The sequence below is a fragment of the Trematomus bernacchii genome, unplaced genomic scaffold (assembly GCF_902827165.1).
Source record: "Trematomus bernacchii unplaced genomic scaffold, fTreBer1.1, whole genome shotgun sequence".
Classification (NCBI taxonomy): domain Eukaryota; kingdom Metazoa; phylum Chordata; class Actinopteri; order Perciformes; family Nototheniidae; genus Trematomus; species Trematomus bernacchii.
Window position 1 is genome coordinate 13,261,035 of NW_022988043.1, and position 122,409 is coordinate 13,383,443.

The window sequence follows — 122,409 nt, forward strand, 5'->3', positions numbered from 1 at the left end:
TCAACACACTCTCACTCCCTAAACGTCCAGGAGCGACGCTTGGTCAGGGTCCCGTGGCGTGCAGTTGGGACGCGCCGAGGCTCCTTCAGCTTCATAAACGGACGCAAAGAGCTTTCAACTGATTGCAATGTATTCCCATCGGCGGTGGTATTTGACGCTCAGGGAAGCACCGCATCGGTCCATGTCGGCGGCATTTAAAGGCAATGTGAGCGTCCATTCCCATTCGATAACGGAGGATTTTACACCTGGAAGTGACTATTCTCCTTACTGTCGATTGATTTTACAGTGATATCTGCACTACTCATCAACTCAAAAACACCAGATTATCCTTGTTAATTACACAACATTGATTGGTTTAAATTGTGTGCAATGCTTTTGTGTTTTTCCCCTTCGATTCGGAGAAACAAATATTTTTTCGGAGTTTAGGATGGCAGAAGACACTACACTACCCAGAATCCTCAGCTATCGTTTGGGACTACACCATGTGCTTTGTTTGACAAACCCCGTGATTAGTTCTCAAGCTCTGCGATTGGATGTTAGAGTGGCAGTGCGCGAAGTTTACACCGCGTCAAACAGCACTTTGAAATGGAATGAAACCCATCAACGGCACACTATCCAAATCGAGACTCGAACGTGTCCTACCCCCCCCCCCCCCCCCAAGTGATTGGAATATGATATTTTAGACAAATAATTTCTAAGTAGCAGCCAGATGAATGTTATGGATGTTGTTTCAAAGTTCAGGTGTTTAATAGTCTTCTGGCCTGTGGGATGAAGCTGTCCCTGAGTCTGGTGGTTTTAGTCCGGATGCTGCGGTACCGCCTGCCAGACGGCAGCAGACAGAACAGTTTGTGGCTGGGGTGATGGGGCTCTTTTATAATCCTGAGGGCTTTCTTTAAGGTTAACATGGTATTTTTACTACATTTATTTTAGTTACTTTACAGATTTGGATTAATGATGTGAAATATAAACAACCCTTAAATCAGACTTTAGTTACACCTGAGTAACATTCAGTGAAGGTGATTGTCAAGTGCAAACAATCAGGCAAGATATTTGATAGTTGGTGCTTGAGAAGACAAAAAATGTATCTGTAGATACTCGTTATTCTCTAATCGTTCATCAAAAACTGTATATAATGGCTATTTTGCACATCCCTTTCAAGATTTCAAGATTTTCAAAGGTTTATTGAAATATCATATACACAACTACGGTGTAGTTATGCAATGATGACAAACTTGGGTCATAGGTTCCTCAACAAGAGATCTATCAATATGTGTGTACCTCCACCATTAAACTGTCATATTCTGCACATTTCTTATTCTATCTACATACATATTATAAGAGTATAATAAATATGTATAATATCGGTTAAAATAAGTGCTTCAACATAGTTAACATTGCAGGAAAGTTGATTGTCAAGTCCCAAAACAAACCATGCAATATATTAAACGTTAAGTAATTTGTCAGGCTTAATATAGATACCCCCAAAGCTTTTTGCTTACGTGTATTTAAAAGAAGACCTTAACCTAAAGTATTATTTAATGTTTAAATAAAGCCTAATTAGTTTGTCTGTTTTGCACATCCTCCTATTAATATCTTTGTACATCCGGCAATAAACTGTTTTATTCTAGATACCATTTACAGTATCTTCTTGATATTTTCTATTCTATATTTCTATCATTGACCTTCTACTTTCCTCCTATTTTGTATATACTCTTAATATTTAAATGTTTTCATAAAATATAACACATTCAAAAGTGTTTACAAAAATGAAAGACATTAAGAAAAAGGCATTTTAAACAGTCATTAAAAAGCAACCAATCTACCTGCATTGCAATTACTCTAAACGTGTAATAACGTGCTTTAACCAGTAGGTGGTTTGGGTTAAAAAGCTGTCAAGTTTACAGTGTTAACAAAATAAAATATACTGCTGTTTCCGGTTTAGTTTACGACGGATATATTTTGTTATTGTTTTGATATTTGTAACACAAAAGCGATGTAAAAAACCCACAGCAACACAGAAAAGATGGTCTTAACATGACCCAGCGGTCTAGTAGTTAATAAAAAACAATAATATCAAAACAAAATATTACTACTAACTTTATTGTGAAATTAAATCAGAACGGTAAAAGAATAGTTTCTGGTCTATTCTGAGGCCCGGGCTGAAGTCGAATAGTCCATTTAGCTTAGGAACCTTCCTAACGGAGTGAAATGACCCGGAAGTCCCTCAGTGGCAGCCATGATAAGTGCCGTTCGAATTCTCTAGATGAAAGGAAAGGAGGTTTCAAACTTCCTTTATAACCTCCTTTAGCTTAGGAACCACTGGACCTCCCTTGACGAAAGGAGAGGAGAAAATGCTGCCCCACAATGCCTTGCAGCTGCAGCATTTGCTGTCACACAACAGTCGGCCGTTCACGGAAACAACCGATTATGACCGATAAATGATATCATGAAAGTTACGGTGCTTATTAAGCATTTTAAAACGTATGTGGTAAGTTGCCAAAGTGCTTTGTTTTGAACGTTCATCAGTATTATAATCAAAAAGAGAAATATGAACGTTAGTTTTAACTGAAATGATCAAATAAAGTCAACATTTCACAGTCTTTACTGAGCTGTGTGGGGTTTGTTCAACTTTTAAAAGATGTTTGAATGGTGATGTACACAGTGATAGATGTTAAGGACTAACGTTTATAATAAATACATTTGTATTGATTTTAAGATATTTTCATAGTTAATACAATCATACGTATTGGGATCATTTGTATCAATGTGGACCGGAGGGAGAGGGTGACGAGCATAAGTTTCACTTTCCTTTTTTATTTAAATTCCAACTTTGGTCATGAAGAATATGTTTCTCTGTTGTCCCCGTTCATAAAGCATAAAACAACAGCATCAGAGCACGGTGCAGAGTCTCTAGATGAGTTTACAGTAGTCCCTCGTTCTTATTAAACATCCATGTTGTAGTCCACTGTATAGAAAACTGTAGTTTCCATAGTTTCCCCACAGCAGCAGACGCACATTTATGACCTCCGCTGGCGCATCATAAACACGTCGGATAGTGAAAGTGCAGTCGGATTCTCTAAAGTACCGCAGTCTCTTCTCCTAAATCCTTTTGAATTCTCCTATCCACTATCCCTTAACCCCGTGACGTTTCACTCAGAGGTCAAGGAATAGACGATAGGGTTAGACGTTAGGAGCTGATCTTTGGATTATCCGACCGCAACCTCGATCTCTGTAGATAAATAAAGAACTACGACAGATGTGTAATATTTAATGCAGCCGAACCATTTATTACAATGCATTCATGTGATGACTTTCAAAGAGTAAAGCAAGCACTGCTGAATAAAGTATGATTTTATCTTTTACGAAAAATATTTGTTTCTCCGAATCGAAGGGGAAAAATACAAAAGCATTGCACACAATTTAAACCAATCAATGTTGTGTAATTAACAAGGATAATCTGGTGTTTTTGAGTTGATGAGTAGTGTAGATATCACTGTAACATCAATCGACAGTAAGGAGAATAGTTACTTCCGGGTGTAAAATCCTCCGTTATCCAATGGGAATGGACACTCACATTGCCTTTAAACAGCCGCCGACATAAACGGATGCGGTGCTTCCATGAGCGTCAAATACCGCCGCCGATGGGAATACATTGCAATCAGTTGAAAGCTCTTTGCGTCCGTTTATGAAGCTGAAGGAGCCTCGACGCGTCCCAACTGCACGCCACGGGACCCTGACCAAGCGTCGCTCCTGGACGTTTAGGGAGTAGAGTGTGTTGGTTTTTATATAGTTGAAGGCATTATCCACACTGGATAGCATATATACTGGGAGGCTGTGGCTCAGTGGGTAGTGTGCTGGACTTGGAATCAGGGGATAGCAAGTTCAAGTCCCACTGCAGTCAGCATGTCATTGGGTCCCTGGGCAAGACACTTCACCCCAAATTGCTCCTGTGGGGATTGTCCACAGTACTGAATGTATGTAAGTCGCTTTGGCTAAAAGCGTCTAACAAATTACATGTAATATACTGAGATGCTGCGGCAGTTTCCTTCCACCAAAATAAAGATTTATGAATGTCAGGTTTCTGAGCAATGTGTTCTATTTATATATTCTGTTAACAAGTGGTTTAATGTTGGTTATGTGAAATAATGTGTGATCAGATGTTCCTTCACTTTAATTGTTATCAACTCAGTTATTTGCCTTTTGTGGCGTTTATATTTCTAAAATCTTTCTATTTTGCAGGTGAGATGTAGAATTGGAAGGGAATTAATTATTTGGATCTAAATACTTTTTTTTCCATACAAACATTTCTTATATGACGCAGAAGTGAAACAGGTGTGGTAGAAGGAGTGGCGTAACAAGGTTGTGATTGGCCCTGGTGCAAATATTGTTTTGGGGCCCCCCCCCATCGCCCCAAACATAAGCGCACACTGATGAGCTCACACACGCACGGACATACACAACCACTCAGAAGCGCCACATGTATAGGCTATCAACAACAGCCTGCCCTGGCCTCAGACCACCACAGCCTGACAACGGCACAGCAAACTAAGAAGAGGATTACACCTGTTTCCTTGATGTTTGTCTCTGGGGAATGGGCCGGTAGGCCTACATAGACCAGTTGCTATAATATAGCTTTTGATCTTGGCGTCAGGGGTCTCAATAGCGCCATAGAGTCCCCTATCGGTTGGGGCCCTTGGGGGAACTGTTGGACCACCGCCGGGCACAGCTAAATCCAGCCTCTCCTCCTGGCTGGCTGGAGAAGAAGGTTGCACAGCCACGGCCACGGATACAGCTTCACTTGTGGAGCTAGATGGCAATGATGGTGGTGATGCCGCTGCACGTCAACATCGCTAACGTTAGCGCTCGATTTCGAGGACGATGTATGACAAAAAAAACGGTCTAATTTTGTCAATTTAGCTGTTACATCTCCTTGTTCTCTCTTGCCCTTTCTCTTTTGAGCGCCGCTCTTGTGCTTTGGTTTGATGTACATTATAAATGCAAGCTATTACATTTTGTATAATGCTACCGAACTTGCTGCTGCTAGCTACAGGTTGATTAAACGGTTCGCTCGTCACGCACGGTATCACATGACATGAAAGGGAGCAAGGTCATTGGACAGACAAATTACAAATTAATTTAGGTTGCTTGGTTACTTTGAAGACTGCGTGAACCGGTCAATGCCAGTTTGCATGGGCCCCTGGCCGGCTCTGGGCCCCGGCGTTGCACCGGCTGCACCGTCGATAGTTACGCCACTGAGTCAAGAAGCTATGATTTATAGAAAGCACAAAAGCATAAATTAGTGAAAATAAAACACAAGCTCATTTAAAATAAGAGGGGACACATGACTGTGATGCCATACTAATGCTCGTAAAAACCAAAATTAAAGAACAGTGATAATCAAAATGTTGACCTGAAAATGGATAAAAGCTCAGGCCAAAGTTGGATGAAAATGGTGGCCACACAAGTTGGTCGATCAACTTACTGAATGACTATAAGCTGAGCCACGAGCGTAACGGTCATGAGTTTTTAACTGTAGGTTGGTATTCCAATCTTTCAAAAAGATAGTAATTGTAGCTCCTCAGATGCTTTTTAAAATATTCAACTGATCCAAGGCCCGAGCTGCCATATTGATTTTGTTTTTTTCACACAGACCATCCCTAAGTTACCAGGCTTCAACAAAGCAAGCCCCTCAAGATAGCACTTAAAAAGGTCACTGGTTTAATAACTGGCTACACTGGTTCACCCTGCAGGCTCTTAAGATGTACTATCTCGTCTCCTTTTGCTCATTAAGTTGGGTCTTAATGTAAAACGTTAACATTTACATATATATGCTGCCAATTACTGTCAGCTTTTGAAGAAGAGTGGGAGCTGGATTGCCTGCTTTATTGGTTACCATGGTGAGACTGGAATAGAAGGTCAGGATTTTGAACCAATAAGAAGAGAGAACAGGAGGGAGCGGTTTTTGATGTTTCATTGTACAATTGTTTTTGTTATAGGTCGTTGGACTTCTAAGTGCATTGGATGATGGGAGTTGAAGTATTTAAATCTTTTGTTTCGACAAAAAAAGCTAAATAGTACTAAAAAAGTAAGTAAAAAACATATTTACATGTAACAAGCCGAATATAATCAGCAGGTAATAGTTCAACAGGGAGCAATGTAAAGTCGCTCATCAGTGCAACATACACAGTACTTACACAGGGATACGATGCTACTTCATTTCATGTGCAAATTAGGCAATCTAAATGCAGTGATGACAGAATGTGACGCTGCTTCTGTTGTACTTTTGGTTGCAGATTTTATACAAAAGGCCTCATCACTTTTATCCATCCACCCTTTTGCAATGAGCCTCGGCTACTCATAGTTCTTCCTGTCCCCTTTTGTCTGTGGAAAAACACTCACAAGGACCAGCCTGTGTGCAGACACACACACACACACACACACACACACACACACACACACACACACAGTCACAGTCACCAGCCATTCATTTAAAAGACTAGTATTAGAGGAGTCAGACTTTGAGTAGTTCCAGGTTTTTACAGTCACTCACGTTTGAAATGTTACGAAAATGTCACATGAAGGGTATTGTTTCAAAATACCACAGATCCATTTTACAAAATAGAGTGCCACCTGAAATGACTGGTTACCTTGGTTGGTTATTGTCTGATGGTTACACAAGCCAAAAAAACTTTATTACATCATAAAGGGGCCAAAATCTGATCAGCTCATTTTCAGACAGGATTTTATATAAATGGATCAGGACAAAAAGAGGGTGAATCTTTTTTCCTGAAACTTTCAGAATCTCTTCACACAGAGGGGACACATGTTGATGTAGAAAAGACATGAAGAAGTGGATTTTACATAATAGGTGACCTTCAAGTAATATATTTTTTCCAAGTGTACAATACTTAAAACTCAGTTATTCTGTTTCTCGTGAATATTATAAATGTTGTGTAAGCAATAATTCAGTTAGCTAATACAGTTTGAGTCAAATGTAATTACGAACACAGTTTTCTTCAACATAATGAGGAAACATTTATCAACAACGTATCTGCAAAGTCACAAAATGTTCTCAGTGATCAGCATTTATATAAATAACATGTGTTCCTATGTTGTCCTTTTTTCAAATACAATCTCGGCTTATATCAACCAAAGCATAATTTATGTTTTCTTTGGTTATCTTTCGCAGCCCTTGGTTAGGGTTAGGGAAAAGTTGGAGTCAGGGTTAAATGTTGAACTTAAAGCAAGCTCCATATATCTCTAACCTTAAACAGGAATGTTGTTGCCTTAACCTAACCACAGGCAGGTTGCCTTTTAAAGTCCTAAGCTTTATGTCCATCCTCTACTCTGACCAACTAGTGTAAGATAACACAGGACTGTGTTCTTCTACCCCTAAAAAGGATAAAACAGATTAATTGTATATATCTTGCGTAGTTTTCAGAAGACAGGGTTGGTATTACTCAGTTGGTTCTTGGCATGCTTAGCTTAATTTGACATTGTTGGTGACCAGAGTTACACAATAGGCTAACTGTAGCTTGGATATGCTTTCATCTAAAAATGATCCCAAACATTAAAGCCGCACAAGCTACAGAGATACTCGTTTGGATTGTGATGGGTTGGTTGTTTTTCCCAACAACTGTTGGATGCCTGATGGAGATTATTGATAGTGAAAAAGATGTAAAGAAGGGTCAAGGATAACTCAGTAATGTTCTCCTTTTCAGTTTCAAGTTCATCTTACAAAAAGCATCAGCATCTTGATGGTCTCTTAATGTACTATAGGTACCATTGTTTTATTTTTGCGTCAGTTAGCTTTAGGATTTCTCTGTTCCTTTGTTCCGTTAGAATCGTTTTTCACCGTAGTTTTGCAAATACATATTTTCATAGAAGTTGCAGTTTAAATGAGGCAGTTGTCACTGAGTGTGCTGCCAAGTCACCAGAGTTTAATTACCAGGCACAGCAGGGAGCATTGTTTCACTTTGAAACACACTTCAGACAAATCTGCATTCCAGTAAATTGGAGATACCTCAAGTATTTGAGGAAATTGTCATTAAGTGTGCATCTAAATTGATCCAAGGGTTTCAACATGTGCCTGCAGGAAAATAGAAATTGAAAAAGTGCCTGTTAGAGATGCTTGAAAGGTAGCCATTACAAAGCAGGAGTGTCGGAGAGAGAGAGGGAATGAAAAGGAGAAAATGTGAGTTACAGAAAGTAAGACGAGGACAAATAAAAAGGGAGAGCAGGAAAGTTAGGAATGTAGTCAGAATAATGAAAAGGGAAAATGCTAATCTCTTCATGCCGCATGCAAGTCCCGGATTGATGAGGTGCCTCCTGGCCTTGAGGAGCAACTAAGTCAGAATGAAGCATTTTCTTATTTAACTAGTGGTAAAAACACACACACGCACACACAAACATCAAGATACAAATTATAAATGTAGAATAACCAACTGAATATACACAGACACAAAGAACAAGTACCTTTATCAACATGTTTCGACATTCATAACCACAATGTTGCTGCATCATGCATGCAACACACAAACACACGTGCCAAGCAGTTCATCCTTTATTAATGTGCGATAGACTCAGTAACTCCACATATTTCTGGTTAGAAAGTCCTCTGATTGTTAATTCACTGCAAGGAAATTAACCAAACAACGGACAGAAGGATAGATGGATTCCAACAATCTCTCTAGCAACACTAGGAGCATTAGTTTGAATTGGTTTTTGATAACTAAAAACTATGACTACATTTGATTTTATATTTATAAGGTTCCTCAAATATGTGCCATTCTGCAGGTTTTGTTTCCTTCATAACAATAATGTCTATTGAGGTTTGTTGGTGAAGTGTTTAATCAGAAAGCTAGTGTGGCTTTTGAGTGGAGGATGAAGAAGTGGAACGAGCCACATTGATGACACCCATTGGTCTGTGGATTACATTTTGAAGCCATTCCCGTCCTTGTTTTTGGACGTAGCCATCTTGTTTTTAGAACCAGAAGTGACAGGAGTTATTACAACTAAATGCTGAAAAGGACACTGTGATTCCATCAATAATGTTGATGAACTGAAAACGAATTGTGAAAAGGTTAACGTTCTTAGCCTCTTAAGCACGGCGGTCCCCCCATTGGACCCCTCCCACCGTTTTTTTTTCGAGATAATGTCTCAGGGCTTCTTAACATTTATGAAACTATTAATGTGTAGCACCAGATTAACGGGAAGAATCTCAGCTAACTGAAGATATGAACCATTTTTACCAAAACAAAACACAAGTCTCATAAGAAGCGTCTAAATGACCCCTGAGCAAAAAAATTCTAATGCACTGCGGCACACAATTCAAGATAAAGATACCCTTATTACTTATCGTAGCTGCACATACAATATAGCCGATTAAAGCTGAGACTCCACTGATTATTCAGGTATAGTATCATCACTGAGCGATCCGAACTTGCGACAGGGGAAGCAAACACAGACATCACAACACGTACCTTTACGGAGCTTTTACGGCAGATCGTCTCACCGTAGCTGTCAATTAGGTCAAAAGACGTGTTCAATGGCATTAAAACGGAAAAAAAAAAATGCTACAACTGTTGATCCATAGGTTGATAATGTACCTGTGCCTTTTAAAAAATTATTTATAATCCATAATTCCATTTTTTATGTAAAGATCGGAGCGGAAAAGTTAGCTGCTAATGGTAGCCACCAGAGTGTATGCAGCTTCCGGTTTTGGTAACGCATCACTCTCACTCCTTATTTGTTAACGTTTTGGTGTGTATATAACTTTCCCTCGATTCCATTGGCTCTAGCGGTTATAAAGAGATTGCATTCATCAAAATCAAGTAAGGGGGGCCAGAGATAGGTCAAATCCACCCAAATGATCCCAGAAGTGGGGTTTTTTGGCTAAATCTCTCTAAAAAGGTCAAATTTCACTTGTTTTGCATCAATCTTGATACAGGGTACTTATTATATGTTGTACTTTGGATTCCTACAGCTTTTAGTCTACTAACCCATCATCCAAGGGTAGTTTTCACTATAAGTAAAAAATAATTTTTGGACGGACACTGTAATTTACAGTTTTTTACTATGTAAAATCTGAATTTTCTTTAAAATAAAAAACATCTATATTGATTCTGACTTTTCTACATCCAACTCACAGGTTTATCATTACTTTGAGAATAAAGATTATTAATTTAACCCTTTTAGAAGGGAAGATATGGTCATTTGTTCTGGGAATGTCATTTTCGAGCCTGAGACCTGAAAAACAGGCTCAGGGCTTAAGAGGTTAGACAAAGACAACTCTGCTTCGTCACAAGGTAGCCTTATCTTGTAGCAAAAGCTGCTTAAATATATTGTTGCACTCTCAATGGGGCCATTACTTGCAAAATGACCATCATGCTGTATTTAAGAAGACTTGAAACAAATTAACTCATTGGGTCAATGTTTACTGAGATAATAAATCAAATGAGATATAGGGCCATTTTCTCATAGACTTCTTGACAATCTTACTTTTTTCACAAACAGTGGAATTGGCTATTCAATGCCATTTTAAATCACAGTCAGTTTTCAGTGAGTGTTTGGGTACAAGTTCAATGGTGGACAATGCCCCCGTGACAGTAAGCTGATGACGAGCAATCACACTGGTATCTCACATGTTTGTCTTCCCATTTCCAAATTCCTGCCAGAGCCAATTAGAAACTCATACTTCAGGGTTAAAAAGACTGGCCTGAACAGACAGCTGGCCCTCGTCTGGCCCCTGTGGTGTAAATGTGCAGAACTGCCACTGTTTGTCTCCTCTTTGTCTTGGTCTCTTGACTGATCTGTTGTTTCTGATCTGAAGTTCACATCCACTAGAAGCTCTCAAGGCCCAGAGTCTGCTTTAAAGAGCTTATTATCTCAGCCTCTACTGTTTTGGTTTGCCTTTAGGTCACTTTTTTTTAAATAGCCCAATGGGAAGCTCACAAATATGCTCACACCAGGGTAGAAATTAATGGGTTCTCGAGGCAAAACTGACTTGAAAGTTTATAAAGTGCCTGTGAAATTTTAAATCAGGAGCAAACATGGCCCACGATATTAGTGCTCCACTGGTGTGAGCACAGCCTGTGGTAAAAGTGAATGTTCAAAACGATTTAGTTAATGATTGATAGATAGATAGATAGATAGATAGATAGATAGATAGATAGATAGATACATAGATAGATAGATAGATAGATAGATAGATAGATTGATTTGGACAGGCATGTATACTGTTATGTGTTGACGTGATGCCACTGAATGGGAAGGAGCCTATTGCGGCAGTAATATTCCAAACAAAGTGCCATGAGGGACTAAACAAGAGAAAAACATTGTGGACGCGCAAAAACTCAGTCTTTCCAACAGTATGCGTTTGACCTTTTATTTCCAAAGCAAACATTCAATAGTCCATATCCATTATGCGTATGCGTATATTCTTTTATGCGTGCATGTGTTACGGGTCCCCGATATGAGGACCACAGTAACAGTAATGATATCTGTAATGAGCAGGTGAGACAGGAGCAATGAGGACACGGGTTATTGGGTTTCCTTCCAGATTGCTTCTACTGGTAGTTTTATTACACAAACTTATTTAAACATCTTAATTCTCTAATGCATTTCAGTGTATTTACTTAATCATTCACTTTTCTGACAGCTCCATCAACACACATCCACTGTCAATAACCCCTTCTGTGAAAAACACACATTTAAGCTGAACTTTACATTCACTAATCTTTTGTACCTTTCATACATCTTGTTTTACAGTATTAAACCTGTATTAAATATCCCTTGAAACTGTAATTTCGACTATTACCCTTCTGCCATTCATTGCAGGTCACTAAAATGCATTTAAACTAGAGAATCATAATGCTACAAACACTAGAGCAGGGGTGGGGAACCTTTTTCCTCTCAAGGGCCATTTCAATTTTTTCAACATCCTCCGAGGGCCGTACAAATGATTGACCTCTGCTTAAAAAAACTAAAATCACAGCCCATTAATTTCGCCTTTCTTTCATGCTGTGCAAAGAAAAAGCAACCTCTTAATCCAGATATCTTGCCATGACTCACGCATGCATGCACGTGCACGGTTGTGGCATGACCACCAAAACAGAAATATATGAACACAAGATGTGTGCAAATTTATTTAGTTTCCTATCCATATGGACATGATTTAAGTGGGGGGGGTGACCTAACCTCCTCTAGGGGGGTCCGGGGGGCATGCTCCCCCGGGAAGATATGTTTTTAAATGTTGAAGTTAAAAGCATCAATCTGGTGCACTGAGAGCAACATGAAGAGATCTATGGATACATCTCTCAACACCCATATGAAACAGAACTGTAAACAGATTTATTTTTCTTTATGGATATTTTACAAATCACTCACCTTTTAAACTGTATTCTTGTTTATTAATAACAACTTTTTGTTACTGTCATATAGTATTTTATACCTGTTTACTTTATTCTCTTATTTTTTTATAACTATAATGATCATATAAAGATGTGCCTTTACCTCACTGGTTGGAGAAAAAGCTTCTTATATTAGTTAGCATAGCTAGCTAACCAGATGCTAATAACAACAAAGTTATTGACTGTATGATCAGTATGACAGATGAACAGATCGCCACTGGGCTTTCAACTAAAGACACAGCCACGCAAAAACTGCGGCATTTGTACGGCTCCTTATGGGTACTGCAATTTTTGGAAGTGGCGGAGTGGTGTTCTGGTGCTCTCCGTCAGAACTGCACCCCTGTCAGACCAGACATATACCACGTGATGACACGTTAGGCTCGTGTTGTGTTCAAGGACCCTGACCTTGGCCAGGAAAAACAGGCACTCGCTTGTTTAATTTTTTTGCGGTCGAGATTTCTTAATTTTCTTTCTTTTTTGCGTGTGTTTATAAATTACCTCGAGGGCCCTACCAAATGGTCTCGCGGGCCGTATACGGCCCGGGGGCCGGAGGTTCCCCACCCCTGCACTAGAGCATACCTGTGTAACAAACATCCAGTATAACACTAACTAAACTATACCTTTCATAAGGTGCATATTTATTCATAACTTCATTCATAACTACACATGTATGGAAATATTCAGTGGGCGGGAGCCTTCAGACACACTATCTCACTCGCACCATCTCCGTGTCAGACCACGTTATCCCCAAGATGGCGCCGCACGGGGGAAGCTAAGCTAATACGCACACACATTCATACACTCTTTTAAACATGTAAACAGCGCTACAAACACTCCACACTTTCAGTGGGCCGTCACACCATATACGTGAACATTAAGGGGGGGTTCGTATGATTTCTGCACCTTTTACCAACCTGTAATGAGCAGGTGAGACAGGAGCAATGAGGACACAGGTTATTGGGTTTCCAATAGAAAATAAAAAATAAAATAAAAATATATAGTTTGTTCGCCTATGAAGGAGAGATCTTTACTATCACTTAGTAAAAGTCGGGAAAAACGTCAATGTCAAGGTCTATGAAGTTCAATAACCCACTAATTTTCTCACGGCTCTTCTGCTTCCTGTAGAAGGCAAATATTTGTGATAGGCCTGTCCAGATAGCTAGTTTTTGTCTTCACTCGCACCTGACGTACAAGTCCTCTTCTGTCTGGGATGGTTTGCACAATCCTTCCTGTAAGCCATGAGTTGCGAGGTGCTGAGTCATCGACTATGAGCACAATTAGGGATGTCCCGATCACCTTTTTTTGCTCCCGATCCGATTCCGATCATTTGATTTTGACAATCTGCCGATACCGATTTTTCCCGATCCGATTTTTATGCAATGCATTAAGAGGAAAAAAAAGGTAACAGATAACGGCTGGTCATCCAACGCGATGAATTCAGCTATCTTGGCTGTTATTTTTTTGGCCTTTTCACTGTTCTGGGGTAGTTTCTCTTTCCTTTTAAAAGTCTCTGAAAGTGTCGGTTGTTTCAGTGCCGTTACCTGAGTGGCCGCTGTGTACTCGTCGTGTTGTTGTTGGTGGTGTTTGTATTAGATTGGTCATGTTGAACGTAGCTCTGTTCTTTCCACCACGCGGAACCTCCGCCTTGCAAACATTGCATCTGGCTGTTACACTGCCTTCGCTTTCAATTTTATAATACTTCCAAACTCCTGACATTTTCTCTGTCCCGACTCCCGAGTCACCAGCTGAACGTAGCCTCTTGTTAGCTTACTGCTACTATTAGACACTGCGCCCACTCTGTTGCCAGATTTGAGAGAAATAAGCAACCAGGTCTATGAAAACAAGCCCAAAAGAAGCAACACATACATGATGTTGTGTAATTTTAACCCAAAACTAAGGCCTCAGGATGACTTTAAGACGTGAACATGGTCATTTTTGTTTTGTAACATTAAATAAAATGTATAAAAATATTTTATAAAAAAAAAAAAAAAAAAAAAAAAAAGAATTCCGATCCCCGATTTTTTTCTCCCGATCCCCGATCACGTGAAAATCACGTGATCGGCTCCGATCCCCGATCACGTGATCGGATTGGGACATCCCTAAGCACAATATCTCCTGGTATGAAGTTGCGCTTGACATTTGACCACTTCTGTCGTTCCTGGAGTAGAGGCAAGTATTCCTTAATGCATCGCTTCCTAAACAAGTCTGAGATGTACTGAACTTGTTTCCATCTTCAACAAGCATATATGTCCTCTTTAAGGACAGAGGGTGTCGTTTTTTCTCATACTGATATTCTGAACAAACTGTGCTGTTGTATTAGCAGTAAAATGTCTTTACTGTAGGGTATTTTTATTATTTGTACAGCACTTTGGCTCGACCAAAAATCGTTTATAAATGTGCTATATAAATAAAACTTGATTTGATTTGATTTGATTTATGAAACAGTCCAGGTGGCAAAGATGGCTTGGTTTTTAGCAGCAAAAGATGGTTAGGGGTTAGTGCTTCCAAGTCATTGGGATCTGTGGATGCTCTTGTTATGGGACGGCTGTTGATGATGGATTCGGCTTCACAAAGAACCGTGTGAAGACACTCTTCATCAAGGTTCTGTACCTTCAGGCTGGAATTCAGAACCTTCCTCACAGATCTGATCAACCTTTCCCATACTCCTCCACGATGGGAACCAGTAGGGGGATTGAAAGTCCACTTTATTCCTTTCTGAAGGAGGGTGTTGTTGATTTTAGCAATATTCACCCTTTCTATTGCCTCTCTCAATTCACGCTCAGCTCCGACGAAGTTGGTTCCATTATCTGAGCGTAATTCCAATACTTGTCCACATCTTGCGATGAAGCGTCGAAGAGCATTAACAAAGGAATCTGTATCCAAGGATGAAGCTACTTCAATGTGGATGGCTCTTACTGTTAAGCATGTGAAGAGAACACCATACTTCTTAACTGTACTCCTTCCTCGCTTCACCTCAAAAGGTCCAAAATAGTCAACTCCAACACGAGTGAATGGAGGTTCATCTGGAGAAACTCTGTCTCGAGGTAAATCTGCCATTTGCTGCATTCCTGGAGCTCCATTTAGTCGCCGACAACCAATACATTTTGACAGGGCTTTCCTTATAGCCACACTAGCACCAGGAATCCAGTATCTTTGTTGCAGGCTAGATAGCATGTGGGTACGACCACCGTGTCCCACATCTTGGTGTACTTGCCGTAGAATGATGTCAGAAATGTTCCTACAGAGCCTTCCAGCTCCGATATGGATACAAATACAATCACTCACATGTACATGTACACACAAACACATCCTTTCTCACTCATAAACAGTTATGCAAACACAACGAACACACTTCGGCCTCCCTTGCTCAAGTGTGTGATTGCAGCAATTGCTGTGTGCCTGTCAGTTTGCAGGGTAGCATCATTCTTGAAAGCCTTATGAATTTTGATAGCATTTTTGCGCGTTTTCCTTTAACTCTCTTTCTCCATCTGAACCATAATTCAACAGTAAAATGTATATGTACTTCATATATATATATATATATATATATATATATACATGTATGTTGAACATACTCCCTTTTGGTGAGATTAATTATTGAATGGATATAGCCGGCAAGCTAGCAGATGAAAGGCAAGCATGCTAGCACTTGGCTAGACAGTCACAATAGCCCTTATATATTTGTTCTATTTTCTCTGTATTGTACACTATTTAGTTTGATATCATTTTGAAACATTGGAAAAAAGTTTAGCTAGCGAGCTTGAGGTAAAACAGTTTCGCATGGAATTCCTTTGCAAAGATGATAATGATACATTTAGATTGTCCGTTTATCCAAATAGCTCACAATGATATTGCAATATTTATCAATTAACAGACACATGTAAATATTTCAGGATCTCTACTGACCCTTAACTGAGTATACGTTGTATACATTATTAGCATGGACAAAAAGGAAATGTACATCTGCATGAAAGACAGTCAAATTATTAAAATAGATTTAATAAGAAAAGGAAGACTGAATGATAATCTTGCTTGTTAAATATCTATTATTCCAGTCAAAACATAAATTACTATTTGATTAAAGGTAGGGTAGGTAAGTTTGAGAAACCGGCTCGAGATCGCTAGAATTTGAAAATACACAACCGGAGAAAATCTGCCACTTCCTTATAGAGCCCCTCCTCCAACACACACGAACGCGCACATGACCAATGAGGGCACGAGATAAGTTTGTGCACAGATGGAAGGCTGACAGGCAGGTAGGCCATCCAGTTATTTTAGCCGGCCCGGCTAAAATGATTGGTCGTACTTTTTACAGTATTACGGCTTCCACATATGAATTTTTTTTATGGATTTTTTGTCAAAGCACTTAAGATATTCATCAAAATAAAGTCATTTCATCTGTGTCATTTTGAAATAGTACCCATTGAAGAATTATATAACAAAGCTAATAGTTACTTCTCAAAAAAACGAAAAGACCAGAAATGCTCAAGACAGAGAATAAGTAGAGACTAAACTTAAAAGAAGTATAAGTTCCCCTCTCCCCTAAACCAACTTCCCAGGACTTCACTAATTGTCTATCTTAAATGACTCAGTCTTCATTTTAAGTTTTTCTCAGAACTCATCTTGAAACTGAATGCTTCACGCAACACGGAAATAAATCAAGTAAATGCATTCCTAATCTCATTACTGAGACGCCGGGGTCTTCACCAGGATGTGAGATATGGACTCCGTTCTAAATTATATCAATAATTCAGTTTTGCCCTCAAACCATCACTGGACGTAGACTCAACAAAAACAAACGTTCAACTTGTGTTAATGTCAATTTATCACACATTTGGGATGCAATGTGTAAATGAACCTCAGGATGAGAAATCAGTGTTCGGCTAGTTTAATGATAAACTGTTTATCAACTGCAGTCTCTCTCATACTCACAAACACATGAACACACACTACAAGTGTAATCTGAGCTTTAGTTGGTGTGTCTAAATCTGTAAATCTCTTCCTACCTGTCATCATAGTGTTGCAGCTCAGTGAATGACTGATTGTGTGCTCTGATTGGATCCCGGTTGCCAAGATGCGGGACATTAGCTCTGATTGGTGGATAGACAGAACTTTTTTTTTCACTTTTTTTTCTGGCACAACACAGTTAAAGGACACTGTAAGAAAAGCATTAATGATAGTGATGGAGGGATTATTTTCTCTTATAGAAGAGTAACATCTATGGATTTATTTTGATAACAACTTTTTTAGAAGTTCAAGGAGGATTTGAGTTTTATTTATTCACTTCAACATGTGGCTTTACACATATTGGATCGGGGCTTCTAGTTCTAACACCAATAAATGAGAGACTAACGAATCAGTGCCTCTTCAGCAGTCTTAGTCATCAAAAGCAACTTAATGTTTAAATTCGAGCAGCAATTCACAACATCCTGGCATCTAGTGGTGCCCGGATAACATGACATCACTCACAATACTCCTAATGACCCCATTCGCAGAAGTGATTAGTTGCAAATGAACTAATCACTCGCGAGTTGCACATTGCTACAGGGAGAAGGAGAAAAAAATTGGGTGAATTAGTAAGCAGTTATGATGATGGAGAGCAACTGACAGTTTGTTATGCAGCGAGAGACATTCAAAGTTGTGTTTACCCGACTGTTTTATGTCTTCTCTGCATGTCTTTCTGCTCCGATGAGAGAACCTTCACAGGGCTTAATGAGTTTGGAGCCTTGGCCGCTTTAGATTGATGTGATCTGGGTTGTGGAGGTAACTTTTTAAATGTATAGTGCAGTGTAATCATCAGCTTAAGTCATCTAGTTAGTCTCAATTGACATCTAGGTGGACATGGAAGACATAGCATGTCTAGCAACATTCATATGAAATGCTTGCAGTAAACATAACAGACAACATACTGTGAGTTTTGCAGATTTTTGTAATTTGGGCATAGATTGTACTTTGTATTTCTTTATTGATCAATGAGCGCTGTCCCTGACAAATAAACCAAGCTTAATATAATAAAAAAACATTCCCATAAAGTAAAAACCACAAATCAGCCTCGATTATTCACCCTCATTAAGATTTCTAAAAGCACTGTTCAACATTTGAACAATGTTCCAAATGTAACAAGAAAATGTACAAGAAATGTACAAATTAGGAACTTAAGATAGTTGATATGAAAGATCCTATTATATCCGTTGCAACAAGTCCTCCAACTCATACGACCAAATAGGTCGATTGTTCAAGCCCTCATTACGACCAAATAGGTCAAGTGCTTATTACAACCTATAATCACGTTTTAAAGCTTTCGACTAGTGCTCCCGTAGAATGCAAACGCTACGGAGGGTCGTATATTCACAAATAACCCTCTCTGGAAAATCCTACATTGTAGGATATTTTGGCCAATAAAATGCTTTTTGATTAGATTTCTAGCAAGAAGTGTATATTGTACATTCAGAATCCACATCCAGTGGATGTGTAGGATCTATAGTTTGATAGATATTACGAAGATGATTTGAGGTCTCGCCAGGAGAACTTGTATATGCGGCAGCGTCCATGTAAAGTTAGCGTCAACCCTCACGGGGTGAAAACAGTATTTCCAGTACTACATGAGTACTACATGAGTTTTACCTTTACCTTTACCCATGGATGCACAATAAGAACGGATTATATTATATGGTTATATGAATACTTTCGTGACGTTTCGCTCTCTCAAAAGTTGGGCCATTTTGTCTTCATGCGCCAATGAGCAACTCTCATAGGAATGAACGAGGCCCCGCCTCCCACGCTGTATCCAGTTCTTATTATACATCCATGGGGTTGACGCCAACTTTACATGGACGCTGCGGAAAGACGTAGTATACTGTATACACGTTCTCCTGGCGAGACCTCAAATCATCTTCGTAATATCTATCAAACTATAGATCCTACACATCCACTGGACGTAGATTTTAAAAGTAAAATATACACTTCTCGCTAGAAATCTAATCAAAAAGCATTTTAATGGCCAAACTATTCCACAATTTAGGATTTTCCAGAGAGGCTTATTTGTGAATAAACGACCCTCCGGAGCGTTTGCAATCAACGGGAGCATGTTGTTTCTTACACGACCACTAGAGGTGCTACACTTTAAAACGTGACTATGGGTCGTAATAGAGTGGCGAAGTCCCGCCCATACTTCCGACCCATGGGACCTTATTTCGGAAAACTTATGTATTGAAGTCAATGGGGAGAGAAAGATTATCTTTCGATCCCGTTTGAATTGTGCCACGAATTACACATATGATGTTTGTCAATCTTAAATAATAATTTCCATGTAAAAAAAGTCACAGTTTGTCGTAAAACTGTTGAAATATAAGACTATGAAAAATACGCAACTAGAAAGACTACAAATCCCAGAATCCCGGTCCTGCATGCTGGCTCTTACGAACCGACTAACTCCCCTTGTGTGTATGTACAGCTCTCAACATGCCAGAGTAGTGATTTTCACCTCTTTTAATACTTTTCGCCTCATTCTGAAAGAAAGAAGTGAAATGTGCCAACTATATTACTCATGAAATATTTATTAACGAAATATTTCAGAAATTAATTTGAAACTTTATCAAATTAGGCTTCATCAAAGCAGCAACACACTCATTTAAACCAGACAGGTCACAACATTTAAAATTGTGGAAGATCAGGCTTTGGTGGTCGGCTCCCATCTCGGCGCACAGCTGGGAGAAGAGGCGAGATTTCAGGGGCCTTGATTTGATGTAATTCACCATCTGCACAGCCTGATTCAGCACCTCAGTCAACTCCGGGGGCATGGTTTTGGCAACTAATGCCTCTCTATGCAAAATGCAGTGGTTTGTCACGATATGTGGGTTTTGTGCTCTCACCTTAGCAATAAATCCTTTCACTCTCCCCGACATGCTTGCCGCACCATCTGTGCAAAGACTGACGCACATATTCCAATCCAACAAACGGTCTTGCTGCCTCTGGTTCAGATCCCGCCCTCTTTTGAAGTAGGCCAAGTTTCTCTGAACATGGAAGGGATGTTTGGTTTAGGGATGCCAGCGATTATTCGATTTTTCGAATATTCGTTACAGTCTCCATAATCGAAAATTATTTTTAAAATTCGATTTTATTTATATTTTTTTTTTTTTATTATTTATGTTTTTCTTTTTTTTCCTGGCTTAGTTTCAACCAAAATATAGACTAATGCTAATAATAGTAATAGTATTAATAATTGTAAATGGCCATTGGTCACACCACCAGTTTGTTTTACTGTAAACTTGGAGGAAGCCAGCAGCGCAGGCTGCGCAGAGTGCAGACTGCTGCTGCAGCCTGCTACACACCGACCCCGCCCCCCTTCTCCGTCACACGTGCGATTGATTTATTGGCGATATACAGAACAGTGAGAACAATACAACTAAAGATGAACAAAGAAGAGTTCCTCGTGGAACTACTTCGAACTGACAAGTGCAAATGAAGTAAAATGCAAGCTCTGCGAAAATGCTTCTTTTTTTTTTCTCTCCCGCGGGGGGGGGCGAATAATCGATTAATATTCGCCAGGGCTGTCCGATTTTCGAATTTGATCATGGTCAGTTTCTGGCATCCCTAGTTTGGTTTCCAAGTGCCTCTTCAGCTTGCTTGGAACCATGTTCGCATTAGCTAACTTCTCCCGACAGACGACGCACTCGGGCTGAGGATTGTTGACATCCCCGGTCCAACTGAAGCCATAAGACAGGTAACTTTCATGATACTGTCTGCTGACAGTTTTTTTCCTCTTTTCTTTCGGTGGTGGGTTGTCGGCAGTCTCTGGTGGTTGGTGGTTTGCTCCGCACAAGAAAGCGCTCCATTTTCCCTCTTGCGTGTTTCTCTGTTTTAATGTTGTCCTTCAGCCTTCGATGTGTCACGGTCTTATAATTCCCACCTGCAACTGCGTTAACAGCGAAATATGGGGTTCTGTGAGGATTTTTTTTTAAAGAATTGTTTTTAGGTATAGAGTTTGCCTCTGTATTATGAAATGAGTGCATACAAAGTACTGATATAGTAAATTAAAAAATTATTATTTTTGTGTAGTTGTATATTGCAATAATAACGTATGGTTGTCACAAAATCCCACGGCACATCCGGACTTGCCTCACGGCACACCAGTGTGCCGCGGCACACCGTTTGGGAACCACTGGTTTAGAGGGAGGAGTTTGACAGTCAAATTTTAAGTTACCAATTTACTTTTTTGTTTTAATGAATTCAATTTTAATCCAATTGAACCTTTTTTATGTTTACGTCTTATTTATATTTACAAAAATAATTCTAAAACCTTTTGATGATATGATTGAAAGCTCCAAAGCAACTTTAATGCTAAAAAGACCTTGTGTCGAGACTGTTTTGACATCTGTTGTTTCTGTGATCAAGAAAGACCTGAATTGAAATACATTAAAGAGACAACAAACCCTATCAAAATTTAAAAAAATAAAGCATTAGAAAGAACAATTGATTTATTGACACGGAGAGGTGACTTCCAGGTTCTTTAACTTTAAGTTTGGGGATTATCGATGCGTTCAGGGTCAAGGACTTTTGTCTCAGCAGAGTCAGATGTCTGGAGGCTGGGTGACAGCTTGGATAACACCCACACACACACACACACACACACACACACACACACACACACACACACACACACACACACACAATGTCTGTCACACTCTCCTGCTTTCAATCTGTTTTATCCACATACACACACACATACCAACACACACAGCACAGAGTAGTTAGCAGTGTGGCTAGCACTATCAGACCATGTGATGTGGTGTTAATCACACCTATGTCCATTAGCACTTTAGCACAAGGCGCACTTAGCATGGCTATACATGCACACACACACACACACACACACACACACACACACACACACACACACAAACACACACCCTAGAGAGCGAGAATATATAGTGATGGGAGTGTGGATATATTGACAAAGACAGGGACTGATTGCTCCTCAGTTTAACTTCAGTATGACTGGAAGAAGCAACACATATTTCTTTTTTCACAGCATAGTAAAACAATTGTCAAATATTTGTAACATCTTATAAATTGAACGAATCTAAGTGGTTACATTGTTTAATGGTTTATGGTTCTGGCCATCAGAGAGTTCCAGTCTTCTTTTTGTTTTCCACCATCTCCTGAGGGCTACATGTGTCTCTTTAGCTGCTTAATGCTTCATTGGGTTCACTGGCTATCTCCATAATTTGTCTTTTTTATATTTTGTGCTCAGCAGGCAACTTATGGGGCATTTCCACCATGGCGCGGAGCGCGGTTTAAGCGTGCCGTGTTGTGCCGGGCCCGTTTTTGGTTGCGCTTCCACTAGGCCTAGTTCCGGCCCGGGGGTACTTTTTCACCTCTTTTCTGGCCCGACAAAATCGTGGTTCTATCGGGGCCAACAAACAGGGCTGAGTCGGGCTGAGTTTGCTAAACTAGAGAGAGAATCGCTGGCAAGGGGGCTACAACTACAACAAGATGAACATATTTGACCGTGATTTAATTGTAATACACGTTTCAAAATGATGCCGAAGTAACAACATACTGATACCGGTTAGTAAAAACCATGAATTAATGCTTTGACAAGTCTGCAGACAGACGGCAGGCGAAAAACCTTTTAAAATGCGTGTTTTCTAAATGGAGATTGGCTAAGCTAACGCAATATATGCTCCGACCGTCCACACTCACAACAACGGCCTATACAGACATAAATAAAGCAGCGACTGTATTCACCATGACACAGGCAGTCTGTGGTTTGTACTTGTTTAACTTTTGTCTAGTTTCTGAACAGATATGAGGAGCTGTGAGCTTGAGTGCTAACAGCTAACGGCTGTGTTGTTTTTCTGGGGTTCTCATTGAAGATGACGTCACGGCTCCGCCTACACTGCGTTACTATAGTAACTACCCCAGTTCCTAAACTGTAATGGAGGCGCAGCATGAAGTGAGCCGGCCCTAACAAGGCCCAACGCGGCCTAGCAGTACCGAGCGAGGCCGAGGCCGACCGTGTGGTGGAAATGCGCCATTACAGTCTGTTTATCAAAGTTAATATATGTATTAAAATGAGAACAGTGAGAGTGAAAACAGTTGAGTTGTGGGCAATCAAACCAAAGTAATGAGTTGAAAGGTGCTGAAAAGCTCTGTAGGGCTGATGGGTTATAATTATGTGTGGCTTGTCACTACTAGCGACATCTTACATAAGCCCCTTTCACACATGCACTGCAACCCTGGAGGGGCTGTATGTAAGAACACAATGTCCAATTCATTCAGACCACACTTTAAACAGACTTAACAGACAAACATAACAAATACAGAATGAGTTGTATGTGACCAAATTAAAAATCAACTGAGCACTGTGTAACCCTCATCATGTTGCTAAAGTCTATGAAAAGCACTATTTAAATACACTGTTCTTACTTACGATAAAAGTTAGACTGAAATATCAAAATCTGTTACTGTTTAATCTAAAGTAGCCAAACCTAAATTAATACCTTTTAGTTTCAAATAGTGCTAAAGATGTTTCATTTTAAAATTAGGTTTCATAACAACATTGTTTTGAACATCCACCTTCTAGTACACTTGCTGATTACATATCTATAAGCTCTGCGGCTCTGCCTAATAGAACTTACCCACGGATGAGCTTTCAAAGTAATAATACATCTCAGCAGCATCCTAGGTGTCTGTTATTGTAGCTTCATTACAATTTCTCATTTCTGCTGTGTTGCAGGTCTCTGCTGGTCAGTTTGAATTTACATTGATTCTGTATGCATCGTTGTCATGTTTTATTGTCCAAACAAGGCAATTATTAAAACAGGAAAGAGCTGTGATGTGTTTTTTGATTGGATGCTAAAAGGCTACAGCCGTGATGAATAAGGAAATCAGATGCACTAATATGTGGCTCTTCTGGAATTACAAATGATGGGCTATCCTGAGACTGAAACAGAGCAAAAAGCGTACATTTGTAGACTGAAAATAATCAAATGTATGCTTGATTATGTAAACACAGAGGAAGTATCCACATGTGATAGCCTGCTTCCTGAACTACTTTCTGCCTTTCTTTCCAATAAGAACATTCTGGGTAATATATATTCCTTCCCTTTCTTCTTTCAAAAGGCAAAATATGTTTGTCTTTGTTAACAATGTAGCTTCAACTTCAAATATTTGGACTAGTTCTGGGGCACTTGATTTACCTCAGCAGACTGGAACAGCAGCCAAAGCAGGCACATTATTGGTGAGATTAAACTAAATCAAGCACTTCAGTTTCTGCTGTGTTTGCTGTAGGATCAAGCAGCAGGGAAGGAATGGAGCTTACTGTCTTGATCAAGATTTAAAAGGCTGCTGTGTTTGTGTGTGTGTGCGTGCGTGCGTGCGTGTGTGTTTAGAAAGTTATACTTTCAGTTCTACAAGGTTAAGACCAGCACTCACCACCTCCTGCATGTTTCCCATCCTTCTCATTTGTGTCACCGTCTGCTGTATGCTTTTGAAAAGTAAATCCCAGTACCGTGAAATAATCTTTTCAATAATTGACCTGTTTTGGTTATGGAAGGGCCTCAGTAAAGCCAGGCTCCCTACATCCGGAGTTAAAAGAGACTGCTGAACTAAATAAAAAATCCACATCTCTTCACTTCACAAGATGTTTTGACTCAGAGACAAAATTTCACACCATTACAATGCCGGGGCCTTTCATATACATTTACAGTAGCCTGAGCGCATAAAAGGCTTGTGATTGGTCACACAGGTAGTGAGTGCCACTGCTCTAGGATTTGACTGTACACCTCCCAGTATCACTCCAGTGTGGTTATGCTCACGTACATTTGTGTGAGTATATATGGGGATCGATATAGCACCGAGCCAAAGCCCTCTACTACCCTCAAGTGGTGAAAATGGAGGACTGGTAGGACTTACCTGAGGTACAGGATCCTGTGTGCAGTATGACTTTGTGTTTATGTCCACACTTATTTGTATTTGGGTCTTACTCACTTCTGCGCCACTGTGTGTGTTACTATGTCACGCTTGCTTGCATGTCTGTGAGTGTGTTTAGGCCTGTGTGTGTGCATGTGTATGTGTTTGTTTGTGCACTGTGCATGTCCATGCCCCTTATTTAAACTAGAGATGTGCAGATAGAGAGGGAGCTGTAGAGCAAAACAAACAAATACACAAACACTGTGGTGTAGAGGTGGAAATGGATAGATATAGAGGAGTGGAACGGGGGGGATGGATGGATTAGGAAAAATGAAAATGCTCTTATATTTCTGGACATCCAGCATTTTAAACAGGCTGCATTGTTTGGTGGCATGTTACTTAAGATACCTGCGAAACAAAACATGAACGTTTCTTTCAAAACAGTAGAAATAAAGCATCGAGTCATGGGTAAACTCGGTGGCAGCTTTTTCAAATTTGCACCGAAGCAGCTGCATCTATGAAGCGAACCACGAATGAAAGGGCTGCAATTTTTCAGGCATGCCGGTTTTCCGCTTGATCGGTGACTTAAAGAGAGAGAGAGAGTGCTGATACATCGTTTTTCAATATGGGATATGTATTTGCATAAGGTGCAACCCTTCATATCCTATGTTCCGCTTGTTCACATCCTCTGATATTAAAGCTATGGTGCACACTTTGCAGGGGCACAGGGACAGTAGGGCCAGTCTGCCTGTACGTGAGATAAGGACAGCAGCAGAGTTTGGCGAAAAGATGACGCCTAGATACTTGCAAATCCTCCAGTGCATAAGCTAAAAGTGAGAAGGAGGAGCCACCTACTAGTTAATTCTTTCAGTAAAAAAAGCGCACTGGCAGGTAAACCATGTCCCAGTCTCAAGATATATCTAAGTGTTGGTAAAATGATTGCCTCAAGACAGACAAAAACGTGCAAGGAAACAGAAAAAGGGTGGATATGTGGAGAAGGCAGAGCAAAGCTGAGAGTTGGGAAGAGAGATTAGGACAAAATGTCACTGGAGAAGAAGAGAATGAATAAAATAAAGAGGTGGCCTGAAATGAAAAGAAAAATTGAGAAACAGGACAAAGTGAACACAAGGGCAAATGGAAACATCCAAGTGAGCTGTAAGACAGAAGGAACAGAGGAGAGACACAGAAAAGAGGATTTAAAGGGAGAAAGGTTAAGTGGACAGAGAAAATAGAAGAGCAAGAAGGATGTGGGCCAAAAAAGAAAACACAGACAGACAGAATGAAGTGGACAAAAAACAGCAACTGTGAGTGTGAGATGGAAAGAGCTGTCGAGAGAGGGAATAGAAAGAGGAAGAGAGGAAGGGATGGATGGAGTGAGAAAAGCGAGACAGAGGTGGTGAACCGTTCATGTGGAACTCATCCCTTTCCATTGTTGACACTCTGTGACCTGTATCACACACACACACACACACACACACTCAAACACACAGAGATAGTGCTTGGTGAACAGGTTGGAACGTACACACAAATATGCAGCCAAAAACTGGAGGGACAGAAAATAACTGCAAAATCATTTAGTCTAACTGACATCAACCAAAACTGGATTTCTGTTGATCTAAAACTAAACCTGGTTAGGAGAGAAATGGTTCAAATAATTCAATTTCCAATGTGAAAGCACAATACAAGTTTGTTTGCTTGTTTTTTCCTGCAGAATCTGGAAAAGACCAGGAAACATTGTTTTCAACCACACAGATGCAACGCAATACCAAGTAATTATAACAAAACATTTGGTCTGGGTCTACATCAAGCATTGGTGTATGAAAGAGGCTGTGGCTCAGTGGGAAGGTGCGCTGATTTTTCAAATCAGGGTTGCACTGGTTCAATCCCCGCTGCAGTCAGCATGTCGTTGTGTCCCTGGGCGAGACACTTCACCCCACATTTCTCCAGTGGGGATTGACCACAGTATTGACTGTATGTAAGTTGCTTTTGGTAAACATGTCTAACAAGTGACATCGAATGTGTATGCATACTATTGATCTGTTTACAATGGATAAGTAGTTCCCTTGGTAATGCATTTATGATGGAGAATTTTTTTCTCTCTTGCATGGTGGCAGTCCTTTAATTAGAATGCAAATGTGTGTGTTCACGTATACATTTCATTGTCCTTGTGAAATATTTTCCTTGATGCCAAGTAAGTACGAATTACATAAATGTAATATAGGACAGGAGATATTGTCAGTTACTCTGGGAAAAGAATCCACTGTGCCCTTTACCTAAAGATGGTCTCTAGTTGTATGTGAATGCATTCATTTATTTAGGAATATTTAATAAACATATAGAGGTGATGTACAATTAGGGGAAACAAATGTATTCCCACAAATGTGTGTATTGTTTAATGAAGAGCTAGCTACACTTCTTAATGGAATTTGTGTTAGTGTGTTTTTCTTGTCTCTGATTTAGTTGCTGCTTTCAAACTACATCTCTGTGGTGTTAAAGGCACACACTCACAGACACACACACTTTCACACAGACACACACACACACTTTCACACAGACAAGGCTTTAAAAGGTTTCAGAGTGTAGTATAGTATAGCAGCACTTATACAGATTACCTCTATCTCTTCACGATAAAGCTCACACACACACACACAAAAACACACACAGTCTTTCTAACATTCAATTACCTTTATCCATTCACTTTACAAGCCCAAACGGACGCACACACAGACACACACACACACACACACACACACACACACACACACACACACACACACACACACACATAATCATTCAATTACACTAAACTTGCTCTATCGATTTTCATTCACAGTAGCATTCACCTTCTGTAGGTGTGTGTGTGTGTGTGTGTGTGTGTGTGTGTGTGTGTGTGTGTGTGTGTGTGTGTGTGTGTGTGTGTGTGTGTGTGTGTGTGTGTGTGTGTGTGTGTGTGTGTGTGTGTGTGTGTGTGTGTGTGTGTGTGTGTGTGTGTGTGTGTGTGTGTGTAGCTGTGTGTGTAGCTGTGTGTGTGTGTATGTGTGTGTGCGTGCTGTAGAAGCTGTTTGGTGTATGAATGGGGCAAGCAAATGGCGTGTGCCTATCTTGCATTCCTATCTTTGCTAGGACCGATTTGAGTTTAACACCTTTCGATCAATGTTGAGTGACGTTTTTTAACATTTGGTCCATCGTTAGACTTTTCTAACAAAGAAAATAGATTGATCGCTGCCTTCTTTCACACTTTAAAGGATTTAGAAAAATAATTATAGTAAAGCATTGCTGTTGATGCAAATAGGAGAACAATGCTGGCAAAACTAAAAATACTAATTGTATTAATTCACAAGAAACGCATTTATTTTACTAATAGAAAAATTCCTACCATTTACTCTAAAGGCACGGACACATCAGGCCGATTATCGGCGTCGGTGGGCGTCAGGCCGACGATGAGCGTCGACACGGCCTACTCAGATTGGTGTGTCCCGCACCGTCGGGTCTTTTCAGCCGGGCCGACGCCTTTTCGGCCGAAAACCCGCCGATTCAACATGTCGGCGGGCAGTCGGCCAAAGGCAGTCGGCAAAATAAATCACTCTGATTGGCTGTTCAGCTAGCGAATCAGTGCATGAGAAGCGAAACGGAAGTGAGGGACCCAAAAGAACTATTAAGAAGGCAAATCTGAGATTTAATTTAACTCCAGCCCCATGAGCTTCTCGTTGTAGAGTGAAAATGGAACGCACACGCTATTTGTTGTTTGTTTATATCACGCAGTCTGTTCTTCTTCTCACAGTGTATCACGCAGTCTGTCTTCTGGTTGTTGCCTCTTTTGAATGACGAATACACACTACCGCCGCCTGCTGGTAAGGAGAGTTATTGCCACTCACGCATGCACAGTTCGTACGTGCTTCTTGGCCGTCGGCTGAAGTCTTTGCGGTGTGTTCCAGTGCGACACATGGCCAAGACGCAGAGACGCGAGGCGACGCAACAGTCGGGGTCCGTCTGTGTCAGTTCTTTGTTGTCAGATTGGTGTGTCCGGGCCTTTACATGACAATCAGAATCAGAATACCTTTATTTGTCCCACAGAGGGCAAATTTGCATTTGTTACAGCAAGACAAGAGCCAAAGACAGCTTAGTATTAACCAAGAAGCATGCAAAAAATAATATTAAGATAAACAAAATTACACAATTTACAAAATACACAACTGCACATGCCACAGCCATTAAACTTGATGCAGTACATTCAAAAGTCATACTCAACAGCACCTTGCCACCAGTGATGCATCGCATATTCAGGCACTTAGTAGTTTTCTTTGCTACAGACAGATACTCATTCCCCAGGCACAGTATGCATGACACTGTGATGTTCTTTTACCGGATGCTGATCTGAAAACATAGCTAAATACTTATGATGTTGTTAGACATTTACTTGTGATGGTTAAATGCTTGGTTTATTTGCCATACTTGCTCCAGTAATAAAGACGAAAAGACAACAATCAGAAGAAGAATGTATAAGTTAATTGGAGCTACCGGCCTCTACATGCATCGTCGTCACCGTAGCAATAGATACATTCATTCAGTCTGAACAACTCTTTGTTGAATGTTTGCGGCTTTGGGTTGCATTTGTTCACTGAGAATCCTCACAAGAGACGCATGGGTGTATGTGCACACATGTTAGACCTTGAACGAACAATGTATCTGAAAGCCAGTTAAAGTAAACAAGAGAATACTCGTTTACCCGATTTGTGTTTGTTTGACGTCTATATGGCCCACACTCTATTGACACACACATGAACATCGACACACACAAGCTATATCAAGCAAATGAAACGCAAGGAAGCAATCATGAAGTGATTCTAACCCCCACATATAAGACATCTATCCACACACGCATGTATTCAGTAATTACAGGATAAAGCACACACACACACAAACACACACACACAAATCATCACCTTCTACCAAATAATCAGAGGGTAATTCCACTCAAACAGACTCAAACAGACTCAAACAGCTTTTCTTACCATATTTTCATCAGGAACTACTGTCCAGGAAAGGTTTTATAAAGCCCTAGGTCTAGGAAGGCGACAATCAGGTGTGTGTGTGTGTGTGTGTGTGTGTGTGTGTGTGTGTGTGTGTGTGTGTGTGTGTGTGTGTGTGTGTGTGTGTGTGTGTGTGTGTGTGTGTGTGTGTGTGTGTGTGTGTGTGTGTGTGTGTGTGTGTGTGTGTGTGTGTGTGTGTGTGTGTGTGTGTGTGTGTGTGTGTGTGTGTGTGTGTGTGTGTGTGTGTGTGTGTGTGTGTGTGTGTGTGTGTGTGTGTGTGTGTGTGTGTGTGTGTCACTGCTCTCAGATCAGGTCCTGCTCAGCACCGTTTTGATTTCCCCACTGAAATCACCAGCTGTACCTGCTGAGCGCAACACACACACACACACACACACAAACACACACACACATATTGTGTCTAATTGTAATGGGGATTTTTGTGAGTCACATAACAGGAGCTGTCTATTTCTCCATCACAGCTGAAACGAGGGGGAAATATCTCTTGTCAGTGTGAGGGAAACAAGTTTCTTTGCCACCTCTATTTTCCCTGGCCTCATTTTGTATCTCTCCCCGCTTAACTTTTCTTTTTATTGCTTTTTCCTTTTGTATATTGTGTTTTTACTCACCAATGGAATAAAATGCATGATGGAGATTGGCAAAGACCAATGCACCTCTGTTGCCATAGGAACTATACTTGATGAACAATCAAACTAAGAAAAATAGAGCGTCAGTAAAAGTTCTAATACTTATCTATTAAATAATAACTCTACTTCATAATCTGGTCCACCCATTCATGTGACACGTTTTTAGAAAAGCATCCTTTCAATGTTCCTCTCACCTGTGGCAAAAAGTATTTTCCTATTTTTCTATAGTAATGTTTGAGAACTTTGATGTGAATAAAAATCATTGTTGAACATCATTATGTTCAACAATTGATCTGTTTGTTGTTATTCCTGGCATTTCACATGTGCTTAGGTTGTGTTTTTCCTTATCCAAACCAAATGGATAAAAGGCGTCATATTTGGGGAGAACAGGTAAAAACGCCTCATTCTTACATCATTGGTGGTTGGATCCTTGACTGTTAAATGTTCAATTGTTCTTGAGCAAGACACTGAACCCCTAAATGCTCCAGATGGCTTGATTTATGTAAATGTAATGCAGTTACAAAAACCTAACACTATTGTTGCGGCTAAAGGCAGTCCAATTAAAAGCAGCCACGAGGGGCTAAATACGGGAAGATAAACACTTTGACACTCAAACAATTGCTCCACACCGTTTTGTTTGACCATTTATTGCAGGAAAAACCAACAAAAATACAATATATCCAGGTGCCGATAACCCTAAGTGCGATGACGATGCCACCGATGGTTAAGGATATTACAGTGGAAAAATGTTGCAGGATTGCAGTATATATTTGCGGTCAACAGAAAGTTTCGCGTCCCGACTCAACCCCTCTCTTTCCTTACAAAACCACACTTAGCAGGGGAGTGCAGCCAGGTGAAACAACCACTTACTTATCAATGATACGTAGAAAATACCACATAATAAATAGATACACATTAACCTTAAATTTGGCTCCTACATTCTGGCCCTTAATTATGCAAACTTTAATTACACAGCTGAAAAGTATTTTTGAAAAACTCCAATTGTTGTGCCTTTTTATGTTGAAGTAAAATCGATGATTAAGCCGTGGTGGAAATGAGGCCGTGGCGTCCAGATATCCTGCTGCATTACCGGACAAGGGAGGAGCTGTGACCTGATTAGAAACAATGCATTGAACAACTGACAGTGTACGTGCACTGACTTCCTGAATAACTCAAGGTTGAAAACAACTTAATGTGGCCTTCTTTTAAAAAACTTCCATGCATCTCATCAAGCAGAAGTAGGGCAGAAAATCACTAAATAACAGCCACACAGCTCCCCGCATGGCTGCAATAGTTTGCTCACGTAATGTCATGTTTTTCTTCCTTTCAGTGGCCCTCACAGATGTTGATAAGAGAAAAAAAGGCCCTTCAGTGTATTTGCTTGCTTGTTTGTTATGATAGGTGTTAAGTAAAACCCGAAGGCACGGTAGTTGGGCCTTACACCTGGATCCAGCTTAAACCCTGGAGTGTGTTTCTGCCTGATTCCTCATAGCTTAGCCGTTATTACTTTATTTCCCAACAGATGGATCCTAAATGCAACAGGAGAGCAATGAGAGAGAGAGGGAGAGGCGATGAGGGATAATGACTAGAGACACAAGAACATAGGAGATATAGAACAGCTAAGGAGACAGAGGAGGAGAGGACAGATGCGTCTAGAGGAAAACAGGCAGAAAGGCGAGAAAAGGGCTCAGCTTTGTTTATAACACCCTCCAACTATTGTTAGTGGATGGCTTCAGCCGCCCCAGGTGGGATTTATTACGCAGTGGTGTGTCCCAGTGCTACCTAAGGGTGTGTGTGTGTGTGTGTGTGTGTGTGTGTGTGTGTGTGTGTGTGTGTGTGTGTGTGTGTGTGTGTGTGTGTGTGTGTGTGTGTGTGTGTGTGTGTGTGTGTGTGTGTGTGTGTGTGTGTGTGTGTGTGTGTGTGTGTGTGTGTGTGTGTGTCTGTGTCTGTGTCTGTGTCTGTGTCTGTGTCTGTGTCTGTGTGTTTTGTTTTGCTAATGTACAGATTGTAGTATTGAGAAGAGAAGTTGGTGTCAACAAAATATATAACAGTATGTCACGTTTATGGTGAAAATCAAATCTAAATGTTTTTTTAAGAGTAAAGAGAAAACTATGGTCCTCACTAGATTCTCAGACATTTTCTTCAAATAATTTTCAACATCAAGCATTAACGACAAGACGCACTGACATCAAATGCACATTTATACACTAAACTAAATCCCCTCAAGTTCCTTCCCATGATAACAACATAGGTTCTTATTTATGGTGCCTAGATATATTCAAATACATACACCTATATAGTTGGTGGGGGTCTAGGGGTTCTTACCCAGGAAAACTAATTTGTAGCATTTATACATCAGATAGCCTCTTGGATTAACCCTCCGCTACATCCTTAAACAGGACTAATGTAAAAATATATGTATACAGTGGCGGCCGGTCCATAGGGGCACTAGGGGCGCCGCCCCACCTCTTCCCATATTGAAAAAAAAATAAATAAATAATAATTAAAATTAAAATAAAAAAAAAAAAAATGTTTAAAAAAATATATATGTTTTTATTTTTATTTTTAATGAACAAGGTAAATATTATATAATTGGTATCAGTAAAATGTATAATCTACAATAAAATCTCGTTTAAAATTGTGTTACGATGTCTAAAGTTACTGATAAGTCACATGTTTCCTGCCTGGACTTGCCCATGCACCTTCTCTCGTCTGGGCGCTAAGAGAGGAGCCTTCAACCAGTGCAGCAGCAGCCACCAGCAGCTGACTGTTGCTATCTGTAACGTGTAAACTATGCCGCGAAAATATAATTTCAGCCAATCAGCGTCGTCAAAGATGACGGTCACCGGGCGCCAATGTCAGCGCCCAGTGCAGTCTGTGAGTAGTTTGGACAGTGACTCGTATCCGGTTGACGCAGTAGTTGATGAGGATGGCTTCGTGTGCAGGTGGAGTCTCCGGACCTCGGTCCCCGGCTAATTCTGTTCAAGAGCTAATCTCCAATCCTTTCGAAAGGAGAAGTTTGGCAGATAAATTGTTGCTTAAAGACCTTGCACCGGACCAACCCGATTTGAATATATCGCAGCAATCTCGTGAAAAAGACAACATTTATACACGAGGCTTAGTAGCTGGTACACAAGAAAGGCTTGGCTAGCTGGATGCAAACAGGTAAATGCTGTCTTTTGTTTCCCATGCTTGGATATCACTTTATATGTAGAGAGGAGGTTTCCCATGGTTGTTAGAAGTTTATTAATAAGTGGGCATTTATCACAGAAGTGATTGTTCTGTCTCCACGTTTGTTGCATTGTCTGTGATGTATTTTCCAACGGTTATAGCTCCTGTTCTGTCCCAGCAACACTACACGGTTTGCAGCTCCACCACATTTTTGGTTTATCTTCGGTGTCGCTTAAAATCTGCTTCCCATTGGACTAAAACCTCCACGTAATCTGAAGACAGATACTTGAAGTTATTTAAACCTTTTGCAAACTTTATGTTCTTTCTTGCTCTAGCCTTGCCAGTTACATTGTACATAACACATATATTATCATTATGCTAACTGGTTGTTCGTGTTAGACGATGTAGCTTTTTCATTTCTGAGTTATTGCTATATGTAAATAAGCCTGTTTGTAAATAATCCTCAGAGAAACAAAGAAAAAACACAATTTATGACATTTTGTGCTGTGGTTATTTTTTTTAAATTGCATTTATTCACAGTTCAGTTTGAAATGCTGTAGTGACTTGTATTGAACCACTTAAATATTTATAATTAATGCTACTGAAAAGATGCTATTAATTTTATATCTCACATGCAGTTCACTGTAAAGCTACTTGGTGAAGGTGTTGGTTCATAAAACATGAACAGTTTTAAGAAAGAAAAAAACAGACCAGTTCTGAGAACACAAATTCCTGGTCAAGTAGTAGATGTTCAGGTTGATAAATAATATTTTCCACACTGAAGATTATGGAGGTATTGATCAGTCTTCTCATATTTTTAAGCCTCGATTTCTCCTTTCCCCCCCCCTCTAACATCACCAGAAGTCATCATTTAAGGGGTCATTTCTCGAAAAAAAATTTCGGGGGGAAACCCCCCGGACCCCCCGGGTAGGTCACTTACGGTACGTCAAGAGCCCCACCAAAAAAAAAGACCACCGGCCGCCACTGTATGTATAACACGTTAGACAGAGCCAAGGCTAATGTACCATTTCAACAGCTGAATGCTGTCTGAACAGCAAGCTTCCATTAGTCTGTCTGGCTGGAAAATAAGTGCAGTCCTAAGTTTAGATCCTTTCAAACTTAACTGGACTTACTGGGCCAAGCAGCTTAATTCATCACATGCTAGAGTCTAGACCAGGGCTCTCCAACACGTCGATCGCGAGCTACCGGTAGCTCGCGGGCAGCTTTTCAGTAGCTCGCCGCTCGATTATCGATTATAGCGTAGTAAGGTTGCTTATTGATTTTTCGGCCGCGGCTGGACCATAACGTTTTTTTATTTTAGAATTTTTTCTGTCACATGAATATCAAATGGTCGGTGACGCAGAGATCAAGGAACAGACGTGACAGCAGCACAGCGACATCACACACGGAGCAGTCTGCTTTCTCCACCAACACCAGTCCAGAACCAACAGCAGAATGACCCGCTCTGAATCAGGCCCTGTCGCTGCGCCTCAGAGACACACAGGGAGGGATTTGTGTTTTTTGAAAAACACTCGTTATCGTCATGTCAGGTTTTTGGTGGATTTAATCAAGTCTTGGATTGCAGAGTATGAATGTCCTCTTGCTATTTTCAGTTGATAAATACTTGTGTAAAGTTTGTGAAGGCAGGAGGAAAGCTTCCGCGATCACCGTCTCCTCTCCGTTCCTCCAAACCCCGCCCCCTCCCTGAAAATAATGAGTGACAGGCTGATAGTGACCCGATAGAAACTTTATTATTCACTTAATCACTGATTGAGATATGATGAAGCTAACTTAATCTCATACATTCATGGGATTTATGTAACAGTAAGACAGATAATGTAAGTGTGCACCCACATGCACTATTTTTGTTTTTATAATGCTATTGTAAATACTCCTGCTGTTTTCAGACTCAAGTCATGTGTGTGATGCCACATTCAAGACATTCAGTGTCTTTTTTTTAACAGAAGACCGTAGCTAGAAGCTGCAGCTAGACTGCAGAAGTATTAGTTTTTTGTTTTTGAGAATGGAACCATTTTCACACACAGATATAGGGAGGCTAGACCTATACAATTGATTTATTATGGTTTATAATTGAATGTCAAGACGAAGAAGAAGAAGAAAAAGATGGCTGAACAACTGTTCAGTGTCAATCCTGTGGAGATCTCCAAAATAATGTTCAGCTTAAGTCTCAGCAAAACTCACAACATTTCTGGAGCCTTGTAGACCCAGAAAACTATAAGAACATTCACGAAAATGTCTGCTTTATTTGGTTCTGTTCTACATACCTTTGTGAAGCAGCTTTTTCTGACATGAATGAAATCTAAATACAGAACAAGACCGACTGATGAACATTTAAATGACTCTATTAAGTGAACCTAAGTGGGTCCAGCATACACCTCTATGGTGGACTGCATGCAGTGCCATTCATCTCACTAACAAAAGAGTGAAATGCTTGTAAGGTGGTGATTAAGGACACTTATGTGAATGTTCAGTGATGTACTTATTATGTGGGCCATAATAATATGTGAGAAATCTTCGTTTTCTTGGACCTTATTTTTGATAAGCTTTAGGTATTGCAATTTCACACGTGTACAAAAGTATAGCTTAATTCAACTGATGAGGGCTATGTGAATAAATGTAAGCGATGTGATGCAAGTAGCTCTTGGCCACTTTCATTTTTTGAAAGTAGCTCTCAGATGAAGAAAGGTTGGAGACCCCTGGTCTAGACTATGTTCTGTTTTCAAAGAAAGATGTTGGTTACCAATAATGCTCAATGTTCCATGTATTTATTAAGAGGTACCATATTATCTTTATTATAGCTCTTGAAATGTAGCACCAGTTCTTAAAATACTCAAAATAACAAACATGAGATAATAAGTCTTGGTTTTATTGGCAAGCAAAAGTTTTGATTCAAGCATTAGGGGGGGTATTGTAATTATCTGGATCATGTTGGTGAAGTGTCCAGGTACAGACAGCAGCTAACCCTGCTGCAGTGACAGACTATTATTATGCTTTTCAGCCTTTACAATGGCCTGATCTCCCAGCTGATGGGAACAAACGTATGCGGTTATCAATAAAGTATCGAAGTAGGTATCATAAAACGTAAAGTTAAGGAAAACTTGATATCAAAAACTGACAGGCTCGTTTTCTTTTTCTTAGGCTTTCACTTTTGCTGATAAATCCATATTCAAAAGAATAAAAGTACAGAGGAATAAAAGATCAAATTTGGCTGACTAATTCAACTCTTGCAAATAAAGCAAGGAGTGACATATATATACTCAGTTTCTGACAATACACTGATTGAAGTTCTGATGTATTTCAGATGTGTTTTAATCCACATTAATAAAAACATATTTGGTATTCTCTTTATCTTACTGTTATCATGCCTTGTTTTGCTTTTTATAGACCATTTTTCAATAAGGACTTTATAAAGCAGCCTATGCTTAGTACCCAAAACTCATCAGAAGATCAAACCGTGAAATCATCCAGCAGAGCGTTGCTTTATGTCACATGTGTGAGCGGCGTGGCTCACAGTTCAAGTCACTTCATGTTATTGCTTCCCAAAAGCAGTTTGGGTAATTATAAGGCTATATCAGATCTGCTGCGCTCCACGACTCAAACTAAAACTAATGAACGTCACCAGTGAATAACATTATTTCTGTTCCCCGCCGTTTCCTTTTTTCTCTCTGACAGAGACTCCCCTATTTATGCTTCCCTATTTCCTGTTTCTTTCATTTGGTAGGTTGTTCAGAAGCGGCTTAAAAAAAGCTTTGATAACCAGAAAAAAAGTCAGGAGACACTGGGTTATAGTACATCCTGTGACACAAACTTTGAAAAAGGGATTTGGCTACCAGGTCTATCTGCTTTTCTCTCTGCTTCTCCAGTCTCTATTATCACTTCTCTCTGTATTTGCCTGATGAGTTGTTTGCCAGCCTGTATTTGGGATCCCTTCCTGCCTATTGCTTCATTACATTTTGCAGTGGCAGACATCACAGGAACATGACAGAAAGGAAAGCAGGGGGTCACCTCCCATGACAATTAAAATGTCAGCATTGTCACGTTTGGCTTTCGAACCCGACAGAAGAGTGAGAAGACAGAGGCAGAGAAGCAGATTCTTTTTTTTAAGACAGTCAAAAATCTGCACAGCAGCCTTCTTTTACTCTGGTGTGGTTTATGACTGATGATGGCATTAATGCAAATAGTCCAAAAACAGTCTTTTCATATCGTTTTATGTCTCAGCTTTATACTGTAGACCAGATGCAGTTCAAGGTTTATCTTTTTCATGTGACCCCGTTCAGACGGTAATAGAAATAGGATTGTAGAAAAAGGGAGATGTTGTATATATATTGATTATTGTGTGCAAACAGAAACGTGTTGCTTCATGTCATATTGGTAAGTGTTAAGAAACGCTCCTTTGGGTCATCTTACTATATATTATTTGAAGGCCATTTCCATTTCCAGTCATACGACATTAGACGCAAAATAGTGTGCCAGGGTGGGTTAACAGATATCTGACACCTGAACCTTTTTGATTATGTCAACAATTTTTTGTAATAAAAATAAAGTTTGTTTAGAATAATAAATGACTTTAAAAAGTAGATTAATTTAAAGTGAAATAAAAAATATAAATAATCCTGCTATGACTTTCAGAGCACTGCAATGCAACATTTGCACATTAATTAATCAAAGGCTGTCTGTAACAAACCAGAGGAAGCAACAGGAACACAAATGGTAATCATCATTACTAAGGGTACACAAAATGAAAAGGGACAAGCAAGAACATTTTATTTTTTCATTTAGTTATTATTTTCATAATGCAAATGCTCTCATATTTTCTCATCTCTACACTTCTTACTCTCCATACCCTGCAGTCTTTATATCACTCTGCTGTTTGAACTGCATGTTGAACAACATTTAGCACAACCTTGGAAATCACCTTCAACAAGAGAAAAACACCAACCTAAATTCACAAATACATATGTGCAAGTATACATGCATGGCAGCACAGGCAAAACGAACATGAGTGACAGGCATCACAGTCTGTAGAGCACAAAAGATTACATGTGCAATAATCAAAACGTAGATACAAAGGCTTTACAAGGACAAAATGAAAAATGGAACACATTATGTAACATATGACTCACACATAAGCCAACCTGCATACACACATAACGACATTGAATATGGTTATATAAAAGGAGCCAATCAAAAGAAGATTTAGACTTTGCAAGCCTGGATATTCATACATGAATATCATGCGGAACCAGAGTCATCGGTTTTATGGTTTTATGCTTTCTGTTTGTTGTCTGACTAACAGTCACTTTGGCCCTGTGAAGATTGATGTCTAATCAGCCTTACACTGGCTAATCAAACACACACACATACACAAACTCGCAGACTATAATTGTCAGTGATTGCATTTGAATAGCTGCCCATGCTTTCACTGATTAACATAGTGGCACAAATAGCTGTTGGATCCCTTGTTCCTCAACCAGACTACAGAAACAAAGGTCCAAAACAGTGTTCTTTGTAAAGAAAAGAAAACTCTTGTATCTTCTTTGCAGATTGTTTCTTACAATTTCCATAAAAGCACAAGTACTCTTGTTGTTGTTGTTGTTTTCCAGTCTAAGTGGCTGCTGCCAGAGTTTCTCTGTTGTATATTCAAAGTGTTTCACAACCCAAAGATCTCCACAAACCACTGATAAGTCACTGCAAAAAGAAAAAAACATTTGTCACAGGTGTGCTTGTGAGAAAAACAACCTTTTTTCAATTGTTTTTATGAGATGCAGAGAAGCTGTCTTTTTGGAGACAGCATGTTTCCACAGGGCATCAGATACAACTGTGTGGCACATGTTGGCCTTTGGCTTGCAACGTTATTATCATGCTGATTGTACAATAATGTAATAAAGCTGTTATCATCCCTGAGAGACAAACAGCAAAGAGAGAGAGAGAAGTGGAAAGGAAGGGAATTACTCCTCCATTAAGATTCAAACTGCTCCTGCTCCTCTGGGAGTGCAAACAAGTGGGAGAGGCGAAGAGAGGAGGAGACGAATAAATGATGAGAGGAGAAAATGAAATGAGAGGACAGGAGATGATGGGCTGGTTGCGTTGATCAAAGTGTGAATATTCACAGCACTCTCCTCTCCAAGATTAAATACTAATTACTCTCAACAGCTGCTCAATGAGCTCGCTAAGACTCATTATCACAATGTACACGTGTACCACTTAAGAAACACAGAGCTTCATTGCTAAACAAGACGTCCACCAAGCGGAAATAAAAGCAGCACACATGGGTTCCTGCAGGAAAGTTAAAAACTGTATTATGGACCATTTGCCACTTATAAAGGTTATTCTGTCACATCTCCAGCATTACACATTTGGATCAAACTTTCCATGGCGGTCAAATCCTTTGATGAAAACCTCATACCTAAACTGTATGAGCTACCATACAATGTTTGTTTTTTAACAAATTCTATAATTTGTGTTCCTTTTCTAAGTGGGGTCGATTTTTGAACTCACATTTTGCAAAAGATAGGCCTACAATAAATAGTCCTGCACATAACCCTTTAATAAACCCATGACATGTAATTTATAAACGTTTCTGTTTCAGATACAACAAATTTGATACAATGTGTTAATTGGTGAGCTTTAGAGCTGTTGATAGGCAAGGAAGCAGGTTTTTTTCCCTTTTCCAGTCCAGTGACCATTTACTCTAACTCTAATCTCTTGTCATAACTTTTTCTTTAAAGCCGGAAAGGACCCTAATCCGGGTCCGGCGGGTAGTTTTTTAACGAAACTGTGTCTCAGGGCTTCTTAATATTTAAAAACCTATTAATGTATCATACTCACTTAACGGTTAGAAACTCAGCTAACTGAAGATATGAACCATTTCCACCAAAACAAAGCACAAGTCTCACAAGAAGCGTCTAAATGAGCCCTGAGCGAAAAAATGCTAACGGTCTTAGCACAGAACTCAAGGTAAAAATACCCTTATTACTTATCGTAACTGCACATATAAGATATCAGATTAAAGCTGAGATTCCACAGATTCTATAGGTATTGGTATCATCACTAAGCGATCAGAACTCGCGACAGGGGAACACAGACATCACAACACGTAGCTTTACGGAGCATTCACGGGAGATCGTCTCACCTTAGCTGTTATTCTGATCAAAAGTCGTGTTCAATGGCATTAAAACGATAAAAACGCTGCTGAAGGTTAATCCATAGGTTAATCCAATGTGTCTGTGTCACTTTGATGATGATTACTGATAATCCATCATTCCATTTTTATGTCAAAAACGGAGATTTCATATTAGCTGCTAATAGCCACCAGAGTGTATCGCAGCTTCCGGTTCCGAGGCATTCTGGCTGCGCATCACTCATTCACCAATGGGTAATGTTTAGATGGATTTTAGGAACTTCCCCTCGATTCTATTGGCTCTAACGGTTAAAAAGAGATGTCAATCATCAAAATCGAACAAGGGGGGCCAGAGATATGGAAAATGCACCCAAATGACCCCAGAAGTGGGTTTTTTTTCTAAATCTCTGTGTGTGTGTGTGTGTGTGTGTGTGTGTGTGTGTGTGTGTGTGTGTGTGTGTGTGTGTGTGTGTGTGTGTGTGTGTGTGTGTGTGTGTGTGTGTGTGTGTGTGTGTGTGTGTGTGTGTGTGTGTGTGTGTGTGTGTGTGTGTGTGTGTGTGTGTGCTTGTGTGCGTGCTTGTGTGAGTGTGTTAGAGGGGGTGCTCTTAAATTGCCAGTGGGTGGGGAGACTGGGAAGTGAGTTATGAAATCCAAAGTTCCAAGCAAGCACTTGGTGTTGAGTCATTGGTGCTGAGCAGCAACAGACTCCCACAGAAACTCAGTGTTTTAGAATGGTCATTTTGTGCTGGCAAAAATCTGACTTTGAGAAAACAAACCATCTCACCAACTACATCAGCTCCCCCACCCTGCACAGTATCCCAATGTAATGCAGAATCACCATAATAACATAAATAAACATAAAAGAACCCGGCAGATTGTCAAACTGCTGGGTTAGCATGTGAGAGAATAGACCAGACTGCACAGTGCAGCTGAAGTGGCACGCAAGAGGCTATAAAGGCCTCAGTATAGCAACAAGGAAGGCATGGTGAAATGAAGTTAATCAGAAACTGAGAAATAATGTGTTCAGCTGATGAAAGGTGTTCAGCTAAAACATGTTTCCCCACTCTTTCACTTATTTAAATCAACTGAAATAGTAGCAGTTCCTGCTGTTGTCACCATAACTGTGACAAGTTTGCTTAGTTCATAATGAATGGAAATAAAAGTGTGTGTGTGTGTGTGTGTGTGTGTGTGTGTGTGTGTGTGTGTGTGTGTGTGTGTGTGTGTGTGTGTGTGTGTGTGTGTGTGTGTGTGTGTGTGTGTGTGTGTGTGTGTGTGTGTGTGTGTGTGTGTGTGTGTGTGTGTGTGTGTGTGTGTGTGTGTGTGTGTGTGTGTGTGTGTGGCTGGCAGTCTTGCAGCATGAGAGTTGATGGCTAATCAGTGCGTCACTTCCTAATGGGCTAAAATGTACACATTCACTCACAAATACACAAATGCACACAAGCACAGCAAGGAGTATAATTGTCTGTGATTGCATCTGGATACCCATCCACACTCACGCTGATAAGCAATGTGGCGTTAACGGAGAGAGAGCTGCAGCGCGAACAAGGCTGGGACGACTTATTAGCTCACACAGTTGTCTGCATATTGCTATTAATGAGAAATTTTAACCAATTAAAGCTGGTCTGTATCCACTGAACAGGAGCCAAATATATTTGAACAGAGTAAATGAACTGAAAAACTGCTGCCAGTCTTCAGTTTTACAGCTTAAAGCTCTATTTAAAAAACATAATCTTTCGAGATAGACTGATAGATGACAGGGTGGCTAATAAATTAATGATAACTTTGTTTCTGTCAAGGAATCTATTGCAGCCTATTAAGTGTACCATACACTTTTATCTAACCTCCTCTGTCACAGTATAAATTGCTTCATAAAACAAGAACAGGTTGCAGACATTTACGAGACAATAGAACAAATAATATCTCTTCAACAGCTCCATTGGACAAAATACCAGAGGAGAGCAAACAACAAAGCACAAAGAAATTGAAGGAAGTTCTGAGAGCTATTGTGACTGACTTGGGGGCATCGTTGTGTTAAAAGTGGAAAGGGCTATTCTCGGCCATGTCATCAGGCTCCCAATAAGCAATGTTGGCAAAGTAACCAAAAATGTGCCAGCTAGCACGAAAGGTCCATGAAGACATTTTCTTCCTGAACTTGACTAACCTGCAGAGCTCTAAACTCAATCCCATATAACACATTTGGGAGGAATTAAACAGCAATATATAAATGTGTTGACAATATATTCCGCTCACAAATCCACACGTTGCTAATAATAACCCATATGAGGATTTCTCTCTAAACACTAATGTTGGCAGAACTGTGATTTGTTTTTAAGGCCATCTTTCACTATATCTATACCTCAAGGTGCTGTTGGCGTATACTATTCTGCATGCAATCAAGCGTACCAACCTCCATATTCACAGAAATTAAAACACCAAGCAGGTCCTCAGGGTTTAAACTTGAATGTGAAAGGCATATTTGTTTTTAAAATCTATCACTGTGCCGGAATTACATCAAATTATTATTAATGAGCAGATCCTGCGCAAGTCATCTCTGTGAAAAGATAAACCGTTTTCAACGCAGTCCCTCTCGGTCGATCTCATAAAAAGACTGAAGACGTCTCGCTCTTTCTATGTGCGCAGATGGGAACAGAGGAGGAGATTGAATGGGTGAGAGGGAGGGAGGGCAGAGAGGAAGTAGGAGAAAATGGGAGCGGGTGACAGAAAGATGAGAGTGGGCAGGAGAGGAGGAAGGAGAGCGGCAGAGATGAGGAGATGAGGGAGGGAGAGCAGAATGACAGCCTTAATGTGTCTATGAATGACAGCCATATGTGAATATTGCATGTGATGTGTGATTATGGAGCAGAGAAGATGGGGCTTAAATGAAGTGTAAAGTGGGCCCCTAAATACTGGCAGCGGGAGAGAAAGGAAGCAGAAAGGGGAGGAGCCACCAACAATACTGACAGAACGAAAGCTGAGAGCTAGGTGAGAAAAGAACATTATTGAAAAAAAGTGAAAGAAAAATGACTTGATTGTTTAGCTGGTATAGCAATACACAAAGAGAGCAGATCAGGAACAAAAGCATGTTTGTATCAACCAATCCCTTTTACATTACTGTTTTGAAAAACATACACATTTATTCTTCTTCACAACGCCCTTTGATACCTGTACAAGGGCAGGGTCTCTCCCACCATTGTTATGCTGACAACCATGAGCTATTCTTGTTATTTCCCCCCTTTGAGACTCTGCCACTCAAATCCAGTGTAAGACTCCTGTATTAGTTTACAAGGGCCTTGCCTTCAGCCTTACTACCTCCAAACTTTACACTCTGGTACAACCAATAGGGCGTCTCTGCCTTGGTCCAATCAGCCGCCCCTTTGATTTGACTTTTTTTTTTTAATTCTCACTAATTGCTGCACAACAGTAAACAAACAAACAACAAGCCCTTATTAAGTTTTCATTAGTGATTTTCTTATTATTGTTTTAATTGTTTAATGGGGATTCTGGAAACAATTTGGCCTTTATTTTTGTTTGCAGCATCTCAAACTTGTTTTTGGCAATATGGAGTTTCTCTCAGCACTCCAGACCCGTTTCTGGCAGTGCGGTAGCTGTGAATGGGCAGTGTTGAGCCATGCTAATCGAAAGAGGCTGCGTGCCAGTTTTGGCACCATGTCACATATCGACAGAGCAGCGGACACTTTCTCAACTCCAAATTCTTCCTGCAGGACATTTCCTGGCAGAGAGATTAGCTGCCCAAGCCAGACATGCACACACATGGGCACACAAACAGCACACAGTACCACACACACTATCACACACATACATACACACCGTCGTATGGACATTCACAGAAGTGCAGTGCAGAAAAGTGTGATTAGGAAGGACAAATGAGACACAGACTTATGGGGGTGGGCGGTTTAGGTGTGAACATGTACATGACAGGCGTATGGACAAGAATAGCCGGCCAATGTGTCCCTCTGTTTTCCTCCTCTCATTTCTATGAATAAAGAGGGACCTTTGAACACATCCAAAGTGATGTGGTCATATTACATAGGGTGATAATATGCCTTTTCTAGACATTAAATAGTTTGAGTTACACAGTGATAACCTCTGACCTTTTCAGCCTTCTATACATGTTATTACTATTCTTTCTCTCAACCCCGGCTTCTTTTTACTCATTTCTATTAGATTTGTATACCTTCAATTAAATGTTTATGTGAATATTTGGACTATTTTCACTTAGTATATACTGCCCTTTGTGTTTCCCTTTACCGTTGTTCTGTAGTCGCTGTTGCAAATGTCAGAGAAATGTTATAGCTGAACTGAAACAATCTCTCCAGTGGCCAGTGCAGCGGTTAAATAAAAGTTTAAACTACAGATAGTTTCCTAGAAGGTTTTACTAGCTGGAGCTCTTTTTAAAATACACTGTGTCCACTATAGAAGGTCACAACCATAGTTAAAACATCAGATGAAATAAGCATTTTTATACTATTTAAGTTTTGGCAATGACTCTATGACAACACTTTTGCATTTTGCCTCATTGAAAGCTAATCAAGTTGTGTAAGCATAATCTCTCATGCTGAGCTATCTCTTTCAGATTCAAAGTCATAAAGATAATTCCGGATACAAATATTTGTTATAGTTTTTGTCATGCTGTCAAGGGACATAGATGTGATTCAAAATAGGGCGTTCAAGGAGGAGGGGTCGCCTTCATGCTGTGTTTAAGAGGAATACATTGTGAGTAGTTGCAGTCATTAAAGTTCTCACTTATAATCAAACCCTTCCCCACCAAAGAAATGTCTACAAAGTGCCAACTTGCATATTCAATTCAAATCTATATCTAAAAAAGAAAAAGTGACAGCAGTGATCTTGTGTACGAATTCACCTTATTTCAGCATATGTTTTTGTCTATTCGCCACAGTGTGTAAGTTGCCAGGCTCTACACCAAAAAACAGGTTTACATTTCATCCACTCATACCAAAAAAAGACACACAGCCTGACTAATGAGTTGAAACCTTCGTGATATCTTTGTCAAACTCCGCTCGACAGATGCCAGCGCAGAAGCTTCTGCCAACAATGGGACAATTCTTCATTGTATGAGTTTTATTGCATTTTGAGTCTGAAATTAACCGTCTGGTCAAACAACATTTCAGTGTTGAGAGCGGCATTATAAGCTTTGAAAAGAGGCTTAGGCATTGAAAAATGCTTTTGACCAACTGTGGCAAAACCAAATAAATACAATTATAAATCACTCATGGGGCTTTGTTTATTGTGTATCCAAAAACTTGTCTTGTGATGTGATTAAAGCTGGAAATCTTGTATTTTAAAAGATGCTATCCAAAATGTTTTGCTTTCCAAATGTATATATAACATTACAAAGGACGAAATGCTGTTAAAGAACCTACTTTACACAGCCACATCACCCACCAATGGCCATTCCATTGGGAGCAATTTGGTGTTATGTGTCTTGCCCAAGGATACATTGACCTAGTTGACTGCAAGACTAGGATCAAACCCACAGCCTTCCGACTGGAAGATGACTAAACAGTTGAAATCCTAACCAGGATAGCCTGACTTTAATGACACAATGGTGTTGAAGACAACAAATTCCCACGCTAAGGCAACCACAAACTCTTGTTTTGATTGAGAGCCCCCTCATTGCAGTTAATAACATATTGTGATTTTAAATGTATTGACTAATCTATCAAAGTTGTTAGAGGTCCCGAAAAACTATAAGTACTAACTGACAAGACAAAAGGAATGATGTATTTGCAGAATGTTTCAGCAATGTCTCAAAATAATGTGTTAAATGTGTTTTTGTGAATGAACTGAAATGAACCTACATTTTTAAATGCAGCTCTTGCATGACTGTGATGGATAAGATCAACTATAATATGACATTTCCAAGTAAAATCCGAGATGCAGTGAAAGTTTGGGAGCTTTTATTCTGGAAGCTTGGAAAGAGCAAGTGAGACAGACAGATATTATAGAAGGAGATAAAGCAGCAGAGCACAGAGAAACAGATATTGGTGTGGGAAAATAAGAGAAAACAGTCAGAGGATAAAAATAAAAAGTTATATAAAAGTGCTTTAAGGAGCTTATCGCTCATGATAATCATCATTCGATTTGATCGGTTGCCAGATAGAAGTTCAAGAAGGCAGATACTCATAATTGTGCCTCCCAGCTCGCCCAACTGGGTCGTTTCAGGTACCTGGTATCATGTGCATCTGTGTGTGTTTGTGTGTTCTTGTTCTTCTACCTCTGTGAGGACCAATTTGAATAAAAGCGCTTGTAAGAAAGGGCATTTTTGGAAAGTGAGGACATTGTGGTTGTTAGCGGGTTAAAGCTGCTTACATGACAGTAAATGTTCTCACCGCGAGGTAAGGTACAGAGCCTTTTGTTGAATGCTGCTAGGGGGTTTTGTTTCCATGGTTGCCCCCCCTGCTTGTCTGTGTCGCCTCTAGCTATGTCACAAACAGCTGTTATCTCTTGATTGGCCTTTAAAAAGTCACCAGCAACCACTGTCGAAGTTGAGATAATTTAAAGTAAATGTCGAAATGGTTGAGTTTTAGGGTAAAGGACCAAATTTGGGGCAGGTAAGGAAGACCGAAGTCAAGGTCATCACATGAAAAGGAGTACAAATGTGTTTGTTTTTGTATCTTACAGCGAGATAGGTACAAATTAAGAGATAAAAGCCCTGACTCCTCAAAGAGATATCTAGAATGAGTAGTTACGTCGGCGACTGATGGATCGCCACACATTGCCTGCGCCAAAAGGTGCATTTGAACACACCACAAACACTACAGCTAACAGCCTATGCTATGACATATATAAAATGAAACAAATGTATGACACATTAAAACAAAGCAACGTTTGCCAAACATTTTTATACCATACTAACTTACAGATTTACTTCACTCTGCCATGTTATTGTGAACATATCTGAGTAGGCTATTCGAACACAGAAACTCTGTGTGACTTTATTTTCGTATTTTCTTTGCTTGCCTGTTTTCTGTGCACCGATTTGCTGAACGTCCAATCAGAGTGTTTTCTTTAGCTGACAGTCTGCCAGTTGGACCGGACAAACAGTGCTGACGGTGAGGGAAACACCACAAAAAACTAGGGCTACAGATGCTCACCGATGCCCCGACACTGACCCACAGTCGACCATCTGCTTGGTGTGTCAGGGCCTTAAGATAACGTCCAAGTCCACGCTTATCAGTAGCTGACGTTATCATTGATAGATAGAATGATTGATAGAGTCCTGTAAATCTGTGTGAGTCTTGAAAGCAGTTTGTTTGTAACAGTGCTTTCTCTCATCAATTGTACATTTCAGCAACTACATTTCTTTGTGAATTTGGAGAAAACCCAGCCAACCACTCACACTTTTTCTTTTGAGATTGTTGTTTCTGTTTTTTTCAGGTTTTTGGCGGGACAGTCAGCATCATCCAATCAGTATTTGTATGACTATGAGGAAAAATCTCTAGCAGTCCAGCCCTGCTCCTGGGTATCATCTCTGGGTTCACCTGATGAGGAAAGATAGCAATGCAGAGAGGGTAAATTGTCATTTAACAGTCTAAAATATTTATATAATGAACATGTTATTATTAATAAAACGGATGTAACAACAGTAGTATGGTAGAGCAAAGTGATGTTAGAAGTGCTACAAACACAGTTATATGTACTTAGTACTACTTGTGTCAGTAAAATCCAAAAGATCTAGTGAAATACATTCTGCTACTTTTTTCTGTATTGACATTACGTCATATGTATTTTTCCTAAAATAATTGCCATTGTGCACAACTGAGAGTCTACTATCATCTGTTAATGTTCACAACAATATGCAGGTATAAAGTTACTGAGAAAAAGGTCAAGCAGCAGTTCCCTTTTTTTCAGAATCAAATGTTATTTTCTAAAGAGGAACTAAAGTGTGATTTATGATTATTTAGTTTTATATTGTTGCCAGGTAATGACTTTTCTAAGTTGACATGGTACTACGTGCATATGTGTGTGTGTGTGTGTGTGTGTGTGTGTGTGTGTGTGTGTGTGTGTGTGTGTGTGTGTGTGTGTGTGTGTGTGTGTGTGTGTGTGTGTGTGTGTGTGTGTGTGTGTGTGTGTGTGTGTGTGTGTGTGTGTGTGTGTGTGTGTGTGTGTGTGTGTGTGTGTGTGTGGTGCGCAGATGGTGAGTTGCAGGCATGGAAAACCTTTGGAGACTGTTCAAATCACCAGGGAGCAAAACAACATTTCCATCACACCACTGTTATTTATTTCCCCCTCTCTTCACTCTGTTTTTCTCTCACTCTTCCTTTTACTCCATGTTTTTATTTATGTACTCTTGTCTTAGTTTTCCCTTCAGTTCAAGTTGTGTTCTTATAGCTCCATCTAGTGGTAAATCCTTAAAATGCCAAGTTTTAAGCTGGAGTCTGTAAAGAATCATGATCGAAGAAAAGGAGTTGGCAAATGTTTAGATAGGGAATATCTTACCTTTGCACCAACTGTCTAAAAAACTGTTTATTGTACAGCCCATACTGTAGGTTTGCATTAGATCAAAAGTGCCATGCAAGATGCCAAGCAATGATATTATAAATGAATGCAATTATTTGATATTTTCTTTACAAATGTATAGTTTGACCCTTTGAAAATGTTTTAATTAGCTTTCTTGTTGACGTTGAAATGAGATCATCACAACCCCTGTCATGTCTGTGTGTTAAGCATTGTGTTAAAGCCAGGCAAGTGGCTCAGTTTAGCATGAAGAAGGGAAGCAGGGTGACAACTTAAACCACCAAAAAAAAAAAGAGTCTATTTTACAGAAGTTTAATAAACTCAAGCTGAATGCATTTGTTTTGACTGCCCAACAACAAATCCATAGAGGACAACATGTAAACAAATAGGTCTACATTAATAGGCAACATTTCCCAGAGGGTCAGAATATTTGAATAAATAGTCATTTCTAAACTAGATCTAAATATTCAAAAATATGCCATGATGTCTTCCTTTTTATAACAACATAGCAGATTATGAGGTTTTCAGTATTGATACGGTGAAGTTCTTTGAATCTTGTTGAAATATAAATGATCAAAGGTGTCAGATAAAGATGCAAAGGACAACATCAACAACACGCAACAATTAAAGATGTGAATAATAATCTACATGAATAACGTGTTTTCCTGCTGCTCTCTCTTCAAGTCTTCCTCCCTTCCTCACTTCCCTTTTTTCCACAGCCCCACCCTTGTTTTGTCTTCTACTCTTTTTCTCGGTTCCTCCACTTGTTCTTCTTCCTCTTTCTGCATCCCTTGCTTTCGTTTCCTCCCTCCCCTCTCCTGCCTTCCACCTTCTTATTGTCTCATCTTTTCCCCCTCCATCTCTCCTCTCTCTGCCGTGGGCAACCCGGCTGTGATGCTGTTTCAGATCCACTAGAGGGGTAAAGTGTTGGAGCAGAACAAACTCCTGCGTGTGTGTGTGTGTGTGTGTGTGTGTGCGTGCATGAGTGCTCTCACCCAAAACACCTGAGGACATCTTTAAGACATTTTCTCAGTGTGCGCGTGTGTTCCACCTGAATGCCCCAGGACTCTCTTAACGCCTTTATTTATCAAAATATGTGTGTATCAGGTGCTTGCCCATGGGTCTCACCAAGAGAAACAAATGTTTGCCTTGCAGCAGCTTTTGATCTATCTCGCTATGTGTTAAGGAAAAGCCTAATGCTAAGAAAACAAAGCTGCAACATACAGTATGTATGGGTTGAGACCGGTTCAATCTGAAAATGCATTTTTTTGCTCCAGGGATAGCAACTTCAATCAGTTAAAATCCTCTGGTCTTCACTAAAGTATGTCAATAACGATTGGATATTTGGCCATGCTATATGGACATTCATGAGGTTTACATAATTACATTTCTCAACAATTACTGGATGGCTTCCTTAATAATGTAATACTTACATCTGTGTTCCTCTTAGGATGAATTGTAATGTATTGTAGTATTTCCCAGATTTCTAGTATTTTCATTTTTGAATATTTTCTATACTCTGAGGCAAAAAGAAAACAATCCTACAACCTCTCCTGAACAGAATAATTTGTGTCTTTTGTGCCTCTCTGAATCTTTTAGTAATTTATTGTCTTTGGTAGATTTGCGTGCTATTGTAGTCATGTCTACTTGTGGTAATTCTTTGTCTAATAATTGTGGGTTTCTTGTAGTCAAATATATGCTTCTTTAAGGTCATTTTGTCAGGACCTCTGATGAACTCAAATGCACGACCCAGAGACAAAGTCTTGAATATAAAAAAAGTATATTTTATTTTTTACAGTTCAGGTAATCCCTCTTAAAGGTGGGATATGTAATTTTGGAGAAACCAGCTCGAGTGCACTAGAATTTGAAAGTACACAACCGGAAAAATCTGCCTCTTCCTTCAGACTTCCTTACAGAGCCCCTCCTCCAACACACACGAACGTGCACAAGACCAATGAGGGCACGAGATAAGTTTGTGCACAGATGGAAGGCTGACAGGCAGGTAGGCCATCCAGTTATTTTAGCCGGGCCGGCTAAAATGATTGGTCGTGCTTTTTACAGTGGTACGGCTTCCACAGATGAATTTTTTTTAATGTATTTATTGTCAAAGCATTTCATATATTCATTGCCATCGGGATGTTAAAGGGCCCATGTCATGCTTTTCCGGTTATTACCCATCCCCTTGTGTGTTATGAAGGTCTTTATGCATGTAAACGGTGTGCAGAGTTAAAACCCAAAGTACACCCTGTAGCGAGTAAAACTCTAACACAGAAAATACCTCCCCAAAACGCCTCGTTGGAGATACGTCACTGCCCATTTGAGTCTTCCATTTAGTTCCGGGTACGGCATGATGTCATGCCGTACCCGGAACGAAATGGACCAATCCGGAAGAGCTATGGCCACACCCAGCGGTGCTGGCCACACCCTCTGCCAGCCTAACATTTACTGTTGGAAGCTCTGGTTCAGTTCACAATCGATCCAGTCATGCCAATGCCAAGGACCTGTTTCCTGAAATGTGAGGAGAAATCTGAGCTGTTTGTCCTACCGACGGAAGAACCACAACGAAGTCAGTGGTTGAAATTTCTGTTTAACACTGTTCCTTCAGAGGTTCGAAGAACGTTACTGTGTGCGCGGCATTTCACAGACGAAAGCTTCCAAAACATTGCCCAGTTTGAGGCCGGATATGCACAGCATTTGAAACTGAAGGACGATGCTATTCCTAGTTTGTTTGGACCGTTTGGAGCAGGGGAAGATTCGGGTACACAACCTGTAAGTTTGCATTGTTATTTGTGTATTTATCAAACAAGGTATCTACCACGACTGTTTAAATGTGTAAACGTGTGTCGGACTGCTAGCGTTTCCATATATCAACTCTAATATCAGCAGATGGCCTTACATACATGTATCTCATCGCAGGAGACTGTCTGCATTCACACACGAAATACTCATAGACAGTATACTCCGGGTGATTTACCGTACGGTCAGTCACGAAACGTAATTTACATTATAGCTGGCGTTCCTAGCGTGTATGCTACTGAGCTAAACATCGGAGCTAGACATGAGTTTGCTCGGGAAAACATTGTTGTTATGCCAGCTACAATGAATGTAGCAGACTACCCGTATAAGATTGCAATTGTAAACATGTTCTTGATAGCCTAATATGAACCACTATCTGTTGTTCATAGTATAGTATAGTATAGTAGCATATTACACTGAACAACTAGCAAACGTAGGTTAGCATTGTAATCCAGCTGGCAAGCTGACGAACATAAAACGACTAAGTTTCAATAATATTTTGTGATTGGCACTTCATTTCGTTAGGAATGTCTCCCAAACAAGGTATCTACCACGACTGTTTAAATGTGTAAACGTGTGTCGGACTGCTAAGCCATTGACACAGTGCTAACTGTGCTAACTAAGTTGCTAGCGTTTCCATATATCAACTCTAATATCAGCAGATGGCCTTACATACATGTATCTCATAGCAGGAGAATGTCTGCATTCACACACGAAATACTCATAGACAGTATACTCCGGGTGATTTACCGTACGGTCAGTACATTATAGTTGGCGTTCCTGGCGTGTATGCTACCAAGCTACCGTTCATAGCGTGTATGCTACATAGCTAAACAACTAGGCTACCTAGAGCTAGACATGCTAGGGAAAACATTGTTTTCATGCCAGCTACAATGAATGACCGAACGTAGCAGACTACCCATATAAGATTGCAATTGTAAACATGTTCTTGCTAGCCTAGACCAGCGCCATATTGAGAGATCTATCTATATGGCGCTGGCCTAGACTAGCTGTTGTTCATAGTAGATTGGCATATTACACTGAACAACTAGCAAACGTAGGTTAGCATATTAGCTGGCAAGCTAACTGTGTTGATTAGATAGATAGATTAGATAGATACACACTCCTACCACAACTACTACTAACGAATCTAAAACAACTAAGTTTCTCTAATATTTTGTGATTTGCATTTGATTTTGTCCAGCCAGATCAGGAAACTCCTGGCGTATCTGGCGGACAACACACACACGGGATGACCCACTCTGATGCTTCGTCCTAAAAAGCCCCGGCAGCCGCTTACAAAGCTGCGATAGGCAAGATGCCGAAAACGCCTATAAGGGGAGGAATGGATGATATACAGTGTATATATGTATATTTACGCATGTTCATTTTGTACATTTCTAAAAATAAAGTTTGATGGAAATACTTAGTAGGCCTATCCTTTCTTCCCTGAATTATTTGCTCCTATAACATATCATTCATATATAGCAAACCATGATTTGATTTCTCAAACAGTAGTAGTTTATTACAGGTAAAAATAACTTACTCTTCTATAACAACAGTTGTAGGTACAGTTCGGTTAGTTAGCGTATAAAATATACGGCTGTACTGAGGCCATTATAAGACTGTTGTTCCGCTGAGAGCGAGCCGAAAAAAGCACTGTTAGACATGGGCGGAGCCTCTCTGGTGGTTGACTAATCAGAACAGAGTGGCCGAGCTGACCAATCGGAGCACACTAGACTCACAGGGAGGGGGGGGCAAGAGTTCCAACGAGCCGTTTAGTGGAGAGTGTGAATACTGCTGAATACACATACTTTACAGAGATGCTGTATGCGAAACCAATGTGAGTTTGGAAAATTGCACAGTATAAATCTATTTTAGTATACCTCAACAATGGAATTATTATCAGTGGAAATGGCCATGACATGGGACCTTTAAGAGCATTCCATGGAATATAACAAAAAGTGTATCTTGAGCCGGTTTCTCAAACTTACCTACCCTACCTTTAAGCCAACAAAAATAAACAAAATAACAAAACCTGACACGAGTGAAAAGCAATCCTTTCAGAGCTGAGGCATGGCACGACCATTCGGGGAAACAAACAAGACGAACTGACACAGGACAGGGGAGAGACAGGACTACTTAAACATGAGGTGAGTGGGAACAGGTGGAAACAATCAGGGGCGGGGCAGACACTGATGAAGGCGGGAAAAACACACAAGGGGAGGAAGAACCAGGGCCTGACATGAAAGACAAGAGGTAAATACAAAATAAAACAGGAAATGACAGACAAAATACATAAACATAACTAACACATTTGACGAGACACAACACATTTTGAGTCTCTCTCCTAGTTGGTACAGTAGGTTTCCCTTTAAATTACCATTCGTAGGGGAAGACCAATCACCTGACACTTTTGGATCCTTGTCCTGTGCCTGGAAGGCCAGTTCAGAGATCTGCCCATATTTGCAACTCCTTGTGAGGGTCTTGAACCCCTGTTTCCCAACAACTGTCTTAGACAATAGTATGCTTCAACTTTGTTGGAAGTGTAGTCAGGGTAGTTTCCTGTTTTGACTGAACAATGCCATTGTGCAGAAAGTGAGGTCAGTAAAGAAATGGTTTCTCCATCTGGGAGAGGAGAACCTGACTGGCCTGCCTGCGCAGACTCTTTACCTCAACTCTAGCCAACACCCCTTAAATGAATTGGCTGTTTTACCCCCCTACATCAGATTATTTGTATGGTATGTATGTCATAATTATGTGAATTACAATTTGATAACACCAATTTTGCAGGCACACATCTTGGGGGTCTATGATTCCCTCTGTAGTTCTAACTTCTAACCATGATTAATTGGCAAACATTGATTTGTTAATCGACAACTGATCACCCAAAATCTGCTTGCATGTTTGTTTTCAATCATGTTAAGAGAATTTCAAAATCAGTATTCAATTATTTTACTGAAGTGTCGTCACGGTTAGTGAGAAATTGAAGGAAAGGTAAGTGATTTCACAATCTACAGTCCTAAATATTCTGCATTATTCACAGTCTTGAAATTACCCAGATTGCATATATATTGGCTCTATTTTGCGCTCCTGAATTCAGAATAACAGGCACTACAAAGCTTCATAGGAAACATTTAGTATGCCCACCATCTAAAATGTATATTTGCCAGGATTCCATTGTGTGTTTTGCAGAAGTGAAGAGTGTTGTCACAGTTAAATGAGAAATTCAAGGAAAGATCACAATCCACAGTCCTAAATGTTATAATAAAAGGGAAACAATATAATATTGAATACCTCCTCTGCCCCTCGGACACAGTTAACATCATAAGCTTTACTAAATTACACTTCTTCCAACGCTATTGCTCTTATTATATTTCAGTTTGAAGGAGTTTGGCATATTGGGTTCTGGACGTTCTTTTGTATAACAGTGGTGCATTATAAGCAACTCGTGGTTTATTGTATTTCTGTGGGTGGGTGTTTGTTTGTTGTCTGACAAGCCAGGGGACTGATTCAGTGTGCAAATGCTGCCTCCAAGTGCTCCTCGTAACCTCCAGACAAATAGACCGAAAGTTGTATAATAAGGTATACAATCAATAAATCAAGCTATAGTATGTGCAAATGAGAACCAGAAAGTATGCCCTAAAGTGGGGAATAGTATACATATAACGTAATATATGCGTAGCTTCCAAGTGACATTTTATAAAATCATAATATTTTATGGTAGCATTGTCTATGGGGAAAATGTTTGAACCACTGGCTTTTAAATCCGTTGTTGGCTATCAAACCTTTTTTTCTGCATGGTTTCTGTGTTTTATCATTTCGAATAAATTGAAAATAGACAAAAAGGTCTTCTGTTGTTATAAACATGAAATAGGTGTACAGTATATGCATACATACATGTCTTTCTACAATGTGATTAGATTTATATTTGGGAATGACATTGACATGTACATGTAAATATAATATTTGCAAAAATCAATAATAATAATAATAATAATACCTACAGTAACAAGAAGTGCAAGATTGCCTGGTATCAGTAGTCGAAAGTAGACACAATAAACTTGAAAAAGCATAATGATGCGATACGATAATACTTTATTGTCAAATCGAGTCTGACATTTGTCTTGCATCACAGCAGCTCCTGTTGCAACATCAACAAGGACAAATATTTAAGACAAGAATCAAGGAAACAGACATTTAACATGACATGACGATCATTGACAAGAAACATGCTCAAGACCCTCTATTGTACATTAGATCTGATATTTAACTCAGTTAAATTTGAGGATTGACTGGTGCACAAAAGAAGGCTTTAGTCTGACTTTATTACATTACTGATGGTTGTCAAAAATTACTGGGCTGCATTTTGTCTATTGGTAATACTGACATTTCCAACAGCCACTGAATGCATCATTAGTGTAGTGGGAGAGGTTGGTTTGTTGTCTGCTTGTTCTCCAGCTGCGCAGTAGCTGCCACTGACAAACTAGCTAGAGTTAAAGCCATTCAGTAGACAAGATGTCAATAATGTCACTGTCGCTGTACTGCTAAAACCCCAGTTTCTGGCTCAAGAAGATGAGTGCCAGCAGATGATTTCCGTGTGTTTGGGCCAATGTGAAAGCTAGCACGACGTGGTTCTAGCTAGCATTAGCTTAAGTTATAAGATTGACAAGATAGACGGCTAAAGTTCCTCCGGAGTGAGATGGGTAACACTGGGCTGACCAGAGGTAGTTCATGCAGCACGTTAGCCGGCTGAATGCGACATGGAAATAAGAACATTTCCGCATGGATTTCTCTTTTAAAACAGGTCGGTTTTTTAGGGCTGCAGTGTGAATACTGGTTTTAAAGAAGAAGCAGCGGTGTCTGGCCGTAGCTGTCAAAGTCTCGCTAGTCCTGGCTGCAGTGCTGGCCTAGGAAGCTAGCAGCAACACAGCTAGCTGCTCGCCTGGCTCTTCAACTAAAGTAAGTGTTTACACTCCTTTATTTCCACTGACAGCTTATATCTGCGTTATTACTGTGCACAAGAGTAAGTAGGGTCAGTAGGGCTCCTAGCATTAAGTTAATCTATTTAAGCTATAGCTAACAGTAGCACTCCAGATCACGGCCTTGGTGAGTTTGTTCTGCAGCTAAGTTTCTGATATTGGACTGGATAGCTGTCGATTATGGATTTTGCAATATTACATAACCCTAAAGTGAGCAATGAACTTATAACAACAACAACAACAACAACCAGAAACTGTTGCATGTGCTTCTTTAGTTCTGCATTATTCACAGTCTTGTAATTGCCCAGATTTCATATATATTGGACCTGTTTCGCGCTACTGAATTCAGTATAATGGATATTTAAAACTAGATAGGAAACATTTAGTGTGCCCTCCGTCTAAAGTGTATATTGCCAGGCTTCCATTGTGTGTTTTGCAGAAGCGAATAGAAAACACTGATTGTAATGTTGGAGGTGGCATGTCCTCTTTCACACCTCACACTGTGGGAAATGTCTTAAAACAGCATGCTGGGTGTAGTGTTCCTGTGCTCACCGACCGTACAGTGCTGAATCAATTAGACCATTAAAGGAGTAGACTTAAACGTGTACAGTTTAAGTCACTTGCCAAGTAAATGCTGACCTTTCACTATTTCCGTTCCTCAAATTTAAGGATTTGGTGCTTTTCTCAGTTTTTTGTTCTGAATGTATTCTCTTTATCGAGCTGAGAAATTATGATGGGTATTTAACACAATTTTCTGTAAGTTCCTACTGCACCATCAATGTATAGGTCATATAAATAATTCATAACGACTATAATCATTTATATCTAATTCTTTTAATTATTTAATTTCATCACTCCCTCAAACTTATATTTTTTGAGATGTCACCTCTGGCAGCGGTTATTGCTGCAGCTCTGCACATCTAAACCTGGGAAATGATCATGAAGTACCTGGGGAAAAAATAGTTTGACCCAGTGTCTCAGCCATAGAAATCTATGCTGAGACACTGTTTATTTATTTGAAACTTGATAACTGTGATGCAACTGGGCTGAAAAATCTCAATAGTAATATTCAGTGGAGTATTTTATAACTCTTACAGAGAGCCGCCCTATTTTTGAATTAGATTTACAGATTTAATTATCTTATTCCAGAAACAGATTCCTCTGCATGGCTGCTTTATGCAATGCTGGACTTTCAATAACAGTTTATGCAACAGTTGAGAAAATCAGATTTAGCTGAGCAGAATGCTAAACTCATCACACTATAATTAAAAAACATATGAAGCCTTCATTATTTCTGGTGACATTTCACATTAATCTGATTTCAGGTTACTAGTTGTTGATGGCCTCCCTGCCAGCCATGGACACTGTGACTGACACATGCCCTGCCGTGCACCAAAATGGAAACGCCCATCGGGAATCTCCGGACACAAGGCCAGTGTTGGCTGTTCTAAGGCTTCATTTCTACTACAGCGGCCAAGGAGTGGGCGACGGCAGCACTCTCAGCTACCCACCTGGAAACTATGTGGCTGAGGAGTTGTGTATAGATGCAGCCAAGGCATGCAGTAAGTTCTCCAACCGTGCAAAGCCTGCATAATGCATCCCCATTCATGTGTTTGCTGTAACCCGGGGCATAGGTCCCAAGATAAGGTTATCAAGAGGCCACAGTGAAACCTATCTGCAGAGAAATAGTTTGCTCGTTCAATATTCGCAATGCTTTGTTTACAGTTTGTCTACCTTGCTTTCCTCTGTTTATGGATAAGCAAAAATATGGTAGCTTTGCGTTGTCTTTCTTGTGATCATTGCATAGGTACAATTTAAGAGTCAATAAAAGTACGACGCAACTAGTACACAGAGGCTAGACTAACCCTCATAAATCACTAGTTTTTTGTTTGATGATAAAACAAACAGAACTGACATTTTAGACAATCTTTATTGACCTTTTGGTCCGCTTTGTTGTTACTACAGACATATTGTTTTCAAGTGTAGGTCCTAAAGAGTCATCTGTTATGCGCTCTGTGTTTACTTAAATAAACACAATTTCTTACATGTACGCATTTGTTTGTCAATCTAATTTATATAAATGAACAATGAACTCTGATTTGGTCGGAGTTTAAAGAACATAATGTATTTTTCTGCTTTAGGTATATCCCCTCTGTACTGCAACCTCTTTGGTCTCTTTCGAGAGCGAGACCGCTTGTGGTTTTCACCCAATCACATCTTCCAGCTGGACGAACATGCTTCTGAAGATGTGTTTTTCCGAATAAGGTAGCACACATTATAATTCCTATATTTGCCTCTGGAGTAGGGGTGGGTATCGAGAACCGGTACTAAGTCAGTACCGGTACCTGATTGGACGGTATTGGTATACCGTTAAGCCGCTGGACAAACGGTGCTGCTATCGGTATATGAATTACGCTACTTCCTTAGTTTAAACAATTCTGGTTGGTTGGGAACCCTCATCCCATGTGACGTATCCGGTTTGAGTACCACTCTGATTGGCCACTGTGAATGCCACTCGTCATCTCTCCTAACAGCGCTCTTCTTATTGTGAGACTCCCGGGGGCAGACCATAGGGGCAGACGCAACATCTTGCTAGAAACAGTGTCTCAAGGCTTCTTAACATTTAACAACCTATTAATGATGCATACCCACTTAACGGGAAGAAACTCACCTAACAGACGATATTAACCATTTTACCTACACGGAACAGAAGTCCAACACCAAGAGTCTAAATCAACACTTAGCAAAACGGGCTAACGGGGCTAACGACTACTTTAGCACATAACTGGCAAAAGCGATCTTTTCCACGTCATTGTATCTGCACAAACAACACATCACATGAAAGCTGAGATTCCACAGATTCCATTGGTATAAGTCTCATCACTGTACGGCCAAAACTCACTGAACTAGCAGCCAGGATGAGATGTGATCAAAAGTTGTGTTCAAGGGCATAAAAACAGTTAATCCAATGTCTCTGTGTAACTTTAAAATGATTACTGATAATCCATCATTACAATTATAAATAATAAACGCAATAAACGGATTATAATGGTTAGCCGACCGGAGCTTCCGGTTTAGGAGGTGCGCACGCAGCGTCTCGTTTTAACTGAATAATGGTCACGTTTACATGGATTTATGAACTGCCCCTAATTACCGCCCCCCTTCCAGAGACACACTGTCAAACACACTCATACCTGCTTGGTATGACATTGAAAAAGTTACATTAAAGGTAGGGTAGGTAAGAATGGAGAAACCAGCTCGAGTGTGCTAGAATTTGAAAGTACGCAGCCGAAAAAAATCTGCCCCTTCCTTCAGACTTCCTTACAGAGCCCCTCCTCCAACACACACGAACGCGCACATGACCAATGAGGGCATGAGATAAGTTTGTGCACAGATGGAAGGCTGACAGGCAGGTAGGCCATCCAGTTATTTTAGCCGGGCCGGCTAAAATAATTGGTCGTGCTTTTTACAGAACTACGGCTTCCACAGATGACATTTTTTAATGTATTTATTGTCAAAGAATTTAATGTATTCATTGCTATCGGGATGTTAAGAGCATTCCATGGAATATAACGAAAAGTGTTTCTGAAGTGAATTACCTACCCCACCTTTAAATAAAATAAAATTACAATAAAATGACTGTTGTTTAATCTTCACATCTTGTAATCATGTCTATAATTTTGAGCACCAAATTATTGAAAAGTATCGATAAGAGTAGAAAAATACCGGTATCGATAAGCAGTATCGGTATCGATAAAATCCTAACGATACCCATCCCTGCTCTGGAGTATCTTTTCCAGCAGAAACATTCTTGGTGACTTACTGCTTTCTCTTTATTACTGTTTCCTAAGGTACTACTTCCCTGGCTGGTACAGTGGAGGGGCATCCCGGGCGTATCGATTTGGGGTCACCAAGGGGTCAGAAAGCCCAGTCCTTGATGACTTTGTGATGTCATACCTCTTCTCTCAGGTGAGCACCTTACCATACAGCCACACTGGTTAGAAATGAATCCTTTTTTAAGGGGTTTAATACAATTATTTAAGAGAATGTTTTTAATAGCCCAGTGGTATACATTAAGCATCAGAAAACAAGCAGCTCATATCTTTAACAAGTACAGTAATATCAGTTTGTGAGATTGCTAGTAAGGTCACATCACCAAATGTAAGGTTTGAAAAAACCTTGTTAAAGATAAAGCAGTGACAAACTATGAAACCTATTTATTTTCCCAGAATGCGTGTGGTATCAGATGACATGCTGTAGGATGCATTATAACAAGGGCTGCCCATGTAAGAAAGTGGCACCAACAAGGCAGCTGACACGTAAAGTTATAGCCCCGTGTGACAGGGAACTGTTTTAACTGGCAATTTTGCAACTTGCATGCAAAAATCCGCACCTCTGTGTGCAACAAAATCCTGAGTTAGAGAACCAAATGAATGCCCATCACTGTTTATTGCACATAAAGCTTCAGCTGTGCAAAGGTTTTGTTTTTCTAATTTCTGTATTTTTTTATTGATGTATTATATACTGACTGACTGACTGTCATATTGCGTCAATGTAAATTCCAATATTACATAATCGCATCAACTGGATGGTCGTGTATTTATATAAAAAGTGTATTTATAACTTTCATTTATACTTACAGGCTTTTATCGTCATGCCTAAATTATATCTGTGCCGCAAAACAACTGGGGGCCACCTTCCATTACCTTTTCCCTGATACCCTCCAGATACAAAAACACATGCCCATATTCTCATACACTAAACACACGCCCTAAAGAGGGTCCTATGAGAATGAGAGGGAAAGTGCTGCTTGACATATGCCAGCTTACAAAAATGACGTGACAATTTTTAACAGATGACCACTGCCAAGGCCAGTTCCATATTTAAAGAAGAATGTGTATATTCACCACGTAATTAGACCCAAATGGATGTACACCCAGTAACCTCCTTAGCGGTGGTTTTAATGTTTGTAGTGTAGGTAAATCCAGGTGACTCAAGCCAGTATTATGACTGGAGTGAACCAAAGGATTATGTGGATTTATGCTTGTTGAAATCTGTCCTGGGACAAGCTTGAAAGGGAGACCAAAGCTTTACTGCAGCGGTCATTTGAGGGTATAGCTCATTGTGTGTTAGCAGCCATTAAACCATTACACATGCTTGCATTCTCTAGAAAGAGGTTGCGTTTTAATCTGTAAATTATATTTTGAATTCCTCGCAGTCTTATCTAGAGCTGAAGCGCTATGTGTGTTTGTGATGAAATACTTTAAGGCTACAATGACTCGCTTACCCCTAGATTCCACCGGGTCCGTCTGCGCCGCGGTTTTGGTCCGACCTCCTCCAGCGTCATAACCTACCGGGCGCGTTTCAGAAGCGGAGCGTCTTTTGTAGATTTGGGCATATTTCCTGGACAGGCTACTTTGTGCAGACAAAGTTAATAATAATTGTAATATCCCAGTTATAAACGACATGAATCAAAGATGTGTTGCTGTATTTTAGTGGTAAAAAAATGCATTCATCATCATAATTATTCTATATATATAATTTACACAGTGCCTGTAAACCGGAGGAGAACGCTGGCATTTCTCCTCCTACTTAAAAGACTATGGAGGGATAGGGTCTGCAAAATTAGTTTATTTTGGGAATTGACTGGATGCTCTGACCGGTCCACTTCCTGCCCGGCGCTATGCAACGCCTCGCGTCGAAAAATAGACTTGCATGCTATTTTTAGCGGAGCCCAGCGCCGAGACGCTTCTGGGACGCTTCTAGCCGTAACGCGGCGCGTCTGGTAGAATAGCACCCATTGACTAGAGTGGCCGCAATCGCTGTGAACGACGTAACGCGGCCGTAACGCGGCCGTAACGCGGCGCAGACGGACCCGGTGGAATCTAGGGGTTAGGGAAACATGTCTCTGTGTTCACCAGTTGTAGGTTAAATCATAGAACAACCAAAACAAATTCAGAGCCTCCGTGTTCAAACAATGTTAAAGACTGATAGCAGTTGCAGTGAATGTGTTACTCTCTGTATGCAGTGGAGGAATGACTTTGTCAATGGCTTGGTGAAGATCCCAAACTCCCATGAGACTCAGGAAGAGTGCCTCGGTATGGCTGTGCTGGACATGTCGAGAACAGCCAAAGAGAAACAGATGTCACCGCTGGACATCTACCACACCATAAGGTACTAGGGAAACTCAAAGGCTACCCTAACTAACTTTATTCTAAAATTAGCAAAGCAATTTCTTTAGCTCATCAAAGAATCTGAAAAAGCATTCAATGCAAGTGTCAATCAAGAAGAGATCTAGTCTTTGTGACTTAGTTCTTTTGAAAGTAACTTTTTTTTAAAATTTGACATAAGAAATTGTGTGTAATTTTAATGTACTTTTCTAATCTGTATTTCTCTGTGCATGATTTGTTGTTAAATGTTTCAGCGCACTAATTATCAGAACAAGACAGCATTAACATGATAAGAACTTGTCAATTTCAGTGAAAAAAAAGCTTTGTCCACTAAATATACTTGGGGTTTCTTTTATGTGTATGATTACATTGCAAAATATTTTTATAATCAAAATTAATTTAACTAATTTTCCTTTTGCTTACTTCTAGTTACAAGTCTTTCTTGCCAAAAGACATGAGAGCTCAGATCCAGGACTTCAACTTTGTGACACGCAAGCGAATCCGATTCCGCTTTAAGCGCTTTATCCAGCAGTTCAGTCAGTGTCGGACCACAGCGCGGGACCTCAAGCTCAAGTACCTGATCAGCATGGAGTCCCTGGAGAAGGCCTTCTACACGGAGACCTTCCAGGTCAGGGATCCGTCGAGCGGACAGCTCATCATCGTGGTGGCAGCGGACATCGGCATTCAGTGGTGTCGAGAGAAACTCAAAGATTCTGACGAGGTTGGTTTCATGAGCACTGTCAGTAGCCTCTGCTCCTTTTTAAAATGTCTACATGATGGACATTCAGCTGACTTTTAGAGGAGGGCAGTACTGAAGGCCTTTTAGTACCTACATCTCCAAATTAAAAGCAAGGGGCCATAACTCACAACGACCCTTAAAGTTCACTCAAAAAGATATCAAAAGAAAACATGTAGCAAAATAAATATGATGATTTAGAGCTTAAGGGAGTTGAAGAAATGAAACAGAAACACAGAATTGTGGCCTCAAGGACTTGTAGTTTTTCAGAATAAATGACTGGGTTTGTTATTTGTAATTTGGTTATTATATAGTAAGGTTTTCTTTGTTGGTTTGGTTACAAAAGTTGTTCCTTATGCTGTTTGTCCAGGAGCTGCAGACCTTGTGCGACTTCTCTGACGTCATCGACATGAGCATCAAACAGGCCATCAAGGAGGGGGCTGCAGAGAGTCGGGTGGTCACCATCACTAAACAAGATGGAAAGAATCTGGTAATTTCAATATTTTGAAAATATAAGTATGTCTTTACCCTTTTCTTTGTAACCAGATAAAGGAACTACTTTTTGAAAACAAACTGATTTAGTGACACTACTGGACTGTGCGAGTAGAACATCTTCACTCAAATTAGCTGTGGGTAAAAGAAGAAAGAGAGTAGAGAAACAAACTACTTGGAGATAATTGGAGAATGATGAACATTTACACGTGATGTCTAAAAGTGTTTTTATATATTTCAGGAGCTGGAGTTCCCCAGCCTTTATGAAGCCCTCTCCTTTGTGTCCCTCATCGACGGCTACTACCGGCTGACCACAGACGCACATCACTTCCTGTGTAAAGAAGTAGCTCCTCCCAGGCTGGTGGAGGCCATCGCTTCTCATTGCCAAGGCCCCATCTCGTAAGTGAAGAGTTACAGAGCTTCATTTATATCAAACCCACAGCATTCATAAGATAAATCTACATTGATTTAATTCATTTGAAGTAATCCTAAACGAAGTTAAAGGATTTCCTTGTTGCTCATTTGTGGTGCCATCCCTGTTCCAAGGGTCCACAGAGACGAGACTTGGTGAAATGGCACAGCTGCTAAATATACTTGTATTATTTATATGACATTATATATATATATATATTTTACTTTATTCACCCTCCTGCTGCCAAAATGTAAAGGAAGTATTTTTGATGCCAGGTGATACTGTATTTCTCTCTGGCGATGCAGGTTAACAACATGCTCTAACTCTTCTCTTTTTCTTTGTGTAATTGTTGCAGAATGGAGTTTGCGATCAACCGGCTTCAGAGGTGTGGGAACAAGCGAGGGTTGTACATTTTGAGGTGTAGCCCTAAAGATTTCAACAAGTATTTTCTGACTTTCCCTGTTGAGGTAGGCATCATTTTTGTATAATTTTTTTTTCTGTTGTTGCTGATTTTCACATGTCTTTTGGGAGTTAGGTTTCAAACTTCTCAGTGTTTAATGTTATATTGTGACAAATGGATAAACAAAAAAATGGATAGTATACTTAATAAGTAAACTATGGCCATGCTCACACAGATGATAGAATAGTGTCCAAAAACACAACCTCCTCAATTTTATGACGCAAACACCACCTGGGATGTATTTCATCTTGTTGCCGGAAATGTAGAAGGAGGCTTAAGCAACACAGTGGCTTGTTTATTTATTACTATCCAGTGCTATTGCCGTTTTAAACATTGGCATAAGAATCTGACCTCATTTATGTGCCAACTTAACTGTTTTCATTCAACTTGCTCCAAATCAGACTCTGTGTTGTTGTATTGCCCACTCTTCCACTGAAAGTCTTGGCACTTCTTTGTTTCTGCTCCCATAGGTGTACGACGCTGTAGAATACAAGCACTGCCAGATAACCAGATCTGACAGCAGGGAGTTTAACCTCAGTGGAACAAAAAGAAACTTCAGCAGCTTGCAGGAGCTTCTCAGCTGCTACCAAAAGGAAACTGTGCGCTCTGACAGCGTCATTTTCCAATTCAGCAAGTGCTGTCCACCTAAATCCAAAGGTAAAACTAACAGACTGGTTTGATACAGTATGTTTTTAAGAGGGATAGGAAACTTTAGCAATGGCTGTGTGCGTGCTTTTGTGTAAAGTCAAACATTAAGCCATTATATACTGCAATATGAATCATGGTAATTAAAGTTTAAGTGGGTTTAACTAATGGAAGGCCTCCCGCTTTATAGTGATCAAATGCTGCTGAATACAGACGGACAAAACCAATAATGAACTGCCATTTAAAAGTTAAAGCTCATTTAGAGAACCATAATATTATAGGAAAGTAAAGTCAGTACACTCGTCAATAGGGAGGGAGAGCGTTCACATTGAGTACACACATCCAGTTCAAACTAAACAATAGGATGACTCATAGGTGCTTCAGTCCTTGAGCTTGTGAAATTAAGTCAAAACTGGTCTGATCTAGTAATTCTAATAACGTTGCAGATCCATTTCCACAGAAAACATTGATGAAATAAATGCAGAGTGTACAACATTTCCAACGCTCCATCTCTGACTCACGTTTTCGTTTCTCAAGGTTCTCTGTTGGTTAGATCACTTTCAACTTTGGATTGCCATAAATCTTTTTCTTAAATGTTTCTTTTTGTCTCTCCACCAACAGAAAAGTCTTGCCTCCTTGTGTGCAGAAGCAACAAGGGCTCTGAAGTGCCTCTGTCTCCATCTCTACATCGACGAAACATCAGTCAGATGGTGTTTCACAAGATCAGGAAAGAAGATCTTGAATTTGTAAGCCTGGTTGTTCATATATCTCTGTTTTCCTCTTCTATCCAACAATGCACCATATTGCTATACTGTATACTATACTATACTATACTACAATCTTATTCTGCGCATTTTACTAACACTAGCTTGGAATTAATTACAATAATCACCCGTTAAAGGTTAACATTAAGAACTGCATTTATTGATCTTCCCTTCAGATGGAGAGTCTCGGCCAAGGGACATTTACCAAGATATTCAAAGGGGTCCGCAAAGAGGTGGGAGATTATGGACTCGTGCACCAAACTGAAGTTGTCATGAAAGTCCTGGACCAGGCCCACCGAAACTACTCTGAGGTCCGTGCCGTTTTGTTTGCAGGCACCCTTGGTTATTACTGAAAACAAAAATAAATCAAATATATTATTGGTTGGGGCAGATTTAGTTTGCATTGAGGCTGAGAAATAACTGCTTTTTAATTCAAGAATGGGCTCATAATGTTTTTTCTGGATGTTGTTTAGCATTCAGCCTCTTGGATCACATCAGTTTAGAGCTGAAATTATAAATCGATGAATTTATTTAGCCTGTTTAAATTGACCATAACCAATTAATTGTCATTTTGTCAAAAATTCACTGGATTGAGCCTCCCTAATTTCAGGATTTGTTGGTTTTCATTTTCATATTTAAGAACCTGTTTTTATCATATAGTATGCTGTTGTCTTTTTCACTATTTTCTGACATTTATAGACAACAAATTGATTCTAAAAATCCTCAAAATTCTTAATAACACTGAGTGATAGTTGACAAATTGAATAGCCGTTTTGAAAAGTTGTTCAGAAGTTGATATGAGGTGTCAGCAGTCTGAGTTTGACAAATCAAACATCTTCTTTTATTATAAAAAAAATGTATTTGTTGTTGGTGTTCCTTTTTTCTTTCATGGGCTCATACATAATTATTTTTTTCTATATTCTCTGTTGTTGTTTTTGTCCTGCAGTCTTTCTTTGAAGCTGCCAGCATGATAAGCCAGTTGTCCCATAAGCACCTGATCCTTAACTATGGTGTGTGTGTCTGCGGAGATGAAAGTAAGCCAGCCTGACACACACACTCTCACCCTGGTAGAAACACACTGCATGGCCTCATTTGTCCTGAGTCAGAGCGCACAGTAATACCCATTCATTTGACTGACATTGCAAGCCTATAGGACATGATGGTCTAATGATGCTTCGCTATAATCTTGAACAGAGTCTATAAGCTCAAGGCTCAGAGTAGTGATACAACAATGGGCACGGAGGGCTATTCTAGATTACGATACCCTGCACAAGAATATTTGACCTGACTTCCTCTCTTTACCTCACACTACTCCTGCTGCTACTGTAGACATCTGTTTGACTTTGATTAAGATGCCGCTGTTTACCCAGCATTTCTCAGATTGAGATTAAAATAATTATAGTACTGTAACTGAGGTTAAAAGGTCAAAGTTGCATACAATACATGAAATATAAAAATAAATATCATATAGACATCTATATCTCCTGCACCGTGGCCTTAGTTGTACATAGTTGTTTAAATAAATAAATAATTGCACATGGAACAAGACCACTCTCTCTTTATTAGTGTTACTTTGACCCTTTTTCTTTTTTGTCGAGTTTCTGTGTGCATCTTTGGTAACTAAGATGTACATATGTGTGTTAATGTATGTACTTGACATGCACTGTATTTCCAGTATAATTGCAATAGAACATTTTACCACAACATGTTTCCCTCTTTACTCTTTTTCCAAACTGGAAAGATGAAAAACACCCAGTCATTAAATATCAGTATTTATGTCAGTGGAAGATTATTTTGAGATTCTCAATTATCCTTAAGATTAGACTTTTTTTGATTGACCTCATCTGAAAAAAAAATTCTTTCAGATATCATGGTGCAGGAGCTTGTGAAATTTGGTTCTCTGGACACCTACCTGAAGAAGAACAAGAACTCCATAAACATCCTGTGGAAGCTGGAGGTGGCGAAGCAGCTGGCCTGGGCCATGAACTTCCTGGTAGGACTCTTTGATTGTTTTTTTATAATTGCTGTAGTTTTTATAGCTGCAAAATTAACCTGACTAATAGTTTAATTGGAGTTATTAAGAGACTGATCTGAATCTTTCCCGTTTTGAACCTGCAGGAGGAAAAGCATCTTGTCCACGGGAATGTCTGTGCAAAGAATGTTCTACTGATCAGAGAGGAGGACCGGCGGGCTGGGAACCCCCCCTTCATCAAACTGAGTGACCCTGGCATCAGCATCAATGTTCTGCCCAGAGAAAGTGAGTCTATGTCCATCCTTATCCACACTGTAATCAGCAAGAGGCAGCTTTTTTAATAGGTTGCTATAACAATGAATTGGTACCTTCTTCCAATCCAGGTTGCATTGGGTTACTACATTTTGCATGGTGTTTGAAAACACAGGTAAAATAAGCGTGGTATGCTATTTAAGTAAAGGAGAATCGTGTTATTCAATAATAGGAGTATTTCATCCCTGATCTGCGATTCAAAAATTCAAACTGAATCGACCTTGGCTGAACATTTTGAAAACTATGAATTTAGCGGTGTGTTAAATGTTTGTGTTTGTGATCAGTCCTGATAGAGAGGATCCCTTGGGTGCCGCCTGAATGTGTGGAGGACCCCGGCAGCCTGAGCCTGGCTGCAGACAAGTGGAGCTTTGGCACCACTCTCTGGGAGATCTGCAGCGGGGGGGAGAAACCGTTAGCAACACTGGACAACTCAAAGGTAAGCCTGGGAAATGTGACCTAAAATATACACTGTATGAATAGTTAATGAGTATTATACTGTGTATGTCATGTCAAGATTTATTTTCTTCTCTTACTTTAAAAAAAGCAGTGTTAAAAATGCAATTGGGGCTGAATTTCTAGATACCTCACAATTGTGCACAAATTCATTAAATCTGTTTGTATTGTTTGAACAAATACAATATGATTAGCGTATGTGTACTTCATATCATAATCTGCATATTGTTCATTATCTATCGCCTCAACATAATACAAACCCTTCATTTTGTATCACAGAAAACCCTGTTCTACGAGGATCACCACCAGCTCCCTGCTCCAAAGTGGACCGAGCTGGCCAACCTGATCACCAGCTGCATGGACTACGAGCCGGCGTTCAGGCCCACGTTTCGCGCTGTTATCCGTGACCTCCACAGCCTTTTCACACCAGGTTGGTGCTTTCGTCCCTAATGGTGTCACCACAGGGAATCTACGTCACACCAGGGTGGAATCTCAAAAGCCCCTGCCCACAAACACACACACACTCACACATTTCTCAACGTGTCTTGAGAAACATGTCAGTAAAAAGGCTCTTCATTAGCTTTCAATTGAAAATAGGTGAGGAATGGAACAGAGAAAGTATTCCAAGGTCAGCATTTTGGGAAGGTTTTCCCACAAAAGTTTAGATATGTAACTTGTTTTAATCTTTGTGTAATTAATTAAGAGATTGGTCCAATACATGAATAGCTTAGCTTGTAGATCTTGATTTACTTCATTTCTGAGCCGTCTGCTTATCTCTTGAATGCACATGGTTTCTGTCTTTGTGTCCCCAGACTATGAGTTGATTGTGGACAGTGACATCGTGCCAAACAGGACGGTGGGCTCCGGCTGGTCCACCGGGGGCTTTGAGAGTCAGGAGCCGGCCCAGTTTGAAGAGAGACACCTCATATTCCTGCAGCAACTGGGCAAGGTATAAACAACATTTTAACAACAAATCAACCCAAGCTCAGACTTGTGACCCCCCTCAGTTTTTGTTTTATGTTGTCATGGTCTTTTGTCTTAAATTCGAGCTACATGGTTCAGGGATGAGTAATACAACCCTTAATGGAGAATGCACAATGGAAAACATTCTGAAAAACAACATGTCTTTCTCAGTATGGTGTTTAGATTGCGATATGTTTTCTATCTGATATTCTAGTGTTTATTATTTTTAATGTGCATTTTCTCAGAAGGTATTGAGCCCTGAAAGCAGGAACAGTTTGTCCCATTTTTTACATTTTTGGTTAAATTAGGTTGCTCTTTTTCTTTAAATACAGGGTTTAATTAGTGGTATATCTAACATAGGATTCTTCATATTGTAAAAATATCAGTCACTTTTTTGTCTATACTTCATGTGACGTTGCATTTCTTTTAGTTGTATATCTAGTGATTTGTCAGCTGTTGCTAGTTTTTAAATATAGTAACAATAGTACATAAGTAAACTTAGACAACTTCTCTCAACCACTCCATGCCTAATCTCTTATTATTCCATCCCTTTTTGAGGGGTAGGGGTAGAAGACAGGGGATGTTCATTATAGTGAATGTACACCTAACATGTATTAATGGGCCAACAAATGGCCCAGTGAACATTGTTTGGATGTGCCTCAATGGTAAGGTAAATCACACACACATGAGTAATAAAGGACAGCTCACTTAAGTTGGTCTTCTTCTTTAAGGGTAACTTTGGCAGCGTGGAGATGTGTCGGTATGACCCGCTTCAGGACAACACCGGAGAAGTCGTGGCCGTAAAGAAACTCCAGCACAGCACTGCAGAACACATACGAGACTTTGAGCGAGAGATCGAGATCCTGAAATCTCTGCAGCATGAGAACATCGTCAAGTACAAAGGAGTCTGCTACAGCGCAGGTACAGGGAGGCGGGAGTTATGAAAAATGTACAAAGTCATCTAACTTTCGCCGCACTTTTCTTCACAGGTTTGCCATGTAATAAAATCAGAATCAGCTTATTACAAAGTAGATTTACACATATGTGGAATTTGCTTTGGTATAAATGGTGCATACAAAGAAAGAAGATGTAGCAAAAAAAGATCATCGTGCTATTATAAAAGCTATTTAAAAAAGAAAAGTAAGACTATTGTAACAAATTAAAAATTAAATCTACACAAAATATAATTATGTGACAAACTGAGTACAATAAAATATATAATAAAATATGACGAATACTATATTCAAAGTCTGTGCAGATTTAAAAAGAAGTAGTGTGGAGCAGAAACGTGCAACATGTTGTGCAGGATTTACAATATTAAAAATAAACAAGATATTGTTAGCATGCTGTGCATTAATGTAGTGTATAGTGTTTTTCTGGGGTGCATAAAAGTCAGTGTCAGTGGGGGTCCAGGCCTTGTTAATGAGGCCGGTAGCGGAGGGGAAGAAACTGTTCTGGTGGCGAGAGGTTTTGGTCCTGATGGAGGGGAGCGGGGCAAACTGTTGCTTCCAGGGTGGGAGGGGTCGGCCACTATCTTCCCTGCCCGCCTCAGGGTCCTGGAGGCGTGCAGGTCGTGGAGGGATGGCAGATTACAGCCGATCACCCTCTCTGCAGAGCGGATGACACGCTGCAGCCTGCCCTTATCCTTGTCTGTAGCTACAGCTAATACATTAACTTGCCTGTATGCTGTTTATTTGTTTTTTACCATTTCAACTGATTAGCAAAAAAATGCGTTTGTTGCCCAATGGTTTTAATAATTGAATCAGTTAAATCTTTGCAAATTTCAAACCTTTGTGGCTGCTGGGTTTCCTGGGTGAGACAGTTTTGTTTTGGCTTCTTTCAGGACGACGAAATCTCCGTCTCGTCATGGAATATCTGCCCTATGGAAGTCTGCGAGATTACCTCCTGAAAAATAAAGAGAGGATCAACCACAAGAAGCTCGTGCATTACACCTCGCAGATCTGCAAGGTACGTCCCTCTGCTCAGTTTGTCCCGTGCTTTGTTGCGCCACTGACCACTGGAGCTACAGATGCAAAACATATTTTTCTTTTGTGTTTACAGGGTATGGAGTACCTGTCCAGTAAGCGGTATATCCACAGAGACTTGGCAACTCGAAATATCCTCGTGGAGAGTGAGCTGAGGGTGAAGATCGGAGATTTTGGCCTTACCAAAATTCTGCCTCTGGACAAAGAGTACTACATGGTCAAAGAGCCAGGAGAGAGTCCCATATTTTGGTTTGTATTTTTATATTTACTAATTTTGTGCTTGTACTTAAGAAAATGTGATTTTACTTAGAAAATGAAACATTGTCATAATCCAAGTTAGGAATTATCATATTCATATGTTGAATGTATTTATGAGTTTCCTTTTGAATGATTTTGTTTTGAAGTAAAATATGAATAACATAAACTGTATTTATAGATCACCTTTCATGCTTGACGCAGCCCAAAGTGCTTTACAGAGTATGACAGGAAATGACAATAACAAATGAGGAACATAATTAAAAACAAGGTATAAAGTAGTGATGGCAAAATGAAGCTTTGAATGAAGCATCGAACCACTTGGACAATTGTGTCGGAAATAGGTTCATTTCTCGAAGCTTCAGTTACAGCGACCTCTCCTGGCGAAGTGCAAGGCTGCAGTGGGTTTAACGTATCTTTGCCTTGAAAAATATTCGATGCACACACACACTAAGACTGAATATCATGTTCTATTTGCAATTAAAGATTGATAATTGTGTGTATTGGGTTATTGAGAAGAGACTAGAGAGTGCTGGAAAAAATGTTTGGCGGAGAGGGCCTTTTATCAGTTATTAAAGTATTAAAGTTGAAAAGCAATGATTAAAAGTTCACCCACTCTGGGCTTTGAACCAGCTGCGCGGAGGACATCGCCGCATTAGGGCCAGCGGCTCTATCCACTGGGCTATCTATACCTTAAGCTATTAAACTGTTTTATATTAGTCATAATTGTCTTTTTGTTCACAACTTCTCCACATTTCGAAGTGTTTCCCGAGTCAGAACGACCTATCTTTCTTCCTGGCTTGCTCTATAATGATCCAATTCAAATGCAATACCAACAACAACTCAACAGCAACAACGCAAACTACGACAACAACCCACACATTGCTCATTGTTTAGAGCGGTTATAAAGTGTTGAAGCGCTCAAATTCGAAACTGTTTCAACCTGTCACCTGTCAGAATAGAGACGAGGCAGTGCATTGAATCACCTGATTGGACGGCGAACCAGTGAGTTGATTCATTCAAGAAATGAAGCAGTTACTGGTTCGGACGTCACATGTCACGTGATTTGAAGCAGTTGCTGCTTCTGACGTCATATGTCACGTGATTTGAAGCAGTTACTGGTTCGGACGTCATATGTCACGTGATTTGAAGCAAGCTTCGAATCACTGCTTCTATGGAATAGGAAGTCCAGGGTTGAAGCTCCGTTCGAAGCTTCAGTGTCAAACTGCCATCACTAGTATAAAGAGTTATATCACTGGAACCATAAAACAATAAAATAATAAAACATGAACAGTGAAACTACTAAAAAAGTACAATTGCCCCACATTTTAAGCCAAATTAAAAAGATAGGTCTTTAATTTACTTTTGAAAAATCCAATTGAGGTCGCTGTTTTAAGATCCAAAATACCTGTCCTACTGTTGAAATCAATGCGTAAACTCACAAGCTTCTTAAGAGAAAGCAGAACGGAGAGTGACACAGTGTGCTACTCCACAGGTATGCGCCTGAGTCGTTGACAGAGAGCAAGTTCTCTGTGGCGTCAGATGTCTGGAGCTTTGGAGTCGTGCTTTATGAGCTCTTCACCCACAGCGAGAAGAACTCCAGCCCTCCTGCAGTAAGTGTTCAACACACTGGCACGCATGCATGCTCACTCAGGCTTGATCAACTGGTTTATTGTCCCTGCTTCATCCACAAAGTGTAGAAAACAAAGAAATGATGTGCACAGTTGGGAGCCTTTTTCAAACATTCACAGTACAAAGATTGTTTTAAAGGGGCCCTATAATGCTCATTTTCAGGTTTCAGATTTGTATTTTGTGACTCTACTTTGACATGCTTATATGCTTGAATGTTAAAAAAAAGTATTTATTTTTCTCATACTGCCTGTGCTGCAACACCTCTTTTCACCCTCTGTCTGAGCCCAGTCTCGGATGTGTTTGGCTGGTCAGCTCTGTTATGATTGGTCAACAGCTTAGAGATGTCCCGCCCCTTAGCGTACAATCACGTACAATGTATTTGAGCCCTGTTACGAGTGTTACGTAGTCTCTGGAAGTGGGGGGGAGGGAATGTGTGGGAGAAAAACTCCCTCTGGAGGGAACTTTGGGATTTGTGCCTTTGCAGACCATTTACATGCACAGAAACCTACAGTATATAACACACTACAGGAAAGGGAAACCCCAACAAAGAATAATAGCAAAGAGGAGCATTGACAACTGCAGAAACCAATTATTGAAGAACCTTATGGTAAAAGGCTTATTTCTGTTTGGAATACTAACTATAAAGGACAAGCTGTAGTTTTAAGCAGGTGTATAAGACACCTGACACTGTTTGCAATTATAATGTTTTATCTTTTTGTTTTGCTTCCTTTATTTCACCAATTCATGCACACAAAGTGCAAAGGCAAAAACACATTTTGTATGTTAAAAAAGAAATATTGATTAATATAAACATAAAAAGGACAAAGATAATAGGTAATAGTTCAGGCATGAGTAGGGAAAAGGTAATACCTGAAGAAGAAAACAAGGTGAAGGTGCCTCTTAACTAGGGATGCCAGAAACTGACCATGATCAAATTCGAAAATCGGACAGCCCTGGCGAAAACAGGAAAAAAAAGAAAAACATAAATAATAATGAAAATATATATAAATAAAATCGAATTTTAAAAATAATTTTCGATTATGGAGACTGTAACGAATATTCGAAAAATCGAATAATCGCTGGCATCCCTACTCTTAACTGGTACTATGATTTCAAAATGCCTTTATTTAGAGTGGGAGGGTAGTGTAAATAAGTTAGAAGGCTCTTAAGACAAATACTCTGATATTTTCCTCAAGAAGGTTTGTCAGAAAATATATTCGAAGAGAGACATGTAGGAAACCTGCAGGCTAAACATATACAGTACATAGAACCCAAGGAGGAGACTTGCCTGTCGGTCAACTTCCTACAGTGTGGTTTCAGTGGTTCAGGGTGACTGAACCACGCCTGACTGCCCGGGGCGTGTTCCTCCTCTACCTGAACGTGTTCTATGTGATAATGATAATAATAAAAATACCATGTATTGTTTTTACATAGAACACGTTCAGGCCCTTTTCCAGGTGCTGAAAGATGCTTGAGATGTAATAGCTCACAGTCTTTGTGTGCTGTAGATACAGTATTTCCGCTCTCAGCCAGCTGAGCCAGGCGTCCAGTGTGATTCATGCATTAGTAACAACACTTGGGAAATCTTAAATATGCACGCTTTTTTACGCTGAACTTCACAAAGGGAAGTGACTCCCTTAGTGACGTCATGCTGTATTTTGCAATGTTGACAATCATAACATATCTCTGCCAGGGTTGCTCCACATGTTTTGCTTTGAGTTTGTCTTAATCACAACATGTTTATTACTCCACTATTCATTGCATCACATTTGTCTTTTTACATTTAGAGTCAGTTTTATTATCTGTTCGAATCTAGTTATTTTCTGTGAAACAGATAGATTTTAATATATGTTTACATCATGGCTGTCACTATTCTCCTCTTCAGGTTTTTATGTCCATGATGGGAAATGACAAGCAGGGACAGCTGATCGTCTATCACCTCATCGAGCTCCTCAAGTCAGGCAGCCGGCTGCCTCAACCCCTTGGGTGTCCCGCAGAGGTAAGAGCTGCTATTTTCTTTCTGACTAAATTCACGAGAAATAAACATAAATAGTTACACTATTTGACCTATATGTTATGCATAGTCATGTAGAGTAAATGAGCATATGCATGCATAAGTGCCGTTTTATCTGTTATTTTGGATACATTTGTTTGTTTAGTTGTTTGAACCTAAATATAAAAGCCTAAACAGGGACCAGGGCTGCAAATTGGCACATAGATATAATATATAATATATATTGAATTGTCTTTTTTTAATGTTAAGGCAAATGCATAGTTGAAAATATTACCAAAATTAAACTATGACCATCTTCTCAAAGCGCCTTACACCGTAACTGCACGGATAAATGGGAAATGTGTTTAACAATACACATTCAAACACACATACCGGTTTCAATCATCGATCATGTAATTTGATAAACAGGCACACTACTTTGGGACATCAATCATGCAGAGGCGTGAAACCAGTTTGCTCCTAATCACACTGGCCCAACCCAATGTCAAATTGTTGTCTGCTCATCTCAAGAACAACTCCCCTGACAGTTCCCTCTCCTCCTGCTCTCTCTCTCTCTCTCAGATACACGAGATCACAGAGGAGTGCTGGGACAACGACCCCAGCCTGCGTCCTTCTTTCAAGGAGCTTGCCCTTCGCATCGACCTGTTCAGGGACAGTAAGGAGTTTTAAACTGACAAATCACCCAAAGTGCCCGCTCCTCTTCAACCGAGTCACTCTTAACATTGTTGCCATGTTTGTGGCAAAGGGACAAGGCCATGATGAGGTCCTCCTCCTGCGGAGTGCCAGCATGTGGCAGAGCAGCTTGTGACTGGAAGAGTTGTGGTTCCAAACTGGGACCAGCTTGAAAACTACTGCCAAGGTGCCTTTAAGTAAGGCCCTCCATCCCCATTTCTAAAGTGGAGCGCCATTGGGGCTAGCAGCAGAATGGACATTTTCAAAGTACTGTTGAAGGTGATGTTGGTCAGATTAAGTGTTTAAAAAAAAAAAAAAAGAGTTCAAGAGTTTGTGGAGACTGTGAGTAGACTATTGCCAGGCCTAAAGCTAGAGATTCTTGTGTTGTGTGTGTGTGTGTGTGTGTGTGTGTGTGTGTGTGTGTGTGTGTGTGTGTGTGTGTGTGTGTGTGTGTGTGTGTGTGTGTGTGTGTGTGTGTGTGTGTGTGTGTGTGTGTGTGTGTGTGTGTGTGTGTGTGTGTGTGTGTGTGTGTGTGTGTGTGTGTGTGTGTGTGTGTGTGTGTGTGTGTGTGTGTGTGTGTGTGTGTGTGTGAGAAAGAGAGAGAGAGTGTAAGAGAGAGAGAGTGTGTGTGTTGTGTCCATATAAACAGCTAGCAGGGCTAGCTCTCGCTGTCCCCCTTTCCCCTCACCTGAAGAGAAATGGTCTAATAGAACAGAGTGTTTTCTATGCATGTGTGTATATACCTACAGTATAATTGTGTACATATGTCCAGAAAATTTTATAATTTTATAAAATGAAATATAGTTAATACTATATTTAAGCTCCCAGCAAGATGTCAGTTTAAATGAAGTACAGACAAAGGTGATTTAAAAATCTGTTATTGTTTTATGTTTTCATTGTCAGAGGTGGTGTGAAAATAAAAAAACTGATTAATTCAATTCATATATTCGAAGTCAATTCTTGTGATCTATCGCTTTGAAACTCGTTTTTTGCTGCATAAATGAATGTTAAATTGCAAAAGTGTATAGTATAAGATTTAAGGGGGAAAAAACACGATATCCGTATTTACAGAATGGGTTTGAATGAAGACATTTTCTTTACGTTTATCGATACACATGCAGATTCTAAAGCATTCATTTAGTACCACACACATTTTAATAATGTAATCCAGTAAATTGAGTGTGGCATCTTAAAAAGTCTGCAAACTGTATTAAGCATTCCAAAAGCTGTTAATTTGAAACATTTCATAAAGAACGAAAGATATTTTCGTGTCTGGATCATCATAGTAACTAAAATGTAGGGTTAAATGTGTCAAGCTTCAAAAAAGTAAAACTCTGTCCAAAGTGTGTGGGATATTTCACAAAAAGCTGGAGAAATATCAATGTCCAGTGTCATCTGTTGACACTTAGTCAACAGATGATTAGTATTATTTAAATGTTCAAAGGCATTCTTCATTAGCCTTGTTTGAAATAATGTTAATGAAATACTATTTACTGTAGCCAGGCCTTTCTCCAATGTGTGTTTTTAAATTCAGACTCAGGAAAATGATCCCTTTGAGCAGACCAGCATATAAATATATTTGTAGACTTTATTTTGAAAACCGGATGTTGCATACGCTGCGCATTAACGGCAGCTTCTTCTAAACCGGTGACATTTCACCGGTCAGTTAATTAACTTATAGCTTACAGCTGTGTGAACGAGTCTCCACCATGGACGTAACGGGAGCGTGCATGGACTTAGAAAAGGTTGAAGAAAAGGTGAAATAATAACTAAAACATCATCAGTTTAACAGTCGCCTGGGTGATGTTCTAACCATAGACTGTATAGGTTCTAACGTTCTAACGGGCTTTCCTTAAACTTCAGAATAAGAGCGCAGTGACATTTTAAAGTCAGCTGAGTTTGAACTCTTCACGGTGCTGGAGTCGTGTTTGAAGCTGCAACATGCTGAAGACGCCAGCAGTGGAACTGTAGCGAGGGGAAAAAGTGAGTAGACATTTAAATATCCTTTGTTTGATAATTTGTGCGTTATTTGTGAGCCAACAATAGTTTAATTTGGAAGAAAATGTAGGTTTAAAATATATTTTAGCATCCATGCACAAAAAGTGTCCGGAAAGACAGAAACATTTGAGCCCTCCAAAATGCCCTGACTTTATTCTAGATGTTTACTAAATGGTGCTGTTGTATCGGATTGGTATTTGTAGTCTTTTATACCCCTTTTATTAACAGTAGCCTAATAAGATGCAAAAAGGAAAAGATAAATTCCTAAAAAATACGAATTATTATGAACCCAACTGTGTGTTTAATTGCACGGACACTTTGTAATTCCCAGCAGTCAGTGGAAAGTAGCAAACACACAAATTAATACTTTGCTACTTTCCACTGACTGCTGGGAATTACAAAGTGTCCGTGCAATTAAACACACATTTGGGTTCATAATAATTCGTATTTTTTAGGAATTTATATATATATATATATATATATATATATATATATATATATATATATATATATATATATATATATATATATATATATATATATATATATATATATATATATATATATATATATATATATATATATATATATATATATATATAGTATATTAAACAATTTGGAGTCGATGCAGTTATTTATACTGAAAAGCCAAATACTTCTCTATTTACTCCACTGAACTTATCTTACAGCATGTGACTAGTTCCCAACACCTGTGGGTTGGGTCCTCTATACGTTGAAATATGACCCAGGTAGTTTCATTTAAACTTTTGTTAACAATCTCATATTGATAAATACTGTATGACAACACATGGGACATTTTACTAACTGGCCGGTTCTTCTACTTTTAGTACCTTGAGGGTTTTTCTTCTCATTTTAATTGAGAACAAAATAATTATGTTTAACAGGTCCTATGTTCAATATGCTTGAGAGTTACTAACTGCTGCTAGTTCTTGTATCTATGAATGTTTTGCATGCCCATTTACATCACCGAACCCTTAGGTTTATCTGATTGTTGGACTACAACCGTTCAGCACAGACAGCAGAGCGGCCTGCAGAGAGGAGCTGAAGATGAACTCCAGGAGACCTCCTGACGGGGGGTACGGCTGGGTTGTGGTCATGTCTGCCTTTTTTATCATGGGCCTCACTACTGCCGTTCTCAAGAACTTCGGCCTCTTCTTCCTCGACATCCAGAGTCACTTTCAAGTCATGACCAGCACTACCTCATGGGTCACCTCCACTACGATCGGCATGTTTCACCTAGGAGGTAAAGACATGGTTCTCAGTCTTTAGTTGTTTCTAAATCAAGATTGTTCTTATAGTAATGTTTTTAATTTCCTTCTCAGCTCCATTGGCCATTGTGCTTACCCTACATTTTTCTCAGAGGGTGGTCATCATACTAGGAGGTCTGCTGTCAGCCTCGGGAATGTTGCTGGCCTCTCTGGACCTCAGTCTGCCGTGGCTCTACCTCACCATGGGCGTCATGCAAGGTAACACACTCGAAGCATTTCCTCTCTTTTCACGTACTTTGTTTGGTCAGTTTTAGTCAGGGGAACACCAAACTTAAAGGTCCCCTATTATACTGTTTTTCATCCATATATTATAGGTCTCAGATATATACAAAACCTGTCTCTGAAGTGTTTGGCTCCAAATACCAAACAGATCATGCATTGTAGCATCCCATAAACCCCTCTGTTTCAAAAGTGCTGATTCTCTGTCTGTTACTTTAGATGAAAAATAAGGAGCCACTCCCCACGCCCCTCTGAGAGATATCTGGTTAAAAAGAACACAATGGTGCTCTAGGAGGAGATTCAGGTGATAAGGTGGGTGGGGGTGTTACCTTGGTTGGCCAATGGTTACACAAGCCAAAAGACCGTTATGACATCATAAAGTGGCCAAATCTGATAAGCTCATTTTCAGACAGGTTTTTAACTTTTTATATAATTGGATCAGGACAAAAAGAGAGTGAATCTTTTCTCCTGAAACTTTCAGAATCTATTTACACATGTTTATGTGTAAAATACATGAAAAAGTGGATTTTGCATAATAGGTGACCTTTTTAAATCTACAGACCATTAATACGCTTGTTGGGTCATTATGTCATGACACTTTATCCGTTAATGATAACGGGTCAGCAAAGTTAGGGTTGAGACTCCTCAGAGTGGTATCAAGATAAATGTGAGAGGTCACTAGCTAAGGTTTTTATCTTCGTTTTCCAGGACTGGGCATCTGCTTCGCGTGGATCCCTGCCAACAGCATGGTGAGCCACTACTTTGTGAAGTGGCGTCCCATCGCCTACGGCATCGCAAGCTCAGGAGAGTGCGTCTTTGCCATCCTGTTCAGCCCCTTCTTCCAGTGGCTGATCGAGACGTACAGCTGGCAGGGGGCCCTGATCATCATCGGGGGTCTCCAGCTCAACCTGTGTGTCTGCGGCGCCCTCATGAGACCGCTGGAGGCCCCCCAGAGCCCCATACAGAAAACCAAAGACAATCTAGAAGGCGATGCCGCTGAGCTCCCACCAAAGAGGAAGGTTATCTTCCAGTTCTCCCTCCTGAGAAAACCTGAACTACTATTCTACATCCTGTTTGCCATTTTTGCGGCAGCAGGGTTTTTTATCCCAGCTCTCTTTCTAGTGCCTTTCGCCAACAGTTTAGGGATGGATAAGTACTGGCCAGCATTAATCCTCTCCATCCTGGCATTAGCAGACCTGGCAGGGAGGCTGCTCTGCGGCTGGTTGGCCAACATGCGTGTGGTCAGGAACCTGCAGCTGCTCACCATGGTGGTCACTCTGCTCGGGGTGGTGCTCATGCTGCTCCCCATCAACCAAAGCTACTGGGCCATCATGGTGTGTGTCTGCCTCTACGGGTTCCTGTTCGGCTGCGTGGTGGCTATCCACGTCATCTCCATTGTGGACATTGTATCCCTGGAGGGCTTTGACAACGGACTTGGGCTCTTTATGCTGTTTAGGAGCTTCGGGGGCTTCATAGGACCACCTGCTGCAGGTGAGCAGTCTGTGTTTAAGTTGCTGCTAAAAAAAACTAAGCTATCAGATCCGATGTGCAGTCCTAGGTTAATGGGCTAATGTTGTCATGCAAGATGTCGGAATATCCATAACTATACAAAATAAATATAGGATGGAATGAACTTTTGGTGCCCTAATACAATACAGTACAATAATTGTATATGCAAATAAATGATATCAACGTGGTGAAAATGGTAAACATTATTCATGCAAAGCATCAACATGTTGGAATTGTCCTTGCTAGCATGTTTTTATGCTGCTGTAATTAAACTCAAAGCATCACTGTGCCTAACTGCAGCGTCACAGAGCGGCAGGATGTCAATTTAACACGGAAGTAATATCTACAAATATATTTAGTTGTATGTATTGCCTTTTCTGTAGGGCCTCCCCTTATGCTGACTTCCCATATTGTATGTCATAAAATGATACTGAAAATGCAATATTTTTGCCATTTAAAAAATCTTAATACAGTATAGTATTTCATTGAAATGTATTTAAAATATATGTATGTCAAAGTCATTATAGTCTTTCACTAAGAAGTTGTAGTATAGTTGTTAATAGTATGGTCATTTCCTTCTTCTACAGGAACGGTTACGTCTATTAATTTATGATCAGCACCAGCACACACTGATCTTCTGTTCCATGTTGTTCTGTGTTTCTTGCAGGCTGGCTGGTAGACCAGACGAACGACTACAGCTCTGCCTTCTACCTGTCAGGGGCTTGCCTCATTTCTTCAGCCGTGTTTGTCGTTCTGGTGGACCTCATTCTTCAGAAAAAGAAATGCATCGAGGCTGAGGGTCAAAGGTCAAACACCATGGACAACCCGGACGCAGAAAAGGTCAACTGAGACTCTTTTTACACACGGTTTGTTACCTCATCCTGAGCCTGAGGAGCAGAGAGACTCGTTCAGTATCTCATCACATACCAAGTGCTGGGTGGTTCCACTTCCTCTGACTTAAAGCACGGGGGGGTCATTAACCCCATCACAGTCCCTGCAGCAGCTCGCTGTCAATTAACAATCTATGGCACCTGTACTGGTATAAGTATCCATCATAAACCCTGATACAACTTTTAGAATCAAATATATCCCTTCCTTTCTTTTAACCTCTGCGTAACAGGATTGTTTTTAAGTAAAGTACCTTTTTTAAAAAGATGTAATTATTTTTTAATTTGTTCCTAGTGAACATTTTCCAATGCCTCTTGCTCGACTCATTGGCTGAGGTCTGTGAACAGACGCTAAATCAAATGCTTTCTCCTTTTTAAGCCTCACTACCATTGGCCAACTGTCGTTGTCAGATACATGATGTTTTCAGGTTTTATGTCCGTCCCTCCCATTCTCAGGAAAGCCATGTGGGAAATTCTTCAGATTTGCCTTAAACAACCACTTGTCCTCCGGGGTCAAGTTTACTGTGACCTCAAAAGCCATTTTGGTCATAACACAAACATTAAAATGCTTATTTTGATGATCTAAGATACATTTCATAACTTGGTTTTGTGCTTTTCATGGGATTTGTGGACAATAATAAACATCACCTCAGTGATCCTTTGACATTGTACTGTTGCTACAGTGAGGAGCCATGGCAGCTCTAGCTGTAAATAACTCGGTGTGGTAACCTAAGTGTTTGCTTTCCATGTGTTACTGGCTCATAAAGGGCATATTCTGTTGCACAGGTTATGGTGTAGCTTTTATGACTGTTAGGAATGAATTAAACATCTTAACGATTTTTGAACAATAACTTGAGATCCAGATAACTTTTGTCTGTCCTGATGCACTGTATTACTAATTCTCATACGCATACCTGCACCTTTCCGTACTTGGACAAAAATGTTACCTTGCCACTCGTGTAGCTCCTGTATGTGTAGAGTCATATTTTAAAAGTTTTTGTCTCTTAATATGTAATGTCAAAGTTTTCATGTTGCCAGGTCTTTTCCACTGTTAAAAATGCTTTTATAAATAAATCCTGTACTGATGCTTTTAAAGACGTCTTGACCTTTTCATTTATGTTTTGACTTATCTGCCTTAACATTGCCGAAGCTAAATGCAGATCTTGTAAAGCTGAGTACTCTCAGGAGCTGCCCACCACAACACGAAACTGATACCAGGATAAGGATATTTGTAGTAGCTTTAAGGAATCTGTGCTATGTGCAGGACCCGTTGCTAAGGAGTTAGGGTTGTGTAACAGTATAATCCTGTCCGTTTCAGCCCTCGCACTCAGCTTGTACTTTTGTTCGAGCTTAAATTATTAGATCAAAAGAAATTGAATTTTAATGGTTTGCCTTTTTTGCTTTAAAGCACCACGAAGACACTGATTCCAGGTTGTTAAATGTGTTGAGCTTTTCAGGTTTTTTGTTCTGACAACAGAACAGCCTTTTTTCTTCTAAAAACAAGCTGTCATTTTAGCGACCGAATGATTAGTTGAGAGACAATGACTAAAACATCTATAACTAAAATAAATTGTTGTCTTAGTGTATGCCATTACTTTGGCTACTTTTTTTTCTTTTAATTAAAGTTAGCAATTTCAGGACAACTCTGCAATGCTCTTTTTCCTTTTCTTTTTTTTTAAATACAATGGTCAAAGATCATAAATAGTCATTCAATAACATGCCATATAATAACATGCCAACCATTGTTACAGTAGGTTGAAAACATCTTGGTAGTATGTCACCAATGTCAAACAAGATTGTACTTAAAGGTGGGGTAGGTAAGTTTGAGAAACCGGCTCGAGATACACTTTTTGTTATATTCCATGGAATGCTCTTAACATCCTGATAGCAATGAATATCTTAAGTGCTTTGACAAAAAATCCATAAAAAAATGTCATCTGTGGAAGCCGTAGTACTGCCGGCCCGGCTAAAATAACTGGATAGAGTGGCGAAGTCACGCCCATCTACTTCCGGTCCATGGGACCTTATTTCGGAAAAATTATGCATTGAAGTCAATGGGGAAAGAAAACGTATCTTTCGATCCCGTTTGAATTGTGCCATGAATTATACATATGATGTTTGTCAATCTTAAAACACAATTTCCATGTCAAAAAAGTCACAGTTTGTCGTAAAACTGTTGAAATATAAGACTATGAAAAATACGCAACTAGAAAGACTACAAATCCCAGATGTGATGTCACAATTGTTTTCCTCCAGAGATAGCTAAGATCATTATTTATTTATGGCTAAGATAAGATAACTTTAACAAGATGCCTGTGTGCTTAGTACCAGGTTGTTATCATACCAGCAATGGGTCTTGCTCGTTCTTTCGCTTCCCGTCTGATGGAAGGACCAGGAGTGGCTTGATCAAGTTAGCTACATAGCTAGTAGCTAGCACGTTAGTTAGCATTACAGCCTTGTCATTTTTATTAGCCTTAACATGAAGTAACATTAAGTAACCCAAAATGTTAAACAGTAAGAGTAGTAGTCATATTTCGTGAACCCTTTGAAGAGTACTGTCACACCGGTGTGATCATTCTATAATACACAATTTAAGCCCAGGGGAGAAAGGCTGACGCTAACGCTACATTAGCATCGGCGATCTTTTGCACTTCATGCTATCTGCACAAATGGTTGACATTAAACATTAAAAAGACCAGGCAGTTCAGAGAGAATCAAAGGAAGGCAGGCAGCTTTGCATGACATTCATAGTGAGGGTAGTCAATCCTTTTTTTGACAAGACAGCAGTGACGGCCATCTTGGTGACGTGTGTTATTGTGCGAGACCGGAGATGTAGTTCATTGAGCGTTTCACACAAACAAATGTGTTACTTCACAGTTTTACGACATACTTTTTTTTTTTTGACTTGCAAAATTATCTTTTAAATTGACAAACATCATATGTGTAATTCGTGGCACAATTCAAACGGGATCGAAAGATAATCTTTCTCTCTCCATTGACTTCAATACATAATTTTTTCCGAAATAAGGTCCCATGGAGGTCCACCGGAAGGGGAGGGACTTCACCACTCTATGGCCTACCTGCCTGTCAGCTTTCCATCTGTGCACAAACTTATCTCGTGCCCTCATTGGTCACGAGCGCGTTCGTGTGTGTTGGAGGAGGGGCTCTGTAAGGAAGTGGCAGATTTTTTCCGGTTGTGTATTTTCAAATTCCAGCGCACTCGAGCTGGTTTCTCCAAAATCACCTACCCCACCTTTAAGTATGCTATGAAATATTTAATAAGTGTTGGATCACATAAAATAATTAATTAAAAGGTATTGAATATTCAATTAAAGTTGAATGAAATAAAAATGAAAATAAATTAAAGGACACCTATCATGCTGTATTTAAATGATATATTGTAGAGCCATACCTATATAAGGTATATTTATACGTTTCTGTTTTCAAAATACCAAACAGATCATGCATTTTAGCCATGCCTCATTTCGCTCTATGTGCTGTTTGCTGTCTACAGGGCTGATTCTGTCAGCTGCCACTGACCACGCCCCCCTGCAGGAGAGGGGAGCCGTGCTCTGATCAAGTCAAGAGGGGGAGAAAAAAAGATCTCCGTCCTCCGTGTTTTATTATATTATTATAGGCCTATAGAGTCGTTATTCATTTGTTTTAAAGCTCAATAAATAACAAAGAAGACCTTTGACCGGCACTTTTCTAATTTTGTCCGGCGAAAGAAACTGAAACTGAAACTCTGCCGCACGGTCCCCTCGTTCCTTGGAAGAGGCGGAGAGGTGGGTGTTTGTCATCTGCTGGTGGACTAACCGGAGAGAATTACAGTGCTTGCCTCGACGGGGAGGGATTGCATTGAATTAAAGCAGCGGGAGCAAACGCTTGCCTCGGGGAGGGAGAAAAAAAGCCACAGCGGAGAATAAACAGAAGGGTAACCATGGTAACTATGGGCGGGAAGTCTTCTTCGCTGCTTTTGTGGCAGACTACAGCGCCACTTACAGGCCTGGCATATGTACTACAGCGTCTCCAGCGCTTTCGAGCGGCAATGGCCGGCCGTGGCCCAACCCCACATTCCCCTGATAGGTGGAGAGTTGGCCCAATAGCCGTAGCGCCACTTTACTGACGTCAGGACAGTGTTCAAATCTGGATCAGTTTTTATCAGATCCGTTGCAGCCCCTTTTTTAGAGATTTGGGTATGGAGGAAAATAGAGAGGGTTGTGTTTTCTGACACTTAGATAGATAGATAGATAGATCGTACTTTATTGATCCCAAATTGGGAAATTGTTTTTGTTACAGCAGCATAAAAGGCATTTTACAATAAAACAAATATACAAGAATAGAAATAAAATAAAATATAAAATAAAATATAAAATATACATGTCAAAATACAAAATAGAAAATATACATACAGATATTATATATATATATATATATATACAAATATATATATATTCAAAATATATGGAATTATGGAGTATTAAATATGAAACAGATTATGTGTGGGTAAAATGTACAAGGTGGTTTTATTTCTAGAGAAACTATGGAGCAGAGAGTTCTCTTCCAGCCAGAGGTGATTTATTGTACAGTGTTATTGCAGTGGGCAGGAATGTTTTCCAGTATCTGTCCTTGTGACAGGGGAGCTGCAGCAGTCTGTTGGAGAAGGAACTCCGTTGACTGTCCAGCTGCAGGTGGAGAGGATGGGTGGGGTTATCCATGATGGACAACAGCCTGTTCAGTGTCCTCCTCTCCACCACAGCTTCAAAGGGTTCCAGCTTGATGCCGATGACTGACCCAGCTTTCCTGATCAGTTTATTGATCCTGCTGGTGTCACCGGCTCTGATGCTGCCCCCCCAGCAGACTGCAGCAAAGAAGAGTGCACTAGCCACAACAGACTGATAGAAGATCTCCAGCATCTTGCTGCATACGTTGAAGGATCTCAGCTTCCTCAGAAAATAGAGTCGGCTCATCCCCTTCTTGTACACAGCGTCAGTGTTGATCCTCCAGTTCAGCCCATTGTCTAAGTGCACTCCCAGGTACTTGTAGACCTCCACAACTGCCACATCCTCTCCCAGAATGCACAGGGGCAGAGGAGGAGATGTCCTCTTCCTCCTGAAATCAATGACCATCTCTCTGGTCTTGGCCACATTCAAAAGCAGATGATTTCTTCCAGTCCACTCAACAAAATCACCCACCAGCGCTCTGTACTCCTCCTCCCGTCCATCCCTTATACACCCTACCACTGCAGAGTCATCCGAAAACTTCTGCAGGTGGCATGACTCTGAGTTGTATAGAAAGTCAGAGGTGTATAAGGTGAACAGGAAAGGAGACAGCACAGTCCCCTGTGGGGCTCCAATACTACCAACCACCACATCAGACAGCACACTGCCCAGCCGGACGTACTGTGGTCTGTCCGTGAGGTAGTTGGTAATCCAGGAGATGGTGGACGAGTTTACCCTCATAGCCTGCAGCTTGTCACTCAGTAGCAATGCACTTGGTGAGTTCCCTGGAACACCGGGGACACATATTCATGTATAAAAGACGTACAAAAGTGCATTTTGCATGATAGGTCCCCTTTAAATAAAATGTCAAACTAATTAAAAGTAATAATGCCATAAAGTAGTGCAGTATCGAAGAGAAATATCATAAACATGGTATAGTTTGTCAGAGTATGTAATAAAAATGATGTATAGAAAAGTCATACTATTGTATGCCATTAAATATTGTATTATTACTTTTTTGATAAACTATACTGTGACATACTATAACAAAATATTAATTTTCAACATGTCCTTTTTTTAACTTTGTTCAACATACATTACTATGCCTTTTTTTCACTTTTTGCTACGTACTATACTATGAATTAGTGCTACAAAATTAAAAAGGGTGAAACAAAACAACAAAAACAATTAAAACAACAGAATAAAAGCAGTGACATTTATGCCGGCATGGCATAATGTGGGGGTTTTCAAAATCTAGTTAAAGGCTATTCTAAAAAGATGCGTTTTTAGGCCTTTTTTGAAAGCATCCACAGTCTGTGGTGTCCTCAGCTGGTTTGGGAGGGTATTCCACAGTCTCGGAGCAGTGGAGCAGAAGGCTCGGTCTCCCATGGTTTTCAGTTTTGTCCTTGGTGGGATGAGGAGGTTTGCCTTTTCTGAACGAAGGTTCCTCGGGGAGGGTATATCCAGTCTCTGATTGTGTTACGTTATTATGAGAGTGCTCTCATACTTGTTTGATTCTGGAATTGTATATAGTTATATAAATATATATGTGTGTGTGTCAGCATCTGTAGCCTGTTATTGTCTCATTATACCGCACTGTGAATTAATTAAAAGTAAATATATAACTTAAGTCGTCATGAACACATCTGTCCATCAGACAGAGGGCTGCTGTGCCTCCTGTCATCATTAATGGACGTCCCTTTAAAATGACTGCTCAGAGGAGAGGAGTTCTAATTTCTCTAAACGCCTGCTGCTTCCCCTCCTCTCTCCTCGGTTCCCCTCCTCGACTCCTCCGCTCGAGCGAGACTGACACGAGGATAGGAGTCGAGGAGAATTCGAGAAATGAGAAACGTTCATTGTCAATTGTTTGTTCATATTTTGTAAAGCTAAAATGTTTCATTTATAGTTTATCATGTTCAAAATGGGGTTTTTTTTGCAGTTAAAGTTGCTATAGTGTTTCCAGGACAAACCACTTGGCCAGTTATATTTTTTGTTCAGTTGGGTTGCTTAAGAGTTGTTCTTAGACAAAGTTGTGCTAATGCGTAGAGGCAGTTGATAAGAATGTATCCATTAACTTTTTTTCACTATTTTTGACATGAGATGTTTTCAAAGATGTACAACATAATACCATGACTTATTTTTCGACATACTATCAACACTTTTTTTTTTTAAATGCATTGAACTGACTATATGATTACCTTCTTTCTGTTATTTTCAACATACTTTTCATGCTCCGCAGACCAGGAACAAACTTGCTTTTAAATCGAGGCTTAAAACCTTTGTCTTTAATGCTGCTTTTCAAGATGACATTTAACTTTTTTTAATAATTTCACCTACATACTTTTTCAGCAGTATTTACAACATATACTTTAACCAATTTCTATCTCTTTAATAAATTGTTTTTTTGTTCAATTTATTTAGTTTTTCATGTGTTAATGCATATATAATCCACTTTGAATTGCCTTTGTCGGAAATCTACTATATAAATAAACTAACTAATTTACTATGACTAATATTTTTCACAATATACTATGATTTTCATATTATGGTATTACCTACAATGATTCATAAAAAGTCGATAAACATATGTTTAATAAAGTTTGAACATAACTACATTTGGGATAAAAATAAAAACCCTAATAAACACAGGTGAGTAGGGGAAGTGCTTTGATTTGTAGGAACTTTCCACCTTTTGAGATGCAGTTTATCAGGAGTGTTCCACAAATCACCACTGGGTGGCAGTGTTGACTAAAACGAGAATATAAAATCAGGTTTCTTCGTTGCTGTTTTGCAATGTTTATTTAAATCCTACCAGTCTTCAAACAAAACATGTAAACAGTTAGACAAAAATGTTTATTACACCTTTTTTTCTACAGACAAAACATTTTAGATTAGAAAATATTCAATTAAAAATGACCACTATCCATCTACTTGGTCAACAAATATCACAATACACATTAAAACATTTTCATACAACAGATGCATATTAACAAAAGACTACAATAAACTAGCTCCTATGTTTAACCATAGTATTTGAAAAAAGGGAAAGTCAAGGCAGCTATTTTACAAAACAGAATTGAGGCACCAAGGGCATTTCTTATATATAGTCTAGAATATATAGGAGTCTAGAAATTATCTGTACTTAACTTACAATACAGTGATTCAGAAGTGTGTTACAGAGCGGCTTGGTGTCCAAGGGTGCACATATTTTGCGACTCGGAAAAGCGTAAGTTGCACCTTTGGTCCATTGGAAGAGTTCGAGTAGGGGGAAACCCTGTGACCCCTGTAAAAGGGTTGAGATCAGAAAAGGAGCCAGATCCCAACGTCTACCTCACAGACTTTAACACTTATTTGTGATAAGCGGTATGCTTTTTCATTGTGAAATCCACAAGGGATATAGAGCGGTCTTACAGACTTTTCAGACACTTTTTGCTCTGCTTTAGTTAATTAACCTCAATTTATAGAGCAGTAATGTAAAGAGATGACTAGGAAAAGATTGAAATATTCAAATGTACAAACTTTGAAGCAAGCAAGAGCAGCACCATCCAGTTTTTTGTCCCATTGAGAGCCTGACAGTTTTGATTGGTTTTTGCCTGATTTCCTGGAACATACTATATTAATATACAGCCTATTGTTTTGAGCCGTTATACCTTCCAGTGTTAAAGTCTGTGAGGTGTGAGAGCTCCAGCCGGACGTTGGGAGCGTCTATGAAGAGGCTCTCTTCTCCTCGTACGGGGACTCGTAGGCCTCCATGGGGGGGCAGGTGCACACGAGGTGCTGGTCGCCGTAGATGTCGTCAATCCTGGAGATGCTCGGCCAGAATTTGGTCTCTGGCCTAATGAAGGGCTGAAAAGCGAGAAGGGAAGGTTTATTGTGAGAAAAATTATAATTTAATGGGGCTTAATAAGGAATGCCGATACTACTAAGTGATTTACTTGAAGTCATTTAAAAATAGATACATTAATTCAATTGAAATCAAAAAAGAAAAAAAAGTAAATCAATCCAACTAAATGGTTGTGAAGATGGGCTGTGAAATAAAAAAGAAATGTCTTAATCTGTGCCGAGGTTTCTCTTTACCCATATTATTTAATGAATAAACAGGGGTGGTTTAATGTTTGTTTAAAGAAAAAATTAAAAAGTTCAGAACAACACCTGAATAAACCTTTAAGTTGAAAAATAATTCAACTACTATTAAAATGCTGCAGCTTTTGGAGGCTGTTAACAGAATAAAACAACCCATAGATGAAACAGTTAATTGAAGCGTTTCCAGTTGCTAAAAAAAAAAAAAAAAAAAAACATTTTCCTCTAGGTTTTAAAGCCATTGTTATATACAATCCTGACCACTAGAGGTCGACACAGTCAACAAATTATCGTCAGCACTTAAGAAAGTTGAGTGTGTAATGAAGCTGCAGGAATGAGCGCACTCACCAAGGGGAAGGCAGCGTGCTCCCTGGTGTAGGGTCTGTCCCAGTTGTTGGACGAGATGCAGGCCAGAGAGTGAGGGGCCATCTGCAAACACACAGAGCTTTCTGTCAGCTGATGGAAGGACTCTTTCACCTCAAACTAAAGAGACAAATGAAGGCCACCACAGTGTACCTTGAGCGGGTTGATGCGGGAGTCCATCCTTCCCTCCTCGATGTCTGCGATCTCCTGTCGGATACCGAGCAGCGCGTCACAGTACCGGTCCATCTCAGCCTTGTCCTCTGACTCCGTGGGCTCGATCATCAGGGTCCCAGTAACCGGCCAGGACATGGTGGGTGCATGGAAACCTGAACACCAGAACGAAATAAAACCACATTCATTCATGAAAATTCTCATGTACAATTCAAAAGGTTGCTAAACATGTATCTCAGTATTATAAAGTATAATTTAACTGTGCCTGTGGCTATGTATCTATTATGTACAATTATATTCGGCCTTATGATGGCTAAAATTGGATGACCATTTTAGTTTTCACTTCATATAGCATTGTAAATTGCATGAAATAATGAGCCGTTTTGTGAGGACCCCAGGAAGAATAGCCAATGCTCATGCTAGTGCTAATGGGGATCCCAATAAAGAGCAAATAACCAATTTCTCTTAGTTTTAATAAATCAAAGAAAGTGTATGATCCTATTTATTCAAAGGCAAAAAAAAAGTGCTTCTCCATAATTACATTTTAAATTGAGGACTGTATATAATTCAGCCTACCATAATCTTGCAGCCTCTTGGCCACGTCAACAGCTTCAATGTTGGCCGTCTTCTTGAATGGCCTCACATCTAGAATGAACTCGTGGGCTACAAAACCTGTTCAAACCCAAGAAGGAACATTTTAAAAAGTGGCATAAGATTTGTTTTTCTTTGAAAATTGATTTGCAGTGATTAGGTGAACATGCTTCTCCCAGTAGTACCTTTGCTGCCTCTGAAGAGGATCTTATAGTGTTCTTCCAGCCTCTTGGCCATGTAGTTGGCATTGAGGATGGCCACCTCTGAAGCATGAACCAGTCCTTTGGATCCCATCATCTAAACACAGAACGCAGGAGAGCTGTTAGTGTTTGTTCACATGAAGAGTTTAATTTAAAACTATAAAAACTTAAACGGGACATATTTATGTAAGGAAGAAACAATTTAAAGGTCCCCTATTATACTGTTTTTCATTAATATATTATAGGTCTCAGATATATACAAAACATGTCTCTGAAGTGTTTGGCTCCAAATACCAAACAAATCATACATTGCAGCATCCCATAATCCCCTCTGTTTCAGCCCTGTTTCAAAAGTGCTGATTCTCTGTCTTTTACTTTAGATGAAAATAAGGAGCCACGCCCCTCTGAAAGATATTTGGTTAAAAAGAACACAATGGTGCTCGAGGAGGAGTTTCAGGTGATAAGGTGTGGGGGGGGGGGGGGGGGGGGTTACCTTGGTTGGTTATTGGCTAATGGTTACACAAGCCAAAAAAACGTTATGACATCATAAAGTGGCCAAATCTGATCTGCTCATTTTCAGACAGGTTTTTATATAAATGGATCAGGACAAAAAGAGAGTGAATCTTTTCTCCTGAAACGTTCAGAATCTCTTCACACAGAGGGGACACATGTTTATGTATAAAAGACATGAAAAAGTGAATTTTGCATAATAGGTGACCTTTAAGCTATTTACATATAAATAACTGGGCGTTTGGTTTAAGCTTTTGCCAAACGAGGTCACATGATGCTGCTAAGCCTGTCGCCTCGAGGAAAACATCTCCAGCTTTCCAATTTGTTCTTGCATCCAAATATTTCTCCGCCCCCCTCTTTCAGTGTTCTTTAGCTTCATTTTTTGTATACTTCATGTCTCGTGTCCTTCTTGCTTTCTGTGATCAAACTTTGTGAAACATTTTGAGTTGTTTTGTCAAGATGGCATCTCTGGTTTCATGAGCTGACCTTGATGTAGGCCCAGGAGATGGGCAGGATGGCGCTGGAGCCCCAGGGCGCGGCGCTGATGGTGCCCAGCGAGCTCTCGTTGTTCGTTGAGTACATGGGAACCACCGGGTGGCTCGGGAGGAAGGGGGCGAGGTGGGACTTCCTGATAGAGAGGAGATGCATTTAATTAGAACAGACAGTGACAAATAAAATGTGATTCTGGTTGATGGTGATCAAAGCCTCTCATTGCTTTCACAGAATAAAACATGCAGGTTTGGGCACAAACACTGAACTGGTAGCAGAGGTGGGGACTCGAGTCACATGACTTGACTCGAGTCAGACTCGAGTCGCATATTTTTTGACTTGAGACTTGCTTGACTAACATTGATAAAAGACTTGACTTGGACTTGGTATTCATGACTTGAGACTTGACTTAAGCTTGAGACAGATGACTTGAAAGGACTTGACTGTTTAAAATTAAATATTTGCGTTTGTAGTGAGATATTACGTTTAGTTTTTTCGAAAAACGTGATTGGATGATTATAGCGCCGTGCGCGCAAACCTGGCAACCCACTAGACGGCAGGAGTGTCAGTTAACATGGCAGCGGCTAGCGTTACTCCAAAAATAGTGAAGTTTGGATTCAAGGATTATGTTGTCGATGACGCTAATAAGAAGAGAACAGTGGTATGCAGGGTCTGCAGCATAAAGATCAGTGACACGACCACCACAACATCCAACTTCATTCGTCACTACAAAAAAACCCACAGAGAAAGGTGCGTGAATGTGTTGGGTTAGCTAGGAAGCTAACGTTAAGTTTAAGCTACGTTAGACTTGGTTTCAAATCGATTAAGCATTACAAAGAGAAGACAAAACGGTAAATGAACACTAGAACCTCAAAGGGATTCATTTTGACTAACCCCGATACTGACGGGCTGTCAGGAGAGGGGGAGAGAGAGGAAAAGAGATGCCTCGTTTATTTCCCCTGTGTTATTATCAGAAGTTACTGTAAACTGTTGAATAATGTAGTTCATCTACTTTTAGTAGTTTGTTTAAATGTTTTAATTATGTTGTTTTTGTTTGTAGAAGTGCATCATTCCTTGATTTATTGTAAAATGAATCTGAACTTTTTGATCTGTTACGATGATAAACTGAAGCAATTTCTAAATTAACCCAATTAAGTGAGTTTTAAATGTCCTACTTAGTTTATAAGGAAATTATGAAGAGGAACAAATTAAATGATTTGAAAATGATATCTATGTAGGTGCTGATGCTGTTGGCGGTTCTAGTGTTAACAGAAATTTAAATTAAATATGTGTAATGGCAAATGCCATATATGATTTTCTTACCTGGAATTCTGCCTTTTTGAACAGACTTTTTGATTGAGTCCTAGCTATATTGTCTGCAGTTCTAGGGTTAATATGAATCTGATATGATTGTCATCGGTCTAAATTGGATTTCAAATGATTAACTGTGTATGTAATGAAGATCATAGTGTGGGTTAAATCCATTTTCATAACCACTGTCTTTTAACTGATTTAAATGCGGAAACTGGGCTTATTCATCAGAATTTCGTATGACTTGACTTGACTTGACTTGACCTGAGCAATGACTTGACTTGCTTGACTCTCATCACAGTGACTTGGGACTTGCTTGATACTTGTAGGTCAAGACTTGAGACTTGCTCATGACTTGCACATGTAGGACTTACTCCCACCTCTGACTGGTAGACAGTACATTTAGCACCCTAGAATAAATGTATCAAATCAAAGTATTATTTTCCACTTTATCCAGTAAATCTGGATTATAATCTAAATTCAGACTCACACTCCAATTGGCCCCATGCCAGGTCCTCCTCCACCATGAGGGATGCAGAAGGTCTTGTGGAGGTTAAGATGAGACACGTCAGAGCCATAGTCTCCAGGACGACACAGGCCCACCTGGGAAACAGAGCGTGGAAGGAAAATGAACTGTGTGCAATATGGCCAAGAAATTCTCCCATAATGTTGTACGTGTAAGTAGACATTTAGACTGATAATGTGGATGGCGGATATGTAAAAAACGTCTTAACTCAACTTTATTGACTGATACTATAGTAAGCACCTTAAATCCAATCTCTTATGGAAACATTAGTTGACAACAAATAATAATATAATAACTATTTAAACTAACTTAGGGCATACGTTTAACTTTTTTTATCTGACCCGAAATGTATTTTGATCATAATTCACTAAGCACAAAGAAGGTCAAATAAAAACGTTATCTTGTCATCTTAGATTTATCCTCATTTGATCTGAAAAAAAAGACCAGTAAGAGTAAGTAAGTGTGCATTATGCAATTCATAGGGGGCAGGTCTGCATGTCTGTCAGTGATTGGTTGAGGTGATATTAGCTTGAAAACCATAATCTGCATATTATAGATTCCAAAGGTTATCTATTTACAGCATGATAACAGATACCTATTAACCTTCATTCTATTAGCCTTTAGTTTTCACTAGTAATAGTTTACTTTCTACGAAATGTAGATTCCAAAGAACAAAATAAAATATATTTTCACATTTCCTCTCTCACCTGGGCGTTCATGTTGGCACCATCCAGGTACACCTGGCCTCCGTTATTGTGAATAAGATCACATACGTCGCTGATCTTCTCCTCAAACACACCAAAGGTGGAAGGGTAGGTGATCATCATGGCGGCCAGATTCGCCTTGTGTTTATCCACCTGGAAGAGAGGACAGGGGAAACATCGTTGGTACTTGTATTATAGTGTTGACCCGTATCAATATCTCCTGGTGGTTTATTATTTTTGCTTTAATTCAAACAGCCATGGTGATGTATAAACTATTTTTGTTATCCACAGTGAGTGAGCACTCCAATGCAGGATTGCAAAACCATAACTTGATAATTTAAAATGTAAAAACGTATCCTGACTAGTTAGTGTGACAGTTGACCCATATTGAGTTACAAAAGTATTCATATACCTACCTGTAAAAGGTATTTCAGCAATTTAGCACTACACTATTAATGCAAAGTTGGGCGACTCAAACATTACTTTTATTTTCTGTCATAGACATTTACAAATGGTGCCTCTCAAACTTGTCTTAGACTTTCTGTAATTAAAAGCCTCAACATGTTTTGATGAGATGTCACCAATGCAAACAGTCGGCTCTCACCAGAGCTGTGAGGTGTGCCATGTCGATGTTTCCATCTCTGTCCACCTCCACCACCTGGACCTTCATGCCAGCCATCTGAGCGCTCGCTGGGTTGGTGCCGTGGGCGGACTTGGGGATCAGACACACCTGAACGTGGAAAAAAAATTAAATTCATTTAGCAAGACATAAAGTTGGGACACATTTGTAGCCTGAATGCAAAGTATGCTTTTATCAGTGTATGTAAAAATAGATTTTTGATAAGTGATATTCAGGCTATGATTGCAGGATGACTCTTCAATATCAACTAACAGCAGAACAGTATTATAATGTATCTCATTAAGCGTGAATCCAAAGTATTTACAGGAAATAAATACATATTGTTGTAATACTGTAAAATGAATATTACATTTTGTACAAAAAGAGCAGGACTATTCATGGTTAAGGCTGTGTGGGAAATGTTGCAACGCTTGAATTAGCCAACACCCACCACTGACACTTATGTGTAAACTGACAGGTCAGTAATTGATTTGTATCCCTTATTATGGCAACACTTCTGGAAACTGGGGCACTTAGACCTTTGGGTTTGATAACATTGACAAATGAGTGACTGGGAACACAAGGCCGAGCATGTCACCCCAGTGTGTCGCAGTTCCCAAAGTCTTAAAACCTCCAAATATGGAATCTTGAGAGCAACTAGCCTATAGTGGGATCACAGCGTTTTCTGCCCCTTTGTTTGCTCAAACGGTTGTTACTTTGGACCTTGACCGTTTCAAGGGATCAGGCCACTATCTAAGATGTACTCACGAGGGAGCAGTTAAAAACAAAAGGCCAATTTACAGTGAAGAAAATATACTTCAGTCAGCCAGTCTTTAATCTGAGGAGTGTGTCTTATCTCTCCTTGTCCTCCAGATCCTGCCAATCAGACAGTCAGGATACTGGAGGAATTTCTGAATACTTTAAACATGTTAATCTGTGGTGTCAAAGTGACATGTTGTAATATGGGAACAATACCACTGTCGGGGACTTTGATAGGGCTTACAACCTGTGGCTCATGTACTTTTGCTCTTTATTAACCTCAGTCAGCATGATCAAAGGAACCACTGGTGATAAATCAATCTGAGATATCAGCGCTCTAACTACGGTCATAATGAAGGATATGCAAGAATAGCAATGACATAATTGCTTTATTGCTTTAGAAGTACTTAAATCTTCTGCTTTTTAGTGCAGCTCGAGTGTGCTAGAATTTGAAACTACGCAGCCGAAAAAAATCTGCCACTTCCTTCAGACTTCCTTACAGAGCCCCTCCTCCAACACACACGAACGCGCACATGACCAATGAGGGCACGAGATAAGTTTGTGCACAGATGGAAGGCTGACAGGCAGGTAGGCCATCCAGTTATTTTAGCCGGGCCGGCTAAAATGATTGGTCGTGCTTTTTACAGTACTACGGCTTCCACAGATGACATTTTTTAATGTATTTATTTATTTATTGTCAAAGCATTTAATGTATTCATTGCTATGGGGATGTTACGAGCATTCCATGGAATACAACTAAAAGGGTTTCTGAAGTGAATTACCTACCCTACTTTTAATAGAATGTTCCTGTCCCTTCAAGTTTAATGATCAGACTGATATCACTTTTATTTGCATTAACATTGAAGCTACAGCCAGCAGAGGGTTAGCTTATCTTAGCATAAAGTCTAACCACCCGGTCCAAAGGTAACACAAACTACCTGCATCTTTACAGTTTATCTGCCTAATTAACTATTTATTAATAATTTGTTTAATCTTAATGATAAACTAAGATAACCGGGTGCTTGCTTTAGTTTGCTCAAGCTTTGACAAGATGGCAAATTATTTAGTATTTACCAAAATGTGCAAGCATATACCCAACTACTTATTTGTCTTTATTTTTAACTAGTATAACTAATGTGTCATTTTCTTCAATATATTAATATGTTAGCTTATTCTGTATTATTGCAAGCCTTTGTTTTGCTGTAACAATGTAAATTTCCCCGCTGTGCGACTAATAAACGATTTATAATTCTGGATTTCTGATTCATTTCTAGGTAGATAGATATTTTGTAAATTGCTGTGGGACGCTGAATATGGCTTTGCTTGTAATGTTAATTTGTATCAATTGCTTGTAGTGCAGATCATCTGGACATTGAAGCTTAATTAAATCAACTTTGTTATAAGGTAGCAGAATTATATAAAAGCCTCCAGTGCCAATATATCCTAATTAACCTACACACAACACTTATTTATTCTGACCGTTTTATAGTATGAGTGCAGTCCACTCAGGCAGCACACTTACACTTCTTGAACGCTCCCCCTTTGAGTTCAGGTAGGCTTTTATGGCAGCCAGCCCAGCATATTCTCCCTGAGCGCCACTGGAAGACAAGGAAACACACCATGGTTATGTACTACACACCTTCACATACATGCACAGTTCAAAGAGCAGTCTACAGACATTACCAAAAGGGGAGAAACCGATGGGATGTAAAGCCGTTTGATAATTCTCCAGGCCAATGTAGCATGGTGTGTTGTTCATAAACCCTCTGCTGCTGATAAAGTGCTGATAGCATTTGACTACTGGATACTGACTAAAGTCTGAAACCAGCTCCAAAGTCTTAGACAGAGAATAACTCAAGGTTTCTCAATTCCAATAAGATCTCATTTTCACTTTCCTGCCCTTAGGGAGACTTTCTGAAAATGTTATATCACTCTTTGTCAAGGAATGGATGTAGAAATATTTGAAAATATTGCGACTAATGTGTAAATTATGCATTCAAATACTATAACCCATTGTACAAATACTATAAGTTATAAGTCCCAAGACTTGTTATAGTTCAAAATACAGTCTGATCGAGTAATTCTCATCACTTCAGGGGTTATATTTTTATGGAAGGGGAAAATGTACACTTTTAACAGGAAATGCCTTAAATGTGTTAAAGGGATAAGTGTGGTTCACTAAGGTCCATGGTAGGTGTATTATCTTAAGTAGATGACGCACAGCCCCCATTGAAAGAACCAGACAAGAGTATGGGCACGGTAGCAAAGCAAAGTACTTATTTTAGCCACCTTAAGAGAACCCTAAACCTACGGGGAACTAAGGCTGGTATAATCAATGTATGGTCTCACCAAGGCAACCAACTTTTGCGTGACTTTCATGATTCTTAACCAAGCGTTTATACACCAAAGTCCCACAATAAAAACAAACAACAAATACTGTGTCATCTGTTGTAAACATGTGTTTTGCCAATGGAGTCTGGTGGCTTAAAAGAGAGCACATGGATTATAACAGCGTCAGTTCCCCGTAGGAAAGGGCTGTCCAAAGGAAAGGTCGATCAGTGAAAACATTCTTAATCGAGCCAACAATTAAACCGATACTGATTTATTAAGTGGCAATAATACATTTTACTGCTGCCCCTTTCCATCCAACCAACATCTACTGTAGATCATACACTGAAGTGGGGTTTTATTAGGTACTCAATTAAAGTCAAAATATCTGAACCATCCCTTTAAATTATGTAGCTTAAAGGTTTCTTGAGAACTGCCCGTTTACTTTTGTAAGCTACAAGCAGAGACACTAATAGACATCAGGGACTAATGCTTGATGAGTTGGTGTTGTTGATACTTGTATTTGCATAGTTGTGCTGCAAATGTTTGGTCATACATACCTGTTTGGCTGGAAGGAGATGTTGTCGTATCCTGTCACCTCACAGAGGTCCCTCTCCAGCTGTTTGAAGAGCTTCTGATAGCCTTCAGCCTGATCCAGAGGCACGAAGGGGTGGAGGTTGGCAAACTCCCTCCAGGTGATGGGCTAAAGAAGAGAGAGGACAGCAGTGAGCGGGGGGCACGCCCTTCCTAAAACAACTTTATGATAAGCCTGAAGGAGGAAGGCCATGAGAAATGACTTTGGGAAACACCAAATACCTCATGTTAGTTTTTAAGATATCTACGTGACATTATGTGACTTCTATAACTCACCATGAGCTCTGAAGAGCTGTTGAGCTTCATGGTGCAGGACCCCTGAAGAATAAAAACAACATTAAACACCACATAACCTTATAATATACATGCATGTAAAACTGAATATTTTGTCTGACATCAGGCAGTACTAACCAGTGGGATCATACTGTGCACCAGGGAGATGTCCTTGTTCTCCAGACGCTTCATGTATCTCACAATGTTGGTCTCAGAGTGATAACTGTGGACAAGATTAACCAGAAGGAGAATTAACTGAGAACATTTTATTTCCAACAGTTGGTATGTCACTTAATAATTGCAAAATTGACAGAAGTAACCTGCAAGGAAAGTGCATTAATAGGAAGTTTGACTAGCTTTATTCAAGGATGTTACAGTCATTATGTCAAGGACTTAACACATTAGAAACTGTTGCCAGTCCGCATGTATTGCGTATGGCTAAAAACCCATTTCTACTACAGATTGAACTTGCTTAAAACACACTCATGTTTTCTTCAAATATTCAATTATCTTGAAGGATTTGGCATAAAGACTTAGACCGGCTGCATGTTTATTACAGGCAGTAGGGGCATGACTTTTGTTTGAAAATGTAAATGTTTTTATTATAACATCATATACTTGTTTTAGTATGCAACAAGTACAGGAGGTTGTCATTAATGCGATAAGTATGAAAAGAGCTCTATATTTCTGTCTGTTATCTAATGTGGTGATTTGGTGTAGAGTGCAGCTGTGTTCGAAGCAGACAATCAAATGGAAATGATGATTATGAGACCATCATGTCATAAAGACATACATGCAGTTTGTTATCATTGACATAGTGTTATATTATGTGCTATGGGGGTTCAATTTAACCGAGAATACCAACCTGTTAAAGACCTGGTGCGTCAGATACTTGCTCGTTCTCTTGAAAGGACTTCCCAAGATCCCCTTCACCCGCTCACCCATCTTCTCAGCAATCAGCTCCTGAAAGATTGAAGCAGGTGGTTTTAAATGTTAAAGCTATTAACAGCAATCCCTATTCAACCTCAAGCAAGAACTCATTGAACTGTAATTAAAACGGCAACTATTAAAGAGATAAATAAGTGGATAACGTACAGCTGAAGATTCACAGCCAAAGACCCAGAGCAAGTCGTCCAAGTCCCTCTCGGTCACCGTCTCATCCAGAGAGACCCCCACCTGTTAAAGAGAACCATTTTAACAGCATGCTTAATTTAATCAACCACTGCCTAAAGTCTTATGATATATTTTAAATAAATTAGGTAATTGTGGGAAAGTGGATTATAAACATTGAGTTTTACCAACTTTTCACAAAAACTAAATGTTTTCTATGTTGTTATAGAGGTTCCTGGTTTTCAATTTGCCAGCTGTTTTTTTCTTTTTGTGTATGAGCTTGTTGCAGGTATGGATGTTGTTGTTGGTTTTTTCTCTTTTGGTTGCATCATCACTTTTTGGGGGAGGTTTCATGTAGTTGTATTAATGTGTGGCACTGCACTTCGGTGCTACAGCTACTGCAAAACATTGCTTATAAATACTATCGAAAAAAATGTCCACCCAGTAAAAAAAAGTGCACGCGGTTTCAAGGTTGTTCTCACCACTCCATCAGTGAAGACTCTCAGGTTTATCTCCCTCTGCGCAGCTCTCTCAAAGATGTCTTTGGCTGCAACACTGCAGGTAATCTTTAGAGTGTCGAAGAACATTTCGCTGTGCAGCCGGTGTCCCGCTCTCTTCAGACCTGAAACAAAGAGTGAGGGTAAACAGTTACACATGTGCATTTTTTGGATGCATAAATACCAGGATAAATGTGTGTTTATCTATTATTTATATGTTCCTTATTATTGGTCTATCATTGTATAATTTATCCACCAAGTGTCTGATCTGTGAAAATGATGCATCTCGCCACAAATTAATAACTTACAGTTACAAGAATGGCACTATACTTTCGGTAGGAAATGATCCTGGTGCTTCATCAATAAAAGCTTGATTTTAATCACAAAAAATATATAATGTACCTTCAGCTAGGATCAGAGCAGCGTTGTGTGTCCTCTCAGCAATGTGTTTGAGTCCCTGAGGACCGTGATACACTGCGAACATCGCAGCCATGTTGGCCAGCAGAGCCTAAAGTCACAGGTTAAACGTCAGGGATGAAAATGTTATTTCAAAGAAAAAAGCACAAAGTTTCAAATAAAACAAAACCCACAGTCTCCCATAATGTCTGTTCCAAAACACTTATTACTCACTTTTTTTTAATCTTTATGTTCAATAATAAGAGCAAGTCCAAATGTGAGTGTGGTCCTACCTGTGCAGTGCAGATGTTGCTGGTTGCTTTGTCTCTGCGAATGTGCTGCTCTCTGGTCTGCAAAGCAAGCCGGTACACCTCTTTACCAGCCGCATCCCTGTAAATTAAATAGGTTTTTTCCCAAAGTAAGATATTAAGGTTCCTCCTCAAGTTTTATTGTCTGTACAATAATCGTCCCACTATAAAATGTATATTTTGATGGAAGAGTGTCTTTCCTCACCTAGTGACTCCAACCATTCTGCCGGGCATCATCCGGATCAGGCTGTCTTTAACAGCGAAGAAGGCAGCGTGGGGGCCCCCGTAGCAGAGAGGAACTCCAAACCTCTGGGAGCTTCCAAGTGCGATATCAACACCAAACTCCCCGGGGGGGCGCAGGACGCAGAGGGCCAACAGATCAGTGGCACAGCATGCAAGAGCCTGCACAGGGAGAGGACCAGGTTACAACCAAGTCAATTAATATAGTTTCATATACACAGAGAATAGCACTTTTTGTGAAGGAATGGTCACACCAAATCTTTCTTAGTGGTATCAACACATCCCACTTTTCTATTCAAGTTGCAGAAAGCCAGTTCTTTGGTGTAAAAAAACACTACAGTGTCTTCAGATAAAACTTTAGGCAGTGCTGCCGACAAAATGGAATCTAGGACGTGCAATGTCGTGCATTACTTTACTTCCTTGTTACAGCTTAAGAATGAAGCGACACAGAAAGTTTCTTCGAGTGTGTGCTTCTCTTTTGGAATAAAAATAATCACCAACTTGCTGAGTAGCCTGAAATCAGATCCATAATGTTTTACAAAATGTTTGAGGCAAAAGCTCTCTTACCCCTCCCTTGTGCGCCCTGTCCACTAGTTCTGTGAAGTCTTCTACCCTGCCATCAGTGTCTGGATACTGGAAGAGCACACCGCTAATATCCTTCCCACTGAAGTCCATTTCATGGGGCAGCTTCAGGACGGTTTTCACCCCGATGTAGCTGAAAGATGAAAGTGAAAACTTAGAGGGGTGCTAAGAAATATGCATATACATAGTGGTAGAACAGGGGCACCTCAAAAGAGAAAGCTATCTGGAATAGCCTTTCTGTTTTCATACAAGAATAAATTCATGTTTCCTGTTTACCCAAATTGATTTATTTATGTAGAGCTCATACATTTTGTTCATGTGTAATACGTACTTGGCTCTGGTCTGCACCACTGCAATGGTCTGTGGATGGCAGCGTGGGTCAATGTAGAAGGTTCTTCTTTTGTTCTGTCTGTTAATATTAAAAACACAATTTACTCGTCAGACATGTTTATTAATAAAAAATGCATGCATTAGCTGAGCTTCTTGGCAAAGAGTTGGTGTTCAGCTTGTTTATACCTGTGGCACAGCTGCATTGCCTCAGCTGCAGCCGTTCCCTCGTCCAACAGGGATGCGTTGGCAACGGGCATGCCTGTGATGTCACAGATCATGGTCTGGTAGTTGAGGAGCGACTCCAGGCGACCTTGAGCAACTTCTGGTTGGTAGGGTGTGTACTGAGTCACCCTGAGGACAAGAGAGGCACAATAAAACAACAAAGGGAGTCTGGGTACGAAGACAAACGCAGAAAGTTGGTGGTATTCAATCACCCGAAACGGGAAGATTTTGGAAAAACCTTGAGCAAGGATGGCTGATTTGAATTTGTGCAAAAGAAAATTGTGTTAAGCAGAAAATAATGACATCATTAGAGATCATGTGATTCACCATGCTTCCTATTATGGCACATGACTCTGCAGCACTCCAATTAGGCTTTAAATGAGTAACCAAACCTTAGGAATAAACATGAATAGTTGTCACTAAGTGGAAACAAGCTCCCTGCCCTTTCAAATATCCATAGTGTTCTGCTAAGAGAGCGTCGAAGATCTTCACTCACCAGCCTGAATTCTCCAGGAGATTCCTCTGGATGGGTGGCGGTACGGTGCAGCTGTAGTAGCCCATGCCGATGTAGGACCTCCATATTTTGTTCTGTGAAGCGATCTTCTGTAGAGTGTCCAGAATCTCATTCTCACCTGTAAAAAATGCAATTTGTCATTTGAATACACTATTTGGCTTTACATCTCTGATTTATTGGACAACATAGGTCAATTTAATTTAAAAAGTATATTTCCTACTGCTCATTAGATAGCCATAAAAGGACATACCAATATTGGATTACTTGGGATTTTTGTCTTGTTTTCCAGGGTATTCCAGGCGCATTTCGTCAAATCCACCATATTAAACAAAACCAAACATTCCTTTGTGATTCCTCTTTCTATCTAATATATTATAGGTTTCTAGACATAAAGATGTCAACCTCCAACTAGATATATAGTTTCAACATATCACCAGAAAAGAAACCTAACAATAAAAACATACGAAGAGATAACAATGTGCATTCAAGAAATTTTTATCGAGTACACCCATGGTTTCTTTCCCAGTGGCCAGTTATTTATCTTCATTCCCCGGTGCTGTGAGGAAGCTCGGCAAATGCACAACCAGCCTCTGAGATTCCTCTGGCCTTCCTGGCTGCTTAGCAACTCCAAGGAATGGACAATACCGCCGTCTGAACCGAGAGCCCTAACTACTCCCGTTTTAGGAGGAAAGAAAGACACCTTTGAGCCTTTGCTGGTGGTGAGAGGGACTGTAGCCATTATGCAAGTCAATATTTACAGCTTCTTCCTAACAATATTGCACAATCCAAAATAATGATAAACCATTATCTACAGGTTCAGGGGGAGTGTGGATTTTGTGTTTGTGAGTTTCAGCATAGAGGACTGCTTTCCCATGATCCCAGAGTTCTACAGGGCAGCAAAAAAGCCTGAACATCCAGGAGGACTATTGTTGGGGAGAGAATCCCTCGCTGGCTTTGCAAACTGAAGCCCTCCAAAGCTGAACAAGCAGAAAACCAGCTCTGCCTCCACTATGTTCCTTCAGTACGGCTTGTTGTATTATGAAAGTATTATGTATGAGGGGATATAGAGAGTAGGTGAGGATTTTTAACTTCTGTACTTTCACAACAACAGTTTCTAAACGTGTACTTTTGGTGTAAAGCTGACAAATGATCTCTATTGTCAAATCAATGCGGCAAGTGTATGGATGCAGTCCTGCAAGTATGTCATGTCAGCATTTATTTGTTGTGGACTATCACACAAAAGGTTACATTAGATAGAATATGTAAAAAGGCAATTTTACATAGCCGGAAAAATGAATATATACAATTGATCAACTGAAAAATCTATCTAAAAAATGTGTTTTACAATTAATAATGCAAAGTTGCTTAAAATTGTGTTTGTTTCAAATAAACCGTGATTATAAAGCAAATACATTTAGTTCGGTATAATAAGGGCAGAGTTTGTCTTCCATATTAGTAGTAGTCTCAGGTAAACCAATATAAATGGAACAACATTCATTACATAGCACATCAATTTGTTTGTTTTGAATGTGATATATGTGGGATATCATGAGAAATACTGAGAGGTTGATTTCATCCGTACAGACAATCTCTATATTATTTTCTATTGCACAACTACACACAATGACAGCGCCAGTTCAGCAAATTAACATAAGCCTCCCTCAAAGGAGGAATCTATCCCCTTTTGGAAATGCATAATAGTCACGTAGTCATTCATAATGTATTCAGCTTCCACAAAGGCTCTCAACTACCAGAAGCTAATTTTATATGCTACTAGAGCTAATTTACTTCTCATTAAAAATCACTGCTGAACATCTTCAAAAGTCCCCTGTGATAGAACCGCCTCGTTCTCAGTTTCTAGCTTGTATTCTTAAAAAGGGGAAATAACGAAACTCGGTTTACTGGGAAAAGACTGTGTATCCAGGGCTAACACATTATTGCATACGAGAAAAAGAAAGAAAAAAACCCACATCCAGGCGAATCCTTATGCAAAAGTCACCTTATTAGGAACCCCCTCGGCTGTGATGTAATGTGAACGCTATAACCAGATTGAACTGGACTTGGGACCGGAGCTTCAAGGCTAAACTTTACACTCCAGTTGCCATCCTATGAGCATCGGCTTCCCAACAGGAGATTGGTGCCGCTCGCCGAGTTTCGCAAAAACAACTCCAAATATGTTCAAAGGAAGACTTAACAGGGACGAGCGCTCCACGGCACACAATAGAAGTGCAGCCTACATTCCTGCCACTCACTTGGCTTCACCAAACTGCCCGTTTTATGTGGAAAAACCTCCCCATGCAAAACAGATGTAGACACACTGTTTTTACATGCATTTAGATGATATGAAGCATTTTAAATCGGGTTTGGCACAAATGCGTCGAGGTTTAACCAGCAGCCTTTCGCCGTTATGATGACAGAGATACATAATACATACATTCAAATGAAGGTAAACTTACAGATTGGATCATCCATTTTCATAGTCCGTTTGATACGGATGGAAGATGGAACTGTGTTTTCGATCAACTGGGTGATCGACTGCGAGAAAAACATGATATAATCAATAAAAACGCGCAAAACATGGCTATGAAAACAGAATTATATCAATACAATGCACAAAGAAAATGCTTTAACATTAGAATGTTGTTTTAATGAAAATGAAATCGTGTTTTTGTGCCAGATTTCGGGATGAATGTGTAGCCCAAATCTTACCTCGAGTCCCAGAGCATCCAGCATTTCTCTCTTCTCCCTCTCACCTGGACCAATATGCCTCTCTGCAAAGTCATCATGCCTGGGTAAGAGTCTCTCGATCTGCCTGGAGGAGACGGCCGCAGAGGTCCTCAGACCCCGGGCTGCTGTCGGGAGGCATGCCTTGCTGTTTGGGACCCTGCACCGAAGTTTCCAAACCACGCGGCTCTTGTCACTCAGATGCCTGCACGGTGCGCTGGGATTCACCGACTTGGCTAAGAAGATCCCCCAGGACTTGGCGCAGCTCTGCATCTTTAAATCACTTCGCAAGACAAGTGTGCAGAAACTGGTGGAGCCTTTTCTTTACCCCCACAGAGACGGATGCGAAGCCTGCAGGAGACACTGCCAACTCCCAGTTCAAACTGGAGAGTTTATAACACTGCACAGTTGCACAAGAGCGGACCAATCAGAGCGCAGACGCTGCGTGACGCAGTGACGAGCCCCGGTTAAACAGCTGCTAAACTTTCTCACGTGCCCACTGAGCAAGAGAGGGGAATGTTGTATGACTCCACAGATATTTCAGGAGAAAGTTGCAATTTCAAAGTCCAACCTGAGCCTTCGCAGACTTTAGTCTTCGTCAAGGTGTGCTCAGTGATAATATGTGAGGGCAAGAGTCTGCAAGTATATGAGAGACCTCCAGAGGGCTCCTTATTTACATAAAACTACCCAAAAATACATATTGACTGCAAGTAAGCAGCTCTGAATTCAGGTTTGACAATTCACAAAGCATCTTGGATTAAAGGTGGGGTAGGTAATTTTCAGTGGCGGCTGGTGGAAAATATTTTAGGTGGGGCTGTGGAAATGGTGATCAAACAATACTAGGGGGGTCCGGTGGGATGCTCCCCCGGTAATTTTTTTTGAGAAAAGACCCCCTAAATTATGACTTCTGGTGATGTTATAGGGGGGGGGGGGGAGGACAATTTGAGGCTTAAAAATATGAGCAGACTGATCAATACCTCCATAACTTCAGTGTGGTTAGCTATGAATCTTCCAAAACTTCCAAATGTCCTAGACATAGTTTCTACAGCATAAACTGTGCTAACAAGCTGAGATTCCACAGATTCTAGAAATATAAGTATCATCACTGAGCGATCAGAACTCGCGACAGGGGAAGCAAATACAGACATCACACGACGTAGCTTTAGGTAGCAAAACACGGAGATATGCTCACCTTTTGCAGAATAACAATTCTGATCAAAAACGAGAAAAATGCAGCTGAAGGTTAATCCAATGTGTCTGTCACTTTGAAAAAAATGATTGATGATCCATAATATTTTTATGTCAAAAACTGAGTTTTCAAGAGCCGCGTTCACACCGGAGTACTTTCACCGTACTTTTCGCGTTTTAGTTCCGTGAGTCGCGTTCACACCAAAAATCGTACTTAATCTCGGGTACTTTTACCCCCATTTTTAGAGCCAACTCAGAGAGCGTACTTTTCTGTGGGTGAAAAGTTCTCCAAAAGTGCCCCAGTGCTGATTGGCTGGGCGAATTGCAAACCACGCCCGTACAACTCTGAAAATGTTGTGTAGAGCCGCCATTGTTTTTCCTCGCTACAAAAACACAACGCTCCGTGCGTTGTGTTTGTTTTTGAAAGCAGTTATGGCAAGCATCAAGAAATGATGAGGAGGTGTCGGCGCTTCTGGAGATCTACGCAGAGGACGCGACCCAGGGAATGCACTGAAGCCAGTTCAGTAGCTTTCACTCGACCTGGGAATGTGCACAGCCCCACGGCACACCGGCTAAAAATAAAGAAACTCGGGCAGGACTACAAACGGCGGATTCAGTGGCCAACGATGACGACCACGACGAAGGTAAAATCAACTACATGCACTGGGGTTTTAATCTGCACAATAATGGTCTCAGATGTACTTTTATTTGCTCAGTAGATCAAGCTAGCCATGCTAGCCATAATAGGCTAACACCGGCCCCGAGCACACAGTACACACACACTGTAACTTTGTCTTGAAAGAACGTTACGCATCGAACTGATGTTCACAATCATGTTTATTTCATAATATTCATCATATTTTATGTTTAACTTGCCTCAACAACATTAAACAAAGTTCAAGCATACATGAAGCACTCTTCAAAAAGGAACAATCCTCCGTGTTTGAACCTCTTAAATCGCTGCATAGCCGATTTATTTGGACTGGATTATCCCAGAGGGTCTAAACATTCTTTATAACACAGTTTCAGATTTGTGAAACCTTAATTCTATTTGTGAAAATACAAAAAACACATTCCTAGTATGTTGTAAAACTACATGGCGACTAAACTTGTATATTGTATATTGCTTATTTTCCCCTCTTAGGAAAGCGGACACGGGATGCGAATTTCTTTGACACCGCCCAGGCGTTGGAGGACCGGCGTGCCGTGGTGAATGAGTCGCTGCGTGGAGATCAGATGGTGCTGTTCACCAAGGCCCAGGAAACGGAGGACAAGATGCTCACCTCGATGGAGCGCCAGGCAGAAGTGTTCAAGCAGCAGATGGAGCGCCAGCAGCACCAGGATGAAGTGTGGGCGCTGCGCCATGAGGAAGCGTCGGCGCAGCGGCAGGATGAGCGACAAACTGCATTTAATAACAGTTTATTTGGTATAGTTTTTGTAAATACTGACACACGACACACAACGTTGCACTAAGGTGTGCATGCTGCTGAGAATATCCCTACACCTGGGACAGTTTATTTTATATTGTTATTACTGTTATGACTTTATTTTATATATAATGTTTACTGACATGTACAACTGACACTTTATTTACATTTAAAATTGTTCTATTTAATGTTATGTCTTGAGAGTGCAATAAAGAAAACCGACATGGCGATTAAGCTTATTTCTCCTGACACTTTATCTTTTGTGACCTGTGTAGCATCCTATACATCACATGTAAGTGATTATTCTGATACCATCATGTTTCATCGGTTATAAACTGGCAAAGCTTTATTTGTCATTTATTTATCATCAATGTTGCAACCTTGTGGGGGAATGGCAGGGGCACATACACAAATATGATAATTTATATCATTTTAAATATTATTTGACCTAAACTTTTAATTCCCCCCCATTTCACACAACACAACATGGAGTCCACTATGGGCCAAAACTAACATGTATGTTTGCATAGTGTTTATGGCAGACGGATGCAGTGGGTCTCAGGAAGATATATAATAAAGGTGGGTTTGCTGCTGAGACTCCCTACAGCTGGGAGTTTATTTTATATTGTTATTACTGTTATTATATAGTACAACTGACACTTTATTTTATATTGACAATGTTTACTGACATGTACAACTGACACTTTAGTTACATTTAAAATATTTCTATTTAATGTTATGTCTTGAGAGTGCAATAAAGAAAACCGACATGGCGATTAAACAGATCCTGTATCAGTTTTTCTTCTTCTCTTGTTTTGTAGCGGGTTGCAAACAACTTTAAGGTGCTTACCGCCACCTACTGTACTTGTAATCTTCCCTCAGGGAAAAGTACTCCGGTGTGAACGCGATCTGTACTAAGTACCCTGGGGTTAAAAGCGCCAGGGCTCTTAGTGCCGGAACTAAGTACAGGAAAGTACTTGGTGTGAACGCGGCTATTAGCTACTAATGGTAGCTTCCAGAGTGTATGACAGCTTCCTGTTTTGTCTCCTTGGATACGAGTCCAAACAACTCACAGACTGCACCGGGCGCTCACGTAGGAGCCCTGTGACCATCAGATTTGACGACGCTGATTGGCTGAAATTATGTTTCGGCGGCGTGGTTTAAAGATAGCAACAGTTGGCTTCTGCTGCACTTGCTGCACTCTCGTCTGGGCGCTGTGCATAGCGCCCAGACGAGAGGGAGTAATGATACACGGGCAAGGCCAGGCAGGAAACATGTGACTTATCAGTAACTTTAGACATCGTAACACAATTTTAAACGAGATTTTATTGTAGATTATACATTTTACTGATACCAATTATATAATATTTACCTTGTTCATTAAAAATAAAAATAAAAAATATATTTTTTAAATATATATATTTTTATCTTTTTTATTTATTTATTTTTTAATGTGGGAAGAGGGGGGGCGGCGCCCCTAGCGCCCCTATGGGCCGGCCGCCACTGGTAATTTTGGAGAAACCAGCTCGAGATCGCTAGAATTTGAAAATACACAGCCGGAAAAAATCTGCCACTTCCTTACAGAGCCCCTCCTCCAACACACACGAACACGCACATGACCAATGAGGGCACGAGATAAGTTTGTGCACAGATGGAAGGCTGACAGGCAGGTAGGCCATCCAGTTATTTTAGCCGGGCTGGCTAAAATGATTGGTCGTACTTTTTACAGTACTACGGCTTCCACAGATGACATTTTTTTATGGATTTTTTGTCAAAGCACTTAAGATATTTATTGCTATCGGGATGTTAAGAGCATTCCATGGAATATAACAAAAAGTGTATCTCGAGCCGGTTTCTCAAACTTACCTACCCCACCTTTAACCCAGTGTAACCCAGGAGGAAAAATACTAATAAAAAAAATCATAAATTCAAAAATTATTGATTTGAAAATAATATGCTACTGTACAGTACAAGTACGTCTGGGTCTCTGTGTTTCATTCAAGCTCGGCTCTGTGTGTGTGTGTGGAACGAGCCATTTTGTGTGCGTGCGCGAGCCAGAGAGAGAGAGAGAGCGCGCACCGGTACCGGAGATCGTTGTTGTTAGCTTCTGGTGCTAGCGAGCTACGCTAACGGATATAAAGAGCTTTTTCAACAACAAGGTGGAAGAGAGTCCTCTCCTGTCAGACTGAGAGGCTCAGTGAGCTAAAGGACTCTCTCATTGTTTAGATAGTTAACTTTAGTCTAAGTTATTAAAGTAACCTGTGTACACAGTGTTCAGCTATGAGTTGCTTAAGAATATGTGTGTGCTTAATTACACTGGTTCCTCTTTAATAGCAGTCTGCATAACAGGAAGCTAGAAATATGAGAAGTTAAGCATCCCTATCTTTAGTAGCAGACTGCATAACAGGAAGCTAGAAATATGAAGAGATAAAATATCACTATTGGGACACAGCGGGTCAACTATTGTGACACAGCGGGTCAACTATTGGACACAGCGGGTCAAACATCGGTTATGTGCAATTTGAATACGACTCCCAGCAGCGCCAGCCATCTCCTTGTAAGGAGATGGCGCGAACCAGACGGAGTCAACGGCTGCTGACTCATTGCCAGAGATGGGGTCGTTACTAAAAAAAAGTAATATATTACATATTACATATTACTTTAAAAAAAAATAATATATTACACCACTTCGTTACTCTCTACATAAAGTAACTCGTTACTTTACTCGTTACTTTACTCGTTACTTTACTCGCAGGGCCGGCCCGCCCCTCCCTACAGGCAGATCACGCAGACTGCTAAAGTTTCAAATGTTCTCTTTAGTTCAGTTTCCAATGTTCTCTTTAGTTCAGTTTCCATTGTCGCATAAGACTGATCCAGATAGCCTCTGACTATGGCTGTCCTCTGTCTCCTGCTATCTGTATTCTGCACAGTATATCTCTGAACGATGCATGGTGATTCCACTGTGCAAATGGGCAACATTACCTCTACTATGAAGGATGCTACCAGCCTGTCCATCTCTGCTTTGGTTACCGGTCCTCCAAATTCTAATTTGTGCTGCTTCGGAGTCGGCGGCAGCGCACTCACAACATCCTCACTCTGGGTTCGGGGGTCCTTAGCTATTAGCTTCACCTTAGCATGTGTTCTTTGCAGGTGTTTGTTGAGGTTTGACGTGGTGTTTACAGCAGTGGATAACAGCTTCTGGCCTGGACACAGTTTGCACCTCACCGTCATATTCCCGTCTATTCTTCGGACGAACTCAAAATAATGGGCATACCTCCACCCCTCGAAAGTTATCGCTGTCTCAGCCATGTTTATGCAGCACTGCACGTGGAGATGTGGACGCGCAAGTCGCGCAGATTACGTACATATAAACCTGCGGCGGAAACCCCTCTTGTCTGTCAGTGTGATTATGACTGATTTTATAAAAGTAACGAAGTAACGCGTGTCGGGGCAATGTTAGTAACTGTAGTGTGATTACTGAATTATAAAAGTAACGCGTTACACTACTCCGTTACCGACAAAAGTAATATTATTACAGTAACGCGTTACACCCAACTCTGCTCATTGCCTAGGGCCCGCCCAGGAGTGATGCCACCAATTAGAAATATGAAGGGAGGAGCAACCGACACAACTCCTCCCACAGAATCTGTATGTAAACTGCCCCAAGATTCATGTTCGGGGCTCTCTTCTGACTGACTGTCCTGATACGTATATCACACGGTAGTAAGACCAGAGCCCGAAGTACTTCGTATTATTGTACTGTTGCTTTTACCATTAAATCAGTTTATTGTTAACCTCATATCTTGGTGTCTGAGTCCTTCTTCTTATAGCAGACCACTCATCAACGAACGGCGCGGAGCAGGCTCGAACCTTCAACCACTCCAAAGGGTGGTGCTCCAACAATCTGGTGACCCCGACGTGATGAGTAGGGTCTCGTAGAAGGAACACCGGCAGCCAACCAGTGGACGAAAAAATCCAAGGGAGACACCTCGAATACCACTGACAACTAAAACCCGGGTGATCTAAATAAAAGGTAAACAGATACCTGTTGTTATCAAAATCTGTGATTGGATATACCACAACATTTTAGAGTTGTCAGCGGCATTTTCAGTGTTATAGTCATATGGTAAAAAATACAGTACTAGTCTGTTTAGTATAATAGAAGTGAAGAACGAGGTTGTAAGAAGAGGGTGAAAGGCCCCGTAGGCCTAATAGGGCCATACGGCTGACTAGTTGTAAGGTTCATGGTTTCTTAGCGAGAAATCCATCGGAACTAGATAAAGAATAACACTTTCCAGTCTCAAAAAGGAGCTGCAGTTGTGTTATATGTATACAAATAACTAGTCTGTTTAGTATAATAGAAGTGAAGAACGAGGTTGTAAGAAGACAGTGAAAGGCCCCGTAGGTCTAATAGGGCCATACGGCTAACTCGTTGAAAAGTTCATGTTTTTTTTAAAGGGAACTCCATGGGAACTAGATAAAGAATAACACTTTCCAGTCTCAAGAAGGAGCTGCAGTTGTGTTATATGTGGGGTATTACAAGAGGAGAAACGCAACTTTCAAAATCAATTTGAAACGACCGGATCTCGCAAACTCTTGTTGTGGGTTAATCTAGACGGCTAAACGTGACGATAAAGAGATTCTGTAGACTTGGGTTCCGACTCCTTGCTAAAAGCCACATCGCCGAAAGGGGGTGTTGAAGCGCTTTTAGAAGTCTCTCCATCTGTTGAAATAAACATCGCACTATAAAGGCCGGATAGACTGTACGGGGAATATAACTCTTTGTGAATAAATAGAATAAGTGAACATAAATCAACCTTAGTCAGATAAAGAAATACGAAGTCATAATGGAAGGAGAATTTGAACGAGAAGAAAGAGAACTAGGAGTGGCGGTCCCAGGAACATTAAGACAACAATGGGGACAGACAGGGAGATTGATCGTTAGTGGGATCAAACTGGGGGACCGGAAGAAGGCTGATATTTAATGACTGATATATAAGTAATAATAATATATAACTATATATAACTATATTATATAATATATAATAAATAACTGATATAAGTAATAATAATATATAACTATGTATGACTATATAATAATATATAATATATAACTGATATTTAATAACTGATATATAAGGCTCGATATTTCTGAAAATGAGAACACCGTAAACGGCGTTCTATTTCAGAAAAAAGGGGGATGTAGGTCAATACTGATGTACATAAGTATCACACTGGACAGAGTTGAGAACAGAGAACCTCCGTGCACAAGACATGCAGCCGGTACAGCGCGTATCTTAAAGCTCCCATGTCATGCTTTTCCGGTTATTACCCGTCCCCTTGTGTGTTATGAAAGTTTTTATGCATGTAAACGGTGTGCAGAGTCAAAACCCTCAAAGTACACCCTGTAGCGAGTAAAACTCTAACACAGAAAATACCTCCCCAAAACGCCTCGTTGGAGATACGTCACTGCCCATTTGAGTCTTCCATTTAGTTCCGGGTACGGCCTGATGTCATGCGGTACCCGGAACGAAATGGACCAATCCCGAAGAGCTATGGCCACACCCAGCGGCGCTGGCCGCACCCTCTGCCAGCCTAACATTTACTGTTGGAAGCTCTGGTTCAGTTCACAATCGATCCAGTCATGCCACTGCCAAGGACCTGTTTCCTGAAATGTGAGGAGAAATCTGAGCTGTTTGTCCTACCGACGGAAGAACCACGACGAAGTCAGTGGTTGAAATGTCTTTTTAACACTGTTCCTTCAGAGGTTCGAAGAACCGGCATTTCACAGACGAAAGCTTCCAAAACATTGCCCAGTTTGAGGCCGGATATGCACAGCTTGTTTGGACCGTTTGGAGCAGGGGAAGATTTGGGTACACAACCTGTAAGTTTGCATTGTTATTTGTGTATTTATCAAACAAGACTGTTTAAATGTGTAAACTGTGTTGGACTGCTAAGCCATTGACACAGTGCTAACCGTGCTAACTAAGTTGCTAGCGTTTCCATATATCAACTCTAATATCAGCAGATGGCCTTGCATACATGTATCTCATAGCAGGAGAATGTCTGCATTCACACACAAAATACCTATTGACAGTATACTCCGGGTGATTTGCCGTGCGGTCAGTCGCGAAACGTAATTACATTATAGCTGGCGTAGCGTGTATGCTACCGATCTAACCCACGGAGCTAGACCTAGGTTTGGTAGGAAAAACATTTTTGTTATGCTACGTTGCTAGCGTTTAAATATATCAACTACAATGTCAGCAGATGGCCTTACATGTTTGTCATGGCAGGAGAATGTCTGCAGTCACACACACGGAATACTCATACAGTATACTCCGGGTGATTTACCGTACATTGTGACAGTACATACTGCATGTATAGCTAACGAGGCTAGCTGTATGCTAGCGCAAAACAATGTATTCATGCAAGTTACAATGTATGACCGAACGTAGCAGAATACCCGTATAATATTGCAATTATAAACACGTTATTGCTAGCCTAATATGAACCACTAGCTTTTGTTCATAGTAGTTTTATTACACTACATTATAGTTGCTTCCTCCAAGCTAACGTTCATATCGTGTTAGCTACCAAGGTAAACAAAGCTAGGTTAGCATATTAGCAGGCAAGCTGTTCATTATATAGATCCACACTCCTACCACAACTACTACTAACGAATCTAAAACAACTACGTTTCTCTAATATTTTGTGATTTGCATTTTATTTCGTCCAGGTAGATCCTGCCGGACAATATATGACTGGACGACCACACTGAGGCATCGTCTCAAAAAGCCCCGGCTGCTATAGGCAAGATGCCGACAACAATATATGTATATTTACGTTCATTTTGTACATTTCTAAAAATAAAGTTTAATGGAAATACTTAGTAGGCCTATCCTTTCTTCCCTGAATTATTTGCTCCTATAACATATCATTCATATATAGCAAACCATGATTTGATTTCTCATCAAACAGTAGTAGTTTATAACGGGTAAAAATAACTTACTCTTTGTTATGACCGGCTCGTAGGCCACAACGGAAAGACAAGGAGACATACACGAGTTTACAAAACCACGGCACATTTATTGTGGTAAATGCAGAGATACGTGGTCAGGGAAGAGGATTGCTGTGCTGCTTGGAGGGAGAGAGGGGCTGCAGTTTGACTCCGGGCAGCTGGCTATAGCACCTCGGCTCCGGCCAGGTGTCCGTGATCGCGCTGATTAGCCTCTTCAGCTCCACCCCATCGTAAGACAAAGGCCCTGGGGCCGTCACACTCTTCTATAACAACAGTTAAAAATATATATATGTATATAAAATATACGGCTGTACCGACGCCATGATAAGACTGATGTTCGGCTGAGAGCAGCCGTTTAGACATGGGCGCAGCCTCTCTGGTGGTTGACTAATCAGAACAGAGTGGCCGAGCTGACCAATCGGAGCACACTAGGCTCACAGGGAGGGGGGGGCAAGAGCTCCAACGAGTCGTTTAGTGGAGAGAGTGAATACTGCTGAATACACATGCTTGACAGAGATGCTGTATGCGAAACCAATGTGAGTTTGGAAAATTGCACAGTATAAATCTATTTTAGTATACCTCAACAATGTAATTATGATCAGTGGAAATGGCCATGACATGGGCCCTTTAAACAAAATTTCACACATTGTTATGAGACATCCGTTGACGGTTCTGACCACACACAGCATTGTCTCATTTGTTAACTCAAGTGCATTCACCATGACATCCACCAGACAGACTAGGTTAGAGAAAACTCTGACCGAAGCACACATCACCTACACACATGAAGGAGTGAACAGTGCAGACACCATTGGAAGTGGAGAACCACACAGGTGTGAGGAAAGAGTCATCCAAGATGTGAAACTAAGAATAGACCTCAGAGATGAGCCCTTGCCACACGCAGAAAATCTATTCACAGATGGCTGTTGTTTTGGACACCCCACCTACGGGCTCCAAGCGGCTTATGCAGTGATAGGGCAAACAACAGAAGGGAAGTTGGAGGAAAAGGCAGCCGAGAAAGTGACAGGAAAAGTCTCAGCACAGTTGGCAGAAGTGATGGGGGTTACAGCAGCACTGGAACTATCAAAGGGGAAAAATGTAAATATCTACACTGACTCAGCTTATGTACATGGCGTCATTCATGTCGAAATGCGCCAATGGATGAGAGCAGGGTTTGTAACCTCTACCAATGTCCCCATCAAACACGAAAAAGAGATCAAGAGGCTCGCAGAAGCTGTCATGTTACCCAACAAACTAGCCTTGCTCAAATGCAAAGGCCACAGTACGGCAGACAACTACTTGGCCTGGGGTAACAATGCAGCAGATAGGGCGGCCAAAGCAAAGGCAGGGTATGTACCCCAGTTCCAAATGCTCGCCATGAAGTCCACTGACTTGCTGCCCGCCGTAACAGATGACACTCTTAAAGAAGCACAGGAAGCAGGCTCTTTACTGCTTTGCAGGAAATATAGTACTCAGAGAGGTGTGCTTTTCCAGACACTGAAGAAAGCAAAATTCCATGACTTGTCGCTATCAGGGCTGTTAGGGAAAAACATCAGGCAATATGTATGTGAGATTATTACGTTTTTAAGAGAAATTGATACATTTAAAATAATCTAGAGTTTTGGTTCTTTTTTGTTTTGTTTTGTTTTGTTTGTTTGTTTGTTTGTTTGTTTGTTTTTTGTTTGGTTTTGTTTTATTTCTTTTGTTTATTGTTTTCTGCATAGTCTCTTGTCCACACTCCAGTCCAGTTGGTGGCGGTAATGCACCTACAAGTTGGTTTGCCAACCGCCAATAAACACTAAAGAAGAAGAAGAAGAAGGCTCCCCACAGGATAAATCAGTATGGTTAGACAGGGGAGCTACCAAGAAGGACGGGATATGGTTCTCCCCAGATGGGAGACCTGTCCTGCCCCCAGGGTGGATAAGATCCATGCTTAAAGAAGCTCAGCAAGGCATGTGATGAAACAGGCATGAACTGGTTGGATGCTCTACCACTAGCCCTTATGTCAATCAGGAGCTCTATTAACCGAGGGACAGGTTTCTCCCCTTTTGAGTTGACCCACGGCCATCAGTTCCCAGGCCCGGAGCTCTGAGTGTAGGAAAAGAAGTAGAAGAGATGAGTTCAAAACCATATTTCCAGCAACTTAAGGGCTTGGTATCAGAATTCTCCACACAGGTTGCCGACGCCAAAGGGGGACCCGAGAAACACGAGGCCAACACAGCAGAGTTCGTCTGGCTGAAAGTCATCAGGCCTAAGTGGCTCAACCCCAGGTTCTCCGGACCGTACCGAGTGACCCAGAGGACCTCCCATGCCGTCCGCCTAGAAGGAAAGGGGGACAACTGGTACCACTGGAGCCAGTGCGCGGTGGGGAAACCTCCAGCTCGGTCTCTTGATGACATCAGAACTGATCTGGCCCTCATCACAGAAGTCGACCCGGAAGCCGCCATCAGCGGGCCGGAGGAAGAGGACTCATCTACCCCGGACAACCCATAAGCCGCCGTCAGCGGGCTGGAAGAAGCAGAAGAGGGACTCCACGGGGACTCCTGAAGCCCCTCCACCTAGGGGATCAGGTTGCTATAAACCACACCAGTGACTTTGTTTATTAGCCCATTTTTAAGGGATTTTGTTTTATCAACATATTGTTTAAGGGACTGTGTTTACTAACCCTTTTTACCTTGGTTAAATGAGTGTAGTATCGGGAAAGAAAAAGACTAATAGATTTAGAAAACGAATAAGAGACTTACACCAGATAAGTAATAAAACTCCCGTAGCACCCTCTCCCCAGTTAACGTGGGTCACTTGGTGGGACACTACTGATATATGTGGGGACCTTCATGTCCCTCTAAGACACCACGCTTTAGGCTCCATAACTAACCAAGATTGGGGTCATTCAGGTTATACCTTCCAAATTGGCCCGTTTGTCATCTCCCACCATTTAGACGAGGGTAGGTGCCGGTTTTTGAGATTCTCATATTCTAGGCGATTCTGGCATTTCTGGATCTCCATTTCATTAAGGGGCCATCTTTTATACTCTGGTAAACCACTGTATGATCGACACGTGCTGTCCAAACGCTACGCCCCAGGCTCCTTTGATTTGTCTGTCGACTCTCCCACTTACATGGACTCCATAGGGGTGCCACGGGGTGTTCCCAATGAGTATAAAATCGCTGATCAAATTGCCGCAGGTTTTGAGAACATTCCCTTCCTCGCAGCTATCTTCCCCATCACCCCTAACAAGAATGTAGACAGGATCAACTATGTACATTACAACGTACTCCGATTGGCCAGTCTCACTAGGGACGCGGTAGAAGGCCTGGCTGAACAATTGGGTCCAACGTCCCTTATGGCTGTCCAAAATAGGATGGCGTTGGATATGCTTCTGGCGGAGAAAGGGGGTGTTTGTGCGATGTTCGGTGATATGTGCTGCACGTTTATTCCCAACAACACGGCGCCTGACGGTTCCGTGACTAAAGCTTTAGAAGGTCTTCGCACCCTATCTAAAACCATGCATGAACAATCAGGGATCGACAGTCCTATGGAGGAATGGATGACAAACATGTTTGGTCAATGGAAAGGTTTAATAATGTCTCTTCTAATTTCAATTGCTACGTTCATTGCTATTTTGTTAACATGTGGGTGTTGTTGTGTACCCTGTATTCGCTCGTTGTATGTTCGACTCATCAGTTCAACCATTGAAGGGAAAGCCGCATCTCCCCCTCCCTATCAGATGCCCTTGTTGGCGTATTCCTTTGAGGGGGAGGAGGACCCTGATGATTCACCACACAAGGATACTGCTTTCTAGCACTCAGGTTACCCTCTCTAATAGTTCCTTCACTGCCATGGAAAGTTGTGTTCTGTCCCCATGAAGGTTTCAAGTACTCTAATGGCGCAGTTCCACTGCAGCGCGGAGCTCGCTTTAAGCGTGCCGTGTCGTGCCGTCCCCTTTTTTGGTTGTGCTTCCACTAGGCCAATTACCGGCGCGGCACGGCGCGGGGCCACTTTTTCACCTCTTTTCTGGCCCTAGAAAATGGTGGTTCTATCGGGGCCAACAAACAGGGCTGAGTCGGGCTGAGTATGCTAAACTAGAGAGAGGAGCGCTGGCAAGAGGGCTAGAACTACAACAAGATGGACATATTTGACCGTGATTTAATTGTAATACACGTTTCAAAATGATGCCGAAGTAA

General features: G+C 40.3%; 3 protein-coding genes across 6 annotated transcripts; 2 read left to right on the forward strand and 1 right to left on the reverse strand.

The window, feature by feature from the left end:
• Nucleotides 1–57,045: 57,045 nt before the first annotated feature.
• On the forward strand, nt 57,046–77,904 carry jak2b (Janus kinase 2b). Its single transcript, XM_034118383.1, has 24 exons — nt 57,046–57,568; nt 58,914–59,150; nt 59,730–59,853; nt 61,440–61,557; nt 63,617–63,762; nt 64,188–64,479; nt 64,865–64,984; nt 65,228–65,385; nt 65,754–65,865; nt 66,329–66,515; nt 67,125–67,249; nt 67,444–67,578; nt 68,214–68,301; nt 69,133–69,260; nt 69,386–69,524; nt 69,836–69,987; nt 70,284–70,434; nt 70,817–70,953; nt 71,699–71,888; nt 72,811–72,935; nt 73,029–73,201; nt 74,703–74,820; nt 76,725–76,838; nt 77,415–77,904. Exons 2-24 carry the CDS (start codon nt 58,928–58,930, stop codon nt 77,520–77,522), a joined length of 3,363 nt encoding a protein of 1,120 aa, XP_033974274.1. The 5' UTR covers nt 57,046–57,568; nt 58,914–58,927; the 3' UTR covers nt 77,523–77,904.
• A 1,340-nt stretch (nt 77,905–79,244) lies between these two features.
• Nucleotides 79,245–84,522, forward strand: zgc:114041 (uncharacterized protein LOC574425 homolog). 3 transcript variants are annotated; one of them, XM_034117693.1, is made up of 6 exons: nt 79,245–79,282; nt 79,389–79,508; nt 80,523–80,787; nt 80,867–81,010; nt 81,740–82,522; nt 83,208–84,522. In XM_034117693.1, exons 3-6 carry the CDS (start codon nt 80,592–80,594, stop codon nt 83,387–83,389), a joined length of 1,305 nt encoding a protein of 434 aa, XP_033973584.1. In that variant the 5' UTR covers nt 79,245–79,282; nt 79,389–79,508; nt 80,523–80,591; the 3' UTR covers nt 83,390–84,522. The 3 variants fall into 3 exon arrangements, with proteins under 3 accessions (XP_033973584.1, XP_033973583.1, XP_033973585.1); XM_034117692.1 differs by having other exon boundaries at nt 79,245–79,508; XM_034117694.1 differs by having other exon boundaries at nt 79,251–79,508; nt 80,555–80,787.
• Nucleotides 84,523–90,963: 6,441 nt separating this feature from the next.
• On the reverse strand, nt 90,964–109,353 carry gldc (glycine dehydrogenase (decarboxylating)). Of its 2 annotated transcripts, XR_004554961.1 has the most exons (26): nt 108,575–108,862; nt 108,322–108,400; nt 105,848–105,983; nt 105,316–105,480; nt 105,131–105,208; nt 104,785–104,932; nt 104,183–104,379; nt 103,963–104,059; nt 103,676–103,781; nt 103,259–103,398; nt 102,762–102,842; nt 102,532–102,629; nt 101,805–101,889; nt 101,670–101,711; nt 101,360–101,502; nt 99,994–100,069; nt 97,698–97,823; nt 97,097–97,246; nt 96,354–96,466; nt 94,550–94,691; nt 93,539–93,650; nt 93,339–93,434; nt 92,745–92,917; nt 92,577–92,657; nt 91,799–91,994; nt 90,964–91,431 (listed from the first exon to the last, which is right to left on the reverse strand). XR_004554961.1 is itself a non-coding variant. In XM_034118199.1 (25 exons), the coding sequence occupies exons 1-25, from the start codon at nt 108,860–108,862 to the stop codon at nt 91,854–91,856; spliced, it is 3,093 nt and encodes a 1,030-aa protein (XP_033974090.1). In that variant the 5' UTR covers nt 108,863–109,353; the 3' UTR covers nt 90,964–91,853. The 2 variants fall into 2 exon arrangements, 1 of the variants encoding a protein (XP_033974090.1); XM_034118199.1 differs by having other exon boundaries at nt 90,964–91,994; nt 108,575–109,353.
• Nucleotides 109,354–122,409: the final 13,056 nt, after the last annotated feature.

What these genes read in the sequence shown, in the direction of transcription:
- jak2b (XM_034118383.1), top strand. Translation starts at nt 58,928, where the DNA reads ATGGCCTCCCTGCCAGCCATGGACACTGTGACTGACACATGCCCTGCC. An exon ending in TGTCATACCTCTTCTCTCAG is followed by an intron (nt 61,558 to 63,616) that starts GTGAGCACCTTA and finishes CTCTGTATGCAG; the next exon opens with TGGAGGAATGACTTTGTCAA. An exon ending in CCCTTGGGTGTCCCGCAGAG is followed by an intron (nt 76,839 to 77,414) that starts GTAAGAGCTGCT and finishes TCTCTCTCTCAG; the next exon opens with ATACACGAGATCACAGAGGA.
- zgc:114041 (XM_034117692.1), top strand. Translation starts at nt 80,592, where the DNA reads ATGAACTCCAGGAGACCTCCTGACGGGGGGTACGGCTGGGTTGTGGTC. An exon ending in CGGCATGTTTCACCTAGGAG is followed by an intron (nt 80,788 to 80,866) that starts GTAAAGACATGG and finishes TTTCCTTCTCAG; the next exon opens with CTCCATTGGCCATTGTGCTT. An exon ending in CACCATGGGCGTCATGCAAG is followed by an intron (nt 81,011 to 81,739) that starts GTAACACACTCG and finishes TTCGTTTTCCAG; the next exon opens with GACTGGGCATCTGCTTCGCG.
- gldc (XM_034118199.1), bottom strand. Translation starts at nt 108,862, where the DNA reads ATGCAGAGCTGCGCCAAGTCCTGGGGGATCTTCTTAGCCAAGTCGGTG. An exon ending in GTGGTGCAGACCAGAGCCAA is followed by an intron (nt 104,933 to 105,130) that starts GTACGTATTACA and finishes TTCATCTTTCAG; the next exon opens with CTACATCGGGGTGAAAACCG. An exon ending in ATCTCCTTCCAGCCAAACAG is followed by an intron (nt 100,070 to 101,359) that starts GTATGTATGACC and finishes CTTGTCTTCCAG; the next exon opens with TGGCGCTCAGGGAGAATATG.